Raw genomic sequence first — 143,737 nt, 5'->3', positions numbered from 1 at the left:
ATTTTACTGTGCTATGACAAACAGCACGATCCAAGATACGTGGTGGTATATTGGGTTTCTTACTTGCAATCGCCAATCCACAGAGGCCCACAGCATACCCACAAACCACGGTCACATTGTTTGGCCACTTCCCGAAGAAGTTCTTCCAGGTCCTTCCAAGCTCCACCGTTCAGTTTTCCATGTTGAGGACAGACATGTGAAAGAAGACTGGCCTCCTTTACTTCGGCAGCAGTTCTGTTCCAGTGAAATTAATAAAAATGTTTCAACAACTTTTAATTGAAAACTAAGAAATGCCGAGCTGAGCTTGTGACTACAGTACCAGCATACAATACGCGAGGTGTCGCTAGTCAGAAATGTAAAAGTAAAGTCTTGCGTGTTTTCCAAAAATAAAAATTCTTATCAGATTCTGTTGCAACAATTATCCGATAGAATACCAATTATACATCAGTGGTGCGAAATTGATGTGTCATAGAATGACAATGGTGAAAAGTTAGTTAAATTAAAGCTGATGAAATTTCCTGCGTCCTGACTTTAGAGATGCCCAGAAATAAAAACGAGTTTGTTTACAACTCCACAAACCGATGACCGCCAAGAAAGTCAGTTTTCAAAATACCACGTACAGGCGGATGAAGATATATTCACCTGCAGTCGGCGAGTGCCAACAAATGTCCGATTTCACTTAGGTAGTTGCTGCCATATCTACGCATTAGTTTCCGTAGATTTTTGTAATCTTTCTCGGTCAAATAGTTGCTTACTCCGAAGTCATCTGCAAGTGAACAATCACGTAAATGCTCCACTATCTCAATTTGAAAGATCGATCTTGTTCAGATGGACCAACTTTGTATTCAATTCCTAAGATTTTGTTTAACATTCTTGAAACAAAAATAACAAAATGTGTCCAAAAAAGTATTTTATCACTTTAGGTTATTACAAGCTAACCTACCTATATACAAACTATAACAAGCTATATGCAAAGGCAAGATCAAGCATCCTAGTCTGTCATCAGACATACGCTTAGTGTGATTCAGCTAAAATCCCAGTTCAGGTTTCCGTCCAAACACCAACGTTTGAAGATCTGGATTGTGATGAGCATGTTGGTGATAGCAGATCTAATGATGAAGATGGTGGAGTGAGATTTGATTCTAAAATATTTTCTTCTTGGTCAGCAACTACAGCGCAGCAAGGATATATGAAGCAGTACCCCACTACCCCTGCTATCTGTGTATGTGAGACGGACTGCAGAGCGCAAGATGACTGGGTGGATAAAAACTGCGCTCGGCGATCTGATCTTTAACCTGGCTATCTCAACATTCTGAATGAGCAACTTGTTTACAGAAAGAAAAAAAATTTCCACCTCTCCATACAAAACTCGACACAATGAAAAAACTTGAAGCGTCAACTAATGGCAACTGTTTTAATACGGTGCCTCGTTTTGGCATTTACTTACCTGTCAGTTCAAACTATTAAGTTTGTTGTATTTGATTGTCCATGAATTCGGCAACCTATCAACGATAGACTTTTGATTAGGTCAATGTAATAGTTAATCAGAGACCCGAATAGACGATTTTTGAAAGGTTTTTGGTTGTGAGAAATTTCGTTGTTTAAATTTGAGCTATTACGACGCAATATGACATAATAGCGACATATTTGGCTTCAAGCTTGCACAAAGCGGATTTTACAATGCATTGTGATTACCAGTTGCACTACTCCAGTTTAAATCCAGTGATGTCCACGCTACCGAGGGTGGCCAGATTCACCTCCAAGTGCTGCAGTCACCTCCACATCGATTTGTCTAACTCGTCCTCTCTTGTCAAGCCCACCTTGCTGCTTTCCTCCTCCAATTTCCTTTTCCACATCTTCTTGGGTCTTCTTGTTTTCTACAACTCTCCACTCGCAACTCCAGCGTTCTTCTCAAAACGTTATCTCTACCTCTCGGAGTCGTTAAAAAAATGCCAACTCCGACTTGATACAAAACGATACATAATAAAATTTCGTTTACAATTTTTTTTTCAAAATATTGTTTCTTGCTCTCCGTATTGAGCTCTACAACTTCACCAGAAAATAAAAGTGTTTGTTCTTGTTAGTTTTTATAAAAGTCATCGTTCCAATTTCGATCACAACTTAAAGTGAAATTAAATACTAAAAAAAAATAAAGACAAAAACTTTAAAAAATCTGGCAACCCTTCAAAATCTGTCAACACTGAAGCCGGAGTCGGCTGGCCACAAACCGAGGAGTCGGAGTCTTATATTTTTCTTCCCACTCCATAGCCCTGTTTATACTACAAATGCAGATGTCTTAAATGTTGCACTTTTGTGGTTTGGAAACAAAATGATGGGTGGGCTAGCTAAAAAAAAAACTTGACGTCATAGAGAAAAACTGATGTCATTTTTGGATTCAGCATTCAAAATTATCCAAAAACAACCGTGAGATCAAAGTAAACAAAAATTGTGTTCCCAGTGTTATTGCATGGTCGTGAAAGTTAAAGCATATAGGGTTCAACATACTTGAGAAGTTAGGATGCTTCATCTTATTCCATGTCGCACCTTTAGGAATGTAAAACTGAACCCACAAGGGCATCCGAAACTTAGCATGATAACCAGAGCACAGCTTGACTCCATACTACAAACAAGATTAACTGTATCAGTGCAAACATAATGTTCTTGATTCTGCATCAAGCCGTTCGTAGTTTTCAAAACGAACACGAACAAAATGAAGGTAAAATTATATGAAAACAAAAATAAAATAAAAGATACTAAAATAAAAAATAAAATAATAAAAAAAAGTTAAAACTACAAAATGTCTTGGAATCTCATCTCCTTTGTTCACAACTTTACGTTTTCTGGGGGGTCTATGTTCATGGCATATACAGAGTACCATGCTTTGTCTGCATTTAACAAACAAAAAATCTAACAACCATCCCATCAAACTATCTCTGGTGAAGTTGGCGACCTGTTTCATTGACACCGATTATATTACTGCGGGAACAAATCCAATGAAAATTGAACTCACCGTTTCAGTGTACAAACGAGGCTTTTTACATCCTATATAAATGTAAGTGTTCGATTTCGAGTCGGGATCAAGTTCATCTTTCAGTTTTCGCTTCGGTGTTTGATGCAAATTTTCACCAAGCTTTGCTTCACTGCAGGTTCGTACTGAGTTGTAAATTTTGTGTAAATTTTCATGATCATTGAACATTTAAGTTTTCCAAGGAAATAAACAGGATAAGATATGGAAACTTTCTGTCACAAATTAGAGAAACAATTGTTTAAGCCAACACTACATCATGAGACATAGCAAGCTTCAAACTTTTCTGGGCCGTTGGTTGGGATACACGGCCTAATGCCACGGTCCGAATACCGCAATACATGAATGCCGCAAGAGTTAGTTATTTCTTATCAAAATGAAATCTCTTAAGTTTTACCAAAGCTGTAAGTTCGCAAATATTCTTCACAAATATTCAATATTCTAACCTTTCAACGTAATTACGTAGAATTGATTACGTATGACGTAATTACGTCATCTACGACAAAATTTTACAAGATATCGCCTGAACAGACAGCAATCAAGACAGCAGCCTCAAGCCAAACAAAAGAACCGCATTAAACAACGATACACTGAATTCAACATCATTCGTCATAACTAGGGCCATTTTTATTTTGACCTAAAAAACTTTTTTTTGACTTTATTTTTATCAAATTTTGACTTTATTTTGACCTAACGAAATTGCTTATTTGTAGGCACAGTTTTTCCTTGAATTGATGCCAGTTACCCAAACGTAATATTTTTTCGATTTCAGACCCAAACGTAATATTTTGTCGAAAAGTCAAGGTGTTTTATGGATTATAAAAAGTGCGTCGTGTTGTTTGGCTATTGGAAAATCTCCGCAAAGCTGTCTAACTTTTGCTGAAGACGATTTAGCTTGCTTAGGCATTTTTGTATTACAGCAGTGGTTCCCAACCTTTTTCATCCGGTGGACCCTTTTAGTCAATATTCAAATCCAAATTTCCCCCCTATAAATTTAGTTTGTTAAAAAGTCGTTTATACATTAATATTTTAATCTAAGTCTTATAAAATAAAATTTCACTAGCAATAAGCTTTTTAGCCTGTAATATTCCTTTTCATAATAAAATAATTCAATAATGAAGAACGTTGCTGAAAAGTATTTTATCCGAAAAAAAAGACCAAAAATGACATAAAAAGACCAGCTGAAAGTCTCCCTCAGCCATGCAAACATTGATCTAGATTCGTGGGAACAACTTGCTAGTGACAGATCACTCTGGAGAAAAAGAAAAGGGGAATGCACAGAAATTTTCGAAAAAAAAACAAGATACAAAAAGCCCATGAAAAACAAAGCATTAGAAAAGCTAAAACAACCACGTCCGACACCCTCCATACAATGTGATTTTTACCCACGTCTTTTCCCTCATAGACTGGGCTTCCAAAGCCACATACGACATCACCTTCCAAAGCCAAAATCGATTTGAAGACGAAATCAATGCTCGGACACGAGCTGGAGTCAACGACATTCAAAATAGAAGAGTCAATGCATTTAACAGTCTGTGTGATGCTTGTGACTTTTTGTTTCGACAACTCATGAATATGGTGGAAGAGTAGGCTACTGGAAAGAGCATAACGAATATTATATTCTCCACGTCTAATCTGCTTCTCTGTTTTGTTTTCATCTGTAAGAGTTGAAAAACCTGATTTGCATAGATAAGTGGACGCAAACGGAAGGATACTTTGAATAGGTTTCTCTGCCACTTTGGGATAAGAATTACACATTAATGGCCAAAATCCAGTAATTGATTTTTTTCTCTGAATAAGTTTCTTGCGCAAGAATCCATCTTGAGTTTTAAAATTTCATTCTGCAATTTATCGGGAAGCTTTTCCATCAACAATGTGAATGAATTTGGTAATAAATCAAGCTCATCGTCATAAATTTCAGGAAAATATCGAATTAATCCCAGCTCTAATGCTGTGAGATATTGCAAAATAAATTCTTTTTCCAACTCTGGAAGAACTTGTTCTTTGCCGTCAACAACCGGCACCAATGATAATTCTTTAAATATGGTGACATGTTCAATTGTTCATTCTAATTTCTAACTTTTCTCTTTCAATTATCGAGCTTGCTGGTGAAAGCTTCTAAAGCATCTTTAAATGCTGAGCGGTACTGGCATCTGCTCCTGGAAGGGCCATCCAAGCCAGCCTGGTTGAAAGGTAGAGACCAGACAAAACGTAGTCCCCCCGCGATCAGGACAGCAGAGCCTTCTAGTAGGCTACCTTAAGACAATCTCCTAATGACAGTGACATAAATCAATTATTCTCCTCCATCTTGCCTTGAGCCAGCATGGGAGCAGTACAGTTTGTAAATTCACATGGTATCAATATGTCAAACTCAATAGCTCATGGATACAACCCATGTTGATGCAAAATCTGCTTCAAACAGAGATGGTAATCGAATAACCTATATACCGTGTATTGGTGTTTTTCCCTTTCATTTTCAGATTTTGTTTATTTAATGGACCAAACATATCAACCAAATAAGCAAGGAATCTAATCAATTTGTCATCATTCAGCAATGAAACAAATTCCAATTTTATTTATAGGTCAAAAAAATAATTTAAGCTCGTCTCTGAGCTCAAACACTAGCTTGGTTATGTTTCCTCTTGAAAGCCATCGAGTATTTGCATGAAAACGAAGTAGGCCTACGTGATGGTTTGCATCCATGTCACTGCACAGTTGCTTAAATAATAATCGGTAGTCAAGAGATTTTCCTTAATGCTCTGGTCTTGGCCAACTTACTAGGCTTAAAAAGGTTCACAATCCTAAAACCAAATTCCCCCCTAAAAATTGCAAAATTCCCCCCCTAGTAGGGAATTCCCCCCGGTTGGGAACCACTGTATTACAGGATGTCAGTAGGCTATTCCTAAAATCCAAACTGTTGAGCTTCGAAAAGACCACGTTTGTAAAGAGGGAGTGTTTTATAAAAATGATTTAAATACGTAACAATGAATGAACAATGGACAATTTGCGATAAAAGTTACTGCTGATCTAAGTGGGCATTGTAACATATTTCCTGCTTTTTTGGGTTAATATGATTTAATTACGTTGCAGTTCTTAATTTACAATGTTTCCACGAGGATTTTGACAGAAATTACTCTCAAGAAACACAAAAAGTTTGTCAAAAGTCATAATTTGACAAATTTTGACTTTATTGAAAATTTTGACTTTATTGTCAATTTTAACTTTATTTTGACCTATAAACTTCTTAGAAACCGTCCCCTAAGTGCTGAAAACAACTTTATTCTTTGATTCGTGGATAGACAAGGTCCTTAAAAATTTTTGACTGTATTGACTTTTGCGGGCCCTAGTCACAACACATGACCAGGGGAACTATGTTCCAAAAGCTAGTGTTATTCGCTATTACCACAGCGAACTCGCAACTGATGAGGTAAAACAATATGCAAACCCAACTTTATAACTATGTAACATACAGCAAAAAATGAAATATTTCGGACCAATACGACAAGTGAAGTTTCTTGCTTTTAACAAAACAAAGATGAAGGTTCCATTAATCCGTTTTTTAACCTTGAAGTGAAACCTTCATACGTAATTAGAAACGTCTGGTAAACTCGAAGTGCAAGTCTGACTTCCCGCAATCGATCTCGCTGTTCGCTGTTCATGAACAACACAGGAGGTCAGTTATACTCTTTTGCGACAACTAACAATGCAAATGCAGTTTCCTCTAGAAATATCAGCAATAAAAGATGTAGGTACAACACAGTCAACGGGGAAGTGAGTTCAAGCTCTGAACTGACAGCGCAATGTTCCCAAATTTCGTAGGACCAATAAGTCACTAACGATGAAACATTACACAAATGAAAGTAGAGACAAACTTACAAATATAGTTGCAATTTTCGGAGCTACAATGCCAGAAAAATGCCTACAAAGACCATACAAAAAGAAGCAAAGACAGATCAACAATGACAGCAATCAAGTGGAGCTGGAGTCTGATTGCTTTGCCAGTTGACGTCACTATGGGGCATTACTATCATTTGTTAAAACTTTAAGTGTATGGCGTAGTTGTTATTTTTGTGTACTTCTATAGTTTAGTTGAACCATAGACAAACAAAACAAAGTAACCTTAGCTTTTGCTTTGTTTGTCTATGGTTCAGTAAAGCAAACTCTCTACCAAAGATTCGCCATTCTATAGTTTTCTGTTCATGACAGTCACGATAGCGGATAGAGAAGGTGGTTTAAGTTCTAGTATAAACAACATGGATTGTGGTTTGCGCTCGAAGTCGGAGTGGAGTTAGGAGTCAACACCTTTAAATATTAGGAGCAAGAGTGGAGTTTGGAGTTACAGACTTCGGAGTGGAGCAGAAGTAAAAAAAAAAACCTGACTCCGTACACCGCTGATAGTCATACACATTCTATGATGCAATATTTTATAACTCACTTGATTCTTTAAGAGTCTTTCTTTTTTCCTCCAACAAAGCGATGTTGTTCTCAATAGATTCAATATCACCACTAGAATCTGAAACACAAAAACATTAAACAAAATATGCCTTACAAATTTCATCAAGCATCCAAACACTTTTCTGTAAACAAACCTTGCTGGGTCGCTGGTTGACCGGATCGTCGTTCGGCGGCGACACCTGAAACAAGACAAATACAAAAGTTAACATAAACAAAACCCAGTGTTTCATATAAACAAACTAAAACTTACCCATCATCTTCGTGGATATATCACCACTAAGCGGTTTAGGATCCATTCCTCCCTTTGTTGGCGATTCCTGCTAGAATTGCATGAAACATATTTAATAAGGCTTGGAACAAATAACTAAAATATTCAAAATAAATAAAAAAAAAACATGAATTAAACAATTGTGAAGAAAAGAAGACTACAAAACAAAACGAAAAGTGAAGGAAGCGAAAATTTCAACTGGAAACAAAGAGAGGATGTGACGTATGTAAGTAAGGTGATAGAAATAATACATTTCTTAAAAGTGGCGTTTGGGCCTAAAAACAACTGTCAAAGTGATTTTGATCATTCGCTATCTACGCCCAGGTGATTAAATGCCCCAAAGATCATGTGACCAACTTTTTCTTTTATTATCTTAAAGAACTGTTTCTGAATGACACGCAGGCTACGCATTCCAAAAGACTCAAAAACTTCATGAAAGAACTTATCACACCCAGAAGTAGAGCAGTGGTATAGAAAAATTGTGTCAATAGTTTTACTTTCTGAACCGATCCACCTAAGATTGTTCAATGTTTGTGCATATAATTCTCGTCATTTAACAAGTTTAATGCTGGAAGAGATTACTTGATATACAGAGGTTGCACTGCGCTGCTTATGGATGGATAAACAGAAAAAGTCTGCAAAATGTAAAACACGGCTTCACTAGTCAGATTTTCCTTTAAGTACACAACTGCAATTGCATGAATCTATACCTGATGTATCCCTACCTTACCTCTTCGACAATAAGTCGAGGAATTCCAGGCATCGTTACCAGATCATTATCTGATTCACACACGTCGATATGCAAACGAACATTCTTCATTCCATAGCATGGTTGACCTGAAACCAAGTTGGGAATAGTTTTGGAAAAGAAAAAAATTGCAATAACACATACATAAAACACAAGACAAAATTTTTTTGTTTATCTATCGTTTTCAGGGTTACTATATATTTTTGGGGTCGCTGATGCCGAATTGGGTGCTAGATTTTGTGTAGTGTCAGAGGTTCGGAAGATATTTGCGAAAAAACGTTTTAGGGCAATTCGAAAGTTAGTCAAAATATTGTTGAAATTAAGATTTTCTTTTAAAATGTGATAATTTATTTTGCAGATTTGTGTTGCTAGCTTAATGACACCGATGCCTGATCACAACATCCATCAATGCAAAAGCAACCAACGCACCATTCGTAAAAGCTGTTGGTTTAACAGGATCATGAGAACTCGTCATGGGAGCTCGTTCTTGAACAACGTCATCCACAGCCGTGGGAGACCCTGCAAGAAACATCCTCAGATCATTATCCATGTTGATCGTGTGGGTTGTTTAAGAGACAGTTTCATTATTTTACAATAAACACTGTCAACCAACCAGGCACTAGCACGATGAGTCACGACATGTTATAACTCACGTACTCGATTAAAATCATCGCTTGCTGGTATAATAACCGAGCTACTTTTTCAGCGCATCTCTGGCCGCATCGGGATGGAATCCAACACAGGTTGATTATACAAACCTCGACTAACACACGAACCGTTATCAAAGTGTCATCTTAATACTTTTCATAGCCGATTTAAAGCGATGAAGCAAACAAATATTTCCCAACATTACCTGGAACTAGGGGTGTTCAATTTCGATTTTCGATTCGATTTCGATTGAGGTGATATTCGAAATTCGTTTTTCGTATCGGACATATTCGAAATTATAGCCGCCCTTTCGGCTGAACGCGGTTGAAAGTAACGCGAGTGGCGCGAAATCTGTCTTGTCGCATTTTGCAAGCAAAAAGACTTCGACGCATGCGCATCGTCGATCACGTGACTATCACACGCTCTCGCGGGTACAACGGCCAGTCCTGCACCAGGGATGCCAGGTTGGCATTTTTAATGCCAAATTTCAAAAATTTCTCTCAAGAATGAAGATAGCTAGGTTGTGCAATAGCAGAAAGGGTAGGCTGACCTTTGTCGCAGTTTTATCCATTTTTTACCGAATCCATAGGCGCCTAAGCCGTGGGGGCAGGGCCGTAGCTAGACCGCAGAGCAGGGGGGAGCAACTTTTTTTAGAGGAGGCCGAAAAACTTTAAATGGGCAAAATCATTATAATTGTAGCTGTTGCTCGAGAATGTTGAGATTTTGCCAAGGGGGGTGAAGTTTTTTCAAGGGGGCGAGGCCCCCCTGGCTGGCTATGGGCCTTCGTGGGGGACAGGCCTCCACGCATATTTCTGTGTGGGGGCAACTTTTTATGCTGTATTGATACATAAAACAATAGATGAACTAGCGATCGGCAGCAGGAAAACACTTTTTGAATGCAAACCGCAACAGCTTCGCGATAAATAATCACTAGAACGAGTTGCGATGCTACAATCCAACACTAGACAACAAAAGCTGTCATTTTTACATTGATTTAATGTCTGCAGACGTTGAATCAATGTAAAAATGACTAATTTTGCTGCCTGGGACATAGCAAAAATCTACCATTTTGTGTCGACTCAATGTCATCAAAAACAACATAATTTGCTACGTAGATGGAGCGTGCGTTTAGCTTTATGCGCTTGCAAACACACTCGATGTCGCTTTCGGGTCGAAACCTCTGCACTCTGCAGTGAAATGTCGCGGCAGTGAATCGCTCGCTGTGAAAATGAACTTGAAGTGTTTGGGATCCCAGCGACCTCGGTTCCAGCGGAGCGATCGTTTTCAAAAGATGGCCTAACCGTCACGAAGCTGAGATCCCGACTGACGGGTGACCATGTCGATCAGCTTGTGTTCATAAACACCAACATGGGCCTGGAGCTGTAGACGTTATTTTGTGTTATTTTTTCGCAAATTTTCATGGCTTTTTTTGGCGTTTTTGAGCGAATTTTCATGTCGTTTCTTTCAATAAAATCACATTTTGCAGTGTGGTGAATAGTTGTGATATTCGAAATCGAAATTCGGAAATCGAAAATAAATTGAATTTCGAATATTCAAATAATCGAAATTGAACCCCCCTACCTGGAACCATCGTACAACCATCAGATAAGTCATCATCCCAATCCCGATCATCTTGTTCTGGAGGAATCCCGTCACTCTCAGGAATCCCTGCAAGAAACATCATTCAAACCTTCACCCTAACACACTGTATCTAATTATTCAGTTAATAAAATGTGGAAGGCTATATGCAATTGCAATGTTGTTCAGGTGTGTTATTACTACTTCGCCTGGCATTCCAACATTACGCCATTTCTATTCATTTGTGTTTTCAAACCGTTGCAGTTCACTTTCAAAATTGTCTGCTAGCGCCTTTTCCAAACTTATTTTCTCTTGATCATGATTGGCTATGATCATTGATCACATGATGCAAGTTCGCTTTGTTGAAAATTTTGTTTCAAAAACATTAAAAAATGAAGTGGCTCAAATTTAAAACGTTGCAAAATTCTTCAACGAAATAATGATGTTTGTTCCAAACAGTCTCACCAACAACACATTTTAATTGATGAGCGATATTATTTATTCAAGTAAAGATCACATGAGCGCTTGCTGGCGTCCTTCATTTAGTCAAAATACTTTTTGTGTTTTATGTGGTAAGGTTGTTTTGGTTCAAAATTATAAAACTTGTGCTCAAAAAAAAGAAGGTCAAACCCACAAGTATGCAACTGGTCCTTGCAATACACTGACACACTCTGCTTGGTCATTAGATGATACACTGATCAAGCGCTGTAAATCAATTTAGTGTAAACAAGGAAGAACTCACAGTCCTCATTGTTTCATTGACATTTATTAATTTTATCAAATCAGGTCTCCTCAAAAAGACTTTTCCAGTTTTCCTCATGACTTGCTCGTTCAAGAACACGAAGATCCGTTTACAGCGTGATACTTTGTGCCAGTGAGACCTGGCCAGGCGCTACGAAGGACATCAATGAATGGGGTCACCATGACAACGCTATGGTGAAGTGGATATGCTCAAAGCGACCAGCTGGTAGAGTATCAAGTGAAGAACTGAGAAGGTTTGCACGTATAACTAATGGAATAGGACAATAGGACATCTCCTCTGAGAAGGTTCAGTGGCTGGAGGTGAAAGGGCGTGGACGGCAAAAGAAGAAGGATGAGGTGCAGCACGACCGTTGAAATGGGAATCTCGGGGCAGTCAGCGTCCAAAATCAGAGCACGTAGAGAAAGTAGAAAAGGCGTCGAGCCGGTCAACGTCCAACCATTCCAATACGGCAAACAACTGGTGGACAATCGTGGAGTAGTGATAGTAATGTTACTCCGATAACTACAGTGGGAGAAGCTGAATAGCAGAAGTTCATCGACCAACTTGGACAGCTGCAATTATTTCGTCGAATTCATCACTTGTCCTGCCCCTAACCCTGTCGTAGAAAGTAAGCAAGGACTTGACTTTTTACTGGTCACATTATGAATCATTCAAATACTTTCTCCTAGTTGGCCACAATGCAATCGCATACCAACTAATATGCAGCAGTTAGTAACTCGCCTGCTCCTTCAACAAACTTGTTTGCTTCCTCCAGCCGAGCTAGGATGTCGTCCGTGGGCAATGCAACACCACAATCTGAAATACAAAAACATTGAACGAAACATGCTTTCCAAATTTCATCTGATTTCGTTGAAAATCCAAAACACGTTTTATAACCACTACATGACAACGTCACCACTACACAAGCAACCAACTTACCATTCATAGACGTTATTAGCTTAACAGGACCAAGAGAACTCGTCATGGGAGCTCGTTCTTGAGCACCGTCATCCCCAGCCGTGGATGGCCCTGCGTAAAACATCCTCAAGTCATTATCCATGTTGTTCTGTTGTTTAGTTGACAGTTTCCTTCCAACCAACCCGTCACTGACACGATGAATGACAACATCGTGACGTATATTGATTGCTCGTGAGCCATTGTGCGATCATAAGTTCAATAAACTACATTTACTCTGCCAGTCCACAACCTGCAACATTTGAAAAACCAATCTTGTAATATGGCTGAAGTGAAACGTCATTACTCGTCAGAACAACTCACCTGGATTGGGTTGATTGCTCATCTTCAAGTGGTAGGGAAATAACACAAATTGCCTGGAAGCAATCACTTATTTACCAACGTTTAACAATATCTACTCTACCTACAAACCTACACCTGAACGAAATATACACATAATAATGACACAGACCGAAAACATTATCAGTAGTTCCACAAGATATAAATGTAAAGACGTAAATGTAGACGTAAATGTAGAGACGTAAATGAATGCATTTTTTGTCGTAACAAAACTCTCGAAATTGCCGAAGAAGTTGAAATATCGTCTTCGTCGAGCAGATTGCCCTTTTGTGGGAATCGAATTCACAACAAAACAAATGACATTCCTGGACTTCAGGTGAAAACAATTCTCTTAAAACCCACTGCATCTACAACGTCACATCTGCAATGTCACTATGACGTAACAATCCGAACCAACAACACAAATGTTAAGAGAACCTGCGTGCAACTCTTTGTTAGTTTAGAAAGTTCCATCAGCAAATTATTTATGGCAATGGCGGTCACCACGTACAAATTCAATGATTGAAATAGGAACAATGGAAGCTTCAGTCTTCCAGTCGGTATGACCCGACCTGGAATCGAACCAAGACCCACAAGAAGCAGAGACAGGAAGACAAAGCGAAATCTTATCGAAATGGTGACCGAATAATGAACATGGCCACCCAGCGCTATGATGACACGCCATAATCACACGTCATAATCTTACGATAGCGACTACAGAAAAACAAAGCGATTGGTGTGAACATCAATGAAGCGAACTGCAAAACGATGTTAAATAATACAAAGCGAATGAAACTGTAAAATTGTGTAATATCATACAAACATTGCAACACTGTATGTTATTAATAATATAATTGATTCCCACATAATGTCAACGAAGCATTCAAATACATGGAAACTTTGCTCCAGGATGAGATTAGACTAAACTTTAAAAGCGAATGGAAAGCAAAGGCTCAATCAAACGTGCCACATCAGCGAGCGACCGGCAGGTGTCGAACTAGCGTCCTTTCGAACGTGGGGTGGTCTCGATAGGTGTAAACAAAAGTACTGAAAAGCCACGTCATTCTCCACCGATGACGTACGAAGTGCATCTCAGCAGATGTCGTCCAACTCAGTGAGGTTCCTCCTGTCAACTTTGTTAAAAATCTTGAATCCTTGAAAACATGAAAACTGGTAACTTTTTGGCAGAGATGTTTAGGATTTATTGCACAGCTGATTTAAGAAAGTCATTTCAAAATACTTTGGTGACTTGAGGAACGGATCAAAGGTTCTACCACGATAGAAGGAAATCACAAAAATAATAAATATACATTTAAACTTTATGGCTTATTTATGAGCATTATTAATTACTGAAACAAATCTTGTATTTTTCAAAGTAAATCTTCGCTACAGGTAACCAAGAACATCAATGTCACACGTGTGTGTACGACAGACTTTAAATTTCAAACCTGCAGATCCATTCAGCAGTTTTTGTGCCAGGTTACTAGTGCCTAGTTGCCAGCCAAGCAATGCCAGGTTACTTTACGTGGATCACTTTGCGTTATTAAATTCTTTTTATCGTTAGTTTTGCAAAAACAGACGTAGTAGGCTTCATCTTTTATTATGGCAAAAGAATAATGACATATTTTCTGCGTAGTGTTGATGATCCCTGGATAAAGATTGTAGATATGATATACCTTCTCATAGGATAGCACTGTCCATTCAATTTGGTTTTAGCTGTTGCACATATCCACCCATTCTTTGAAATAGCAGTAGTTCAATATTTAAAAATTTTTCACTATGTAGCCTTCGAAATTCTTACTTCTAACAGCAAAATTATGATTCGAAAATGGCGTCGACAATTGCAGAAATAAAATTTTGAACACGGTTATTTATGATGATTCAAACTGTATTTTCAAGTTTAATTTTACACTGACAATTTTAACTAAAGGAAGGAATTCCTAATGAATGGTCATTGATTGAAGCCCCCCCCCCCCCGGCCCCCATTCGTTAGAAACTCCATGGAAACATCGTCACCACCAACCTGCCAACTTCTCTATTTCCTCCACATGGATTCCACACTTTGCAACGTAATCATCAGCATCCACCCGTTCGTTCGGAAACTTGAAAGCACGAATTTCTTGTTCTCCACTTCTTTCCAACAGAACCACCTGTGAATTTCAACCGTCAGACAGACGCATCACCACCACTGAATACAAGCAACTCGATACTTACCTTGAAATAATGTGAAGGAACAGGTACAGCGTCGATTCCCTCCCCGATGGTACCCCTGCAAATGGTCATTGCATGAATACAATGTTCGACATATTCTTGAGAACTAGGTGGTAAAGCGGGAAAGGATCTATAAGCCACAAGTGGCACTGAAAGCTTCTATGTCGCATACGAGCAGTCGCAGTGTGTTTTTCGACATCCCTTCTCGGCCAGTTGCCAACAACAACATTACAATCTCTGTACCAAGAATCCAAAATCTATTGAAAATTTGGGAAAAGTGGTGGGACTTTCGAGTGACCAAAGTATAGGGATGAGAAATATACGACAAAGGGAAAGTGCCACGCACCATCTTTTATCCGAGCAACCATGCATGGCATGTGAGTTTTACTTACTCTGTCGAGCCATATCTGTCAGAGTCTTACAATGAAAAGCACAGCAATATATAAAAGTTAAAAATAAAAAGTTTTCTTCCAGCAAATGTCTGCAAGTGAACAATCCATCAACTTGAAGTCATTATGTGAAGCGTTCCCGAATAACAAATCAGTCGTTTTTCACAGGTGTCCGCAGACGTTGAATCCATAAATAAAACGACTGATTTGTTCTGGGTTGTGGCTGAGGAAACATCACGCAGCGAACGATTCTCTTACCAGTCATCAATCCACATGGGGCCACTACATATCCACAGACCAGGGTCGCACTGACAGGCCCATTCTCGGACACGATCTTCCAAATCCAACCAAGCCCCCCGGTTCAACCCCGGGTGCTGAGGAACAAAGTTTGTCGAATAATAAGTTGACTTGCGATCTTCTTCTGAACTAAACAAGTGAAATCAAAGTATAAGTAATATAAATAGCACACCTCGTGTAATTGTTCCTGTGTTGTTCACATGTCCCGTGGTAGAATCGTATGCCTGACAGAACTGAAAACATTGCAATAAGAAACTGATGCAACAATGAGCAACAAAGTGAAGTAATTCTGTCTCCAGTCGAGCATAGGAAGCAAACCACACCTCTCACTCCTTCAAACGAACACCCCGTCGACTGAAATCAAAACATTTAAAAACAACCGCTCAACTTCTGCTCAACGAAGCTGACAGACAAAACATCTCTGCGGAAATTGGACGGATCATGAATGTCAAATACTGGCAGACTCTGTTCTTTCTTTCCCGAGGCAGACATATTCATAAAGTTTCAAACCTGTAGTTGACACTTTCTTGTTCGTCACTCATTCTTGTAGCACTTTCTTGGTAATCCCTCCTTGTCAAGCTGTTCTTGTAACAATCGTCACCTGCACAAAGTGAGTCACAACCACGGAGCCAACAAGCGACTGAGGGCTGCCAAGTGAACCTCCCACACATTTGTGACGTATTAAACTTTTATGTTATTTTTCGTAAACAATATCTGAACGAAGACTTCATCTTGATCAAATAAATGAAACATCTCTCCTTTTGCTTTATCATTCAAGATGTAACTTCTCGATTTTAACTCAATACACATCAATAGTACACAACACACAAGCACTCACTTTTTAAATTATAAGACTTGTTCCTTTCGCTGCTCGTTTCCGATTTCGCAATCGCTTTTGTCGCTTCATCGTAGCCAAGAAATTCTTGTACCCACAGTGACATGCGACGGCGCTCAAGATAACCGCAATTGTAGACACGACGACACTAGGAATGAAACAATCAACAAAGAATCAATCCTTCGCTGTTCCATGTCATTGCTACACGAGCACAACAAACTTGGCTTATTGTGATCATTAATCATTAATAGAAGGGACGACAAACGGTAAAAGAAACAAAGACAGACCAAGAATGATTTGGACAACAAACATCCCTAAATGGACCAAATTAAGTTATGAAAGTGCAGAACGAACAGCTCATGGTCGAGAACAATCGCGCATTGTATCCAACCCTCAATACGAGGAAGGAACATTATGGTGATGATGATTGTGATCATGTTGGAACGAAATTGTTTTGGTCGATGTGATCGTTTCAATCTTTCCCTATTCAACATGTCTAAAGTAATGCACAACAAAGTCACTAACCGTGACATGGTAAGATTCTGGAATTCCGTATCTCTCGATGTGTTTACGTCTCCCTGTGGTGGAGCGATTGTAATAGAAGCGACCAATAGCCTAGATTCGTCCCATATTGCCATCAAATACTTCCCAATCATCACGACAACGACCCAAAGCTGGACAATGACCCAAAGCTCAGATAGATTTTTAAGGTTCTTGTTTTTTTCGGTTTCAAGTTCTCGCTTCAACTTCTCAATCTTCTTGTCTCTGTCTATTTCATAAAACACAAAGTTGTGTCACTGGCGCCAAGACAGTTGTAGATACAAGATTTTTGATACTTTAAGCAGTCAATGCCATTTATTAACATAAACACGATGAAAAACATCACCAGCGAGTTCCATGTCGCGGACTCTCAAAGCTTCCTCTAATTCCTTCACTTTGTTTGAGTCTTTAACGCACGGTTCAGTGGCAAGGCCTAAAGTTGAACAAAGTGCTTCACACATTTTTCTATTTCTATATGTCTATTTCTATGTCTATTTCATAAAACACAAAGTTGTGTCGCTGGCGCCAAGACAGTTGTAGATACAAGATTTTTGATACTTTAAGCAGTCAATGCCATTTAATAACATAAACACGATGAAAAACATCACCAGCGAGTTCCATGTCGCGGACTCTCAAAGCTTCCTCTAATTCCTTCACTTTGTTTGAGTCTTTAACGCACGGTTCAGTGGCAAGGCCTAAAGTTGAACAAAGTGCTTCACACATTCGAACCAAGTCCCACAAGCAAGTCCACCAATACCCACAGAGCAAACCACAGTCACTCCCAAACAAATGGACCAGTCAGACCTCAACGCCTATCATCAAGGCGCCCATTCCATCGATATGCTACACAACTTGTGGATAAGAACTTCAGCTGCATGGAAACATGGGCCCAGGAATGGAACGAGCTACCACATATCCCTCCCCAGTTTTCAGTTATGCCAGCACTCTCCATCCCTCCTGGAGCAGACCTCTCAAGAAAGGCATGGGTCACATTGAACAGGATCAGATGTGACGTTGGCTGTACTGGAGCTAATCTGTTTAGGTGGGGGTTGCATAATTCGCCGATATGTGTCTGCGGAGCGGTAGAACAGACAATGCAACACATACTCCACGAATGTTCCATCTTACGACCCCCAAGTGGAATCACTGGTATTCGACAACTGGACCCAACTACCGTATCTTGGCTGCACGAGGAGGCATTGCCAATCTAAGCTACTACAAGTCAAACGAGAGAAGAAGAAGCAAACCAGACATTTTTGCATTGATTCAGTGTCTGCAGACGTTGAACCAATGCAAAAAGCGACTGATTAGATGTCTGAGAGACGCTCACCTCTCGCCTCCGTCACAATGGTATCGCGTGATGCTCCAGTGGGCATGCCTCGGTGTGTTGCTGGCGTCTACGTGAAATGCGACATAGTTAAACGTTAATATAACGTAAGAATAACGTCAACGTCACCACGTTACCACGGAATCAGATGCAAAACGTACCACATTGTCAAACTCATAGGTATTTCCTACAATACAAACGTTGGTTAACAAAAACCATTCTGCCATTCAGAATGCAATGTCTTGCTCTGCATGTTCACGCCAGTGCAGCCCCTATCACTGGTTTGACCCAGTCGTGAGCCATTATGGCACCATGATATTAGCTATCCGGTTACTTATGATGCCACAAACACAAGTTTGTTTCGGAAAATGAATGAGCCACGAAAACGAAATAATAATCTTCACGCTCAAAGTTTAGCAAATCAAAGCGTCGCAGAGGTATTTTCCATGCACTAAGATAATGTACCATGGGCTAGTTTTTTAACTTTCTCTTTCTCATTTTCTACTGCTTCTCCAAGGTAACAAAAAGCTTTTATATCAGTACGAGTCGGCAAAAAGTTCTTAAAAAAAAACTAAAAAAACTTCAGTCAGGCAGTGGCAGTAGTCACAATGTGGCAAATCAGGCCACACCTCCAGGTAGACAACTAGACATAGTTACAGAAAAATGTTTTTAATCATTAAATACAGCGATTAGATATCGTTTGTTCATTACCCTTATGGAGTGGTCCGACGCCACAAAGTGAGACTGTGCTAGCTACAATGGTTTGAACCACGACACGTTAACTATGACCGTCTACTTGCTTCTGAAATGTAAACCACTCACCGATTCCGTTGTCATCTTCTTTGAATCTCATTCGTCGACAAAAGTGATGTGATCAATAGTGAGTTTGTTTGGTAACAATGAACCATTCACTATTCAATTTAAATAACAACTGATTCCCATTCTAGACCTAAGCATCGCGAAAGATGTGAAAGCACCTGATGTTAAATCGATTAAACTAAAATAATTGATTGATTGACAGTGTGAACACAAACATCGAAGTCACGACACCCACGCAACAATGGCGTGGCTATGCAGTCACAATGACACCTGGATTATCAGGCGCTACAAGAGACAGTAAACTATGACACTTATAGCGTTATACAGAATATACGTCATAAACGAAAAATATGACTCGGCCACTGATTGAGAAAACCATTTCTCGGAGTGCGAAAGTCGCTTGAGAAGTTTCATTCTGGTAGTTCCGCAATCTTGCACAGGCTTCGAACCACTGACTCAGGTTCAGTCACTGAGATTTGGGGAGTATAGTTTCCGATTGTTGAAGTGTTGTTGTCAATATATCAATCCATCTACTAAGTGCCACTGTATGGTGACGTCATGGTCCAACATGCGCAGTGGGAAGACGCCGCAAACAATAGCACAGAGCAAATAATGATAACAGAGGTATCTGTGGATTACAGTCACTATCGTTGGCTTCAAAATATTTTACATAACAATTACATAAAATCATCCACATTCGATCATAGATAATACCGTGCATAGCAATACTGTAAATAATATGAATTGAAAATTACATAACATCTCAACATCAACATGACAAGTGCATAGATACATCCGGCCAACAAATCACGTTTTAACAAACTGTTCACATATGAGACAATTGACGCTACGACCGATGCAAGTGCGTTGTCCAGTGTCCACGCAATTCAGGTCTGGACTCAACAAATTCGTTTCACGGCGACAAAGCACTGGCTGCCTCCGATCATCTAACAAACGGAATCAAACATTTGTCAGCCGTGGACAATGTGTCGGGTGAAACAAAACCAACAACAGAGATCAAATCCAAAGCCGACAAGCCCGAGTTTCATGATACTTGATTCAATGAACTTTCTTCAGGAAAGCAGATTCCGGCATAAACAGACAAAAGAAAATATTTGATATATGGTAAAGCGACAAAAGCGCGTAACAGTTAAAGGGATACTAAAGGAAAAACCTGACTTGGCGATTTTCCACGTTCTTTGTGTTTAACTTGCTACCATAAAACGATTTTCAATAAAATTTTGCCCCATTGCGGTCTGATCAGCATTCCGCGCGTACTTTTGTCAGAGCTTTCAAAACCAGAATGGACCTGAGCAGCGAAGCGTGCGACTGTACAATCTACGTCACAAAAAACGAGCAATCAGCTGATCACGCAACAGTTGTTACTGCCGGCGATTTAACTGTAGGCTATGTATGTATGTACATCAAAACATCAGATTTCAACGTCAAAACATCAGACAGTTTGCTCAAAACCTCAGATCTGATGGTAAAACATCAGATGTTGTAACGTGGCTTTTGTTATTGCTGTCTTTTATGACGTATTCTCGAGCTGTGCACTTTTTGGTTATTTTGAAAAAAATGAAAATAAATGAAACATTGGACTTTGGGCCTTGCCAGCGCCATTGAAAACATTTTTTTTTCGGTAATTTTTTTTGAAATGTATTCTTGAATGTTCAGTTTACGCATTTTAATGCTTAATTCCCGTTTGAAAATTTCATTTAGTATGCCTTTAAGGCCTCGAATGCGCGGAGGTGTAAATTAGCCTATAATAAACCAACAAAAATATTGTAGGTTCCGACTGGTGAATTTTATAGCACTAGCATCATTCTTGCAATGATACAAAATGTAACATCTTACTTTTTTGTTTTCATAGAAAATTTTCTCTTCAAATCTAATTACCTCATTTAGTAATTTCATTCCAATAACCACTTTCCTGTTAGAAGAATTGACTTTGCCTGCGCTGATTCATCAGAAACGCTACTAACGCCATTTTCTCTTGATTTGCAGCGAAGAGCAGACACTGTCGTCATATCAAAAGAAACAAACCAAATCTCCTGTTTTCTTTTTTTTTTCACGAAACCATGTTATCAAGGTTCAATAGTCAGATGTTCATAAGAGCGCAAGTGTTGAAATTCGACCAGGGTTGTATTCAGGGCCGGATTAAGGGTTTATGGGGCCCTGGGCTGAGTTGAAAGTGGGGCCCTTATCAAGTGACATTTTTTGCTAAAAAAGTTATCGATCAATGACGCTAAAAGCATTTCTCAGCAGCTGGGGGCTCTGCCTCCAAACCCCGAGTTGTGTGTATTGTGTAGTTGGTACTGTGCTTTTGCTGCGATTGGGATCGAAAAAGGCGATTAAACAGGAACATTATTTTTAGAACAACAAAATGACATAATTCGTTTAATGCTGACTTTCATGCTGAATTCTGTTTAATTAGAGGGGTGCAAACTCTCAAACTTACCCGAGCGACGCCACTATTCTCTAGGTATGCCACTGTTCTCTAGTTGTCTTTTTGAAAGCAAAACCAATCATTTTAGAGCAGATCAACAAACGTATCCGTTTGTAAGATAGGCTATCACTGTTCAAAGTGAACTCGATCCTTTCTCCACAATTTTTAGTGGCAACACTTTCAATACAAATTGCTTATAGGCGATTTGTTTGTTTGTATGTTTATCTTTATCCTGCATTGCGGGAAAGCGGACTTGAGCGCTATGCATCGGCGTACGCCTTCCGACATACACCTGACCCACGCTGCAACCGACTGCAATGTCTGTTTCCGGTTGTCTACTCTACTTATGACTTAAATTTGGTACTACCCATTACTCGAAATCGATCACTAGGTAGAGGCAATTATCGTAAAGTTTCTTGCCCAGAGAAACAACAGCAAGTGCGGGTGGCTGGAGTCGAACATGCAGGCTCTCGACTGCGAGCCCAACGCGCTAACCACTCGGCCACTGCTGCCGATTATTGATATACTGTACGATAACATATTCATTTTGTGCAATACTGTACCGTTCAAAACAAACAATTTTGCCCCAAGAAAATTGTGAGGAAAAACCTGGTTAATTTTCAACAGTATTTCTTCGGAAAAGATTCGTTTTCTGGTTGAAAAAAAAATTTAGCAATGACATTAAACTTTTAGTGCTTGGTGTGATTGCGGATGGTGTCGAATACTTAAACACAAAACTGTTGAGATACAGAGCGATCAAAAACTAAACGTTTGTTTTTGGCCGCAACTTTATGTAGGAACTGTAAATTGTTTGTCAGCTTCACACGATAAAAACAGAATCATATTGATAGGAGTAGGCCTATAGGCCATAAATCAAAAATGAAGCTGCAAACTGGTAGGTGGTACCGGTAGTCATTTTGTTTGCTACCCTAGAAAATTGTTCATATCAACTCAAAATGGACGCTTTCTTGCTTTTCTCGTGGCAAAATCGCTGATCAATTCTTCAAAATTCAATGAATCCAAATTATCGTGTTCAATGCTTAGAAGCGTGAAAGATTCGAAATTCGCTCTTGCCGCGAAGAATTTCGAACTTCGTTTTTAATTCTCTTTAATTTTGAAAAAGATCTTTCTCCACTGCAATTGGAGACCATCATACACAAACACATTCGCAGAGCAACGAAGACATTGGGAAAGGTTTCAACGCACCTGTTTTCCCTTAGAAGTAAGAACATGTTGAGCTCAACACTGTCTTCCACTTTGTGTTTATCAGGGTTTTCTGAGGCTTCTTTTCCACCGTCAGCAGTTTTCAGTTTGAAAAATTCTGCAAAATGAACTGTTTCAGTTGGAAAATTGGCTTCGAAATTGTTTGTTTTGTTTGTTTATCTTTATCCTGCATTGCGGGAAAGCGGACTTGAGCGCTATGCATCGGTGTACGCCTTCCGACATACACCTGACCCACGCTGCAGCCGACTGCAATGTCTGTTTCCGGTTGTCTACTCTACTTATGACTTAAATTTGGTACTACCCATTACTCGAAATCGATCACTAGGTAGAGGCAATTATCGTTAAGTTTCTTACCCAGAGAAACAACAGCAAGTGCGTGGGTGGCTGGAGTCGAACACGCAGGCTCTCGACTGCGAGCCCAACGCGCTAACCACTCGGCCACGGCTGCCGACTGGGATGAAAAGAAAATCCATGGGATATTCTTTCATCAATGCAACAGTAGCTTGATGAATCTCGTTAGGGCTAAGATCTGTCAGTTTTGAAATGAAACCAAACTTACTTTCGACGTCACGGTATGCTTTCAAACGCTTATCCAGTTCTGCAGATAGTTTGTCAATTATGGCAAGATACACTTCAACTCTAAATTTATCTCTTGGGGAAAAAATCGTTGGCTCTGTAGAGCTCATCAAAATGCCTATAACGTTGGGTTTGAATTCATTTTGAAGAACCTGCGTACGTGTTGGATCCACATTTCTTCTTACCTTTTTCTTCATACGTTTCAAAGTTGGATCTCTCGCTTTTGACAAAGCTCATGAGACTTTGTAACAACTGTAGGCTACTGCATTATTCAAACACAATCCACTTTTTTGAAGAGACAGGTTTGTTTTTTGAAACCTTTCCAAAATTGCACTCCACATTTCAAGCAAAATAGCTGTCTCCAGTTTTGTTTCAACTTTTTTACAAATCCTTCTCCGTCGACTTTGCTCTTTCGAGATTGAGCATCATCAGAGGCCAATTCTTCAAGCGCTGAAATGGTCTCACTGTATCCTTTGTTTAATGCACTGACTGCATTATATCTAGCTGACCATCTTGTATCAGATAATGTCTTTAAAACAGGCAAACCATCTAGAAATTTTCGATTGACTTTGCCAACAATTCAAAAAACTCAGCGGCAGAACGGCATGTTTCTAATTAAGTGAATGTGCCGTGCAAGGCACATAATGAGCTACACTACATTTCTAGCGCAGAAGAGCTTGAAGACCGTTATACTTGCCACTCATATTGGCAGCATTATCATAACTTTGCGAAATGAAATGATAATTGCAAAATGAAAAAAAAGGTAGGCACTTTAACAAGCAGATTTCTAATAATCCACGCGCGTATCCAATCCAATCACGAACCAATGAGATGCTACGTTATCTGTACGTTATCTGGTATTGTGACCATTCCAGCATTCAGCCAGAGAATTAATTATTACTTTGAACTTTGTTTGGTAATTACAGAAGAAAAAAGAGCTATAGCAGAGGTGGGAATCAAACCCACGTCAGTGTAATGACTACTACCGCCCTAACCCAATGCGCCAAGTCAACCGATGGCAAAGCGATGATTTAATTTAGCTAGAATTTGCGTTTTTCCTTTATTCTTTCCAAACGCAATCTTGATGACGTCATGAAAAGCGTAGCTTCTGATTGGTTCGTGCTGGATTGGAAGTTAAAGTGCATGTCTGCATGTTAAAGTGCCTACCGAAAAAAAAACAGTGCAAGCCGTGTTTCCAATATTGAAATTTAAAAAAAAAAAAATCCGTACCATTTCCGGATATGAAAATAGCAAATAAATATGTTTTTTGTTAAAAAAAAATTGAATAGCTGGGGCGGGGCAGGGGTGCTGCAGCACCGTAGCACATATGAGCGAGCTGTCTCTGCTTGTTTGAGATACAAATTAAAGCAGCAATCTCCAGCTGTGCAACTAAAAAAATTAATAGATTTTTTTTTTGAGGTGGGGGCCCCCAAAAGTGGGGGCCTTGGGCTTCAGCCCAGTCCGCCCCCCTCCTCCTTAATCTGGCACTGGTTGTATTGGTATTATATTTGGCCTTTTTCTTGATTGAGAGTTGAAGTTATTGAATACGAGTTGATGAAAGTTTGTGCTATTATATATGACAATTTTATGATACAATTCATACAAAAAAATAAAATAAAGCTACAGAAGTAAAACAGTTTTAATGATAATAAATACGATACAAAAGATCCAAAAAGATCTCGCAGCACTACTTAGAAAATGCAGAAAACATAGAGACTCAGCTTTATTTCCGAAAAATGCCAAAGAAAACTCGATCTTATCCTTTTGCTATGCCACCGGACAGCACCTTTACAGTAATATTCATACCCAAATTTTTGTTGAACATGCTCTCAGAATGCCCCAAATTCAAAGTAATTTTTTTAAATTTTCTGGGGGAGGCCCCCTGCCTCTGGGGACCGCCTTCAGCGAACGCTCCGTCAGGTTTCGCCCGCCGGCCGTCAAACTCTCCCTCCCCTTTCAAAATACCTAGCTACGCTACTGAATTGGATAATTGTCATTGGGGACTGCAAAGCATATTCCGCACAGGGCCTGAAATATCCTAAGACCGGCACTGCTAAGGTCACAGGAAGAGAGTTCCGACGTCCCTAAGCTCTGTGTGCCGTTATTCATTCATTCGATTGTGCAATAGGTGATGTAAACCTATTTATTTTAGTGGTTTTTGCGCAATGAAGTTCCACGTGCGCATTATCGTAATAAGCGTCACACTCACGCTTTAATATTTTTGAGTGAAAATGCGGGTAGTGAGTCTTTAATTACGTGCTTGAAAACGCGAACCGGATGTGACGTAATTTTTAGATGCCCAAGATGTTAGCTAGCTACAGGATAAAAATTACTTGAAATGTGCAAGAACTATTTAAGCTACATTAAAAAGTTTCTTCAAATTTCCGCGCATTTGTCGCTTTACCTATACTTAGAATCGCAAGTATCTGCCAAGATGTATCACATGTGTATCATGGTATCTATGAAACAAACCGATATTGAAAGACGCTGTCAAACGAACAAAAAATGAATTTACTAAATTTTAAACCAGCTGAAAAATCGAGGCACATCAAAAGGTTTCACTGGCTTTGGAATAAGGTAAAAACGAAACGAGAAGAATTTGGACATTTGATACATCAAAATTTCAATTCTAAAAGCCAGTATTCTTCTTCTTCTTCTTGCGTTTGAGGCCGCCACAGATCACGTTGTTACATCCAGGCGCAGCAGCCAATGGATTGTGTGTTCATCGAGCGTTGTTAGGTCCACATGTCTATCTTGTGGTCGGTATACAGGACATTGATAGATAATGTGGTGTGCAGTTTGACAATCTGAGCCACACGCACAAGATGGTGAATCGGCGAGGCCCCACTGGAACATGTTGCTGCTAAAACGGCCCACTCCAGTCCGCAGGCGATTGAGCTTCACCCATTCCTTCCGGGGTAGTTCTGCTCCAGGTGGGGTGTTGGTATTGGGAAGGACTGTGAATTGGGTTGGTCTCGCAACTTCTCTCCATTCACGGTTCCAAACTTCGGAAAGGTGGAAGTTCGATTTGCACATAGCTGCAGCATGTCGGGAGAACGGACGTCGAGATTTCAAGCGCTGGGGCTTTTGGGAGTGCGAGTTTAGAACAATCTGGTTGAGGAGGTGGTCATCCCTTGACATAGCTTGTAGGACCAGACTACGTACGTGGTTTTCCCTACGAAGTCTACCTGGGGCGATGCCTGATAGTACCGGCAGAAAGTCAGTGGGAGTTGGAAGCAAGCAACCGGTGATTATTCTCATGGCGGTGTTGAGGGCAGTGTCAATTTTGGAAGTGTGTACGCTGCGGCACCAAGTGGGGGAAGCATATTCGGAGGTGCTGTAAACAAGTGCAAGAGCACTTGTACGGAGTGTGGATGTACTGGCACCCCAGGAAGTTCCAGCTAGGCATCTCAGCAGGTTGTTGCGTGCTGATAGCTTAGCATGGAGGGCTTCAGCATGGTGTTTGTAGGTTAATTGTCGGTCGAGCTTCACTCCTAGGTAGGTGAGACATGGGTTGTGTGGGAGTGAGTTTCCGTTGAGAGAGACTGACAATTGGCGCGTAGATTCCATGTTGCAAAGGTGAAAAGGTGTGACGGTGGTCTTTGCCAGGCTCAGTTTCAGCATCCACAGCTTCAGGTAGTCTGCGATTTGGGCCATGTCATCTGTAAGTGCTTCCTCTACCACATGCCAGGACTTGTCAGAGTTGAGTAGTGCCAGATCATCAGCATAGCCGTACTGGCGTGACGTAGTCTCTGGCATGTCACTAATGTAGATGTTAAATAGTAGGGGTGATAAGCATGATCCTTGCGGAACACCATTTTTTAAGCGGCTGGGCCGGCTGCACTGCCCGTCACTCGTCTTAAGCAAAAAGGTCCGATTTGTAAGAATATTTGCGAGAAATCGCACTACCTTTTGTCTGGGATCATGCGGAGGAGCTTTAGGGTTAGCCCTTGATGCCACACAGTGTCATAGGCAGCAGTGAGGTCCACCAAGATTACTCCTGCTTTGTTGCCCTTCTCAAAACTTTCCTCTATATCCTCGGTCAGCTTGACTGCTTGATGAGTCGTACAGCGTCCGTGCCGAAATCCAGCTTGTTCTTTTGGTAGCTGGGGATCAACAACTGGCTCGAGTCTAGTTAGCAGGAGCCGTTCCAGGATCTTGTATGGGACGCAGAATAGTGATATTGGACGATAGCTCTTGGGATCATCAGCTGGCTTGTTTGGTTTAGGTACTGCCACTACAGTTGCTTTTCGCCAGATTTTAGGTATGGCCTGGAGGGTCAGGCAAGCAGAATAGAACCTTTTCAACCATGCCAGACATTTGGAGCCACAGTGCCTCAAGAATTCTGGAGGGATGTTATCGGGCCCTTGTGCTTTCCCGCTTTTAACTTGTTTGATGGCAGACGCAAGTTCTCTGGTGCTGAAAGGGGCTGACAGATGGCCATCTGCGCTTGGGGCGTTCCAGAGCCTGCTGCATTCCTGCTTCACTGCAAGGGCGTGCTTCTTGTTTGCCACTTTACATTTGCCATTGGCTAAGAGTTGTTGTGCTATGGCGTTAGCAGTTACAGGGCATCGTTTAGGATTGGAGGTGAAGCCTGTAAGGCGATTGAAGCTTTTCCATGCAGCTCTGCTTGAGTGGGTGAAGTCAATGCTTTGCACTGTATCTTCCCAACGTTGTTTACGTTTCACGTTAAGTTGTTCCAACAGATCAGTGGCAGTCATGGATGTCTCTTCACTGGTTTTTGAGGCCAGGAACGCATCATAGCGTTTGTTGCATTCTTCGTCCCATGATGGTATAAATTGACGACGGAATCCACGGGGGATGGAGTTCTTTGCTGCCACGAGTAAGGTTTTGCAGAAGGCTTTATAAGACTTCTCCAGTCCGTCAGAAGTTGGTTCTGGGAGATGCCGGGTTTTCTTTTCAACCAGGAGTGTGAACTTGGTCCAGTTTGCCTTGCGAAAATTCCACCTCTTCACAGGTTTGCTTGGGACTGGGTTGAATGGGTTTTCAGGGGTGATGAGCGATGGTCTATGTTGGGACTTAGGAAAGGGGCTAAGGATGGTACGGTTTGGTAAAGGTCCTTTTAGGTTGGCAAAGGCCAGATCTGGATTAGTTGTTGTTTTCCATCTTCCTGACAAAAAACTGTCTGGTTGTTTTGGGTTGAACATTAATTGGATACCAGTAACAGCTGCCCATGATTCAAGCGCTATGCCGTCTGCATTTGAGTGGCGGTAGCCCCAGGTTGTGCTGTGGGAATTGAAGTCTCCGCCATATATGCATGGTGGAGCAAAGGCGGGAACGGAGTTAGCTTGCAGACGTGTATTTGGTGGTTTATACACGTTGATCACAGCTGTGCCTTCGATTTCAGTGGCTGTCCATTCAACTTCACAGTCAGGGTTGGATGAAGCAATTGGTATCCACTTAGCGGAGTTCTTTACATATGTGGCTATTCCATAAATATTGCTATTGGTGCATGCTGCGAGGGTATATCCACTGATCTTTGACTTCGATACTTTGGTGGTGTGGGTTTCTTGCAGGAGTAATGCAGTCACGTTATGCTTTTGTGTGAGATGTTCCAACATGTCGCATTTGGCTTTGGTAAGGCCTTTAACGTTTAGCTGCAAGATTGTTACTCCGACAGGATGAATTTCTCTCATTGGACACCGGGGCCGAGGGTTTATCCTTTTACCACCCCAGGTGCCCCGTGAGTTGCGGTCTCTGATTGTTGCCATTCGCTTCATTAATATGAATTACCAGGACTCACCACGAGGAGGTTGGCAACATGAGTCCCAGTCAACATGAGTCCCAGTAAAAGCCAGTGAGATAGAAAGAGGTACAAGATGAGAAAAATCTTCATAAGAAAAAATGAAAGGTGATTGCATATCAAGCAAGATGCAAGTGTTCATACATGTTGCGTCACAAAATACAGCGAAATCAAACGTTGCACCTGCAGCAATAAATAAGTGCCAAGTTTTTGCAACCATTCAAAGTGCACTTTCTCAGAAGTAACCCAGCAGAAGAAACTCACCGTCTTGAACAACATAAAAAACCTTTTCAACCTAAAACCACTGAAGTTGAAAGACATCAACGTAGATACTTGTTCAAAACATTATTCAAAGTACAACTCAGTTTTTCTGTGGATGAGAGTAGTCTGTACAATATGCCCTCACCAATTTGTTTCATAATGGAAAAATGGGTCTACGACATTTAGGCGCAGACATGCCAAGTAGGCATTACCACTGCGGCTTCGGACGATTAGGTATCGGGCCCACGTTGCTACAAAATTATTGCATTTGCAAAATAATTTTTTTTTAGTTATACACTGTAGTGTACAGTTGTCCCCGCTTATTAAGCCCACCTGGGGACCGGACAATTTTGGGCTGATTAAGTGCGTGGGCCTATTGAAAAAAAAAAAAAAACTTGCTGCCACTCCTATACATTCAGTAAATCCGGACCGGACCAAATTGAGCTTAGCAAGCGGATGGGTCTATTAACTGTGGGCTTATAAAGAAGTGACTACTGTATATTTTATTGGACGCATGATTGTGCGACAATCATGCACCATCGTTTGATTTAGTTAATTCTGTAGATGTAGTTCTAGGTAATTTGATGTAGTTAATTCTTTTCGTCATTATCGGTTCAAGCACAGACTTTATATCTTTTGTCATTTTAACCAATAATTTTCGTATTGCTGATGTGTTTCTGGTTAGGCTTATGATGGTACAATTGTATATCATACTCTTTCGTGCCAGCATTTTCCTTTTATTTTGCCTTTGATTGTTAGTTTTTCCATCAATTCTTTGACGTAGCTAGAGTAAAACGTTTTTTCATTCCTTCACACTTTTATCATTTGATTTTTGTGCTGTTTGCTTTCAGCTTAGCTGAAGATGATCTAGCTTCTAGCTGATCGAAATCGACTTTTAGCTATAGGCTATAAGCTATAATCTGGTGACATATCACCCTCTTCCAATCTGCCTTGAGCCAGCATGGAAGCAGTACGGTTCATAAAATCACATGGAACCCTGTCAAGTAACCCATGTTGATGCGCAATCTGCTGCAAGCGAAGATAGCGAATGATTATTAAGCTATGATTGAAGTGAACTGACTCGTGTGAGAATAAATTTCTTTGCATTACAAGACATGTGAACCAGCTCAGTGGCCGAGTGGTTTCGCCTTCGGCTCTGGTGCTGGTAGATCTGAGATCGATTCCAGGTCGGGTCAAACCGAAGACTTTAAAAACGGTACCGATTGTGTTCTATCCTGCATAGCGCAGTGAGAATGAGTCGGGTAATAATGTGATAACATCGTAAACCTGATATAAATGAAAAATGAGCCCTGTCGCTAAAAGACCTTAGCTGTTGTAGAGCGACAATAAATAAAACCATAACATTATTATTACAAGACATGTAACCGAGTCGTTCATATCAAGCATTGTTGTGGGTTTGACACCTGTCAGAAGATATTTCATTTTCTTGATAATTTATGTAAAATGTTTTTACAAAAACTTTGAGCTGGGTACACCAAATTCTTCAACACCATCGAAGAGTCAGCATAGAATAAGATTCATAATAAGATTCATAAAGATTCAATCTTTTTGAATAAGCTTAACTGAAGATGATCTAGCTTCTAGCTGATTGAAATCGATTTTTAGCTATATATGATTGAACTGACTCGTGTGAAAATAAATTTCTTTGCATTACAAGACATGTAACCGAGTCTTTCATATTAAGTATTGTTGTGGGTTTGACACCTGTCAGAAGATACTTCATTTTCTTGATTGTTCGAAGGAAGTTGGAACTCAGGTATGCAAACTTATTGTTGCTTATGACGACAAAGGTCTCAAGTTTTAGTAAAGAAGCTTCGTGTTGTCATGATGGTTACTACTCAGCGTAATCAACACTTGATGTTCCTCTCGGCTAAATCAACCACATGACTTGACGAGTTAGTGACGTCATCAACTCCACAGCTCATACGACAACAGGATTGATTGGTGGAGTCTCGGGCTGCTCGAAACAAACAGATTTCAAAACCATTTTACGTAAAATTCTTGTTCTTTGTTTCGCTTTGTTTTGTAATGAAAACAGTTTTGTTTTATTATGAATCCGGAACGCGACGATGATTATGATTCTAGTTGTGAATATTCTACGCAAAAATATTTTGCTTCGTCTGGAAATTTCGTTTCATTTTTGGAAAAATATTGTTTCGTTTTAAGCAAGGCAACGAAGTTTCGCTCAAATCGTTTTTGATGATCAAAATAAAAACCTGGAGCTTTGTGTAATCATGGTTTGTCCCATTGCACACATGGGTCAAGCAGCGTTACCTAACCATCCACAATTACAGGTGTTACCCCGACGGAAAACCTCACAAGGTCAGCCCTCGACCTTTGACCTCGTCTGCACCGGCGATCATGACGACATAATCGAAGGGAGAAAAAGCTTTCCAAGTGGACACTCGTCATGTGAGCTTTGCGGAGATTATGTTGTCATATTCAATGAGCTCGGTATGCCCCTACCCATCCCCACTGTAGAACCGGCCGCGCAGCGATAACGCGTTTCCAAAGGAGCCAAACCCGAAGCGTCATGACACGATTCAAAAGTGCTGCAAAGGTGTTAATGGCTGCCCGATGTGGCAACCGCCTCAAGATGCACGGAAATTTGGCAGCGAGTTATTTGTAGTTGCTTGACATGACTCGCTTCAGTGACTTGTCGGGTATTAACCCGCCATTCGAACATTTTGTGCAGACGCGTTTGCTACCCTTGGATTCTGCACTCTCTTTATGTGCTGGAAGTTGCAATGCTTTACTCATGCCGGGAGGGGGAGGACTTGGAGGCTCTGTCTGGGGCTCGCACCCCTCTTGGGGGCAGTCATGATCGCCCTCAGCAAAACAATGGATTATCGGCACCATTGGCAAGGTGGGTGGCGGGGATTCCCCATGGGAAGAATTTCTATTCCTTTATTGTTTTATCAACTTTTTCGTTCCGTTTTTCAATTGTTATTGTGAAATGAACATCTTCCATGACTTTAAATTGCTGGCGTGTTGTTGGGATGGTTTTGTCTCTGCTGACGTGTTCAAAAATAATCGTCACTGACAGAGAAGTTCAAAAGCATTTGCAGCAACTGCTGGACTCCATACTTCCGGCCGAACTAGCGCAGAATTAATAGTAGTTTTATCCCTATTTTGTTGCAAAAAATGTCATTCCAAGACGGGGATTCTATGTAGATGTGGCGCTTTCTAGTGAATTTTCGCGACTGGTTTCATCTGATTCCGGTTGTAAATACATCGAGGTAAGGTCCCCGGTGGGATTTGAACTCGTATCTCATGATGCCGTGTCATGACGTTGTTTGTGTTCAGACGTCGCAATTGGCTCCATCCTTGGCTCGTCGATAGCCTGCCTTTCCTACTACTACTCTCCATTGTCGTCTGAGGCCCCCCACCTGCCATATATAGGGGCGGACAAGGACCAGAAGGAAAAACACGATGGGCTCATCTGGCAACCTACTCGTCACAGACCCAGTGAAGCATATGTAGCACTAAGCGTTACTTTTACGCAAATTCAACGTAACTTAACCTCCATTTAACGGTGCATTTGTGTTGTTGGCGTTTCATAGCATGGTGAGATATAAGTTCCATTCTATGTTTCGCCCTCCAAATCTTGTAACGTTCCGTCCTGTGGCATAGAAGGGGCGATCCTTTGTTCAAATTGCTCTCCTCTACGTACATTCGAGCCGCCTCCGTTGTGACACATTTTGTTCATTTATAGCAGGGGTGGGGAACCTGCGGCACGCGGGCCGAATGCGGCCCGCGTGACTGTTTCATGTGGCCCGCGTCAATATTTCTTTACCCAAAATATATTGAAACAACAGCTCAAAAAAGAGTAGGCTAGGCTCTGCATTCTCGGTAGGCCTATATTGCGAATGGCCTTCTATGACTATAGTTAATCCATCATAGAAGGCAATTTGTAACAACAATGTGACCAGTTGTTGTTAATCGGTCAGTTATGCCATTCGTGAAAAGTGTTTTGCAGAGTAGCCTACTTCTCAAATTAGCAAAATTTTACGTTGTAGGCTATAATGGCTTCTGGAAAGAAAAGAAAGATTAGTGATGAAGGCAGAATGTTCCAGAAAGATTGGACAAACTTGTACTTTGTTGAAGTGGCAAACCTGTGTGCATTGTTTGTGGTAAATCTGTAGCAGCAATAAAGAAATCAATTTTAGAGCGTCATTATGACTCCTGCTATTTGAAACAGCTAACAGGGCAGGCGAGGCAGGATAAAATTAGTGTCCTTAGAAGAGAGTTACAAGCGCAGCAAAGCACTGTGTCAAGGTAGGCTACTGCAAACAGGATGAAGATATTGTCAGAACGAGTTATGAAATTACTGAACTGATAGCAAAGAAGCTGAAACAACATGCAGATGGAGAATTCGTGAAATAATGCATTGTCACTGCTGTCAAGCTACTAGCTAAAATTTCGAAATTTTTAGTGGCCCGCCTGTGTTATTTCTCATTTTATGTGGCCCGCAATACTAAAAAGGTTCCCCACCCCTGATTTATAGTGACAGCTGTAGTTTTTTTGACTTTGGGACATGATGCCAATTACGATTTAATGACAAGGCTAGTAACAAATTATGTCGATTCGCCACTTCATCCCTTTGAGGTGTCGATATAGGCCAATTCTACTGTAGTTAGAATACCCTGACGTCAGGCAAAAAGTAACATTTGAAATGACCAGATCTGAATACTTTGGTCAAGAAGGGAGCCACTTAAACATATACCGTAACTGGTTTCCAGTGAGATCCCAATTGCTGCAAGGACACCTCCAACCAATCAGAAACTACGCTGTTCGTGACGTCATCAAGGTTGGGCTTCTGGAAAGAACTGGGAAAAATGCAAATCTTCACTCGAGTCACCGGTCAACTCCAAAACGCAAGTCACCCTTTTGCCACCTGAGTTAGCGCAGAGGGTTAAGGCGATGATAGTCATTTCGTTGACGTTGGTTCGATTCCCACCACTGCCATTGCTCTTTTTTTTCTTCTGTAATTACCAAAATTCAAAGAACAATCAATTTTCTGGCTGACTGCTAGAATGGTAGCCGCTAACATATTCTGATTGGCTGGCGGTGTCCTCGCAGCAATTGGGATCTTACTGGAAAGTGGCTCCTTCTTGACCAAAGTATTCAGATCTGGTCATTTCAAATGTTACTTTCAAGCTTGCCTGACGATGTCACTCCCAAAAGTTAGCTACTGCAACTAGGGTTGCTACCTCAATTCCTCAAAGGCATGCTTAGAAAAACTTACGTGGAATACTCTAACTTTCATTCTGTAACACGCTGCGTGCAATAGAGATTATGAAGACCACAAGATGTTTGATGTTGATTTATTTCTGAAATTGTGAATGTAACTTGGTGATTTCTCGCCCGCTTGGTGGATGGCGATGCGAGGAGCACGTGCCACCCCAGACCGTCCCATCTCACTCCGCGGAAGCGATCATTTAGTTCAATGCAAGAACTTGCTGATTACAAATGACGTCATCATCTTGTCTCGTCCGATCTTGAACGTCGCCTTCGAAGGTTCCAAACCCCCGTCACACATGATTGCACACTGCTGACGTCACAATCGTAGGGTTCACGCGGCGGTCTTGTTCCCGAAGAGTTTGACGTAATGTTTCGTGTATTCGCTACAGCGATCGGCTGAAATGAATTGGAACAATGTTGAAAGAGACAGCGTGGGTGCGATGAAAGATTGTCCTACCTGGAGCTATGTGCGGTGGTTAGCTTTGAAATCTTCAAGAAGTGTCTTGTCAAGGAGCATGCTCTTGAGCTGTATCGAACCACCGTCTTTTCGAACGCGTGTACGACAAGACGATCAACAATGGATGAATCGTCCACAACACCATCGCATGCGTCATAAGTGCAGGGGTCGCACCCACAAAACTTTTGACGTGTGGATAATTCGGACAGAAATTTGTTTAATTGAAACTGCATTTTATATTTTAACAGATTGGCAAAAGATTTAACAATTTGGATAATTTGCATGTTTCATATCTTTGAGTGACGACATAATTCAATTTTTAACTAGCAAAGAAAAATAGCCAAAATTGTTGCGAAAAAAAATTGGGCATTATCAGAACAGTGTGGAATGCATACTTGTTGCAACCTAATTGCCAGTAGGCCTAGATGAAAAATGGTGACATGTTTTGTTGCAAATCTTTTTCGGGCACAATTATATTTGGGCAGCATTTCTTTCGCGCCCCCAAAAATAACCTTCTACGGCATGCGTGTTAATCGGCCTACAAGGATTCGTCGAGAGCACGCGATTGTAGGCTAGGCACAGATCAAACAATTATATTTGAAGGTGGATGAGGGCTTACTTGCTCTTTCAACACCGCGCATGGGCACTACACACATCTGAAGCGGACCGAGACTTGAAGCTCAAATAACAAACAAAAGTGTCACCAACCTGATACTATGAGTCAACAAAGCCATGTTTTGATAAATCATCCTTCACGCAAACAAATATGGCGATTTTAGTTCCAATATCCAAATCGATGTTACGGTGATCACCAAACTGGACGGTGCAATGTGTTTCATACAATTGACGCAAATACAACGTTAACAGACGTCAATAGTGAACTCACCATCAGCAAACTGCGCTTTCCCGTTCAGTCGAAGGTTGCGCGACTCGAAGAACTTGTAGACCGAGTAGAAAAGCATGTCGTCATGCATGGATGCACTCAGGAACTTCTTGGCGGGAACCAGATCAGTCATTCCAACATGACGAATGAATCGGAGAGCGGGAAGTATCTGGGGAGGAGGGACATCATGAGGATGCGAGGGATGGTCGCTAATGAAAAAAATCTTTATCCCCCAAATACGAATTCCTCTTGAGAATCCTGGCAGTTTCACAAACTTGTAGAGTGTAGTAGAGGCTTTGAACCACTGACGCAAGCTCGGCTACCGAGATTGACTGAGAAGTTTCCGAATTAAAATCCCACAATATTATCGCATTCACGTCATCACATTGTAGTTTGACGCAAAAAACGTTACGATTATGACGCAATAAGTCTCACCATTTGTTTGGAGAGCATGACTTCGATGACTTGCTCGTCAGATGTTGCCAGGCGCTGCGGAGGAAGATCGATTACAATGGTTGGCATGGAAACAAGTTGCAGCGTCAGACAATCAGTTTGAAGAAAGTTCATGCGAAGAAAACTTTGCCTTCAAACGTCACATGACGCTGTTCTACGTCACGTTTGCCAACTTGCGTGAGGGACTTCCCCAGCGTCGCATGATATTTGAACAAATGTCTTAATCACGGAACAACTCTACAAAATGGAATCAATTAAAAACAAGCCGCCAAAAAGACTTTATCCAGCACACGCAAGGTCTTGTCCACAACAACCAGCGCTTCACAATCCGCTACCAACAATACGAGCTCGGGCTGAGATATTATGAAACAATTGACGTCATATTATCGGAGACTCAACTTTCCTTCGAACAATCAATAACTTGAAATACAAACTGCAAGAGCACGAGTCGGTGATTGAGGCCCGCAGTGTTTATGACGTAATAAAACAAGAGCCTACCTTCAACATGTCCAGGGCCAGTTGAAAGCAAAGGGGGTGGGTGCTCTCTAGCGACAACAAGAGGCATGCGGCCGGATGGGAATCTTCGATGACATTGTGTCGTAGCAGTTGCTGCAGGAGGAAGTGGCCGCCCCCATGAACCAGTGTGCTTATAAGCAGCTTGCTGATGCAATGCTGAAATTGACGTTGAAAAGACGTGAAAGAGTGCCGCAATTACAGCGGGCGACATCTTAGTGACATCAAACGCCCTCCTCGGCACAAACACACATCCAGTAAGTTGCGAGTTGAACTCTCAGCGGCGCCCGACACATCGCGATCCTCACCATCGGTTTGATCTTGAAGCTGTCGAGCGACTTCATGTACTCCGTCATAACCGCCACCTTGAACTGGTAGGCCACGTCACAATCGTCGACGAACGGCTCCAGGAGATGGGTGAATACGTCACTTTGGTCCAACGTCACCCAGGCGCGGTGGTAGGGCGTGTGCGTCACATCCGGTTGGAACTGCAACTTCTACAAGAGATGTGACGATACGGTGACGAATGTGTGACGTCTATATAAATCTAACCAGGGATTCACTGAAACATAAAAAACCTGCGACATATCACTGAACAACTTGAGCAAACTTATCTTCCGACACAGTTTTCCACTACCACCCTCTGACAAAGCATGTAAAATGGCAGCATCATCTAATCACAATCCACAATATCCCGCGGCGGAATGACGATCACTCACCTTATGGAAGTGCTGCTCAGCGTCTATGTAGTCCTTGTAAACCTGGTTGAGCTTGGAGAAGAAGGAAGATACTTGTGCAAGAGGAGCCTGACTCTTCGGATGCAAAGCTGGAAGTTAGGAGCAGAGTCAGCAGATGTAGTTGCTAAAGTTACATAAAGTTAAACCACAAATTCTATCAACAAACCTGACTTGAAAACCTCAATAATGGTTCCCTTGCTGCCCTTCCTTAAAAGCAGAAAATCCAAAAGTAAACACTGTAAAAACATAGGGAAACACTGATGAAGTCGTCCGTTGTAGGGAAGAGATGTTTGAAGGAAGATAACTTCTCAAAAAATCATGCGAACAATATCGATCTCACTTGAACGGAAGTACACGAGGTCACTTGTGTTAAGCTGTGTACGACGAACACATCGAAAACTTACGTCGTTCTAACGTTAAATTGCGTTGAACCAACCTGGTCCTGGAACATATCAACAATGTCCGAGAGGTTGATCTTCAGGTTCCACATGCATCCAAGAGCGGCATCGATCACGAGGTTCGGGCGGAAGACAATCCACGTCTGTGCGTCTGGAACGAGAGCGATGGGCGTCGGTTCGAATATTCGTCAAAGCATCGCACGATAACACGAGACAGGCTAGCTAGCGATGACGTCATTTACCCGGAAGTCAGTAACAATCACAATTGGTTATCTCACAAACATCACTCACACAATTCAACTTCTTTCTCGACGACAGTGTTGCCAGAATTGATGCTGAACTCTGAAATAATAAAACGTTAAAAGAATTGGAAACCCTGGTATTTTCAAACAAAAATAGCAACCCCCACCTTGGGTCTTCATCTGGTAGGGGCGGATTGGGAGGGGGTGCACCAGGGGGTCCAAGTAGACAACGTTCGACCGCGACACACCTGGTAGCTTGATGTCGAATATCATTGATGTCTAAACAACGTTAAATATAATAATAATAATGTGAAGAGAGGGGCGTTCTTCCCGGCTTTCAGCACAAGGCTGAGCACTCGCTAGCCTTGTGCTGAAAGCCGGGAAGAACGCCCCTATCTTCACATGTCCTCTGCCCTGGCGCCTGCTGGTTTTGTTGGCTCTTTCTTCGTTTCCACAAAGATAAGAGTTAGACTGGTAAAGCGGTGGTCGAATATCATTGTGGCAGTGTGTCGTGCTTGTGGGAAAGCGGAAGAGACTCTTTTATGTTGACACATATTGAATCACTGCCCTACCGTGATGACTGTCGTCACGGAACGACACAATTCAGTATTGAGGGAGATCGTGGGGCACGTGCCTGCCGAATGGCAACCCGGGCTTTCCATAGATAGTACGGTTCCACAGCACGTGGAAGCGGGCGGTGCCGATCTGCGTCCTGACATCGTCTTGCAACGCCCTGACGGTGTCACGGTCGTATGTGACGTCACATGTCCGTTCGACAACGGCGCGGATTCTCTTCGAAAAGCCGCCGACAGGAAACACGACAAGTACGGCGAGTTATGTGTCAACATAAAGGAAGACAGGAAGCGCCCTTGCAGGGACGTCCTGTCACTTCCGTTCGTCGTAGGCTCCCTCGGGAGCTATGCCCCGACGAGCTCTCGAGCTCTGACGGCCTTGGGCGTTCCTTCTCGTGGGGTAGCAGAGGTGGCTAGAAAAGTGGCTTCCCTCTCAATCAAAGGATCCTTCCGCGTCTGGAAAGCTTGGAACGCCGGGCTCACTTGTGGAGGGGCTACGTCATAGAAAAGACGACTTCAGCGATCAGAAACTTATTCCCCAATAACAGAAACGTTGCAGTAAGTACCCGAGCGCGCAAGACAGCAAACCGTTTAGACGTCATAACCTTATATCAATTGTCTTAAAATTCATCACCTTATATCATCAACGTATGTCTATAAACCAGTGTCATCTTTTTTATAACGCTCCAGTCTCATCAAACCCAAGCATTCAAAAATGAACAAAGGAAAGGAATAAAATGTCTAATGTACATGGTTTAACAGCAATTAAGTAACTTCAATCATCACTATATCTCTATGTATTAATCAATCAATTGTTTCGAATTATCTTATGCTGCCTTCGCCTTGTAACGCTGTTCTTGCCCGCTCGGATCAACCTCGCTCTGCTTTCAACGCATTGATCAGCACGATCCCCTGATCAACTCGATGCAGCCTCAAAATTTCCACCCCAATTTTCTACTTTTTCCTGGTAATGTAGCCTATCAGTGCCTCTAGTTTCAATCGCTAGCCTCCCCGACCCAGCTGGGCGAACCTGCGTCAACGTCTGGCCAGTGCACATCCGTGCTCGCCGAATCAAAGCTTACTCTTCTCCAGTGAGTATGTATTACAATCCCACCTATATTTTTTGTTTCTATTGATTAATCGAGCCTCTGCTCCACATTTTTATTTGAATTTTGTTTGCCACGAGAACCAAATTATCCTTAAATAGTTGACTCTCTTCCTCGTGGTAGACCCCAATTTTATCCGCTCTGCCTACTGGCAGACCGGGTATAAGAGTCAAGTACCTGCGCCGAGGTCGCGTGAGGGAGACGTGGGCGCCGCCCGGCGGTCAATTACTGCCGGTTCCAGCGTCCACACGCGACGGGTCGCCCGGCCCGTCGCAGGCCATCTTTCTGGGCAATGCAGAAAGAGCCTGTCTCCCTGGCCCGCTCCGCCATTCTAAATTTGCGGACGGGTCATGTAACGTTTTCGATCCACACTCTCCCTCCACAGGTGCCTCGACTCCCCAGCCTGGCCCCCGCGACCTAAGCTGGTGGACTTACCCCTCCGGGTGCATCGTCACCCCTAAATCACGCCGCCGCGGGGTGTGGCAGGCCGGTTTTCTAAAGTCTTCGACCTGGCTATGTTTGTTTGTGCTCTCTCGCCGTGTCAATTATTTGTACCCGTGCGCTGTTGATGCAAATGAAACAGTTTAACACTAGTGGTGCGATACTGACGAGCCCAGCCTCATGGGCGAAACACGGTGTCTATCGCTGTCAATTCTTGCTACAAATCGGCTGCCGAGAAACAAATAATAATAATGTTAGTTTTTATATAGCGCTGTATCCATAGCAGAATGCGTTGCTCCTCAGCGCTTTACAAAGCAGACAGTGTCAATGCAGCCGTATGGAGGCGCAACTGAGTACATTATTACCCGAATCCACTCCATTACTCAGTGCCAAGCAGAAATTAGATTCAGTACCATTTTTAAAAAGTCTTTGGTATGACCCGACAAGGTATCGAACCCATGCCTACCGATTCAGAGGCGGGCGCACTAACCACTAAGCCACCGAGCCGTAATATCATAGAAACAACAAAGATATCCGCCATAGCAGGCCACTGTGACGCACACGAGGAGTGGTTTTGATCTGCAGCAAAATGTTGGTAAAGTTTCAAATAGAAACTCTGCATAAAAAACAACCAAAAATAATTTGGACACATAGACGCACGGACCAACGAAGACAGTGGGAAGACAGCCACGTATTCTAGAATAAACTTTTCATTTGATTGAATTAGACCCTGGGGGTTAGGTGGGGCTCAAAGACAACGCCCCCTCCTTTTCGTCCCTACCTTGGACACTTGGTGGTGCGCCACGACGAGGTTGTCGACGATGCTGAAGGCAAATCTTCCAACCAATCCGAGCTGGAGGATGAACGACTTCCGCACAGCGCTGTCCCTAACGGGGTACATACGGTCATCATCAGTTGCATAAGAACAAGTTAACAACAATTACTCAGTTGATTTGAGAGGGAGTAGCTCCCCGGATAGCAAATCAACCGTTTTTGATATCAATTCAACGTCTGGAGACGTTAAATCAACGTAAAAATTGGTTGATTTGTCGTCTGGGTCTGAGATGCCATATTGTGCGACACAACCAACCACTCAACACACGGAGCTCAATTGGAACCAACTTGTTGAGGAGATAAAGATCCAGATGACACTTCTCGCTGCTGTTGGGAACGGGATGACGTAGGACACCAGCGTACAAGGTGTGGTACCTGCAAGTACGTCATATCGGTTGACGTCACAACGTAGCTACTGGCAACGTGATTATTCTATACTTCGCGTCAATCTAACGTGTTTTTATCACATTCTTTACAACAAAATAGTCCAAACTACTGCCACCACTATATGTTCACAATGACTACAAACGCTTGAGACTCTAACAGAGCGAGACATTGTTATTCAAGATATCAACGACAATTTGATGCTCACAAGTTGCACAGTATGACGTCACGTTCTTGGAGACGCGCGTTGGGTGTCCCGGATGTTTCAATCTCGAATCCCTTCAGCTGAATCAACTTGCCGTCCTGAAGATGTAGAACAGACTTTGATTGACTGAAACCTGACGTCAATCTATCACAAGGCGGGATCGACTTTCTTGGATTTGCCAGTCGTTTCACCCCTGACTTGTGGCAAGTTAAATGAGGTGGGGGTCCAAAACCAAACCCAATCTCCAACACATTAAGTTTGAATGTCTGGGTGCCCAACATGGAATTAACCAAGTTTCCAAATGGCCTGGCCTGGAAGCGAACCCAGGACCGGGTAACAATGAGACACCAACTTTCTGCACAAAAACATAAAGTCGCTTGACTCACCTTCACATGGAAGGGCACGAGCAACCCCCCGTCCCCTGATGACGCAAGTAACACCGATGCCTCAGGCTGCAAAGAACAAGATTCAGTTCAAACAAGTATCAAGATCTTCAATGAAGGTCAAGGGGCGACCTTGTAGGCAAGATTGTTACTACCAACTACCTTGAAGGATTCCAATGTCTGTATACAAAATGTTCCCCAACGATTATTACAAAACACAGATCGATGCCGTCCCCTCGTGGCAGGTTGAAGTCGCAATAAGCAACCAACATGGCGGACACCAGATAATCGAGCCTAGTGACATCACTCGGGTACTCACCGAGAAGACGGACCAGTGCAGTGTCATTGTGACGCTTTTGATCAGTTTGAGGTAGCGACGCTCGGTGTTCAGCTGGAGGAGATCACGTGATGTGTTGATGAAAATAAACAGAATAAAATTATTATCCTCCTCACGCATTGTTCCATTGCTGCAGCATCGAGCCGACTTTGAAAGGTCGTCAATTCATTAAAATGTTTATTTCACATTTACAAACAACAAAACTGCACCTCGCTACTCATCGCCAGCCTAGCTCATAACATTACTACTGGAGGCTCCAACTAGCGGTCATCTTTCTATTTTGCTTCTAAGAAGCCTGGTCTTCATCCCGAAACATCAGGGTCGACCAGTTGCCTGCAGTGGCTCCTCCATTTATTTACGTTGACAAAACGTATGGCACAGACTTACACGACACAAGATCGCGACACAGAGAAGTGACTGACCTGATAGAATTCGACGCCGCGCTCGGTGGCGAAGATGAGCTCGTCGGGGGACACCCAGTGGAAGGTTCGGATCTTGTTGTTGCGGCCCTGGATTACAATGGGGGTTATATGGGGACGGAGTACAATGGGGGTTATATGGGGACGGAGTAAAATGGGGGTTATAAGGGGACGGAGTCCAATGGGGGTTATATGGGGACGGAGTACAATGGAGGTTATAAGGGGACAGAGTACAGTGGGGGTTATAAGGGGACGGAGTACAATGGGGGTTATATGGGGATGGAGTACAATGGGGGTTATAAGGGGACGGAGTACAATTGGGGTAGACCGGAGTACAATGGGGGTTATAAGGGGACAGAGTACAGTGGGGGTTATAAGGGGACAGAGTACAATGGGGGTTATATGGGGACGGAGTCCAATGGAGGTAATATGGGGACGGAGTACAGTGGGGGGTTATAAGGGGACGGAGTACAATGGGGGTTATAAGGGGACGGAGTACAATGGGGGTTATAAGGGGGCGGAGTACAATGGGGGTTATAAGGGGATGGAGTACAATGGGGGTTATAAGGGGACGGAGTACAATGGGGATTATATGGGGACGGAGTACAATGAGGGTTATATGGGGACGGAGTACAATAGGGGTTTTATGGGGACGGAGTACAATGGGGGTTATATGGGGACGGAGTACAATGGGGGTTATAAAAGGATGGAGTACAATGGGGGTTATATGGTGACGGAGAACAATGTGGGTTATATGGGGACGGAGTACAATGGGGTTATATAGGGACGGAGTACTATGGGGGTTATAAGGGGATGGAGTACAATGGGGGTTATATGGGGATGGAGTACAATGGGGGTTATAAGGGGACGGAGTACAATGGGGGTTATATGAGGATGGAGTACAATGGGGGTTATATGGGGACGGAGTACAATGGGGGTTATATGGGGACGGAGTACAATGGGGGTTATACGGGGATGGAGTAAAATGGGGGTTATATGGGGACGGAGTACAATTGGGGTTATAAGGGGATGGAGTACAATGGGGGTTATCCGGGGATGGAGTACAATGGGGGTTATATGGGGATGGAGTACAATGGGGGTTATGTGGGGATGGAGGGTAGAGCAGCAGCGCTTCCCAACCAACAAAATGTTGTAAATATTTAGCAAACGTTGACCTTGAGCAGTACTTCAGGGGGACAACCGAATTGTTGAGCATTGTGGGTAACTGATGACGTCTTCTTGCAATAGTTCGACGTTACACAACGCAAAAAAACGTACCTTGCAGGTTTGCGAGTATTCGATGGGGTCGGTTGCTCCGTGCTCGAAGTTGGAGAATTCCTGAACAAAATCATCGTCAGTCGTTTGAAAAAAAAGCTTGACCAGGGTAACGTCATTACTGACGTCACAATACCTTCCACTTTAATTAAAGATCGACACAATATTGCACTTCCTATAAAGCGCGTTACAATGGAGCATCGCGAATGCGCCCCATCGTGGTTCCGGCCTGGGAGTAACATGGCGCCGGTTCTATCATTTGTTTGAGAATTAAGGTGGAACAAGCGCTGTCCATCACGTGATATGTAACTTTGGCAACAAAAGCTTTCCAAAGTTTAACGGAAGCGGCGAAGGAAAATTCAATAGAATTCCGAGTTGTATCTTTTTCTTCGCGACATTTTTTTTTGAAGAACTTTTCTTACAAAGAACTAAGATCGTCCGACGTTTCCTTGCAAGTACAGCGACTCAGAAACCTCCTTACCACGGATCGGTCGCTCCTTTGCAGAGCCAGGACTTTGTGTTGGTGGGAAAACTTGACGGAGACAAGAGGACCACGGTCCTTGAGAAGGAAAGTGAACTCGCATCTGTCGGTTGGTCCCTTCACTACGACCCCTGTCTCGCCCCCAGACCTCACCGCAAACACCTAGAAACATGGGAATCCATGATGACATTGGAATCATGGGACGAGCTACAAAGCTTGACCACCACGTGACCTTATTGTGAAGATGACGAAGCCCTAATAATTCTATTTGAATAATCCTCGCAAAACTAACACAATGGATTGAAGTCACTGTGTTCGGTGGGTAATTTAACATAAATACTTTTGGTAAGACAAATAAATCATTGGACCAATCAGAAGTCACAGGAACAGCGATTCAACCAATCAGAAAGTTACAAGTAAAACAGAGAAAAAACGCAAACATTTCTGATAGAAAGTAAAATCAGTGAACGTTCCGCCGTAGCCAGCGTGGTCTAGTGGGCTAAGGCAAGGGAATACATTTCGATGACGTGGGTTCGATTTCCACCCCTGTTTATCCTTCTGTAATTACCAAACAAAGTTCAAAGTAAGATCAACTCTCTGGCTGAATGTTAGAGGGGTCACAATTGGACGGTAGTCACTGAAACATGTTCTGATTGGTTGGCGGTGTCTTACAAGCTCTTACAACTGGCTACCGTTGTAGTCAGTGACAGAATGACGATTGTTTGCCGTCGTGACACACTGACACACCCCCTTCACGTCCATCGACGTCAATGAATAAGATTAAATATTCGAAGCAACAGCGTTGCCTCCACAATGACCCACCTGCATGTTCGCTTCGTCATAGAAGACGTTTGTGACGCTACTGACGGGGTCGAACAGGACTGGACTCTTGCCAAGTTCCAAAAAGTGGGAGCTCATTGTTTAACTAATTACGTCTGAATGGGCGCAAACATACGACGAGTTAAAATGAGGGAGTATGTTTGAAAAGCAAAACAAAATAACCTAACATATATAATGACTCCAACGTTTTCGACACGTACGTGTGTCCTCATAAGAAATTAAATCTGCAATATACATAAATGAAAAATTGTAAGATTAATTTGACTTCGCACTATAACTGTAACGACACTCCGGACTGAAAAGCACAAACTGAACAAGTGGTAGAAGAATGATTACGAGTTAACTGTACGGTGAGAAACAGATCACATGACGTGTAAACTACAGGCATGTGACAAACAATTAGAACACACACAAAAAGGAACGATGAGCAACTGGCGAATAACTGCCGGTTGAGAGATGGATTGTTACGTTTGATTCTTAATGCTTCCATGATCTTAGTCTGAAAATCAGATCTGCCTCGAGAGATCATTTTAAATTGGTCGATCGACACACGAGGACACACGTACGTGTAGAAAACGTTTGAGTCATTATGTTGTATACTTTGTTTGTGTAATCCATTATGTTAAACCAGCTAAAGTTACTTTGTTTTGCTTGTCTATGGTTCAAAAACAATCTCTCTACCAAAGCTTTACGTTTGAAAAGCTTCAGACATCTCGCGCAAACGATGATGTCGTTGGAAAGCTGGATATATACGCGTCGGGTCATGGCATTGGTGGAGACGAAATCAAACGTGAGACACACCTGATAACCACGTCATGACGTCACCATCGATGACATCACATCCGCTTGCCAAGACGATATCCGACCCCTCCAACAATCAGTTACATCAGCAGCACCGACATTCCATACAAGACGTCAAATTGCACGATTCCATGATAGCGAAAGCATCATTAGGCCTACAATGATTCATAATAACGGGATGATCAACTCGGCTGCGATATCTGACAAGTGGAAGCGAAAGTACTGCCAGATATTATTTAAATTTTTGGAAGAAATATTTTTTTGGCTTTTTTAGAGTAGTGGTCGCCTAAAGCTTGTCTGTTTAAAACTTATCTGAAGTTTAAAGTTACACAAGATTGAGTTAAAGTAATTTGTAGTTTTGTCACTTTGCAATGAAAATGCGAATTTATCTACAAAACCTAAATTGAGTAAAACTTACAGGTTTAAAAAGTATGTTATTAAGCATCTAAGACAAAAAAAAAACTTGAGAAACTTAAAATACACCTCAGGAGTATAAAGTTTCATCTGGTAAGTGTTGAAGTTGGTAATTATTATTCAGGTAATATAGTTTATGCGCAGAATAAGGTTAAATTTGCAAAAAAAATGATAGTTTGATAAGAAAATAATAAACTTGCTTTAGAATAGTTGTTTACGGGCAAGACTTGGGCGACTACTATTTTAAAAATGTAAATAATATTTTTTCAAAACTTAAAAAATATCTGGCAACACTTTTGGCACCACTTGTCAGATATCGCAGCCAAGTTGGCGATCGCCTACTTCTACGAACCCCTGCTACAGACGTAACAATGCGCAGGCTCGGTCTCAATATCAGTGACGTCTGCAACGCCACGTCACACACAACACAATGAGGCCGCCCTGGTTGGAAGGCTGGTTCGAAAAGTATACGCAAGTTCAAAAATAATAAGCCACTAATGGGAACAACACAGAATTTGGATTATAACGAACCAAACGCATTGTCGCCACAATAAAGTCGCACGCGCTGAGTTCATTTCGTGGGAAAGTCAACGGAATGCTCGCCAGCGACATCTTGTGCTCAGTGTCTATGATATTTCGCGATGAACGTTTCTCCGTGTGACGTCATAAACCTCCGCCTGTGATGGACAAGCGGTCGCATAAATGAGCGCATTTCGAGCTGGCTGGTGGGAGATGAGGATCAAAATTGCTACCAAGAGCTGAAGTTACCAAACGTAGATCCGGACTTCACTTTCCTCTTCTTGGAGGAGGAACTTCCATCTGAATTATCTTTGCTGGAGTTTTTGTTGACATACTTCCCGACGCCGCTTCGATAAATCTTCGGCTTTGCGGCGGCTCTTTCGGAGGCCCGTTTCTCAACCTTCTCCTTCTCTTGAGCTTCTTCCTCTTCTCTTCGGAGCTGAGCTAGCTTCTCATCAGCCTCCTCATAAGGATCAACAAACACGGTCGCCTTCTCGATCTCTATGCTTTGCTTCGGAGCATCCGTCTTTCGATCCGTCTCGATGGCCTCCATCCTCCCTAGGACCGGCATCCCACCCACCAACCTCCCGAACACCGTGTGCTTCCTGTCCAGATGCTTGCACGAGCGGAAGGTGATGAAGAACTGGGATTTGTTGGAATCCTTCCCGGAGTTGGCCATGCTTAGGATTCCTCTCTCCGAATGGGATAAATTAAAACGGAATTCATCCTGAAACGGAGCTCCCCAAAACGATTCTCCGCCTTTTCCGGTTCCGGTAGGATCGCCGCCTTGGATCATGAAGTTTCGCATCGAGCGGTGAAATATTGTTCTGTCATAATAACCTTTCTTGCACAACTGAATAAAATTCTCACACGTCTTGGGCACGATGTCACAATGGAGCTCGAGATTCAGGTCGCCGAGGTTGGTGGCGAGGCGGACGTAGCCCTTCTTCTTGACGTGCTCGTAGCGGACCAGGTCGTCGTCTTTGGCCTCGACCTCGTGCTCCACTTGAGGCGTTCTTGCAGTAGACGTGAACGACGCGGACACCATCCCGGTCGAGTGATTCGATGCGTTAAACTTATCGACTTTAACCGCGGTCTTCGTTTTCGCGCGCAGCATCTCGTCGCCTTTGTACTCCTTCTTCAACTCGTCCAACGTCTGCGAGGTCTCAGCGTTCAACGTTTTGATAAAGTACCGCGGATCGGCGCGCGCTTTGAGGTCAGCATCCGGGAGCTTCTGGTCATGCTTCAGGTGGTAGAAGGTTTGGAGGTTGAACTTCTCCAGATGGGTTGGATCTTGGATCGTGATGACGTCAGAGCGCACAAACGGCGCGTCGGTAAGCAGCTCCTTCCAGTTCTTCGCTTTGAAGTTCAATTGTTCGACCGCGTCGAAGGAAAACACGTTGCCGGTGGTCGCTATAGCGACGATGTGGGTGTTCTCGTTGAACACCTTGAAGAGCACCGGGCAGTGATACTTCCCATCGGCGTTCTTATGGAAGGTCAGTTTGATCAAGGACTTCGCATCTATCTTCTTCCCAGTGATCGGATTCGTTCCAAACTTCTTCATCCAAGGAACGATGTTGAGGAGATCGAAGACGTGTCCCTCCTTCGTGCACATCGGATCCTCCACAGGCTGCAGTGAGATGCTGCAGCAGAAGAATGGGAGTCGACGGAAGTCAGAGTTTTCCACAGTCTTCTTGTGTCCTCCATAGAAGGAAGCCCACTCCTTCCCGGTGATGTACATCTTGTCGCTCTGATGCTGGCGCTTTCCCATCTTGGAAGATTTCAAATCAAACAAATAATCATCAACTAAACAAAATCTTAAATTTCACCTGAAAAATTAAAGCAAACTGATTAATTCATATTCAATGAAGCTAAGTCTAAGGCAAACACATATATGAACACAGCTTCAATACGCAGCTAATTGGTATATCATCGCTTTGTATAGAAGATTTAAAAAACACATTCGTGCAAATCCAAGGTAAGTGCATGGCGAGAATGCAACATACGTAACAATACATCACATTATTACGTTGTAACAAGTGAAGAAATCATGTCAAAGTTTTTGAAAAGCAGAAGGGAATTTGTTACAGCAATAACTTAGAGGCGAAGTATGGAGGAATGGGAATAACGACAAAATATGGTGAATTCAAGAAAAGCCAAGTTGTTATTTTAAGAGTAGCTTTATTGTTTTACTAATCTCTTTGAATTTTTCCAAGTTAACTTACAATCGAAATACAGAATATTTTAAACAAATGGACCCACTTTGCTTTGCAATACGTTGGATCAATCTTGAAGTAACGTTCTGTATATTAACTGCATTACCATGTTGGAAACTAATGTGTGATAAACAAATCTAATGTTCTGATGAGGATGACAATACAATACATAACATCACAAGCATCATTTTACTCTATAAGTTTCATAAGATCAGGGGAGGCCAGCTTTCGTTCAGAAAAAATAAAAGTTTTGTAGAACACAACATGATTTAAAAAATTAGCTGTTTCTTCTTAAAGTGAAACTCCTCCCTCTATTAATAATATGTGTCTTGAAAGCGAAAATTATTGTACCACAGTATGAATGAGGTGTCATTTGCAAACTTCCCTGAGACCTCTTTTATTGTTACAGCGTAAGCACAAGGGCAAACTAGTTGAAGATATTTGCTGAAAACATTTTGCCTTAATTTTAAAAATCAGTTGAACAATCGGTGAAATAATTTTGACACGAAGGGTAATGGCCAATACACAATCTATGCATGAGCGCTGCAGGAGCAATTCCAATTCCATTCTAAGGATGGAAAGTCGCGGGGGAATAAAACAAGTGTTAGCAGATGACGATTCAAAAGTTTAGATTTTCTTGCCTTAAATCATGGTTTCAAAATATTTGCTTTTTCAGACAAAGATGTTGCCATTTTGCCTGTTTCTACCACCCCACGAAAATTTTCTGCCTACTTGCTGAAAACGTAATATTCAAATGTTAATTTCCCTTCTTTCAAAGCAATTATAAATATGAGAAAATTCAACCTTTATTTACTTAATTTTTTTTTTTTTACATTGATCTTAGACAAGAAAATATAAATTAGCTTCTGGGTGAAAATCAGTGCGATTAGAAATGGTATCACAATTTTGACACGCCGTGTATTGGTCACGTAGTGCACAACAGGAGCTTCATAAAACTAGCAGTTGCATATTTTCAACGTTACCGACGTTCACTTTATGCATGACACCAAGATACAGTGAATATGAACAAACAGTGAATGCACCGTTGCTAAGCAACTGCACTAAGTTGCATAGTCACCACTAGGAATGTACCGGAAATCCGTCCTGACCGGAATTTAAGAAAGCAGTTTTGGTTTATGCTGGAACGGTGGCGAATTTCCCACTAAGATATCAATAAGCTTGTGTGCTAGTTTTTTTGTTTTTGTTTTTTTTTCTTCAATGCACGCAAACAAAACATAGCAAAGACACTGGATTTGACGTAACCGTAACATACTAAAGTGAAAATGAAGTATAAATTGCTGATGCTATTTTGCATTCATCAAATGCTGGCACTTGCACAGCAATCTAACCTCTTAATGTAATTTGTCAAGAATCGATTTCGCTATACAGTAGTAATAGCATCTTCAGCTAGCACATGTAAAAAAAGCAAATTTGAAAAATACGTAAAACAAACAAATAAAGTAAACTCCGATATTATCAACATGCATAAAATTCTATTCTAAATAGACGGTTACATAAAATCAAAAGCTCAACGTAAACTGGTGTTCTGCTATGATTTCCTACAATATACTGGTACAAAATTCAAGAAATACATGAACATTATCATCCAATATACAGTTAAGTTTGATGAGGCGTCGGTTGCCAGTCGGACACCAAGAGTGTATCTCGATCCACCTCGGGGAAGATTTCACAACCTTAAAAATAAAAAATAACAAATTAAAAGGATCATCGACCTTTAAAACCATTTCTCCTTTCAACAACGATCCATTGAAAAAGAAAACGCTTGGAAAATAAATTACCTTCAGTGACAAGGGGGAGAGCTAAATGTGGTTTTCGTTATACCCGGTCTAGAATAAAATTATTGCATATCAATGCGATGTAGTAGGAACAGCCAAAGTTGCTCAAGCTTGAGCCGGGAATAGCAAACTATTCGTAAGCCGCAAAATGTGCTGCATTGTGAATACGCAGATGAACTCACACAGACGATATATGTGTTTCCATGCCAACTGTAAGTTGCTTGATATCAGGGAGGTCACCGCAACCCCGAACCAGTTCTGTCAAGTGGTCGCTGGTTAAGCGAAACTGAGATTTTATTATATTTCAGATGCAGCCAAAAGAATATTTGAATAATAAATAAAAACGAGATAATAGAATCTTCTATTACGTCCGAGTTTGACACTACGATCCCCGAGGCATTAATGACCAACACAATTTCCTATGCCGAAGATGTTTCATTGATTTTGAGGTATGTTTGGAGCGCTGAATCCGAAAATGATGCTGTTTTTATCGAATAGCTTTACTTTTTGAAATATACCATTTGTTGCAATTTTGCTTCATTGCTGCACTGTTACTTCTACACCATGAAAGGTTATGTTGAGATACCGTCACATGTTTCAGTTTACATATAGCAGAAGTCGATAAAAACTGCTAAAATTGAAATCATCGACTGCCAAATGACAATGCTATTTCAACATACTTGTTGCTGCACTGACTCCTAGATGATGTCACGTAAATAGAAACTGAATCAAATGTAAGTAGTACAAGTCAAAACAAGAACCTAACTCTTGTTAAAAATATTGTACTGTATTAGTTGAGTCTTTTTTTTTATCGTATCATCGTATACAAATACAAGTTCAATTCAGTTTTTTTTATTTTGGACTATCACAACGAGAAACATGACGTTAAACATAGCAAAGGTCTAGAAAACAGTCAGAGAAATTTGCCGACAAAGTATGAGAACATTTTTATTAAACATTTCATTTCATTTTTTGTCCTTTGAAAAGAAGATGTCGATAAACTTTAAACTTTCTTTATCGAGATTCTTTAAACTTCTCCGCATTGCTAACCTCTTTCACTTCATAGTTTTACAGTTTACTCGGTAGTCTAGTTCTTAAATATGCAGAAGAAGTTTCAACTGCACAATTTTCTACCTATTTGCAACTTTTCTCAACTAATTTTGAATCAGCATGCCCTCTTGCAATAGCATTAACTTCTGGACTGCTGCCGCAGAGTTGCAGTCCAGAAGTTACTGCCAGACCAATCGTAATGAGAGCTGCCAGGCGCGTCGGCAAAGAATACAAAAATGCAAATTTTGGAACTAAGTTTAATTCACATGTTGGTCTCAAACTAATGCATAATTTTTCAGTCAAGATTAACCAATGCTTAAAGGTTAATGCTTTTGGTGTGTAGAAGCAATGCGCAGGAGAAAATGAAATGAGTTAGTAAAAATGCTTCAAGATGGGAATCAACGTCGGCACGAATAAGTTATTATAAGATAAAAATTTGCACATCAGCTTGTTTGAGTTGGACACTCCTGAGCTAACCTGTACCAGTTGACTCAATTGTAAAGCACTTCAATTACCTTTTAAAAAAATTCATTCACATTATTTGAGTCACAAAACTAAATTAGAAATGAAATAATTTATAACAGGCTAACCAGCAACCATGACGTTACAACTCTGTTCTTCCACTTTCACAGCTCTTTATAATAATTACTGTAAACCTTTGTAGGTTAAAAAACGTATAAAATGATTGTAAACAACAGAGAAAACAACAATAGCGTATAAAAGTTTTTTTCGCATTTCTAATATTACTATTTGATATTTGTAATTAATACTTTGAACATTAACTGTATTTTTGTTGCTCACCCAAATCATGCTCCACTTTCTCGACAGAGACTATATAAGCTTTCAAACCATCAGGTTCGGAAAGTTTAACTTTTTCGTTAGGAAATCGAAAGGCACGAATTTCTTTCGTGTTCCCTTTCGCCAACAAAACCACCTGAAAACTTCAACCATCAGACAGATCCAACATCATCATAATGCAATCTTTAGAAGAACAACACTTACTTTATAATAATGTGAAGGAACAGGAACAACATTAGCACCTTTCCCGATGGTAATCCTGCAAACAAATGACTGTGATAATCACGACGGTTAAAATTCATGGGGTTGTTGTCGCCAGTCAATGAGGACCAAGGTGGTAATTTTGTGCGTAACAACCTTAACTTAATAACATCTGCAATGACATGCCCTGGACTATCTCAGTGATTGTCAAGTTCAGCAGGCACTGACTCTAAATTGGTAAACTTGGATTTCACTCCGAGTAACGTTAAGCTAAAAACATCGCTACACTTGTAGCGAGTACTCAGCATTGAGAAAATGCATTGAGGATATAGAGTTTAGTTGTAGTATAAAAAGAAAAGACAACACAGAACTAACATTATCAAGGACCGTATTGTTTGTCGACAAACACCGGCTGAATCCAATCTTCCTGTCGCAGTGAAACTAACAAGTGCTCAAAAACTGCAACATACGAGAAGACTCACCGCTCAAAGCGGAACTACAACAACAGAATATTACTAAATAACGCAACACCAAGTGACGAGGAGTTGTACTCACGTGCAATCGCCTATCCACAAGGGGCCGCAACATATCCACAGACCATGGTCGCATTCCTTCGCCCATTCAAGAACTAACCTTTCCAACTTCAACCAGGCTCCTTGGTTCAACCCACGATGTTGAGGACAAATATTGAAATTGCAACATGTCTCTTCCCGGTGTGTTGATGACCTGCTCCAAGAAATCAATAGAACTGTTTTGATGTTGAAATGACTATGACCGACACTTTTTGGCAAGATTTTAGCTGAGTTTCAAGAAAAAGCGCAATACCCCTTTTCCACCAAGTTACACCCTAGGAGAATTAAATTAAATTTATTTTACACCAGACGTTGATCCAAACAGTTTCATTATACATGCCGCAAAGCTTTTCAGGTTTGAAAACTTAACTTGATTAAGATATGTTTGTAAAACCGCCAGGATTAGTTTCCACAATATAGGTTTTCAGATCAGCCCCTGAAGAACACATCATTTCGTGTTCATATAAAAAAAAAAACAATAAACTGTTACCTATCAATCGTGAAAAGGTCAGAGACAAGTTGATGTCTTTTGCTAGAAAAGTTGAAAATCGAACAAATTTTAATAACAGTTGTTAGAACGATGGTTGCAAAAAAAGCCTTGAAACTTCCTTTGGTTCTCTGCAGTACAAACAGACTACAATAGAGTGGTTGCTAGCATAAAAGTTAAACCAAATCTTGAAGATTTTGTGGTATTTTGGCAAATGAAAATAACTGGCAATAAAATTTCAAAGGTCCTCTCAAAAACCAAGATACTAACGAAATACTTCAAAAACACCTTGCTTACTAACTACTGAACAATTAAATTAACTTATTTCAGGTGTGAGGTGGAATGTGCCTTGCAGCTTATAAACTATATACGAAAGGTGGATGCACCTCAGATAGATTTTGGTAATTCTAGTTTAAGCCCTCAATATCCTATAGACCTATACAAACCTTCAACAAATCGATTATTGAAATCCTTTTGTACTCGTGGAAGAACATAAATTAAAAAAGTAGCTTCGATTTAAATCAAAAATTGTCAAACAAATTTCGGAAAAAAATCCAGTTTTAATTTGATGATATTTTTTCTTTGAAAAATATTTTATTATATATTTTCCTTTGAAAACCGGTCTATACCAGTGCTTCCCAACCTTTTTCAGCCGCGACCCAATTTTATTGTCTTGTTCAATGCAACCCACAATGAGATTTGACTCAGTTGTGCTGACGATTCCTAATGGAAGAAAACAGCTTCCACAACACAAATTAAATTTTATTGAAATACTATTGTTGTGAGTTTTAGCCTGGTCAAATGTTTTAAGGTTCAGACTAAGGAAAAAAAGCTATTGATTTGTTTTCACAATGAGATACTATGACTAAACAAAAGAAAAACAAATTAGTATGAGAAAAAAACAACGTATCTTCGTGCAATTCGTTATCAACGCAAGCAAAGAAGGGACAAATGGACAAAAACGATGAACGCATTCAACAAGAACAAGTAAATCTAATAAGACAAGTTTACCAATATTGCAATACAAACAATGAGGTAAATTTGTTTTGGCATTGCAAATCTATACAGATAACAAAAGACATTTCCCGTTGATTAAACGTCACTTCGACATATAACATATGCTAAAATGGTAAGCCTAGACTGGCTGGCTACAACTTGCTAGACATCCTGCTGCCTTGTAGGAAATACCTTATTAGGTAATGGTTAGGCCCACCATCCATCACTGTGGTTAGCGTCAGGAAGGGCATCCGGTTGGAAAACGTACACTCCACATTTTGTATGATGCAAGACAAAAAATGGCCCCTAGTCCCCAGAAGCCCTTAGATGGGCATTGGGAAAGGGGTGCGAAGAATCTCCGGGTTCCAAAAACTTGTGGAGTGCGGATTGGATGTTGGAATATGGAAAGTTTGTGTGAGAAAGGAACCGAAATATGTAAAGAATTGAGAAAAAGGGGATGGATGTACGTTACCTAGAAGAGGTAACATGGAGAGGGCAATCCTCGTGGCTTTCAGGTCTTCCACGTTAGGAGATTTAAGTTATGGTGGTCAGGAAATAGTACAGGGACTGGTGGTGTAAGTTTCTTGGTGAAAGAGGAATTATGTGAAAAAGTTGTAGAAGTTCCAAGAAAAAGTGACAGAGTGATGACAATGGTACTTGCTCTTGAAGAGGATGTTGTAAGAGTAATCTGTGCTGATGCACCGCAAAATGGAAGAGAGTACATGTAGAAAAGGAGAGGTTTTATAATGATTTGGCAGAGGAGAGGGATTTACGGAGTTCGAACGAGTTGGTGATTGGGTTAGGGGGTTTCAATGAACGCGTTGGAAGACGAGTAGATGGCTTTGAAGGTATTCATGGGGGGTTTGGGTTTGGGGAAAGAAACTGGGAAGGAACAATATAACTTGAATTTTACGATGTAAAAACTTCGCATTGCAAACATTTGGCTTAAAAAGAACGAGAAAAGGAAGGTGGCATATAGGTCAGGAGGACATGACTCGGAGATTGATTTTATCTTGATTGGGCAGGAAGACAGAAGGTAGAAAGGTACACCATACATTCGTCATGTAAAAGCAATACCATGGGAATTGCAGCATAGACAAATAGTGGAAGATTTAGGTACAAAAAAAGTAAAAAAGTTGTGAAAAAAAGTTAAGAAAAAAGAACTAGTTTGCAAAATGAAAATTTATCAAGTTATCAAGTTAATCAAGTTATAAAATGAAATTTATGAACATAGCGAAGGATCTGGTAGACATGAGTGCTCAGGACCAGTGGGTTTTAAGCATGCTATTTTGGAGAAGAGGGAGGCGTACAAACACTGGCGCAAAGACAGATCAGAAGAGAACGAAAAGAGATACAAGAGCTTGAAAAAAAAATGAAAAAAGCGTGGTGGCAAGAGCAATGAAAAACTTAACAAATTTGGAAAAAGTGAAAACAATGTGTTCAAGCTTATAAAACAAATAAAAAATGACGGAAAGGATATTGTAAAGGGAAGATGCATAAAGAGTAGAGATGAAAAGTTGCACTTTATTCCGGAAACCAGAGAAGCATGAAAAGCACATATGGAAAATATTCAGAGGTGGCAGTAGCGTGCTACTTTTTTGGTAAAAGTAACGGTAGCGGCGCTACTTTTTAGTTGGAGTAGCGGCGCTATTTTTTTCAAAGTAGCAGTAGCGGGAGAGGCGCAACTTTTTTTCAGTTGCACTCCCGCTACTTTTTAATTTAAAGTGAAAAAAATACTCGTTTTTTTGGCAACTCTGGCGTGGTCAAGCAGCTATATTATAGGTGGCCGGTCGATTGGTCGACAGACATTTGGTCCACAAGACATTTGGTCGACAGGACATTTGGGTTAGAGTTAGGATTAGGTTAACCCTAATCCTAAAATGAATCGTTCTGTCGACCAAATGTCCTGTCGACCAAATGTCTGTCGACCAAACGTCTGTCGACCAAATGTCTTGTCGACCAAATGTCTTGTCGACCAAATGTCTGTCGACCAAACGTCCTGTCGACCAAATGTCTGTCGACCAAATTTCTGTCGACCAATTGACCGGGTACCATATTATATAGCCTATATAATCGGTTTGGTTGCAAAGTTTCGGTCTTTTGGGAATCTCGTTTTCTGGTGTGGAGCTGCGATCCTGCGATCAAGGTATGAAATCGACAATTTGCGCAAAGAAGTTGACCGAGATCAGTGATCTTGTGACCTGTAAGGAGTTGAGAGTGAAAGTCCTTGAAGGGGTGAAGAAACGATTCAACAAGTGCTTCAACGACATGAAATGCGTTATGGCATCATGTCTTCATCCCTCCTTCAAGACGTCGTGGCTACAATTTCTGCACTACGTTTCCACGGATGATGCTGACGCACTGCGAGAAAAAGTCAAGACAAATGTAATTCGACTGTTGCGGGAGACATCAAGCCTGGTTGATACCGAGAAGAGTGACACCAACACCAGTCATGACTCCGAGGATGAATATTTTGGTGTGTTGGCGCCATCCCGTGAAACGTCGGTGCAGAAGGAAACAGCATTTGTGGACACCTTTTTTTCGGACAGGAGCAAGTCCTTGAGCTTTTCGAATACCGAGTTAAAACATCTGTTCATTAAATACAGCACCCCCATTCCTTCCAGTGCTGCGGTGGAGAGACTTTTCTCTGTTAGAAAAGATGTGCAAAGCAGGCAGAACTTGACTCTCATTTTGAAATGCTCGTGTTTTTGAAAGATGCGTAACAATAAATTTCCCTTAGAATGTGTTTTCTATAACGACGTTAAAATGACACTGTAAATAAATGATAACATTCGTTTTCAAGGTCATTTTTGCGTCACTAGGGACTTGAAGAGTGTTTCCTAGTGTAATTTTAGACAAAAGTAGCGGAAGAAGTAGCGGTAGCGCGCGCTACTTCGGTCCGAGTAGCGGGTAGCGCGCTACTTCTGTAAATTGGTAGCGGGTAGCGGTAGCGCGCGCTATTTTGGGCCAAGTAGCGGTAGCGGGTAGCGCGCTACTTTAAAAGTAGCGGGTGCCCACCTCTGAAAATATTACAAATGAGGAAAATGTATGGGGTAATATCACAGAGGTTAATGCAGTGAAGGGGCCTGTGGAAAAGGTTATTCAAAAAGAAATGGTGGAAGCAATGGAGAAAATGAAACCGCATAAAGCAGCCGGTCCATCAGGTGTAAATCCGGAGATGATAAAAGCAAGTGGAGAGTTGGGGATTAGTGATGATGCAACTTTGTCAAAAGGTACTGGATGGTAAAGGAATGCCACAAGAGTGGAAAGACAGCATTGCTATGCCACTGTTCAAGTGAAAGTGGAATGTGAGAAGTTACAGTGCATATCGACGGTCGAAAACAAAAAAGTTGTAAGTGAAGTTTTACACTTTGGAGTAAAAGGCAAAAAACCAAAAAAAATTTTTCTTTTTTAAATTTTGTTATTTTGAACATTAAAATCTGTAACTATTAAATGAAGCATGTTTCTATACTTTACTGATTGCCACATTTCTTTTTCGATAAAATTTTCAAATAAAAGGAATTAAGAGCAATTTAATCACTTGTGTTACGTTATGTTAATGTGTTACATACGTGTTTTTTGTTTTCAAATTTTTCATGAATGGCTTGTGATATCTCGTTATACAAGCACGATAGAAACAAGCTGGAAATAGTAGTAGATAGCCCTAAATGCATAGGTTTTGAAAATACAAAAAAGCGAATTTCTCAAAAATGTCACTTACGACTTTTTTGTTTTCGACCGTCGATATAGGATAGGAGAGTTAAATTGTTAGATCATGGAAGGAAAATTGTAGAACGAGTAAGGTTGAGAAACGTGGTGGAATTGAATGACATGCAACTTGGATTCATGCCGGAAAGGGGAACAACAGACGCTTTGTTCATTTTAAGAAAAATGCAACAAGCTTAAAAGGAAAAGGAGAAAAAAACTGTACATGTGCTTCTAGAGTCCCAAGAAAAGTGATGGAATGGACAATGAGAAAAAGATGGATACCGGAGGTGCTAGTAAGGTCAGATGTATGAACAAAAGTAAAAGTTGGTTCAAGTCAATACTCAGATGATTTTTTTTGTGAAAGTCGGGTACACCAAGGAATAGTGCTGTCACCTCGTATATTTGCTATTGTGGTTGATGTTGTGACTGAAGAGGTAAGGGAACGCTTGCTGAGCGAAACTTTGTATGCGGATGACCTGATCTTGACCAGTGATAGTATGAGGGACTTGAAAAAATAATTGCGAAATGGAAAGAAGCTTATGAGACAAAGGGTATGAAGGTAAATATAGAAAAAACAAAAGCGATAGTGAGTGAGGCGGAAGGTTGTAACTTGTAAAGAGCAAAGTCGATCTATGCGCAATATGTGAAAAAGAGTGATGAGAAATTCGATGCAGTGCAAGGTGTGTAGTAAGTGGGTGCATGCAAGGTGTGTCAATACGAAGAGAGCTTTAGTAAGACTGACAAATTATTTTTATTTGTTTGAAAATTAGTTGAGAATTGCAAAGAACGTTCCTGTTATGGAATTGAAATAGTGACCAACTTCTGTTATTTGGGTGACCAAGTAAATGGAAGTGGTGAATGCGAAGCAGCTGTGACAAGAAGGGCAAGGCTGGGTTGGGCAAAGTTCAAAGAATGTGGGAAAATGCTATATGGAAAAAAGTTTTCGTTAAAAACAAAGGTGAAAGTCTATCAGAGTTGTGTGCGGCCTGCAATATTGTACGGCAGCACAACATGGAAACCAAAAGAGGTGAAATGTCTATTCTGAGAAGAACGGGAATGGTAATGGTTAGAGGAATGTGTAGAGTAAAAACCAGAAGGGAGAAAAAGACTGAAGAACTGATGGATATGCTTGAGATGAGGGAGACTATTGAACAACTTGTCAAGGCAAACGGAGTAAGATGAGATGGACAATGGACATGTGCTAAGGAGGGAAGAAGAAAGTTTTCTTCGACAGGCATTGACTTTGTAGGTAGATGGGAAGAGGAAACGGGGACGTCTAAAAAGAACATGGAAAGAACAGGTGAAGAATGAGGCAGACAAAGTTGGAATAAAGGACGATGATGCGATGGACAGAACGAGATGGAGAAAAGGAGTGAAGACAATCGCTGCAAGAATCGGCCACCTCCACTAGTAGGGACAAAATCGAATTTGGATGATAATAATAATAATACTAATTTATTTCACACCAGTAGGGTGCAAAATAGCGTCAATTAAAAGTCTCCACAATTGGCGATTTCCAGTCAACTGTCGCAGTTCTTCCGGGCTGTGAGCAATCCAACGTCAACGCGGTACAGACGTGGAAACGCTGGAACACGTTTCCAGTGGGTTAACGAGGCACTGGTTAACGAGGCACTGGTTAAAGAGGCTCTGGTTAACGAGGCTCTGGTTAACGAGGCTCTGGTTAATGAGGCTCTGGTGAAGCTAGTAGGGCCAATCACCCGCTAGTGGAAAGAAAAAACAGATTACGAAACGTCAAACGAAATATGATGAGAATATTGTACTTGTAATTTCCTTTTCGCGCCATGTGGCCTTTGTCGTACATATTTTTTATATTGTGGATATTGAACATTCGTTCATTCAGATCTTTGTAGTCATCATCAGTCAAGCAGTTGTTGTGCCACGTAGAATCACCTGTAAGTTTACAAACTGGAATCGTGGGTGGTTCTCGATTTGAATGCACAGTTAGTGAGTAATCCTGTACAGATGCATAATCAATTTACATTGATTTTCTTAAGTCTGTAGAAATCCAATATCAATGTAATTCGGCATAAGTTCATATGCGGTATCAGTACACAATAGTTTACTTCAGGCCAATTTAGTCATGGTAGAACTACTACTACAGAAGCGATAAAACGTGAACGTGAAGAAGTGCTTGGGATCGAGATTAGATGCTAAAGAAGTATTTACCACTATACTGCATATTGTCACGGCCACATTGTATTAATATTACAAACGTTTGAATTTTTGCTTCGTCGAGGTTTTATCTTGGTTGAAGTTCTCTTCATCTTTCCCGATGTACTCCTGCACCCACAACGGCATCAAACGACCAAAATGGAAACCACAAGATAACACGTTACCGCGCTGTAATACAACGTCATCATGAGTTGGTTTTGTTTCAGTTTTGTTTGCACCCTTATCTTTCTCTTTAGCAAAAGCTGCTGTTGTGCATTTTCTGCTCAGTAACGTTTATTTTACGTAGTTGCGTTCTTCTCTCAACTTGTGCGTAAGTTCAATCATCAACGTTTCAGGAATTTTGCCGCATTCCCGCTTGTTTGCCTTTTGTATGATTAACACTTACTCAGCGTTTTAAAAACAATAAAAACTATTAATTTACTCAGCGTTTTATGTGTTTTATATTGCGTCATCTGTTTATTAAACAACTTCACTTTTCGGTTGTTCTAGTGTAGTTGTTGCAAAGATGACGGGGATTATGATTCTAATGCATAGGATGTAACACAGCAGCTTCCGAACTATTTCAAGAAAATTAGTGCAACAAAGCAGGAAACACAAAGTTGAACCAACCACATCAACGTTGATCCGAGGCTTTCCAGGCTCCTCCACGCGATGTATGTTGCTTCGACTTGAATAATCAATGAGGTGATGCTCCAGTTTCTGTTCCAAATTTTTAATTGTGACGAGTGCCGTTTGTAATCTTTTCTCTATGGCGGATTTTTCTAATTCAAGGGCTTCAATGTCTTTAGATTTTAAATGATTCTGTAGCTGGAGATCTTTATTTTCATTTTCAAGCTGGTTACTTATTCGTTTTTCTTCGTTCAGCAACCTGTTTATTTCTTTTCAAAAATAAACACATCATGTTAGCAAAGTTAAAACTGTGATTTCTGCAACAATACTTCCAATCACATCACATCACGGACAAGCCCGCTGTGAAGCGGCTTGAAACCAAACAACGCTTTAACATCTGACAATATACATAAAAAATGTGTAACAATTCTTGCGTTAAGTCAGTGAGGAACAATTATTAATTGTACTTAATTAGTTCATTATATAAAAGTACTTTCATAAATCAAATGTACTTTTATATTAAAGTATGAAATATTTTTATCATTTATAATAAAAATATCGTAGTTTCGAAAACTTCAACTTGCATTGAAGCGAGTTGAGCTGTAACTTCCAGAACATTTGAAAAGCGACTAGTAGGAAGTTTAGAATAGAATACTAAAAACACTTAACGTAATATGAAGAGAAATGCTCACACAATGATTAAATTTATGTTTTTACTGTAGATACTTTATATTTGCTGTAAAATGAACACTATAAACCGCATAAGCACATAGGGGGCGTCTTTAATGTTGCAAACCTAGCAAACCTTGTGCAATTGAATTGATAGATATGAGGTTTTTTTAAAGGTAAGGTCTCAAGCATAACCTTAGCATATTACACTTAATCTATAAAAAATTCTACCTGCTCTATTAAGAGCCTTTCGCAACCATAAATACAGCCCAGCCTGTCTATTTTATGCAGGCTGAGAAATCCTCAATACTGACACAATAGGAGTCTTTTACAATGACCAACACAGCCTAGCTTATTTATGATTCTATGTAGACTGAGAAAACCTCACAGCTATTAATTCAACTAAGCAAGGTTTGCTAGGTTTGCAACATTAAAGACGCCCCCTATGTGCTTATGCGGTTTATAGTGTTCATTTTACAGCAAATATAAAGTATCTCATATAGGCCCCACATAGGCTGCTATGCGGTTTCTACACCACAGGCTTTTGGGATTTATTAGCACCAAGAAATCTAATCGCTAGATATCAATCTTAACATTTCCAATATCCAATGAATCTCAGCATAAAACGCAAGTAATAATGGACTCGGAAGATATATCACTCCACAAACAACCAATTAATTTCAAAACACTTTGAGACACAGAAAAAGAATGAAGTGGTCTTCAGTACAGAATATCCAAATTTTTGCGATATTTCTCATGGCAATGCTTTTCCTACGATTGACATTCAAGAGGACACACATTTTTGGTTGTTCAACGAAAACCTGGTAGAGACTGGACAGGAAGCTGAAGAAAGACACAAGTGGAACAAATGAAAAGATGGATAATTGCTAACGACAAAGCCAAACAAGTTAAACTACAGAGCAGCTGTGCCTCAGTTGAAAAGGATTCACAAGTGGACGAAGACTTCATGCACCCTTGTTATTGTTTCTTCTGATCGCTTCAACTAGCTTCTAGCCGTACCTAAACTTCCATTTGGAACATGACAAGGATTTGTGATGTCATAATCCAGACCGTTGATGAATGGAATATGACGGAAGACAGTAATGTCTGCAGCACTGACACAACAGCCAACGCTGGGCAACTAAAAAGAGATTGTGCACTTCTCGAAGCAAAGCTCTTTATCGGTATACCGCCACCATATTCATGAGATTATACTTGAGGCTTTAGGAAGTCTTTTTGTGTTGCTTTGGCGCTGCATCATCTCCCAAAATACAGTTTTTTAAATTGTTTAAGCAGTTCTGACCTAAGGTTAAGCATCATGGCTACACTCCTGGGATCCAGGACTAAGTTATAATGACTGACTTGGATATTGAAATTCAGCAGATGATGCTACCCTATGCGAAGGAGCAACTAGAAATCAAATATCGTAGAGACAATTACAGAGATATAACCTGGAGCCATGCACCCAACAATATATATGTCTCGTCTCATTTACGCAATGAAAATATTCATTATTCATATTCTAAATTCATCACCTTGCTTGTTAGTTGGTTTGCCTCACTAATCGTGGCCTCAATGGTCTCAGGGACTTCTGTGTCTTTGCAGTGAAGTTCCAAATTAAAAGCTGGTTTTCTTCTCCTCTTGAAATTTCAGCTCGAAAGAATAACTTTCAACCAGCAAAGGAATTGTTAGCATCTGGAAATCGAGTATTACTCGCTACCCTAGAGAAACTGAAACGACACTGTTGGAGCCTGTCTGAAGGAGCTATTGGATTTTCATTCTTTGATCTCTTCGTTTCCATAGACAAGAGAAAGATGGTCCAAGCATTGGTTGAACAAGAAGCAGAACATCCAACAAGTAAGTCAGCTTGACCAACCAGGATATACGAACGAAAATTTCTGACTTTGTCAAAAAAACACAAAGAAATCATTTGACACCGATTATTTTAACTTCATGTCTAGAAGATCCAAATTTATGGTTTAGTCTGTCATCATTCATTCTTTTCCTTGCAACGATTGCAAGGAAAAGAATCGGCTACCCCACTAGTGGAGACAAAACCGAATTGGGATGATGATGATAATATGGAAGAGGAAAGGAAAAAGGCACAGAAGGGAAAATGAGAGTACAAAGAAGGATGAGATGTATCTGTCATAAGATGGGCAGTTGAAAATGGAGTTGGTAAACAAGTTGAAGTTGTGTAAGGGATACTGTAAAGAGTTAGACAAGTGAAAGAAATTACAATAGAGGATGTAAAAAAAAGTTATGTCCAGAATGAAAACAGGCAAAGCAGCTGGGCTAGGTGGCATATCAATTGAAGCATTTCGTTTGTGCAATATTGAGCATATCCTAGCAAAGATTGGTGATGATATGATGAGTGGGGAAGAAATGCTAACAAGCTGGAGTAAAAGTGTGCTTATACCACTACACAACAGTAAATGTGACACAAAAGAATGTACTAGCTAACGAAGCCTGAAAATGCTTGAACATTCGATGACAGTTTTGGGAAGAGCGAATGCGACAAAGAGTTGACATAAGTGAAATTCAAATGAGTTTCATGCCAGGGAAAGGTACAGTAGATACTATATGACAGATGTTAGAAAAATATGAACGAATCGACATTCGTTCATAAAACGTCAAAATGATATGAAGTGAAAGTCATTTTGACGTTTTATTCTCCAACTTCACTGCTGTCTCAGCTTTCTTGTACATTTCCATCACTGCTCTTACTTGTGGTTTCATCACACCTTTGTCGATACCCACCAAATCACTTCCTCAGGAACACGATTCAATGCTTTCTCCAAATCAATGAAGACAAAATGAAGTTCTTTTCTGATTCGTTTATATTTTTCTAACATAGTTACGGATGCTTCAACAGATGAACTGAATAAATCAATGAAAAAACTTTTGTACGCTGGCGATTTAGTGCTGATGGGAGACAGTTGAAAAAAGGTGGAAGAAAAGTACGTCAGATGGAAAAATACATAGGAAAACAAAGGTTTGAAAGTGAATGTGAATAAAACGAAAGCAATGAGAACAAGAATAAAATGCACCAATGACGTATTGACAGTCAATGTTATGAATCCATGGGCAATATGTGGCAAGAGAGAAATGGGAAATTTTATTTAGTGTATTAAGTGCAAGTATTGAGTGCACAAGAGATGTTCAGGCATTAATGGAAGATAGATGAGTGGGATGAGTTTTGAATAGAAGGTGTGAGGATATTGTAGCTGATGAAACGTACGAGAAACAAGTGACATTGGGATGCGATGGGATAGAAGTTGTTTCGGAGTTTCGCTATCTTGGAGATATGCTGGGAAAAGATAATTGCAAAGTAGAGCTGTGACAGCAAGGGTACATGCGGGTTGGAAAGAGTTCAAAGAGCTGTTCAGTACACTTTTATGCAGAATACTTTCTCGCAGATTAAAAGGAAGGTTGTATAAAGCGTGAGGTGTTATGGAAGTTAATTCTGGGCGATGAAGAGGACAGGTATCAAGCGAATGCAAACGACAGAAATAAGGATGGTTCGTATGACATGTGGCAAAACACTTCTTGACAGATTTAGAAATGATGTCTTGAGAGAACTGACGTTGAGGATATTGAGAAGTACTTGCATGGTTATCGTTTCGTCGTCGTCGTGTGAGCCTCTGAGGCCAAGGATTTATCCTTTTACAACCCCAGATTCACGATGTTCCCGGACTACACTGAAAGGCTACTAGAGAGCAGCCAGTCTTTGGTTTCCTCATCCAAGACGTGCAGACCTTCCACTCCGTTAGGTGGCTTGAAGATGGTACAGTTATTGATGATGTGGCCTGCGGTCTGTTTCTCGGCACTGCATTTACAAGTCGAGAAGGAAGCCATTTCCTATTGGTGCATGCTTGAGCGGAAAAGTCCGACGTCCGTACACAGACGGTTGAGGCCGCACCCACGCCTGTCTTTGTAGTGTCAAGCCGGTAGGACGGGTGGCGGCATCAGGGATGAACAAATGGAGTCTGGTGTTGTTTGAATTCCATTGAGAGTTCCATTTATTGTTCGCCCAAGTAGCCGCAGAGATGTCTTGTTCATCAGCTTCGTTGATCAGAAGTTGGAAATGATGGACAAGGTGTGAGATGGTTGGACATGTTGAAAGAATGGATAAGAACAATTTGACAAAGCGAACTTGGAATGAGGTAGTGACGGAAAAAATGAGAAAAGGAAGACCAAAGAAAACATAGGAAGATACAATAAAGAATGACGTGACAAAAACAAATTTAAATATTGAAGATGCCAACGATAGGGAGAAGTGAAAGAGCCACTGCAAACAACTGGTCGGTCCTGATGTTTCAGGATGAAGACCAGGCTTCTTTGAAGCGAAATGGAGAGAGCAATGATAAATCTTCCATACTGGCTTGCTAGAAGAGTTTGCATCCCCCATTCCTAAAGTTCAAACGATACTAAGACGAAAATAATTACCATCACGATCCTTCATAAGTTTCTCCAAGTCCTTTTGAAGTGCACATAACTTTTCTTCAGGGTTTACTTGTTCCACTCGAAAACGAACCTGAACTGTTTGTCCCGCATACACTGCAGCAAAGTTCAACCCGTAGTTTTTCGCTGAAAAGCGGTGACATTTTTATTCTCTCATGTAAAAGTCGACTGTGTTATTCCTTGCACTGCCATTCAGTGGTTTATCTAAGTATTGGCATTGACATACAGTGAGGAAATTTCAAAGTAGAGCAACTTAAACAAATAATGTAAATAAATCTTGAAAACGGCAAAGCGACAATATATATGTTATGCTAATTATCACAACAAAATTAGCATGTGACCTCTCCAACCGCCAGCTGTGTGCTAAATAAAATCGAAAGCGAGCAGTAAAAAGTCATGTAGAGGGACCGAGACAACATCTTGCCCATGCGCGTATGTGTAATCTGTAGATCGCTCCAGCAGCTAGAGTGTTTTGAGCGGAAGACACTTTAAGCATAGGACAATTTTTTCTATGAACCAGCTGACTACACCATTGCGATCCTTCTAGCACTCAGCCAGAGAGTTGATTCTTGCTTTGAACTTTGGTTGGTAATTACTAAAGAAATAAGAGTAATGGCAAAAGTGGGAATCGAACTCCCGTCTTCGAAATAACTACTTCACTAACCCCTCAAACCGCCTGGCCTCGCTGCCGACGACAAAACGTTGATTTAATTTACTTTCTATCAGAAATGTGTCAACTTGAACACAACATACCACATGCATGAGTCGTAAGACTGCAATCAGCTGATTTAAATCTTGCCTTGATTAATAAACTTCATCTGCTGCAGCGACCTGCAGATTACAAATACACGTTCCGCGGATAGGTCGACCTCTGCTTTTTGAGGTTAAAATTACTTACGAAAATCTCGACCTATACTCAAGTTTTAAGTATTTTCTAATCATGTGCATAAAAAAATGTTAGCGCAAAGTAGGGGTTGCTGAAACAAACGCTTTACTAATTTAACTATTGCAAAACTATTTAAAAAGTTTTTTGACAATAATAATTATTCACACTTGTTTTTGATTTTTCAACATTTTAATTCCTCATTTTTTTATCAGGTGTAGTTGAGTTGTTTTTTCTGACTAGGTCAGTGTTGCGGCGAACATGTTCGATTTAAGTTCATTTTGTTTTATGCCTTGTTATGAACCGTGCTAAACCCGGTTCACTTAGTTTTTATATGCTTGTGGTACAAACAATTATCGATTAACAAATGTTTTCTATTATTTAAATAGAAACAGATAAAATGTCCCAGCCTAGTCGACCAACAGAAAGTGGTTATTTTAAGGAGACAATACTAATGCTAGCATTCTAGCTACACTTTTTAGTAGTGCGGATAAATAGGTCCAAATCAAGCAAGATGTTGTCACATCCCCAACAAGTTAGGCTATCTATATTCGAAAAGGTGCGAGTGAAAGTTTTGTATTTATGAAGTAAAGACAAACAAGCTAATTACCTAGACAACCAAGGGTCCACGTCTTTTAGGTGCAGACAGTTAGGTGCCGGTCACACAGGCGCGCACACTGTGGCGTCCATTCATTTAGGTGCGGAGCACTGTGGTGCCCGTTCATTTAGGTGCTATTTCTAGTAAAGTTTGCAGATTGTATCAGCTCAGCTTTGGCAAAACCAAGTCTGGGTTTTGACGGAAAACTAAGTTGTTCTTCACTCAAGCCTACCACCCGCTTGAATATAGGCTACGGTATATTTTTTACTGATGTTTAGTATAGTTATTATGTGACTTATATAACTAAAAGTGAACTCAGTCATGTTTGGAAACTTGAATAATTTATTGATAAAGCTTTCACCGACGCAAACCTGGTCTAACAAAAAATCAATGCCAAACACGATCAATCGATCATTAAAAAAACAATATATTTTTCTGTTCAATATAACATTTTGTGTGAAAAGCATTGCCCTACCTGCCAAGCTGATACAATCTGCAGATTTTACTAGAAATAGCACCTAAATGAACGGGCGCCACAGTGCTCCACACCTAAATAACCTGACACCACAGTGTGCGCGCCTATTTGACCGACGCCTAACTGTCTGCGCCTAAAAGACTTGCTCCCACAACCAAACCACAAAAAATGAAAGCAAAAATATTTAAAACCTAAAAACATAAATGGAGTGTACCTATCAAGTTGAAACTTTTTCACAGTTTACATCGCCCTAATGGCAAAGAGAATATGGGAGGATTTTTTCTAACTGATCAATTTCAAGAATTATCATGTCACAAAATATTTCACAATTATTATGTCACAAGGAACATTGTGATCTGAAACGTAAGAAAGTGCCATCTTAATACTTTTTATGACCAATATTCACGTAAAGCAATCAAGCAAATAAACATTTCCCAACAACACCTGGAATCAGCGTACAACCACCAGACATGTCATCATCCAAATCCAGATTATCTTGTTCGCGAGGAATCTCATCATTCTCAGGAATCTCTGCAAGAAATATCATTCAAATCTTCACCCATCCACACTGTATTTAATTATTCAGTTAATAAAATGTGGGAGGCTATATGCAATTGCAAAGTTGTTCAGATGTGTTGTCGTTACTTCGCCTGGCTTTCCAACATTACGCCATTTCTATGGTCATTCCTTTGTATTCATTTGGGTTTCCAAACCGTTGAAGTTCACTTTCAAAATTGTCTGCTAGCGCCTTTTCCAAACTTTTTTCTCTTGATCATGATTGGCTATGATAATATATCACATGATGCCAGTTCGTTTTGTTGAAAATTTTGTGTTAAAAACATAAAAAACGAAGTGGCTTGAATTTAAAAAGTTACAAAATTCTTCAAAGAAAAAATGATGTTTGTTTCAAACAGTCTCACCAACAACACATTTTAATTGATGAGCGACATTATTCACTCAAGTAAAGATCATAATATGAGCGCTTGCTGGCGTCCTTCCTTCAGTCAAAATACATTTTGTGTTGTATGTGGTTAGGTTGCTTTGGTCCAAAATTTTGCAACTTGTACTAAAAAATATGGTCAACTCACAAGTGTGCAGCTGGTCCCTGTAATACACTGACACACTCTGCTTGGTCATTAGATGATACACTGGTAAAACAAGGCCAATATTTTTCTTTGTTTAACAGGATAAGCAAAGAAAACTTTGAAGCTACTCACAATGCTTATTATTTCATTTACATCAGGGGTGTCCAAAGTCCGGCCCGCGATACGGTTTTGTATGGCCTGCGTGCATTATTGCAAAATTTTTTTTTTTCTTTTTATGAATGCTTCAATTTATGATGGAAAAGCAGATAACTCATGGCCTAACTTACGTCTATAACAAAATAGTTAACTTAAACATTGCTTTGTTGTATGAAAATGATATTCACTAACACAATGGTACCTTTGTTCGAGCAAAACAAAATTATTAGATACTGTTGGCCTGCGGGCACTGGGGTGTTGCGCTTTGACAAAAAGTTTTGCAAAATACTTCCAATAGCAATGTTTAGGTGGAAATCAAGTCAAATCTCCCACTCAAAAAAATTTGAGCAAAAATATTAACGTTTAGAAGTCCCCCGCTAACCTAACATTTTCGAAAGCCCCATTTTCCCTCCAAATCGTGTAATTCATGAACCGCATGGAGTAAAAAGTTGATTGTTGGCTAAGACTCAGAATTGTCATATCTGCTCTGAATACTGAAAAGTTTGGGTGTTCATCAGGACAATTATCGTTTCTAGCACTAGTCAGTGAAGCAATGAAGCAATAAGCAATAAACCATCTTGTTTGTTGTTAATTTTACTTTCAATTTCATCAGATGAACGTTGCAACTAGTGCTAGAAACGATATCTGCTCTGTTATAGTCGCCATTTAATTTACGTTGATGTTATGTAACTTGTGACCTGCTTCACTACACAATCACATTCAGCGTAAATTAAATGGCGACTATAACAGGGCATATTTCAAAATTGTGCGACAGGGGAAGAAAAAATAAAATTGTAACGCAGTTAAGTCTGAGTAGGTTCAAGTGTTAGGGTAAAGTCTCTACAGCAAATATTTAACCTTACTTTGTTTTTATCATTACATACAAACTTTTTCTTAATTTCTGAAATCTCCACCTGCTTACAAGCAAATTTAGAATGGTACAGGGTGTAAATGCCTTTTGTTTTATTCTATTCGTCTAATTTCAATGTATCTGGAGAAGTCATATATATATGAAACATTATAAAAAAAAATTAGCTCTGTGATTGATACATAGTTTAGAAAATAGGTATGCAAGTTTGGTAAGCCACACATGTCTGTCCGTTACCAAAAAATCTCAAAAAAGTTTTTTTTTATCAACAACTATATGTTTTTTTAACTTCTAACATATATTGACTATCTCACATTTGGCAGCACATATCAACCCTATACAATTATCTTTCCTCCAATTTAAATCACTAGATTTATGGAAGTTTGATATTGTGTCTGTCCGTTACCATATTTTTGATGAATTTGAGTAGATTGTAAATAGGGCTTTAAACACCAAGACTGTCAAAGATGACTGGGTATGTAGTCAGAAAGGGAAGGTGGGAACTAGCCCTAGCGCATTAGACCCGCCTTTGTAGATTGAAAAAAAAAATTGAAGTAAAAAAAAAAGTATATGTAAATGTTTTTTATTAAAAAAATTCCCATTATAATTGTGATTCGTTAATGAAGATCATGTTTTGAGTCAGGGAAATATCAAAGATGTTGTTCTAACAATTGTTGGTTATTATACTCGCTGCAAATGTCATTGACAAGTTTTGATTGAAAGTGAAGAGAGAGTAACTGTCAAATGTTATTCCAAAGCCAACATATCAGGATCAACATGGAGATGGCCAAAGGATGAGGACTTCCATGATTACCCTATAAGTGATGTTGTGCAGGCTATAGCCACTCCGCACCTTATTCCTGGAGGAGAGAAAAATGTTTCCTTTTACATACCAGAACTTCATCACATTTGAGGATACTATGACTCAAATTGTGTGAACTAACTTGAAAAAGTCGTAAATTTCAAGAATTTATATCCAATAAATAAACTGCTTTTATCTTCCACTAGTGAAAAGTGACCGCTATGATGATGCAAATATTGATAAGAATATAAAAATATAGTAAGGAATGAAAGAACAAGGGCAGAAAAACACTTCAGCAGGGATGGAAAACGCAGGGTAGCACCACTATTTGGAAATGCATGACAACAAATTCGGAAATGTATGTAATTTATGTATGTAATTGTAATGGTAGCCTATGAATATTAAAACAATTTTTTTGTAAAAAAAACAAACTTTTTTTCAACCAAAATTTTCCGAAATTGCAAACCATAATTTTTCCTATTCGGAAATAAACATTTTTTCCATCACCTTGGTTCAGTGTAGCAAAAAACTTCAGAAATGAGATAGTGTCTGTCCGTTACTTTTTCTAATGTCTGTCCGTTACTTTATATCAAGGTTTTAAACTAATTGTTGCGCAAACACTGCATCAGGGATTAGCAAAAAATACTACTTTTAAGATAGGGGGTAGATCTCAAATTAAAAAAAACATTGATCTATTGGGTTTGGGAGCTGACTTTAGATAGAAAGTGCATGTGAAGGCTGACTAGTGGTTTTTCCCAATTCTATCTGTCTGTCCGTTACTTTATTTCAATAGTCCGTAAAATTGGTAATACTGAAACCAGACCCAAATTTTTTTCCTACACAAACCATCATACTTAGTAGTTTCAACACGCTGAATATTGCGGAGCTGGGGCTCTTGTGGTCTTCAAATTTAAAGATTTTCGCATCAATGTCTGTCCGTTACCAAATTTTATTTTTGAAATATCACCAACAGAGCAGATATGACAATTCTGAGTCTTGAGCGAACAACCAACTTTTATGTCTGAAAATACAACATAATCGGAATGTTTTCTCAAAAATAATCAGAAAGAAGTTACATGCAAAAAACTGAATTTAAGCTTTTTGGACCCAATTCCATCATAAAGGCGTTGTGAGTGTAAACTAGAAAGTTGTGTAACACTTTTATAATTTAGAAGTAATATGTTTCTACTGATTCTGAATGCTTTCCATCAAAACAACAGATTTTGAAGAGTTAGGCCTGAGCTGTAGCCAGGCCTGCAGCCCAGCCTATATTCTGACATAATATAGTACTTACACTTACGGAGACAGTGCATTGATCATACAGTAAAGGTTCAAAACAGAAAGTTTGAAGTTGTCCATAATATGTACGGTATATTTAAAACGCTGTTCTACCTTACATTTAGTTTTTGTTTTAGCAAGTTAATAATTTGTTTCATGTTTGAACAATATTTTAATGATGTCATTGTCAAAATTGTTGATTAGAAGTAAAACTTTAATTCATGATACTGTTGGATACCTGTCAGATCTTCCAACCAACATGCTTCCCACAAATGGAGATGTGGTCAAAGCATTTTACCACTACAAGCAAATGCCAATGGTGAAGTATAACAGCAGTGCAGTTCTATCTAACAATGAAACATTTGCTGAACTCATTCCAAAAGTGCTTGATTAGTGGAAAAAAGCTTCTTTGCCACATGTTTCCGATATGCGCGCTGGCCAGATAATAACGAGATTAGTTTTAGAAATAAAATTGCTTCAAGGCGTTGATAAAAAGCGCTTTAAATCTCCAGCTTACCAGAAGAAATTGGAGCTGTTCATGTCGTGTTCGTCAAAATCGTTTGATGTTTCCACCTGTAAATGTGATTTAGCCAAAGATGGTCCAGTTAAAAATGAAAAGATGAGCTGCAAATGTGAGTTTAGCCAGCAGATTTCCAGCAGAGAGTTTTCGTTTTTGATTGACCAACGAGGGGCCGGAATAATGGCCATAAATGGTATCGACAATATTGTGACTGTTCATAACCTTAAAAGGGCAAAGAAACGTTCGGCAACTGCGGGGAAAGAACACAATACCAAAATCAAAAGCAGCCGTGCTTCTACTCATCTGTTGATGATGAATCCAGTGACAGTTCTCAGTGTCCCAAAGAAACCAGTGGATATTAGAGTACCAGCACCACTTCTTGTGATGATAGTTTCAATATCAACAGAAACAGAATACCTAGAAACGATATAATATCTGACAAAGCGTGTGCTCAATTCCAAAAAAATGTCATCATATAGGCTATCTCAGCCTGCTAGACTGTGCAGCGGAAAAACTCAATGATCGCCAGAGGCAAAAAAGCACAACACTGCATTTTATAGAAGTTTAAAGCTTGGAAAAATTTTATTGGAAAAAGGAGAAGTTGCATTGCGTAATGGAGTATTTCATCAATTGTGTTTTGAGGGGAAAAATTCCACAGAGAAAGATTAGCAGAACTCTTCCAATTCTTTGAAGGAAATTGTTTCAATGCTCTAAAACAGGGGTAGGCAACCTTTTTCTAAATTTGCAAAGTCTTGGCGGGCCGTAGCCCACAAATTTTCCATTAACAGATCTGTTTTTTTTTTATAATATTGTTACAACTTTCGCAGTTATACAATTTAATCAGAGTCATGATTTTGTTAACAAAACCACAAAATACAACATGCTTTTATTGATAATACAACATTAATGTGAGATTTGCAGTTGTTTTGGTTTGAAAGTTTTTGAAGTTCAAGCAGTAAGTTAAATGAGGAAAGTAGCATGACATCTTGCATCATGACATCTTGTAAAATCAGTTATTGTTTCGTTACTTGAAAAGGGCTAACATGTGTATGGCCGAAAACGTTCGTAGTTTATAGTTTATGTTCAGTTTAATATATTATGTTAAATGCTGTATGGTTGCTTGGTTTCATCTGTTTACCTTGCAAGTGGTCGTCAGTAAGTTTTGTTTTCAACGTGTTCTTAGTGAGTTTCATGCGAAAATGCTGCCAAATAATGATTCCCTTTTTTGGCATGATTAATGAAGTTGAGATATTGTTTCCACTCAAGATATTTTATAGAAGTCAAGCAGTGATACACTCTCGGCATGACATTTTAATCTTAGCTTGTTACTGCACTGTAGCTCAATTCCCTTTGATAACCTACGCCTTTTGCACTCTATCCACCTGTACATCACATGGTGTAGAACTGAATAATTTGATGTCGTTTTCGAGAGAACGAATTTCACCAAAGCGGGATGAAAATTGATTTCTTAAGTGTTGCATCATAGAAACAAATAACGTATTGCTTGTAGGTTTATTCTTCTGCAGTGTAGCAAAGAGAGCATGATTTGCATTTTCCAGCTGACTTTTCCTAGAGCCGTAGGTTTTGTTTCGAATACGCGTAGGCTAGGCCTACATCCACATCTTGTGCATCAATTGGAGCTGTCCCTGAAGCTGCTCATTTCTGTTATTCAGATGTGATGTTAAATTGACCGGAAATACCAAATTAGAACCCATTCTTGTTTACAAAATTCTGCAGCAATTATGGTCTTATTTTCAAGAAAGGTTGCTATTTCTTCCTTCAACGTGTACACTCTTTTTAGCATATCATCTCGACTGAGCCAGAGGACAATTGAGTCAAAAGGAATGTTTAAAGGTTTGTCGGATGTTGTAACGATTCACATCATGAACGGTTTAAAAGTCCAAAGAAGAGGAGAAAATGAGGCATAGCCTATGTTACAATCACATTAATCAAAAATTAAGGGTTTGATTATAAAATAATATATCATTAGGCAGGTTATATAATACTACTGTATAATCTGTAAAGTGGCTAGGGGCCGGATGATTTTCCTCGTGGGCCGTAGGTTGCCGACCCCTGCTCTAAAACATCTGATACAACCAGAAATGCTAAAAAAAATATTGTTAGCATTACTGATACAACGGCACTCAATACTGGATCTGCAAGAGGGGTTTGTAAACGGTTAGTTAACTTTATAAATGAAGAGTATGGCTATGATATGCTAACCCTGGAGTGTTTACACCACTGCAATGAATTCTATTTGGAAAAGGTTATCAGGAAACTTGATGGAAATACAAAAGCTCGGGACAAATTACGAAAAGATTCTGTTTTTAATTTCATAGCAGCAATTAAAACAGAGAGTTTGAAAGAAAAAAAAAACTTCAGAAATCAACACTAAAGCCAAATAAAAAATCACAAGAAATCTTCAAAGAATGTGTGACTTACTTCCAAGTAAAGCTATGAGAGATGATCAAGACTGTCCGTTTGCTCTTTGCTGCTACACATTTATGCAAATTTCTCAAAAACTAATAACGTTTCTATTCAGAATACAAGTAACAGTTCAGGATGGTTAGCCAAGGCTAGCGAGTATTTACAATTGCTAATTTTTAAAACTGCGTCTTTCGATGAAACCCATGCTACATCTCTTCGATTTATCTTGTCAATTTATACTGGGTGTACTGTCTATGCTCGAACCTTTTTTTCCATACACATTAAACCAAGTGCTGTTGATGGACCAGCTCTTGTTTTGCTGACAAGAGATTTGATGAAGGCTTCGGACAGTAGTGTCGTAAAACATGCTAAATCATGTTTCATCAAGCATGCTTCTACCTGGCTTTCTCTCAAAAATGTTGCTGTTGCATGTCATTCCAATAAGCCACCTATTTTGCCATTAGATGATCAGAAAATATCTGTCAGTTCTGTAGATACAGCACAGCTAGCATGGAGTAATCAACCATTGTCAGCATTCTTTGATGTGACAAGCCATTGCTCACCATGTATAACAGTTGGTCTGAAAAGAGACTGGGTATCTTTCAAAAACAACCAAATGCCCAATGAACGCTTAATCGGCAATTTATCCAGGTGCCTGCAAAATGGAAAAGTTAAGGACAGCGATTATGCCACGCCTGACAATAAAAGCAAATGGATGACTTCATAAGGACTAATGTCATAACTATGACCACTGATATCTCTGATCAGTAATCTTCATTGATCTGTTGCTTTGTGCTAGGTGCGTTACTATATACCGGTCGGACATGAGCCAAGCCTATACCAGTCAGGTAATGTCTCATTATTTACTTATTTATTCACTGGTTTGGCTACATCACCAACCAAGTGCATTTATACTGATGTGATGCTGCTTGGTTAATTAAGATTTAATTCAAATTTTCATGGAGCAATATCGTGCCGTCATATTTCCGTCAAAGTGTTTCATTATTTCATTATGCTCTTTTTTCGTTTGTTACATCTTGTTGCTTTTGTTCATTACATGCAAGAGCAGATTACGTTTAAGTTTTAGATTTTGGAATTATATTTTGTAAATGGACAGCAGGGTATACAGCATGTAGCGCTGCTCAAGAATACAATGCAGATGTTATCTGGTTCAACTACTCAGAGTAATTTTCTGAATATGTTACTGTTTTAGTGCTGTGAGATGGGGTTAGTGAGAGTTCGCATAGTCTGAATTAACTCAAAAATCAGTTTTTTGCGTAACTTTTTTCTGATCATTTTTGAAAAAACATTCCTCTTTGAGCAGATAGAAATATGGCAATTCTAGGTCTTTTGAGCCAACAATCAACTTTTTACTCCATTCGGTTCATGAGTCACACGCTTTGGGGGGGGGGTTCAAAAATTATGGGGCAGCGGTGGACTTCTAAACAATAACATTTTTACGTAAAAATTACTTTTGGAAACCTACCGACACAACTTTTCTTAACCAGCCCAAGTGACAAATAATCAGCGTACCTTCCATAAACGCATGTTGTGGGGTGGGACCATCTGAACTGCTTTGGCTAGACGCCCCAATTTTTGAAGTTATCCTGCCATTTGCCATTTCTTGAATTACATCAACACCGCCGGTAGGAGTTCCTGACGACAACATAATGTTTGTAGTTAATGTGTAAGCCACTGAAGCATGTGGTGTGGTCAGGGAATGGGCAGTGGTTCATACAAGAGTGTTAACAGGTTAACACTCCAATGTGGGTGGCTGGAACTTTATAATTGTACACACATGCATGGTAGGTGTCCTCATAAAAGTTATAATGCGTAAAATATCTAACTACCAGGATGTGGCTGTCAGTCAATGTTTTTCCAGTCAATGGTCTTTCGGCTCTTCATTTAATGATTGTGGTATGTTCATGTATTTCTTGAATTTTGTACCAGTATATTGTTGGAAATCGTGGCAGAACACCAGTTTAAGATTTAGGCTTGCAGCTTATGATTTTAATATTATGTAACCATTTGTTTAAAATAGAATTTTTATCATCATCATCGGCCATGCCTGAATAAGGCGTCGGCTACCGTGAGTCTCCACAACGATCGATTGTCCATACTTCTAGTTAGGTTTTCAAAATTTTGGTTTGTCCATGTTGAAAGATTTTTGAAGATTTCCAAACGTGGACGTCCCCGGTGCCTCTGACCAGGAAATCGCCCCATCATTGCCGAGTGTTCAATTCCGCGTTTGCGGTAGACATGCCCGATAAATGTCATTTGCCTTTTTTTGATAGTTGTGATGAGGACGCCAGGGGTGCACCCAGAGCGTCTCCACATTTCTTCGTTAGTGATTTTATCCGTCCAGTTAATTCCCATCATTCTACGAATGAACCAAATTTCAGCACTGTTGATCTTCTCTATCTTCGGGCATACAGTCCAGGATTCACAGCCATATAGCGGAACTGACCAAATGTACACATGTAAATTTTTTATGCGTGTTGATAATATCGGAGTTTGCTTTATTTGTTCGTTTTACGTATTTTTCAAATTCTTTTTTTACATGTGCTAGCTAAAGATGCTACTACTGTAGCAAATCGATTCTTAATAAATTCCACTAAGAGGTTAGATTGTTGCGCAAATGCCAGCATTTGATGAAAGCAAAATAGCAGTATCATGTTTGTGGTTAGATACAATGTTACTAGTTAGTTTTAAAATATATGTTTTTTGCTTGCAATTTTCTCTAGTAGGCTACCAGTATTCTTTTTATTTAGGGGTGTAGTTGTTAGTCAACGTCTTTCAGCTCTTCATTCAATGTTCGTGATTTGGTACAATGTTAGTAGTTAGTTATAGCAGAGCTTCCCAAACTGGGGGTCGCGACTCCCCAAGGGGTCGCATAACGAACTTCAGGGGTCGCAGAAAGTATACCAATTTGCACAAGGTACTGCATATTAACACTTCTGTGCAAGATGCTGTGACAGTTAATAACTTTATTAAGAGTCGCGCACTCAATAGGCTGCCCGTATTTTTGAAAATTTATGAGGTGAAATGGAATCGGAGTTTAAAACTGTTTAATTGCATCGTGAAGTGAGGTGGCTTTCAAAAGTCAAAGCTTTAAAATGGCTAGCCAGTAGCCAATTAATGCTGAAAACCGAAATCGTGATTTTTCCAACAGAATAAAATTCAGTCTTGGTCCACCATTTTCTCATTAACATCTAGATTTTGAAATTATGTCAAATTTGCTTGAAAAACTAAACGAATTTAATTTGTCCCTTCTAGGAGAAAACATCAATATTTTGCATTGAAGTCTAAAATTGATGCGTTCATCAAAAAATTGAACATCATTATTCTGGAAACCAAAATTTCAAAATGATTTATCTGAAATGTTCTCACTTCGCCTACCATTCCAACCTAAGCAACATTGAAACCGTCTTGAGACCAGCTTTAACTAACATTGAGCCACGGGTGGACTTGCTTTGTAGCAGAAGGCAGTCACACCAATCACACTAAAGAAATGTGTTTGCTTTTTTGTTTTGTTTCCAGTAGGCTACCCAATACCCATAGACTTCGTTGTGAGGGCCAGAAATAAAAAAAAAAGTAAAATGAACTGAGTGCCGGTAAATTGTTTTTGGTTTGATCTAAGCTTTTCAATAAATATCACAAATGTATATTTCACACTGTTCGTCGTTTTAATCGTAAGGGGCCGCAAAACATTTTAGGTGATTAAAAGGGGTCGCGAGCAAAAAAGTTTGGGAAGCCCTGAGTCATAGCATGCATGTTCTTTGCTTTCAGTATTCTCTACTGTTGTTTTTGTTTGGTGGTGTTAGACGTATGGTCCGGTCGGTGTTTTGCATAACTTGTTTGGTGCAGAATCACTTGTAGCAAACTACTGATTTAAATGGAAAGGTTCATAGGCGTCGAAATAGGGTGGGCAGGGTGGGCGACGCCTACCCTGCCGTGAAACGAGGGTGGGCAAATATGTTTCGCCCACCCTGTTTTCATGCCACTTATGAAGTGTTCGTTACAATTATTTCCGTTTTTCTTAAACGCTGGACTATCCAACCAACTGCAGCGCAACTTCTTGTTTTACGCTATGTCTCTCGCTAGGTATCCGACAGAACAAAGCAATTCCGTAACAACGCTGCGTGGAAAAACGGCGGTACGCACTGCATTGTTGTTGCTACGGCAACTGCCACAGCTGGCAATTCCTGGTGAGAGAAAGCCACGTTTGATCTTTTCTCCAAATTTGCGTCGGCAATTTGATCTTTTCTCCGAATGGTCTCACTTTCGTTACGTCACAATCAAACTTCAGTTCCCGGTCAGCGTAAGGGAATGTGAATATGACATCAGAATGAACATGACAATAAAATAACCGTAACAAACTGAAGACGTACTAAAAGCAATCGCTTTTACAAATGCGGCAAATCCGAAGGCGCCACTTTAAAGATAACAGGTCACGAGTCACGCGCTTTTTAGGTTGCAAAGGAAAACATAAAAGAAGTTTGTTTAGTTTAGCAGCGCTCATAAGATCGCAAGATGCAAGAAAGAAAACATCCAACCTATTAAAGCTTAATTGCTGCAGCGACGCTAAACGCAGTCTTTGTGAGAAAGACTAACCACACTTTTCGAAATTAGCGTCGGCAATTGCCGAGGTGATTGTAAGGACAACAAGATTACAAGAAAAAACTAATTTCCTTAGACTACACCAGACTAGAATGTTGATTCAATCTTACTATTGCTGGATGGTTTATTTGGGTTACTTCCTACTTCGACGGCGCTTAGACACGTGCCCAGCTGGGAGAATCTTTTATAAAAATATCACCCTATAATTCAGGCCTCGAAACTGAAGGCGGCCATCGCCGCGATTAACCTACAAAAACCGACATTTTGTCCGCCGGGTCTCGCCCTTCCGTCGGCCGCATTTGTCCGCCATGAAGTTCCGAGAAAATTTTACACAAGCGGCCTTACACAAAATTTTACACAAGGACTAGAAAAGAGTTAAAGCACTCGATAAATCACAATACACCCTGTCTATGCTTGAATTGTTAACATTATTGATTGACCAAGCAGCTGATGTCTGACATAAGCAGGATGTAAGTGACACCACAATACACTTTATTGATGCGATAAATTCAGTCTTCAAAATTAGCGTCGGCAATGAAAATGCCGAGGCCACACGAGCGCTTGTAATGTTAGGGTTAAACATTCCTCCCAGTCGTTATGGCACAGCATAGATTTATTCCCTAATCAACACCCTGATGGATCTTTATGAAAAAAAAAGAGGCCTGTGGAGTGGTATCAAAGCCCGAAAGCCGCAAAACGTGGACGCTTCATTGCAAATGGCAAAGACGGTATAGATTTACAGCCAAGCTATGAGCCTCTTGATGTGTCTGATTCCAGTGATGACGCGACAACCTCGTGCTCCGATACAGCATCTGATGATTCCGATTCTGACAGCTAGTTCTTTATTAAACAGACTTTGTGTTGTTCGCAGTATCCCAATTGTGCCGAAATTATGTTAGTGTATACGTAAATCGAGGCAATCTTCTCGCAGGGAGCTATTAATTTGTTACCTGTTTCTGGTTGAGCAATTGACGTTATTTTATGATAATTCAACGTTGCTAGATGTCGAATTAATGTAAAACAAACGTAACTTTCTTATTGGGCATTGTTGTTACGCAATATAACCGAGCGAAAAAATTAAATCGATTTGTGCTGACTCGAACGTTGAATCAACCCAAAATCAACTCACTTTTCCCCGTGAGTTATTTAACGTGAATTCCTGCAACAGCGTGCCACGTGCGTATCTTGTAGCTCGCTTTATCGCTACTTTTGGCATTATTATATCACAACAAATCAAACAGTGCGGTCGTGATAGACTACTCTAGTATATTTTTCGCTTCTGCCGAAGTAAAAATGTGTGTCGAAGTTCCGATGGCCGCCATGTGCTTGTGATTGGCCGCCGAACAGCTTGCTTCAGTCGGACACGTTTGGCCGCCGGAAAAAAAAAGTTGTTTCAAGGCCTGCTATTTGCATTGATTTAACTCCAGTAGACGTCAAATTATTGTAAGCATCTACTCCTTGTTGCGCCTCGCTTTCCGATATATCGCCCAACTGATACAGCATCTGATGATACCGATTCTGACTAGTTCATCAAACAGACTTTGTGTTGCTCGCAGTGTCCCAATTGTGCCGAAATTATGTTGGCTTATAAGCTTACGTAAATCGAGGCGATCTTCTCGCAGGGAGCTATTAATATGTTACCTGTACCTGGTTGAGTAATTCACGTTATTTTATGATAATTCAACATCGCTAGATGTCGAAATTAATGTAAAACAAACGTAAATTTCTTATTGGGCATTGTTGTTACGCAATATAACCCGCCGGAAAAATTAAATCGATTTGTGCTGACTCGAACGTTGAATCAACCCAAAATTAACTTACTTTCCCCTCCCGGTGAGTTTTTTAACGTGAATTACCGTAACAGCGTGCGTATCGCGTTGCTCGCTTTATCACTACTTTTGGTATTATTACACCACAATAAATCAAACAATGCGTTCGTAATAGACTACTCTAGTATATTTTTCGCTTCTCGTTTTACATGCTTTAGTACAATCTTTTCCTAATAAATATTTACAGTAATTGCCGAGGCAGTTTCAAATTTTGTCGTTTGGCCTCGGCAACGTTTTTGCCAAAGTAAAAATATGCTAATTTCGAAGACTGAACCATTGCGAATTTGCAAACACACATTCAATGAAATCTGTTTGAAAACTCTCGCCCATCCAGAATTCCTCTCTTCTAAGAAAAAATCGACGCCTATGGAAAGGTTGTATGTGTAAGTAAATTACTAGTATTTAGCGGTCAGGTTGGTTTATTTGTGCATGAGCTTACAATGTAGTGGTTTAAACCTATCAGGCATAACATAATAACCACTTGGTAAAAGTGTTGAAATGTTCTGTTTGTTAAAGCCAATTTTTGTTGCACTCCCAAAGTGTTTTGCTCTGTTACGCTTACGCAGTTAAAAATGATAGGTAGGCTACGTTAGTATAATTTCGAATCACAGTAATTTTAAGGAAAAATCGCTTTCAAATGTAGCTAACCAAACTAAATCTTAATTTGTCAATTCTTGTCCGATTAAAAAAAATAAAAACACAAAGTCAAGTTAATGAGCATGCCAAATTTTCATGCTAGCTTGCACTGTGTGATATAAGTTCTGGGATGAATGACCCCAATGTTCATGAACACTGCCAGTATTTTTGATTAAAATCTTTAACGCTTTTGGCTTTCATTCGAGCAAAGTTGTAGCTATGACATAATAGACCTGTGTTTGCTATCACTTAGCCTAGCCTACATTTGTTGCTACCGAAAGTCAATTAAAGTAATTAAGCCACCTAGTGAAAATACACACTACAGTATATTATCATAGATTTTCTTACCTATAGGGGCCCAAAATTATTTTGGTGCCGGGAGCCCATAAAGGTCTTCACTCAGCACTGGATTTCTTTAAGAATTCAATAGACGTGTTAACTACTAATGGATAATGTAATTGAATCGGGCGCTAGATGAGTTTGTACTGTGGAAGCGGACGCCGGACGTGTTGGTTCACTGTCGGACGTGGTCTCAGTTTGAGGGTATCGAAGAAAAGGGGTTTGGATTGACTGGTCCATTTCCAAACTTTTAATTATGAGGTAATTATTTATTTTAGAAATGGTTTGCTCAGCTGGTTAGCGAGTGACTACATGAACGCTCTAGCTTCAAGATCAAGCGGCGCTAGTTCGACTCTCAATGTGTGCGCTTGAGCAACGCATTCTAAGGAATGCTCTCCATTCAGCGGCATTGGGTGGAATGATTACCCGGCAACAACACTTCAACAATCGGAAACTTTATTCTGCCAATCTCGGTAACCAGCCCTGCGTCAAGAACCTCTACAAGTATGCAAAACTACCAGGAATAACCTATCAAGGCTTTGTCAGTCCACGGATAAAGATTCTAAAACCAACCCAGAGATTTGCGTTGCTAGCTGAATGATACCGACGCCTGATTACAACATCCATCAATGCAAAAGCAACCAACGCACCATTCGTAGAAGTTGTTGACTTATCAGGACCATCAGAACTCGTCATGGTAGCTCGTTCTTCAGCAACGTCACCCACAGCCATGGGAGACCCTGCAAGACACATCCTCAAGTCATTATTCATGATGATTTGTTGTTTAGGAGAAACTTTCCTTCCAACCAACCGGTCGCTGACACGATGAATGACAACATCGTGACGTATGTTGGTTGCTCGTGAGCCATTGTGCGATCATAAGTTCAACAAACTACATTAACTCTGCCAGTCCACAACCTGCAACATTTTAAACCAGTCTTGTAATATGGCTGAAGTGAAACGTCATTACTCGTTAAAACAACTCACTTACCAGGGTTGCCATTTGGATCGAGTTGATTGTTCATCTTTAAGTTGCAAAAATACACAAATTGTCCGACAGTGGCAATCACCTATTGACCAATCTTTTAACATTACCAACCTACACCTGAATGAAAATACATAATCATGACATAGACAGTTAGACATAGACGGTGAACATTATTTAGCGATTCTCAATTATAAATAACAATATCGCGCATATTCGTTAAAATCCATTCCATGTACAACGACATCTGCGCTGCCACAATAAACTTGTTTGTTTTTGCTTTCACTTTCATCAGATAAACGTTGCAACCTGTGCTACGAACGTTTATTTTGCTGCAGATACGTCTTTCGACTCTTTGAAGTGGTCATAAAAAGCGCCTCTTCGACGCATTTTGACACCAATTTTGTTGATTCGCCATAAGTAGTTCATTTCAATTTATTTTGTTTTCTTTGTCGGAAAACAACAGCAATGATAAAGTTACCAATAGTTTACGGGAACAAAACCAACAAAAGGAAACGGCGACAAAACCAAAGAAGTTTAAAACGTGCATGCGATGTAAATTTAAAGGATAAGTCGATGAAAGTAAATTAAGCACGGCCACCAAACCTAACAGTTTGAAATAGATGAATTAGTTGAAAGAATTAGTTGGCTCCACATACCTAAAGCAACTGGAGGTGTGACAGTTGATGAAGCCATGTGGGGACGACTGAACCTCACACCAATAAAAAAAAAAAAAATCAAAAACAAGAGCATTTAATAAACGTACGGTGAGCTTATTATTCAAAAAACTATGTAGACAGTGTTTCGTTTGTAAATAAAATGAACTATTCGCAGCAATGAGCTAAAATTTTAGGTGTTACATAAAACTCCACACGTCACATCCAGGTATTTTGAAAATCAAAAATGGTAAAGAACATATAAAAGAGCTTCGTATACAGTTTATGTATGAGCGCTGCAGCATTCTAACAATGAAAAGTCCCGAGAGAATAGAACAAGACAGGACTTTGTGATGTAATTGATTCTTTAACATCTTGTTAGCAGATGACAATTCAAAATAAAGGTTCAAAAGTTTCGATTTTCTTGCATCAAATCGAGGTTTTCAATGATTTGCTTTTCATTGCAGACCAAATTGTCGCCATTTTGTTTACTTCTACTACCACTCAACAGAAATCCTATGCCTGCTGTCCAAAAAGCGTCAGATATCTCTATGTTCATCCTCCTTTGTTGAAAGTAAATAAAAATTTGAAAAGTGCAACGTTAAATTGAAGCAATGTTATCGGACAAGCATCGTATCTCAAAAAACATTGATTTTGCACAAGAAAACCTAAAATGCTTCTGAAATAAGGTTCAAGATCATGCAATGACCTATAAGCCTCCCATAATTTTGATACCCCATGTAATAGTCAAATGTGGGAGGAGCTAACTGGAAAATGCGATCTGGTACGAAGACACTTCCTCAATACAGAAGCAATCACTAAGAAAACAAATCAATAGTTTTTTTTCTACAGTCTGAACCTTAAAATTGTTTGGCTAGCCTATCACTCACAGCAGTGTTGCATTAATTTTTTTTTTCAATAAACTTTCATGTTGTAGAACCGGTTTTCGTCCATTAGGCTTCACCAGTAGGCAGTAGGCTTCATCAGTAGGCTTATCAGTAGGCTTCATCAGTAGGCTTCACCAGCAGGCTTCATCAATAGGCTTCACCAGTAAGCTTCACCAGTAGGCTTCATCAGTAGGCTTCATCAGTAGGCTTCATCAATAGGCTTCACCAGTAAGCTTCTTCAGTAGACTTCATCAGTAGGCGACAATTAGAACAAAAAATTATAATGCAAAAATAATGAAAAAGGCAATATAACGCAAGAGAACAACTGCACGCCCAGCAAGCAGGTGCAGGAGAGAGGCCCAATTACGGATCAATAGGATGCACTGCCTAATAATAATAAATTCAAGAAAAATGTACGACGAGTCCAATTAATGTATCGCGATTTCGAATATTAAATTCTCTTCAGCACAACTTTATAACAGGCATAGTAACATCTTCAGTAGTTCAGTTTAAGAATGCAGCAGTTAAGTTTAGAAAGAAATCAGCAATACTGTTTTTCGGTTGCTAAGAAACAAATAAATTTTATCTACGAGCAGTTGTGACAATGTTATGTAAATTATGAAGGGAATTAAGTCATGCATTAGTAACACGGAGTGACAAACGCCAGAGAGGGATTCTGGGGAGGCAAGCCATCCTCGCACAAAAGTGACACAAAATTGCCCTATAACGGATCAAAATGATACAGTCACTATCAATTAAATGCAAAAATAATGAAAAATAATTTTGTGTTTAATTTTCTTAAACTGACCTACTGAAGATTTTACTATGCCTGATATAAAATTGTGCTGAAGAGAATTTAATACTCGAAATCGCGATACACAACAAGATAACTTGACATCAATTCGACTGGTCGTACATTTTTCTTGAAAAAAATTATAAATTTGATAAAAAGTTAATAAAGGCTCGACACCTCGATTTACCCATGTAATGGTCACGTGGTACACAAAGGTAACTTTATAAAACCAGTAATTGCATAGTTCCACCTTCAGCCGACATTGCCTACTTACGCTAATGATACAAAATTGCAGTGAATACGAATAAATTTTTAAACAATGCACAGTTGCTAAGCAACCGAACTTACAATGCATAGTTGTCACGACCTTGTGCGTTCACAAGTGGAATTGAACAAGCAGCAACCAACTGAGGCACCATTCTAGAGCATAGTTCAGGAATTTTTAGAAAAAATGAATTTGCTCAGTCACACACGAACATTATGAAGCCGACGCAATGAACGCAAATATCAAAACAAAACAATTAAAAACTTTTGTTGTTGGCACATATGACATCACAGTCGTGTTGAGGCGATGAGATACGTGACGCAATTTTTGATTTGTGATGTCATACACACGTCAACACCACCAAATGATCCCATCTGGGAACACTTCCTTCAATTAACCCAAATTGTGCAAACAATAAAGATTCGATATCACCGCGCACTGACTGCATACAGTGCACGCACATACCGCGCACGCACTGACTGCATACACTGGCACACCCCTTCGACTCAAACGCCTCATCAGTGCAGCAATGATACATGACGCATAATACGAAAACTATAAAAGTTCTATGAAACAGTCCATTTTAAAAAGTAACATGTCAATTAAAATTACTGTCACAAGTATTAAAGTGGATAATCTTATTGGATTCCCCTTGCCAAACAGGTAATGGTGTAGACACAGGGAAGGGGGGGATTCCAGTTGGATCATTTTACTAATTGATCAAACATCACAAAAATGCGCCACGGACACCCAGCTAGAAACAACATACGCATAGAATATTACGTCATAGAATATAATGTCACGCTCTGGCAATGTAAAATACGATGTGTGTTGGAAGGAAATTTAATTGAATATAAGAAAGCCGCTTGGCAGCAATGTGCTTGAGAGAAGCCATAAGCCATGAATTGCTACAAAATATTATAACTCAACATAAACATACACAAAAATCCAATCAGCGACTAACTAATAATAGGACCGAGTGAACGCCGCAATGCATTGACAACAGAGTGTTTCGAGTACTGAAGCAAGCAACATGTCAATAGTAACTAACAAAATAATTAGACATCATGGAAATATTGAGGATTTAAAAGCCGATGAACTTCTTCAATGAATCTTTGACGTGTAAGCAATTAAATTTTTACTTCATACACACGTCATACACCAAAAATTCTACTTGGGGTGTTTGGCTTTGTGGGTTAGATTTTCTTTAATGCATCACGATGGGTTCAGCAAATTCAGAAGAGATAACGACTGCACTTTATAAAGGTAGCAAGTTGTACGAGAAAGTACGGTCAAGAAAACGTCAAGAAAGTTTAAGATTATAAAAACACTTTACATAAAACACGAAGAAAAGCGCTCGGTGATAAAACGTGTAGTGGGGTACAGAGATACACCAAGGACAAGTTTTTGAATAAATCAAAAGTAAAATAAAAAATGGTTGGTACCGTCGCCAGCAAACCCAGAAAACAAAAATTGCAATGCCATCGATATTCATTGATGCGGTGGCGAGTGAAACATCGCGTCCACATCTTTCAAACTGGTTGAAGAAAACGACTTTGGTCATTCCAAAAAAAAATTACACGTCACTATCCGTGACGTCAATTACGTTAGCTCACGCTGATGGTACAAAGATCAGGAATAAAGTCTAAAATCACTGAAGAATATCCGACACAGAGAGTCCAGGCCGCTCCACGTTGGGGAAGAATTCAGCTCCTTAGAAACAAAAACAATTTTATTTAAAAGGAAATTTCTAAACAAACGAAATTTTGATGTAAAATAAATAATTTTTAAATAATAAAATATTAAATAAAATATTTTTTAAATAATCCAAAACGAATGAAAAAATAAACAGCCTAAAATGTAGATACTAAACTCATGCTCAGCAAACGTTTCAAAAACTATACTGTCTTCATCTTCAGTGCTGTAAATGTTTAGTTTTTGGAGCGTGTGCTGAACATGAATTTAGTATTTACATTTTTGGCTCTTTATTTTTTGATTAGATTAACCAGGTGTTCCAACCATTTTGCTCCAAAGAATGACTACTCCAAGCAACAATTGACTTCGGAATTTTCGTGATTGTTTTAAATGGAAACCTGCTGAGATCGAACTATTTTATTTAATTGTATATCTTCAATAGCTTAACGCCGACCCATACGCTGCAGATTTAGCTTACGCAAAGCCACTTATCCGTTCATAACGTATCTACAGGATATCATTGTGTTCACCTAAATAGCATTCCACCTCCTCCACGTGGACTTGATAGTTTCGGAATAATTCCATGTCTCCATGAGCTATAATGCTTTCATTAGGAAACTTGAAGGCGCGAATTTCCTTCTTGTCGCCTTTCTCCAACAGAACCACCTGAAAACTTCAACCATTAGACAGACGCAAAATCATCATCAGTGAATACAATCTTTAGAAGAATTCGCAGCTACTACTGTGTAGTGTGCTTGCGTGCCCTCAGCCTGCCACCCATCGCAGCAAGTGGGACTTTTTCAATTTGCAACTCCATCGCAATGGAATGTGTCGATCTGTGTTGCATCAACCAAATTTAGAAGACTCGATAGAAGAAGTGAATGTGATCAGCTCAACACTTACTTTGTAATAATGTGAAGGAACAGGAACAGCATTTGCGTCTTTCCCGATGGTAAGCCTGCAAACAAATGACTGTGATAAACATGACATTCCCCTAACAATTCCCATTCGCAATGAAAATCACGATGGTAATTTTGTGCGCAATAGCATTAACTTAATAAGGTTAGCCACCATGCCCTGGGCTATCTCAGCGATTGTCAAGTTCAACAGGCGGAGTACCTGAGTCTAAAACGGTGAAGTTGAGTTACAATTCCAGAGACGTCAAATAAAACCTTAAAATGATTCAACCAACCCCACTCTCCCCTACTCGCTGCGACTTTTTAGCGATGTTTCCAGCATGACTCTGAAACGGTGAAGTTGAGTTTCACTTCCAGAGACGTCAAGCTGGAAACATCGCTAAAAAAGTCGCAGCGAGTAGGGGAGAGGGGGGTTGGTTGAATCATTTTAAGGTTTTATTCCGCTTGTGGGCGCCACAGACTACAGATCATGGTGAAAATTGGTCAGCTGATACTTGGACATACTCTCTACTAGAAGAAAGTGGTTTCATATAGATACCACAAAGCAGTTAAAATTGATGCAAATTTCAAAAAAGGTAGCCTACTATTTTTTGAGACAACGGGGTTGGTTGAATCACGTGGTGGGGTTAGTTGAATCATTCATAAAATCATTTTAAAGAATCCCTTGTGTTGTATAACATGACACATTATTTCGAATAACTACAAACTAACTTAATGGCAAAATATTTATAGCATTTTACAAAAACAAGCAAAACAGTTTAACACATTTTGTGCAAATAAACAGCCCATCTGTACAGAGCTTATGAGCCCATTACGATACATTTCATCCAAGCTTCTCTGTCAACACTGTTATTGTATTTTTTTCCACATTGGTTGCATAGCCATGCTCTTCCATCTGCAGTAGCTGCTGAACCTCTTTTTCTTGTGATTGAATCTTGCTCTTCTTTTGAGGCTTCTTAGCAGTCCTATGCTCAATTGCTTTTTTCTCTGGCGTGTCCGTCAGTAGCCTATCGCACACTTGAGGCGTTTTCTTCCTTCATTTCTTTTACCTGTTTTGACAGGAGCCTTGGGGAACGCACGCACCATTTCAGGGCTGAATGGCATTAAATTAACTCCGGAACTTGTCAATGCGAGTCTTTTCCGACATGAACGAGAGGTTGAAGGTGCATTGACCTGTTCCTCATCGCTTGTGGCGGCCAACAGACCTTGCACCTCAGAAATTGAGCTTTCGTTCGAGGCTGGTGGCTCATCAGCAACGCCAATGCTCTGTGACATCACAGACGTTTGAACATGATCACATTGGTTATTGGATTCATTTGGCAGATTATTTGATTCATCTCTGATTAATGATTTGAAAATATAACGTGGTTGGTTGAATCACGTGATTCAACCAACCCCACCAAGATATCACAGAAAATAAGAGTAAAAGCTATTTTACACTGAGTTTGAACTTGGCCGTCATTACTGATTTCTTAACACTTAGCTAACTGGCTACAAAAATAATTTCCACCTTCTCATCTGCACACTATCTAACTAACGCTAAACGAAAAATACAAACAACACTGAAATGTTACAAACAGCTATAAAGTATGGGGGTACTCAAAATCGCCAACTAAACACCAACTTCGAAACTCGTGCGTTGCAGCATGCTGAAATGATGGCCATGCCTTGCGAAACAAGTTATCTGATTCGGTTCAATGATTTTAGTCTCAGCGCAGTCGACCGTGATTCAACCAACCCCCGATTCAACCAACCCCACTCTCACCTACTCAGCATTGAGGATATGGAGTTTGGTTGTCGAATAAATATAAGACTACACAACATACATTCTCACGGCTGGTAACTTATGACCACATTGGTTGTTGACCAACAATGGCTGAACCTGAACATTCTCTTTTGGTAAAACTAACAAGTGTTCACAAACTGCAACATACGAGGAGACTCAGCGCTCGAAACAAAGCCACAATAAAAAACATCACGGAACAACGTAGTGCCAAGGAGTTGTACTCACGTGCAACTGCCTATCCACATGGGGCCGCAGCATACCCACAAGCCAGGGTCGCACTCCTTCGCCCATTTAAGAACAACATTTTCCAACCTCAACCATGCCCCGTGGTTCAATCCATGATGTTGAGGACAAATGTTTGAATAACGACAAGTCTCCTTCCGGTGAGTTGATAGCCTGCTCCAAAAATCATAAAAACTATTGAAATGTCTGCAACTGACAACATATTTAGCTGAGCTTCACAAAGAACTGCCTCTTCCTCACTAGGCTACGAACTACACTCCAGGCTCTCACGCTTATTTTCCTCTCCATGTAAGTGTGGCTTGTCCTTGCAACAAACCGCAAACCACATCGTCACCTGAGCAATCCATCATGGTGCAACAGGACATGTGACATGCGTGATTTGGATTGGGAGAGTGCAAACTTGTTGCACTGCCAGGTCATATCCACATGATCAGGTTGGTCTGCGGACCACAGTTGTATCTCACATCGGCTATACCTATACTTGCGACTAACATAAATTAAATAAACATTCGTATTGACTCATTTAGTTACACACGAACTTGAATTCGATTTAATGGAGGCATACAGTTGGAATAGTTTTCCAACGATTCCATCCCGCCTCACGTTAATCGAATTGTTAGCAATACAAAGTCTATCATTGCAAATGTATGCACAATTGCACATGTATCAAGATATTTCCCGTTGAATAAACGCCACTTTGACGTAAACAAACGGTAAGTTTTCTTAACCAAATCTTAAACCACGGTGAATATGAAAAATGATCCAAATATGCAGTTCCAGCATCCCCACGTCATCGTAGCATCAAGCGTGGGGCTCCCTAGTCGTTCACTTGAGGAAGACAATTCTATCGCAACAATGTTTTGTAATTGAAGCAAGTAATTCAACAATTCAGCTAATTTATACTCAGTAAAAGTTTCCATAGTTGCATTGCACCTGTAATTTCCTTCTCGCGCCATGTGGCCTCTGTCGTACATGCAATTTATTTTGTGGATTTTGAACATTCGTTCATTCAGATCTTTGTAGTCATCATCAGTCAAGCAGTTGTGCACTTCATGATCACCTGCAAGTTTACAAATGTATTCGCATTGGAATCATGGCTGGTTCGCGATTTATATCCACTGCACATGCATCAACACTCAACAGTCATTTCACATTGATGTTCTTCAGCCTGAAGAAATCCTTTGCTACTTTACTTCAGGCTAATTTAGTCATGGTAAAAGCGACAAAACGTGAACGTGAAGACGTGCTTGGTATCGAGATTGGATGCTAAAAAGTATTTACCACGACTGCATATTGTCAGGCCACAGTGTAATATTATTACAAACATTTGAATTTTCCCTTCGTTAACATTTCATTTCTATCCGACGCGTTCTCTTCATCTTTCCCGATGTATTCTTGCACCCACAGCGCCATTCGACGACCAAAATGGAAACCACAAGACAATGCGTCACCGCGCTGAAACACATCATCATTATGAATTGGTACATCCTGGTGGCATGCCAGTGCAGTTCCAGAGCTGTGGAGTTGGAAGGATTTTGCCGTGTACTGAGTCGGAGTAGGCCAGTTGTAAAAGGATCGGGATCGTATATTGTTCGCCCGACTCCACAGCCCTGGTTTTAACTTCCTCATAAATACAAAACAACGATTTTCGTCGGTGATGTAACCCAGTTTTGCTCTGCTTAGAAATCACTGCAGCCTTCACTTTCTCTTCGGCAAAAGCCACAGTTGTGTATACCTGTGCAGCAACGTTTAATTTATGTAGCTGACCCACAATTTGCGTTCTTCTCTCAACTTGTGCTTAAGTTCAATCATCAACGTTTCAGGAATTTTGCCGCATTCCCGCTTGTTTGCCTTTTGTATGATTAACATTTGCTCAGCGTTTCTATGCACCTTAAGTTGTGTGACGAAAAGACTTTACTTTTCGGTTTGGCTTGGTGTAGTTGCTGTGTAGATGACCGAGTTTGTTACTCTAGTTGCATCAGACAAAAACACAAAAGCTTCCAAACTGTTTCAAGTTGTAAATTTGTAAAACAAAACAGGAAACACAACAGAAGCCCAACCAACCGCATCAACGTTGAACCGAGGCTTCCCAGACTCCTCCACAAGGAGGTATCTGTCAGAGGTTGAACGGTCAATGAGGTAAAGATTCAGTTCCTGTTTCGCTTCTTCAAGTTTGACGTATGCTTCGTCACACTGTTGCCAGAGATCTTTATTTTCGTGTTCAAGCTTGGTATTTTTCCGTTTTTCTTCCCCAAGCAATCTGTTGATTTCTTTTCAAGGATAAACACATCATGTTTGTTAGTAAAACTAAAACTGTGATCTCTGCTACAATATTTTCAATCACACATTTCATCAGCGACAAACCGTTGCGAACCGACTTTAAATCAAACGTTCAAAATCAATTTAAACCAAACTTTCAGAAATTGAAAAGTACTGACCGAGTATCACATGACTTGCTCTGCTGAGCGTTCCCCAACGATAATCGCTTTGTAATTCCATAAATGCCAATTGCAATCTCAATCACCCCCAGGCCCAGACCATGGCTAGGTCCTCGGTTTCATTATGCAAGCGCATAGAGAATAAGCTACCTTTAATTTCGATTAAATTTTACGATAATGAATCCTTCCATTGCCAAAGTTCAACGACACTAAGACAACAATTACCATCAAGTTCCTTGTCACGGTCTTCCAGATCCCTTTGGAGTTCATACAACCTTGCTTCAGTGTCATATAATCTTGCTTCAGTGTTTACTTGTTCCACTCGAACATCTAAAGTTTATATTTCATGTCAACAATCTCGCACATCCAACATTGGAATGCTGCTTCATTTGCGAAGAGCAACATTCTGTTGCTACAAAGCACGGTTCAGTTTAGTTGCAATTTTGAGCACAATTGGCATCACTTGTATTTTCCGATGATGCGCGCAGAAAACGTAAGCCAAAAGAGAGTTGCCGTACCACATGCTTTCGAAATAGACAAGCTATTTAAAAATAAAACTTTTTAAAGGTAACTTTTGTAGATACCTAATGCGTTTCTACTGCAGATAAAGACTTGCGGAGTTTTAAATGTTACAAGGACACACAACAAGCTCTATGCGGGTGAACGATTTGTTGTTGATTTCGTGGCATTAATGTTCCATGAACATCTCTTGTGCACCCAATCCTTGCTTGTAATACACTGGATAGAATTGCGCATTGCTCTCCTGCCACGTGGATTTTTCATCTAATATACTTTTCGTCCACCTCTCTCCAACGGTACACCTCATTCTGAAGACATTAAACCTTCATTCAAATCAGCAGATATCTGAAACAACTGGTCCCAATCTTTGGTCAGGACAAAGTGGATTTGTATTTTGTTAACGCAGATCTTGAGTGAAGTTCTTTACAGAGAAATCTAATTCGAAACGTTCACCAAAACTTTTGTTTTGAGCGCACCAAAGTCCTGACCTTCGAAAACATCGCAAGGACAGTCGCACTTTGAATTGCAGGCCGCTCACCGCATGGGAGATTCGGTGCTTTCGTTTTTGCTTCGACCTTGCAACGAAACAGAATTCATTTGTTTTGAAGTGAGCTGATGGCGAGTAGGAACGCATGAATGGAACTTCGCTGTAACGAAGCTCAATGCTGGCAACCCCCAGTTATGAATGAACATCGTAAGTTCAACGCATAATTGTGATATATTATTCAACCTGTGTTCCAAACTACAAGTAATTTTGATTTAGTTTTTGTGCTCAAAAATGCCACCGAACTGAACTGTAATGGGCCTAGCAACAATATTATGAAAGATTCGGCAACATAAATTCTCTTATGATTCATTCCAATATGGCCGTTCACAATAACAAACCGTCATATAAGAAACAACAACATACTGATGAGTTGCGTTGTGCGGATGTCAAGGTCTTGTGTGATCCTCCTCAATCGTTCTCGCAATTCAGTCATCTCTGTAAATTCAACGGTTCGATTTGAAAATACTGACACACATGAAACACACGTAAAGCTGACTCCCCACATGCTTTCATATCTCGGTTTGCGATAGAGTGGTAGGCTGGTAGCTACACTGGTGACTAGTTGTATGAGCCCGGTTGTATGAAGCAAAAACACAACAAAGCCGTTCTACAAAGCAAACTTCCCTGTTTCCATGCAACGAGTAGTTGTGGATCTGACGTTTGTCTGTCACAACCTTGTATACGCTCATCGATAGATTTGGATCTTAAAATAATTCCAATCCAATTATACGGATAGCGTTATTCGGCGGATATCACTCATATGACGTCATATTGACATCATTTCTTTCGTTTTCTTATTCACTGATGCATGACGCAACAAATAATTTAAACACCTTTCGTACAGTTTTGAGTTGACCAACATGATATATGGTTGAGCGTGTAAACGAACTCAATCAGGCGATCCGATAGTCGCGTACAAAGCGCGCGTACCTACTGTACGTCACACAAATGTTTCAGTGGCTGCTGTGATGGAAGCATGTCTGCCACCATGGAAGGGTTTTCTTTACGACAATAATACCGCGACATCGTGGAGTGTGTGATGGCATCGTGACGTGTGTGACAGCATCGTGACGTGTGTGACGACATCCTGACGTATGTTGGAGAAAGCATCACACTTTCCACCAAATCATCCGAACAGTGAGATAACTTACCTTCCGGTTCTGAGGCAACGTCTTCAGACGATCTTGCGGTTGTTGATGGATTCTTCCGCGGCAGCTTCGGCCCATTCAACTAAAATGTTAAAATTTCAAACAAATAAACATTTTAACCAAATTGCTTTTATTGGTTATTTGCAACTGAACAACCTTAAAAACGTCGGAGAGAAAGAACATACCTGATCAGCAGTGACGTCATCATCTGAAATGTAAGAAAGCGTCTAAGATGGTTTTAAAATCACATAAACTGCTAAACTGTTCCCTTGAACCCAATGGATGATGATGATAAACTGCTACAAAATTTGGCAAATATTACTCTAGGAAACCGACACAACTATTATCAACCAGGTGACAAATAATCAGCGCACCTTCAGTAAACATATTTTGTGGGGTGGAAGCGCCTGAACTGTTGCGAATAGACGCATCGCTTTCTGGCGTCGACATGACCTTTGGTACTGCTTCAATTTTCTCATCCTCAAGAGCGGGAGACCCTGACAACATCACAATGTTTATTGTTCGTTTTTGGGCTCAACCCTGTGTGCCCAAGAGAGGAGCAATGATCCATACAAGGTGTTAGATTACGACCTCTATGTAGGTTGGCGGGACTTCATAGTTGAGCTACAAATTTACTTTACTACTATTTTTAGCTCAACGCCCACGATTAAACAATTACATGAATTCTGATCAGCGGTAAACTTCTTTTCTTTTGCGCCATCAACTTTGAAATGTTTGTATGAACACAGCATGCACAAAGAGAAGGGGCAGAAGTTCATAGAAGTACGGGATGACCAGCTAAGCTACGGTATCTGACAAACGAAGGATGTGTTAAATGTAAGTGCTGCCAGATATTTTTTAGATTTAAGAAAAGGTATTTTTTTAATTCATTAACTGGTCGGTCTAAGCTTGTCCGCTTGAAACTAGTCTGAAGTTGCACAAAATTGATTTGAAGCGATTTGTAATCATGTTATCTGGCAATGAGAATGTGAATTTGCTTACAAATCTTAAACTGAATAAAACTTACAGGTTTAGAAAATATACTACGTTGCATTTAAAGACAAAAATTTAACAAAAAACACTTCAAGAATATAAAGCTTCATGTTTAAGTGGTAAACCCTGTAGTCTTTTCAGATTATAAGTTCTATGCGGAGGAGAAGCTAAGCATATGAAATTGCTTTAGATTAATTTTGACAGGCAAGTTTTGCGTTACCGCCAGTGTAAAATAATAATTCCTCTACAAAGTTTGAAAAACATCTGGCAACACTTTTGCACCTTAACGCATCCTTCGCTCGTCTGGTGGTTGAATAGCATTTGCATTTACGAATCCCTGACACGAGGACTAAGCTGGCATCAATTATACATAATTAGGTTGTACAATTTTTGGTTGGTTTAGCACCAGGTGCCGAGGTCATACTATTGATATCAAGTCTTGCCAGTGGTCAACCAAACATAGCTACCAACTTCTTTGAATAGCTTTCATCTCAAGATAAATTTGCGCAAGTACGGAGTGTAAGCTGAACACGATATTTTTACTCTTCATACCCACAACATGCAACAGTGGAAAACGTAAACAAGTGAAATATCATGAAACCACCTCACTCACCGAACTTGTCTGCTGCTTCAGAGGCGCCGGAAGGGTCGAGGAATCTTTTATCATCCATGAGTCTACTTGGGCGACTAAGGTTACAGTCAGTTTGTTAACAATAACACCTAGAAGAATATCCCCCTAAGAATATGTAGAATATTTAAGATCTGAAAAGACAACGCAAAATTATGTTTTACACTGAAAGCAACTTCAGTAATTCCACAAGTATTAACAGAAGACAAAAATATATTTTGAACTGTTGGAAAACCAGAGGTTTACTATCTCGAGCACGTGTTGTTTCATAATACAGGAAACTTCAACTTATCAATGCAAAAGCAATTCCATCTTATTTACGGAAGGTGCGGGTTTCTCTTTGGTTACACAGAATCAAAAATTGATCGAACCAAGATGGAGTGGTCAGTCTATCTTCAGACACGGAACAAAACAACCGTTAAAAAAGATTTCAAATTCGTCCTTTATGATAATCGCAAAGTCACAAGCACCAGAGTATAGTTGCCCACGCAAGCATTTCATTTCATCGGCGATTTGAATCAAAACATTATCGAAATGTAACAGAAAGTCTTTGAACTTTTTTTCAGTTTATGATTAAACATAATGAATGTCACCTACATGCTAAATAACGTTTTTGACACGTACGTGTCGAAAACGTTTGAGTTGATTTTTTAATCATGTTATATTTCTTTGTAATAAAACCCTGTTAAACCCGCTAAAGTTACTTTGTTTTGTTTGTGAATTATATATTTTTGAACCATAGACAAACTCTTCAAACAAGTCATTGCCACAACGGTAAGAGCACCAAAGCATTGACAGTGAGAAAGTGCATGGAAAGAAACACGGCACTGATTAGTGATTAGGAAGGCATGAAATAGTACAAACGTATAGAAAAATACAAATGTGAATGTTTAGGTTTAAAATGCATAAAACCGATTTAAAATAAATAAAATATAAATGGGATGTCGTGCACAATTAATTACGACAAACACACACGGAATTAATAAATAAAAGCAGCACAGAGCAGGAAGTATCGCTGCAGAGATCAACAACGGAACAAGTTTGATGTGGGGCAATAGCTTCGATGTTGAGGCAGCAAAACGAGCTTCAGGCAGCAAAATAAAAAAGCAAAGTTAAAAATTTAATTTAATTTTAAAACCCCTAATTTCAATTAATGACATCAGCGACGATGTATTAGGCCAGTTGCATCGATGACGTATAAGTTGGGGCTTTGTCCATCAGCCATCCTGGAATGCGGTCAAGTTGTATATGTCTTCTGTCAATGTCAGGGAAGATCGAGATTCCTTGCGAATATAAAGACAACAATATGTGCATTGTGTACTCATAATACAATGACGAAATACAAGTTAATCTCTGAGGTCAACCGGTTTAATGCCATAAATTACAAGACAGCAGCGATGCGCCATAACAACCAGTTGTTCATGATATCACGTTCTCTGACAAATGCACCTGAAAGTTTGGGAAGTTCTCGTCTAGTTCTAGCAGGTTTGAATGGCACAATTTCAAATGAATCGTTATGACAGTACGACTTGTCCGCCATGTTACAAGGCAGTTCTATGATGAGCTTAAACGAGATACAATATTTACGACGAGTCCTTTCAAATGTTTGGTGCGTCAATAAAACTGCACAGGAGCAGACATCCTCATCACAAGTAAGTGGGTTTAAGAATTATATCAACCGCGATTATGGTTAAAACAGATGCGGCTCAACAGGAAGTCTGTAACAAAATCGACAGAAACTAAAACACTAAATGTTCCTTATCTGCTAGAGCTCACCAACACGCGCGTTTTCCAAGTAGTACTTCATATGCTTCTCTATCACCTCTACCTTTACTATGTACGAATTGAATTTTTCGTAATCAATCTCTTTTTTGTTATCATCCTTTTTGACACTAACTTCCTCGTTAGGAAATATGAAAGCAAGGATTTCCTGCTTCCCATCTCTCTCCAGCAATATCACCTGTAAACTTCATACTGTCAGACAAATCCATGTATGTTACTTTTTGCAGATGTTCAATCATACGAGCAAGCTATTCACCAAGTGGTGAGCGCATGACGAATGAAATAGCTTGAATTTTGAAACAAAATCAAACGTTTTCACAAAATTTCTTTTCGAAAAGTTGTCGAAGAACCGTCAACCGTATAACGTGGAGTGCTATTGTTGCAGCTTTGTCATTCAATTCTACAGTAATTAGCGATTAAATCGTTAATTCTAATACCAATCACCATCGGACAACACAATCAGGTCCCCGCATACCTTGAAGAAATGGGTAGGAACATGAACAGCTTTGTCACCTTTTCCAATGCGAGGCATATTCCTGCAAACAAATAACTAAATTGGATCTGTCATTTAAAAAAAAGGATGGCTAAAAGTCGATAACCTTTTTCGCCTGTTTCTTCGAGTGACGCCACAAAAGAAGCATAAAAACAAAGAACTCGAATGTTCAACACTTAACCCACACGACCGAGTTGGATCTCTCTGTGCTCTATCTAGTATCTATAGTAATTCACAGCGCAGATATTATTGCTACTGGCAATATAACTTTCCTGAAATAAACTTTCCAAGTCACTATTTTGACACATGAAACGAGCACGTGGCGCTTTATTCGATGAGCCTGCAATTGAAGACAAACTACATCTACTAGCCACTTGCGGTTTTATGAGCGGTTTCATGAGTGGCTTCATGAGTGGTTTCATGAGCAGTTTCATGAGTGGATTGATGAGTGGTTTCATGAGTGAATTCATGAGTGGTTTCATGAGTGGTTTCATGAGCGGTTTCATGAGCGGTTTCATGAGCGGATTCATGAGCGGATTCATGAGTGGATATGAGTGGTTTCATGCGATAAGCGTTTCATCTCAGTTCAAAAACGTTCGTTAAGAATCAAAAGTTCAATTGAAAACGTTTTAATTATTATTGTTATTGACGATTGTAGCTTTTTTGGATTCAAATTGTTGAGCATCAAAACTGGCCAGCACTGAAACTGACCAGTATTTAATGCATTAAAAACGTTTGATCTGCAAAGAAGGTCCATGTCTCTTCTTCTTTTTAAACTTTGAACAAACTTAAATCGGTTTTCGTAACTTTCTAAACTTTTAAAGTATGGCCAGTGGCCACTCTATGAAACATGTTATTTCAAGGTTGCGGAGTTCAAGTTCAAGGGTGCTGAGCCAAAGCCGGTTATTCTATTATAACAGTGGTTTTCAACCTTTTTGGTGGAACGGAACCCAATGAAACATTTCAAAAGCTCGAGGAACCCCTGTTCATTAATTTAATTGCCTTATGCAAACAACATCGTTTGATTAATAAAATTAAATTAAAATACTCATGTTCAGATTTATTTATGTACAATACATGTAAAAATACAAACTGTAAAAAGATACATTTATTTTCATAAAAAATTCAAAGAGAAATGATGATGATGATCTCTAACACGTTCACGGCGATTTGACCCACCGGTGTGCAAACGATTAAACTGTCTGAAAAAAACTCCTTGAAGCGAAGAAAACATGTCGACGAAATTTGGTGGGAAAGCAGAAAGTTAAAGGTAATTGCACCACAAGAAAACAACGGAAATTCGGGATCGCAGCGAACGTGTTAAAGTGTAGCAAATTTATTAATAGTGGCAAACCTAATCAATATTTGATTATATTTAAACAATATGCAATTATGCATATAATATAAAATAGACTCTCGGATTTGAATGTAAACTTGCGGAACCCCTAGATTTACTGGCGGGAACCTTAGGGTTCCGCAGAACCCCGGTTGAAAACCACTGATACGATAACAAACACCATGGTCCATAATACGTGGTGGCATATTGGGTTTCTTACTTGCAATCGCCAATCCACAGAGGTCCACAGCATATCCACAAATCACATTGTTTGGCCAATTTCCGAACAAGTTCTTCCAGGTCCTTCCAAGCTCCACCGTTCAGTTTTCCATCTTGAGGACAGACGTGTGAAAGAAGACTGGCCTCCTTTTTTTCGGCAGTAGTGCTGTTCCATTGAAATTAATAAAATTGTTTCAACAACTTTTAATTCAAAAATAATGCCGGGCTGAGCTTGTGACTACAGTTCCAGCATACAATACGCGAGGTGTCGCTAGTCAGAAATGTAAAAGTAAAGTCCTGCGTGTTTTTCAAAAATATGAATTCTTCACACCACATCCTGTTGCAACAATTATCCGATTGAATACCAGTTATACATCAGTGGTGCGAAATTGATGTGTCATAGAAAGACAATGGTAAAAAGTTAGTTAAATTAAAGCTGATGGAATTTCCTGCATCCTGACTTTAGAGATGCCCACAAATAAAAACGAGTTGGTTTACAAACTCCACAAACCGATGATCATCAAGATATCAGAAAGTTTTCAAAATACCCCACATAGGCCGATCACGATATATTTACCTGCAGTCGGCGAGCGCCAACATATGTCCGATTTCAATTAGGTAATTTAGTTTCCGTAGATTTGTGTAATCTTTTTTGGTCAAATAGTTGCTTACTCCCAAATCACCTGCAAATGAACAAGCACATAAATGCTCCACTATCTCAATTTGAATGATCGATGTTGTTCAGATGGATGTTGCCGTTACAATTTTGATCACAAATTAAAGTGAAATTAAATACTAAAAAGAAATTAAAAAAGACAAAAATTTTAAAACAAATCTAGCAACCCTTTAAAATCTGGCAACACTGAAACCGAAGCCAGCCAGTTATAAACCGAGGAGTCGGAGTCTTATATTTTTCGCCCGACTCCTCAGCCCAGTTTCATACTGCAAATGCAGATATCTTAAATGTTGCACTTTTGTGGTTTTCAAACAAAATGATGGGTGGCTAGCTAAAAAACTTGACGTCATACAGAAAAACTGATGTCATTTTTGGATGGAGCACTCAAAATTAGCCAAAAACAACTGTGAGATCAAAGTAAGCAAAATTTGTGTTCCCAGTGTTACTGCATGGTCGTGAAAGTTAAAGCATATAAGGTATAACAAACCTGGGAAGTTACGATGCTTTATCTTATTCCATGTCGCGCCTTTAGGAATGTAATACTGAACCCACAAGGGCATCCGAAATTTCGAATGATAACCAGAACACAGCCTGACTCCATACTACAAACAAGATTAACTGTATCATTGCAAACATAATGTTCTTTGATTCTGCATCAAACCGTTCGTAGTGGTGTTTTTCAAACGAACACTAACAAAATTACGGTAAAATTATATCAAAACAAAAATATAAGATATTAAAATAAACTTAATCAAAAACTGTTAAAACTACAAATGTCTCAGAATCTCATTTCCTTTGTTCACAACTTTACGTTTCCTGGGGGGTCTACGTGGCTGGGGGGGTCTATGTGATTGGTGATCTATGTTCATGGTATACAGAGCACCATGCTTTGTCTGCGTTAAACAAACAAAAAAATTAACAACCATCCCATCAAACTATCCCTGGTGAAGTTGGCGACCTGATTCATTAAGACACCGATCACTATTGTGAGCCGGCTGCATAGCCGGGTGGTGAGAATTATTGTGAGAACAAATCCAATGAAAATTCAACTCACCGTTTCAATGTAAAAACGCGGCTTTTTAGGTTTTATATGAATGTACGTGTTCGATTTCGAGTCGGGATCAAGTACATCTTTCATTTTCCGCTTCAGTGTTTCACGCGAATTTTTACCTCCTTTGGATCCACTGCAGGTTCGTACTGAGTAGTAAATTTTCATGATCATTGAACTTTTCCACGAACAATAAAGCAAATAAACAGATGGAAAATTTTCTGTCATTAGTGAAACAATTGTTTAAATCAGCATCAGGAGACATAGCAAGCTTCTTGCTGGGCCATTGATTGGGAATTGGGATACACGGCCTAATGCGGCGGTCTAAATGGCACAAAACACAAATGCCGCAATACACGAATACCGTTATTTTTTTTAGAATACAGTTGTTATTTTTGTGTACTTCTATAGTTTTGTTGAACCATAGACAAACAAAACAAAGTAACCTGTCTTATTATATACGCTAAACAATACACATGAGTTGCTTTTGCTTTGTTTGTCTGTGGTTCAACAAAGCAAACTTTCTACCAAAGCTTTGTCATTCTATAGTTTTCTGTTCACGACAATGGATAGAGAAGGTTTAAGTTCTAGTATGAAAAACATGAATTGTGGTTTGCTTTCGAAGTCGGAGTGGAGTTTGGAGGCAATGTCTTCAAATCTTTGGAGCAAGAGAGGAGTTTGGAGTCAACATCTTTAAATATTTGGAGCAAGAGAGGAGTTTGGAGTTAAACTTCGAAGTGGAGCAAAGTCCAGAAAACCTGACTCCGTACACATTTGATAGCCATACACAATTACACAATTTACACATGCTATCGTGTAATATTTTATAACTCACTGGATTCTAAAAGAATGTTTCTTTTTTCCTTCGACAAAGCGATGCTGTTCTCAATAGATTCAATATCACCACTAGAATCTGAAACACCAACCATGTAACAAAATATGCCTTTCAAATTTCATTAACCATCCAAAACACTTTTAATCTTTTATGTAAACAAACCTTGCTGGGTCGTTGGTTGATCGGATCGTCGTTCGGCGGTAACACCTGAAACAAAACAAATACAAAAGTTAACATAAACAAAACCCAGTCTTTAATATAAAACAAACTAAAACTTACCCCTCATCTCCCTGGATATATCACCACTAGATGGTTTAGGATTTATTGCTCCATTTGTTGATTTCCGCTGGTGATGCATGGAACATAAATATTTAAAAATAAATAATTAAAATATTCAAAATAAACAAAAATACATTAAAAAGTTGTGAAGAAGACTCTGCAACAAAAACGAAGTAAAGAAAGCAAAAATTTCAACTGGAAATAAAGTGAGGCATGTGACGCATGTAAGTAAGTAAGATGGTGTGATAGAAATAATACATTTCTTAAAAGTGGCGTTTAGGACTAAAAACAACTTTCAAAGTGATTTTGATCATCTGCTATCTGCGCCCAGGTGACTAAATGCCTCGAAAGATCATGTGACCGATTTTTTCTTTTATTATCTCAAACAACTGTTTCTGTATGATACGCGCAGGCTACGCATTCCAAAAGACTGAAAAACTTCATCAAAGAACTTATCACACCCAGAAGTAGAGCAGTGGTATAAAAAAGTTGTGTCAATAGTTTTAGTCTTTGAACCGACCCACCCAAGATTGTTCAATGTTTGTGCATATAATTCTCGTCGTTCAACAAGTTTAATGCTGCAAGAGATTATTTGATATAGAGAGGATGCATTGCACAGCTAATGGATGGATAAACAAAAAAAGTCTGCAAAAAATCTATCCCTGGTGTATCCCTGCCTTACCTCTTCAGCAATAAGCCGAGGAATTCCAGGCTCCGTTATTAGATCATTATCTGATTGCCACACGTCTGTATGCAAACGAACATTCTTCATTCCATCGGAGGATTGCCCTGAAAAGTGAAACCAAGTTGGGAATAGCACAGCTTCGGAAAAAACTAAATTTTGCAATAACACATACAGATAACACAAGACAACAATTTTTTTGTTTTTCCATCGTTTTCAGTGTTTCTACATGTTGTTGGGATTGCTGATACCGAATTTGGTGCTAGGTATAGTCTAGACTAGAGTGAATGGTTTGGAAGATATTTGCAAAACAAGTTTTTACGGCTATTCGAAAATTAGTCAAAATATTGTGCATTGATTGAGATTATGAATTTCTTTTTAAAGCGTGGTTCGATTCTGTGAAAATATTTCTAGATTTGACACAAGAACCACAATTGGGACGTGTGTGGAGACTTTAAACTGATTGCTTTCTTGTTGGATTTGCAAGGAGGCAAACTGTCACAATTTTCTCTTTTCACAGGTACCCCCCCACCCCCGATCTAATCTGGTGGACCTCCCCCTTAGGTGCACCGTCACCCCAAAATCATGCCGTGGTGTGTAGCAGGCCGTGGTGTGTAGCAGGCCGGTTCTTTGAAGTCTATTAACCTGACAATGTTCATTGTACTCTTCTCGCCGTGTCATTTATTTGTACCCGTGCGGTGTTGATCCTGATCATCACCGAAGTTTTTGGCGTTTTTACATGCGTCTCCTTACTTAAATGGGTTAGATCAGAACTTTTGGTTTACGTCCCCCCCCTCCCACTTAAATACTCTGAAGAATATCAATACATAATGAATATCCCGGGTATTCCTATGATAAAAGCTTTACTAGTTTTAATGCAGAATCTTTACCAAATAAATATTAAATTACGTTTGTTTCATGCTTGGTAACAACCAACATCGTTTTGCATAAATTTCTTAAAATTGTTACCGCTCGTTATCAGCAACGCCACATTTGACTTGTGACTATGTTTTGGTAAATACTTTGCGGTAATTTGTCATTATTGACTAATTCGGACAGCAACATGATCCCTCGTCCAACCCCTTACACCTCAATGAAATATATCTTCTTATAAGCGATGGGCTAAGATTATAACTGGGCACAATATGGCCGCATACAAACCATCCATTCATTCATAGCTTGTCGGAGCCAGTGTCTGAGCCAGATAAGAGCATTGTCAGTAATGTGGTTTAGATCATTGTCGCCACAGGAAGGGCTGAGGGAGCAGTTGGTGAGGATGTGCTTCACCGTGCCCTAACACATTATGTGGAATTTTATAACTTACTTGACCCTTTACGAATCTTGATTGCTCTGTCCAACCAACCAAGAAGGGCCTTTGTGTCTTCATCACTACAATCTGAAATACGAAAACATTGAACGAAACATGTTTTCCAAACTTGATACAATTGTTTTGATACCTGTAATCCAAAACACGTTTTATAACCACCACCTGACAGCGTCATCACTACACAAGCAACCAGCGCACCATTTGTACCTCTATACGGCCACGCTAACACTGTCTGCTTTGTGGTGATGGATACAACGCTGTGCAAAACCCACATTATTTATTGTCATGTGATAATTATTTCGCAGATTTGTGTTGGTAGCTCAATGATGCCGATGCCTGATCGCAACATTCATCAATGCAAACGCAACCAGTGTACCATTCATAGTTGTTGTTGTTGTTGTTGGCTTAACAGGATCATCGGAACTCGTCATGAAAACTCGTTCTTGAACACCGTCATTCACATCCGTGGACAGCCCTGCAAGAAACATCCTCAGGTCGTTATCCATATCCATGTTGATCGTGTGGGTTGTTTAAGAGACAGTTTCATTCTTTTACAATAAACACTGCCAACCAACCAGGTACTGGCACAATGAGTCACGACATGTTATAATTCACGTGCTCGATTAAAATCATCGCTTGCTGGCATAACCGAGCTACTTTTTCAACGCAACTCTGGCCGCATTGGGATGGAACACAACGCAGGTTGATTGTACAAACCTCGACTAACATACCAAACGTTATCAAAGTGTCATCTTAATACTTTTCAAAGCCGATTTAAAGCAATTAAGCAAACAAATATTTCCCAACATTACCTGGAACCACCTTAAAACTATCAGATACGTCACCATCCAAATCATCTTGTTCTCGAGGAATCCCGTCACTCTCAGGAATCTCTGCAAGAAACATCATTCAAATCTTCACCCTAACACACTGTATCTAATTATTCAGTTAGTAAAATGTGGGAGGCTACATGTAATTGCAATGTTGTTCAGATGTGTTGTCGTTACTTCGCCTGGCTGTCCAACATTACGCCAATTCTATGGTCGTCCTATTGTCCTGCCCCTACACCTCAATGCTTCGTCAAAATACATCTCCCTTGCGTGGAAAGTAAGCGTTTTACTGGTCACATAATGAATCATTCAAATATTTTCTTCTAGTTAGCCTCAATCCAATCGCACACCAGCTAATATACAGCAGTTAATAACTCACCTGCTCCTTCAACAAAATTCTTTGCTTCCTCCAGCCGAGTAAGAATGTCGCCTGCAGGCAATGCAACGCTGCAACCAGAAATACAACAAAATTGAACGAAACACTCTTTCCAAATTTCATCTGATGTCGTTCAAAATCCAAAACAGGTTTTACAACCACCACCTGACAACGTCGTCGCTACACAAGCAACCAGCGTACCATTTGTAGAGGTGAATGCTTTACATGAGCCAACAAGACTTCTTTGACTTGGCGCGCCACCATCACAATTTGTGGGAGCTTGTTCTTTAACACCGTCATCCTCAGAAGTGGGAGACCCTGCAATAAACATCCTCAAGTCATTATCTATGCTGATCTGTTGTTTAGGATGCACTTTCTTTCCGACCAACCGGTCGCTGACACGATGAATGACGACATCGTGACGTATATTGGTTGCTCGTGAGCCATTGTGCTATCATAAGTTCAATAAACTACATTTACTCTTCCAGTCCACAACTCTGAAACATTTTAAACCAATCTTTTGACATCGATGAAGTGAAACGTCATTACTCGTCAGAACAACTCACTCACCAGGGTTGCCAGTTGGATCGGGTTGGTTGTTCAATTGTTCATCTTTAAGTTGTTTGACTTATCAGGACCATCAGAACTCGTCATAACTCGTTCTTGAACACCGCCATCCACAACCGTGGGAGACCCTGCAAGAAACATCCTCCAGTCATTATTCATGTTGATCTGTTGTTTAGGAGACACTTTCCTTGCAACCAACCGGTCGCTGACACGATGAATGACGACATCGTGACGTATATTGGTTGCTCGTGAGCCATTGTGCGATCATAAGTTCAGCAAACTACATTTACTCTGCCAATCCACAACCTGCAACATTTTAAACCAATCTCTTGACATCAATGAAGTGAAACGTCATTACTCGTCAGAACACTCACCAGGGTTGCCATTTGGATCGATTTGATTGGTCATCTTTAAGCGGTAGCAAAATAACAAAAATTTCCAGGCAGCAGCAATCAGTTATTGACTAACCTTTAATATCTACCTACCTACAAACCTACACCTGAACGAAAAATACACATAATAATGACACATGCTGAAAACATTATTAGCAGTTCTACAAGATATAAATGTAAAGACGTAAATGAAAGCATTTTCTTTGTCGTAACAAAACTCTTGAAATTGCCGAAGAAGTTGAAATATCGTCTCCGTCGAGCAGATTGCCCTTTTGTGGGAATCGAATTCACAACAAAACAAATGACTTTCTGGACTTCAGATGAAAACAATTCTCTTAAAATCCACTGGATCTACAACGTCACATCTGCGCTGTCACTATGACGTAACAAAGCCGACGTAAGAAAGCCGAACCAGCAACACAAATGTTAAGAGAACCTGCCTACAACTCTTGTTAGTTTAGAAAGTTCCATCAGCAAATTATTTATGGCAATGGCGGTCACCACGGTACAAATCCAATGATTGAAATAGGAACAAAATGTAAGTTTCAGTCTTTGGTGTGACCGGACCTGGAATCGAACCAGGACCCACAAGAAGCAGAGACAGGAAGACAAAGCGGGATCTTATCGAAATGGTGACCGAATAATGAACATGGCCACCCAGCGCGTTGATGACACGTCATAATCTTACGATAGCGACTACACAAGTACAAGGCGATTGGGGTGAATCTCAATGATAGCGAACTGCAAAACGATGTTGAATAATACAAAGCGAATAAAACTGTAATATTGTGTAATATGATGTAAATTTTGTAACACTGTATGTTGTTAATGATATTATTGATTCTCACATAATGTCAATGAAGCATTCAAATAAATGGAAACTTTGTTCCAGGATAACATTAGAGTGCACATTAAAAGCGAATGGAAAGACTGCAAAGAAATGCAAAGACTCAATCAAACGTACCACATCAGCGAGCGACCGGTAGGTGTCGAACTGGAGTCCTTTCGAACGTGGATTGGTCTCGGTAAGTGTAAACAAAAGTATTGAAAAGCCACGTCATTCTCTACTGATGACGTACGAGGTGAACCACCCGTGACGTCATTCTCCACCGACGATGTACGAAGTGTATCTCAGCAGATGTCGTCTAACTCAGTGAGGTTCCTCCTGTCAACTTTGTTGAAAATCTTGAACCCTTGAAAACATGAAATCTGGTAACTAGTGAACTTTTCATGTCGGGACTTCCACAATGACGTAAATGTAGATTTTCAATTTTCATAAAAGTTGTCAACGACCACGCAGAACAAGGAATAGCTCTAATTCAGAAGTTCAGTGGCCTACTAACATGTGGTGAGGAACAACTTCAATATAATTATGTTACAGGTTGTGCACGAACATAGAAAAGACACTCACTGGGAAAGTCTCAATGGTTCATGGCTATCAGTTGTTTGGAACTTGACTTTGTATGTGCAATGTGCATTGTGCTGTGTAGTGTGTATCACATACATCAATTGCAACAATTCCAGATTTTTATGAAATTTCAATGTCTTTGAGCTACCACTAAATGTTTAAAAAATGTATAAAACTTCACATTAAGTGTTTTTGTATTCATTTTGTAAAAATTTAAAAATCGTAATATTTCAAAAGTACATATTTATCATTGTTTGACTTTACCAAGTTATAGTACTCTCCAACCTGATGAAAATGAACCCAAACAGATGTATGTTTTCTTCAAGGGTTTACGAAATACAGGTATTTAAAGTTTGACCCATTTCGTCAAAACCTCCCAAATTTCGAAAGCCTTGAGCTACCCCTAAACGTTAAAATTTTTTAAAAATATTTTACACAAGGTTTTTTTGTAGTAAATGGAAACTTTTGAAAGGGTGAGACTATAAATTTAAAAATTTCACTTTTTTTTAAACACCCTTCTGCACATCTATTCTGCAGTTTTTTGTGCTAGGTTGCTAGTGCCTAGTTGCCAGGTTACTTTACTGGATCACTTTGCGTTACTAAATTCTTTTTATCGCTAATTTTGCAAGAACAGACGTCGCAGGCATAGGCTTCATCTTTTATTACGGTAATAAAAGAATAATGATTAATATTTTCTGCGTAGTGTTGATGAGCCCTAGATAAGGATTGTAGTTATGATATACCTTCTCATAGCACTGTTCATTCAATTTTGATTTTAGTTGTTGGTTGTTGCACACATCCATCAATTATTTGAAACAGCAGAAGTGCAATATTTTAAAAACTTTCCACTATGCAGCCTTCGAAATTAGCATATTCTTACTGCAGCAAAATCACGGTTGTGAAATGGCGTCGGCAATTGCAGAAATAAAATTTTGAACACGTTTATTTACAGTGATTCAAACTGTATATCCAAGTTTAATTTTACACAGACAATTTTGACTGAAAAAATGAGACTCCAATTCCCAATGAATGGTCTTTGGCTGAAGGCCCCCTCCCCCCCCGGCCCCCATTCGTTAGAAACTCCATGGAAACATCGTCACCACCAACCTGCCATCTTCTCTATTTCCTCCACATGGATTCCACACTTTGCAACGTAATCATCAGCATCCACCCGTTCGTTCGGAAACTTGAAAGCACGAATTTCTTGTTCTCCACTTCTTTCCAACAGAACCACCTGTGAATTTCAACCGTCAGACAGACGCATCACCACCACTGAATACAAGCAACTCGATACTTACCTTGAAATAATGTGAAGGAACAGGTACAGCGTCGATTCCCTCCCCGATGGTACCCCTGCAAATGGTCATTGCATGAATACAATGTTCGACATATTCTTGAGAACTAGGTGGTAAAACGGGAAAGGATCTATAAGCCACAAGTGGCACTGAAAGCTTCTATGTCGCATACGAGCAGTAGCAGTGTGTTTTTCGACATCCCTTCTCGGCCAGTTGCCAACAACAACATTACAATCTCTGTACCAAGAATCCAAGATCTATTGAAAATTTGGGAAAAGTGGTGGGACTTTCGAGTGACCAAAGTATAGGGATGAGAAATATACGACAAAGGGAAAGTGCCACGCACCATCTTTTATCCGAGCAACCATGCATGGCATGTGAGTTTTACTTACTCTGTCAAGCCATATCTGTCAGAGTCTTACAATAAAAAGCACAGCAATATATAAAAGTTAAAAATAAAAAGTTTTCTTCCAGCAAATGTCTGCAAGTGAACAATCCATCAACTTGAAGTCATTATGTGAAGCGTTCCCGGACAACAAATCAGTCGTTTTTCACAGGTGTCCGCAGACGTTGAATCCATAAATGAAACGACTGATTTGTTCTGGGTTGTGGCTGAGGAAACATCACGCAGCGAACGATTCTCTTACCAGTCATCAATCCACATGGGGCCACTACATATCCACAGACCAGGGTCGCACTGACAGGCCCATTCTCGGACACGATCTTCCAAATCCAACCAAGCCCCCCGGTTCAACCCCGGGTGCTGAGGAACAAAGTTTGTCGAATAATAAGTTGACTTGCGATCTTCTTCTGAACTAAACAAGCGAAATCAAAGTATAAGTAACACACCTCGTGTAAGTGCTCCTGTGTTGTTCACATGTCCCGTGGTAGAACCACATGTCTGACAGAACTGAAAACACTACAATAAGAAACTGATGCAACAATGAGCAACAAAGTGAAGTAAATTCTGTCTCCAGTCGACGAGCATAGGAAGCAAACCACATCCCTCACTCCTTCAAACGAACACCCCGTCGACTGAAATCAAAACACTCAAAAACAGTCGCTCAACTTCTGCTCAACGATGCTGACAGACAAAACATCTCTGAGGAAATTGAAAAAATCATAAATGTCAAATACTGGCAGACTCTGTTCTTGCTTTCCTGAGGCAGACACATTCACAATGCTCCGAACCTGTAGTTGCCTCGTCGTGCGAGGTGTCCCGCTTCGTAGTTGACACTTTCTTGTTCGTCACTCCTTCTTGTAGCACTTCCTTGGTAATCCCTCCTTGTCAAGCTGTTTTTGTAACAATCGTCACCTGCACAAAGTGAGTCACAATCACAGAGCCAACACGTGACTGAGGGCTGCCAAGTGAACCTCCTACACATTTCTGAAACAATATCTGAACAAAAACTTCATTATGATCAGATAGATGAAACATCTCTTCTTTTGCTTTATCATCCAACAAGTAACTTCTCGATTTTAACTCAATGGAAATCAATAGTACACAACACACAGCACTCACTTTTTAAATCATAAGACTTGTTCCTTTCGCTGCTCGTCTCCGATTTCGCGATCGCTTTTTTCGCTTCATCGTAGCCAAGAAATTCTTGTACCCACAGTGACATGCGACGGCGCTCAAGATAACCGCAATTGTAGACACGACGACACTACGAATGAAACAATCAACAAAGAATCAATCCTTCGCTGTTTCAGTTGACACTCAGGTATAAACCAAACACTGAGATGTCATTGTAATACAAACACAACAAACTTGGCTTGTTGTGATCACGTTGGAACGAGATTGCTATGGTCAATCCTTTCCTTTTCAACATGTCTAAAGTCATGCACAACAAAGTCACTAACCGTGACATGGTAAGGTTCTGGAATTCCGTATCTCTCGATGTGTTTATGTCTCCCTGTGGTGGAGCGATTGTAATAGAAACGGCCAATAGATTCGTCCCATATTGCCATCAAATACTTCCCAATCATCACAACAACGACCCAAAGCTGGACAATGACCCAAAGTTCAGATACATTTTTAAGATTCTTGTTTTTTTCGGTTTCAAGTTCTCGCTTCAATTTCTCAATCTTCTTATCTCTGTCTATGTCATAAAACACAAAGTTGTGTCGCTGGCGCCAAGACAGTTGTAGATACAAGATTTTTGATACTATAAGCAGTCAATGCCATTTATTCACATAAACGCGATGAAAAACATCACCAGCGAGTTCCATGTAGCGGACTCTCAAAGCTTCCTCTAATTCCTTCACTTTGTTTGAGTCTTCAACGGACGGTTCAGTGGCAAGGCCTGAAATTGAACAAAATGCTTCACACATTCGAACCAAGTCCCACAAGCAAGTCCACCAACACCCAGAGAGCAAATCAGACAATTTATGCATTGATTCAGCGTCTGCATACGTTAAATAATTGCAAACACCGACTGCTTTGAAATTTGGGAGAGACGCTCACCTCTCACCTCCGTCACAATGTCATCGCGTGATGCTCCAGCGGGCGACAGCATGCCTCGGTGTGTTGCTGGCGTCTAAGTGAAATGCGTCATAGTTAAACGTTAATACAACGTAAGAATAACGTCAACGTCACCACATTACCACGGAGTTAGATGAAACACTTTCCATATTGTCAAACTCATAGGTATTTCCTACGGCTACAATACAAACGTTGGTTAACAAAAACTACTCTGTCATTCAGAATGCAATGTCTTGCTCTGCATGTTCACGCCAGTGCAGCCCCTATCACTGGTTTGACCCAGTCGTGAGCCATTATGGCATAATATTAGATATCCCAAGCCTTAAAGCAGCCGGCGGCCATAGCGGCCATGGCCGCTAAGTAGTGCTTGAATGACCGCCGGTGCTACCTCCTCGGTCGGCCAAGTTTGGCCGCCGGTTTCTTCTAGCCAATTATGTAATTTCGCAATAGAATGATCTGGATTAACTGTCGAAAATATGTAGTATCAAAGAGTGACGCAGAATTAGGCCAGCACGTCATAATCACCACTGTTGTATTGTGCGGGAACATTTGCTATTGTATGGATGGAATATGTCTAGCTGTGATCACCAGCGCTGTACGTCTTGTTTGTAATTCCCGACGTTTATTTTAACAAAGTGTTAATCCGAAGTGCTAATTTACATTGGCTGGCAATATTGTCGTTTTTATGTCGATTCAATGTTGTCGGACATTGAATCGTTGTTAAAAAGGAGAACTAGGTTAGTTGACATCGGAAGGGAAAATACGTGTCTTCGTAGTTGAGAAATGTTCACGCTATGGGCTAGTGACTTCACACCCTCAATGGTGACATCATATCGGTATAAATAGTCAGGTTTTATGAAAGGCGGTATGCAGTTGAAACAACTTAGTGTCGTTAGATGGTCCCGCAATACCGGATTAAAATCTCGATAAAGCAGTTATTGCGTGGTACAACGATTCTATGGCAAAACGTCGCCCAGACTTCAGCAACGCTAAGTGATCATTTTAGCATTGTTGCAAGTTTAATTCTACTTTCTTGTGCTGTCGTTATCTGTATTTTGGCCCCCAAGCGCGCAAATTTGGCCGCCGAGAAGGAGCTCCCGGTAGGCCACGATGACTGCCGGAAAAAAACACGAGTTCTAAGGCCTGATATCCGGTAACTTATGATGCCAAACACAAGTTTGTTCGGAAAACGAGGCACATTTATTTCAGGGCAAGCAAACAGAATCTGCTGATGAACCACGAAAGCGAAATAATAATTTTCACGTTCAAAGTTTAGTAAACCAAAGCATCGCGGAGGATTTTCCATGCACTAAAGTACCATGGGTTAGTTTTTTAACTTTCTCTTTCTCATTTTCTACTGCTTTCCCAAGGTAACAAAAAGCTTTTATCAGTATGAGACAGCAAAAAGTTTTAAAACAAGAACTAAAAAAATTGCAGTCAGACAGTGGCAGTAGCCACAATGTGGCAAATCAGGTCGCACCTCCAGGTAGTCATGGTTACAAAAAATGTTTTCAATCATTAAATATAGCGATTAAATATCGTTTGTTCATTATCCTTATGGAGTGGTCCAACGCCACGAAGTGAGACTGTGCTAGCGACAATGATTTGAAGCACGACGCGTTAAGTATGACCGTCAACTTGCTTCTTAAATGTAAACTACTCAACGAAAAACCACTCACCAATTCCGTTGTCATCTTCTTTGAATCTCATTCGTCGACAAAAGTGATGTGATCAATAGTGGGTTTGTTTGGTAACAATGAACCATTCACTATTAAATTTAAATAACAACTGATTCCCATTCTAAACCTGAAGATCGCGAAACAAGTGAAAGCGTCTGATGTTGAATCGATTAAACTAAAATAATTGATTGACAGTTTGAACACAAACAGCGAAGTCACAGCACCCACGCAACAATCACGTAGATGTGCAGTCACAATGACACCTGGATTATCAGGCGCTACAAGAGAGAGTAAACTATGGCACTTATAGCGTTATACAGATTATACGTCATAAACAAAAAATATGACTCGGCCACTGATTGAGAAACCTTCCATCGGAGTGAGAAAGTCGCTTGAAAAGTTTCATTCTGGTAGTTCCGCGATCTTGCACGGGCTTCGAACTACTGCCTCAGGTTCAGTCACTGAGATTGGGGGAGTATAGTTTCCGATTGTTGAAGTGTTGTTGTCAATATATCAATCCATCTACTAAGCGCCGCTGTATGATGACGTCATGGTCCAAAACGCGCAGTGGGCAGACGCGCAAACAATAGCACAGAGCAAACAATGACAACAGGGGTATCTGTGGATTGTGGTCACTATCGTTGGCTTCAAAATACTTTACATAACAATTACATAAAATCATCAACATTCGATAATAGATAATACCGTGCATAGCAATACTGTAAATAATATGAATTCAAAATTGCATAACATCTCAACATCTGTAATCTGTATGACAAGTGTATAGATGCATCCGACCAAAAAATCACGATTCAATAAATTGATCACAGACGAAACAATTGATGCTACGGCCGACGCAAGTGCGTTGTCGACGCAATTCAGGTCTGGACTCAACAAATTCTTTTCACCGCGACAAAGCACTGGCTGCCTCCGATCATCTAACAAACGGAATCAAACGTTTGTCAGCCGTGAACAATGTGTCGGGTGAAACAAAGCCAACAGCCGAGATCATTTCAAATCCAACAAGCCCGAGATCAATGATATTTAATTCAATGAACTTTCTACAGACAAAGATAAAAACAATAAAAATTTTAAAAACTTCAATTACATGGATGTGACACAACCAAAACTAAATGGGATTTGGCACATAAGTGAAACGACAACACCTTTCAGCGAATGACTATGCCATAAAAACTTGAATAAAAAATCATAAATATAAACATCTGCATACAGCTCGTAATGTGGAAATAAAATTAATGCAAATGAGCTGAAAGAACTGTACAAATGTTGACAAATTTCACATCTTTAGATGAATTGCATATTATTGGGTGATCGTCGCTTCAATGGGTCAAACAATCAATATTATGATTCACAATAATCGCTCATGGTGACTAGTGTAGTAGTCGCCTTACCCAGGTTTACACCCGGTGGTTGAAGGTTTAGATTAAGTGGACGGGAAGGCAAGGAAGCCAATCTCCGAGTCTACCTTCAGGCATGCCATTAAATATCCTGCCAGCAGACGCATGCTCTTGAGCGGTGTCGAACCGGCGCCCTTTTAACGCCAAACCAAGTCTCCCGCCACTCGGCCATGCAGCTATATAGCAGTGATGTTAAGAGAAGACGCTTTCACATCATGTTATTACAATAAACACATAAAACGCTTCCAGTCTGAACAACTTGATACTTGTGACATCACAAGGGCACGATGCGGTGATCAGATCATGGTGGGATCGAGTGACGTCATGCGACTGCTCAAATAAAAATCAAATCGGTGTAGCAGTCCAAGAGTTACCAAGGTTTTCAAATATTTTTTCATCAACACCATTAAAAAACACCATTTTTAGCTGCAACAAACGGTCAGGTCAATCCCATTCAGCTATCAACAAAACGTTCATCGCATTGCAGAAGCAGGGTTGCACAACGCTTTTGGTAATAATCAAATCACTGGGTCAAGGTTAGGTTTGAAATTTTTAACATTTTAAGTGCATAATTTCTTATTGGTTACTGACGCATAGTTTTAGTTTATAATTAAAGTACATCTGGAAATTGACGTGTAAATTACTCCGCGACACTGCTAATTTTTAGATAGCGAAACTCTAGGACTGTTACATCAGTCACAATGAAACGTCATCATGTGCACTGGATGCAGCATCCATGGCAACAATGGGCGATTGCATATCAAGCAAGATGCAAGTGCTAATACAATCATGCTACGTCACAAAATACAGCGAAATCAAACGTTGCACCTGCAGCAATAAATAAGTGCCAAGTTTTTGCAAACATTCAAAGTGCACTTTCTCAGAAGTAACCCAGGCAGATGAAACTCACCGTCTTGAACAACATAAAAAAACCTTTTCAACCTAAAACCACTGAAGTTGAAAGGCATCTACGCGGAGACCCGTTCAAAACGTTATTCAACGCACAACTCAGTTTTCTATGCATGAGAGTGGTCTGTACAACCTGCCCTCGCCAAATTGTTTCATAATGGAAAAATGAGTCCACGACATTTAGGCACAGACGTGCCCGGTAGGCATCATCACTGCGGCCTCGAATGATTAGGTGTCGGGCCCACGTTGCTACAAAATTATTGCATTTTAAATGCATTTGCAAAATAAGTTTTTTTAGTTGTACACTCACACTGTAGTGTACAGTTGTCCCCGCTTATTAAGCCCACCTGTGGACCGGACAATTTTGGGCTTATTGAGCGGGGGACAATTTGCTACCACTCATAACTATTCTGCACCAAATTGGGCTTAATAAGCGGGTGGGCCTATTAACTGTGAACTTATAAAGAGGTAACTACTGCATATTTCATTGGGAACATGTTTGTGTGATAAAGTGCAGTGAGGGGGATACCAGGCATGCACTTTGGTGTTTACACCTAAAAGATGTGTCTCTACACACAAACACTTAAACTGAAAAATGTAAACATAAATAACTAATTTGTTAGTTGTTGGAAGTTGATGATGGTGTATAAGCTCTTTGAATTTGTTGGTTTTCACTCTTGGATAAGTGTTCCCTGATGGCTTTTATTTCCGCTTGCAACTGAGATATTGTCTCATCTTTCTTAGCAAGTTCAATTTGATGCTGCTGATCTTTCTCAAGCAACTGCCGTTCCCACAGCTCCTTGTCCTTTCTCCACCTTTGTTCTGTCTCCTCGCTCCGTTTTTCTTTCTCTTTCAAAACCTTCAATTCCGCATGAATTTCAGTAATCTGTTGCTCCAACACGCGTTTCCGCTCAAGTTCATTGCTAAGTCGTGTTTCAAGATTTCCAATCTTTGACTCCAAGCGTTCCACTCTACCCTCCATTAACTCCATGTCGCTCTTGGAGGACTTGTCAGTGTCTGAAATCGAAATACTTGATAAAGTAAATACACAGGCGGTCTCCACTACATTGATGCAGCCTAAAAAATCAATGAATCATAGTACAAGACAAATTTTGCTTCCTGGGCTATCAAGTGATCATTTTTTTAACCTCGTGCACTAAACGTCTTCTAAAAACGTCCAGCAGGAAACCAATTAATCAGTCATCATCGTTAAAAGGAGATCTTTTACTGCTAACTAAACGAATCAACAACAAACGTTGTTTAATGTTTTTTCAATAAATCAATTACGAAACGTTCAACTATAAAAGACAAATGTTTACCAACTTCATAATTTAAAGCTGGTTCTGAAGATTTTTTACTTTAATGTGGACATCCCTATCAAGCGATCAGTCGATTCATGAAGTTAGAGATGATCTAACACCAACCAGCCAATAAGAAACTAAAAAACATTGCAATAATCAATTTCGTTACCAATAGGCTATCGATTGATGTCGTTCATTTATGCTGGTTGATGATGCCGTTACTACAAACTATTTTCTTTAACAGAAATATCACAATTACCAGTAAACAAATCACTTGAAGTCATAACAAATGATATGTTTAGTTTATTGAATTATTTCAAACAAATTCTTAGTTTGTTATGAATCGGAACAAACCTCTGCAGAGTCCCTGCATCCATTGATTGTGGAAACGTTCTATCTGCTGCTTTCCATCTTCATCATTTAGAAATTCAAGATAAGTCACAAATAATCCTCCAGTCATATCTTGACAACATGCTTTGGTCCTAGCGATGACAAGAGGAATCCTGCCATCACTTTCATGTCTCGCAATGACTTCCAGGGCAGCATCAACTTCATCCGATTCACAACTATCACCAGGAAGTAAGAACAATCGAGCCTCCATTTCCGTAAATCCGCGCATCGAGATTGTATGGAAATAATTAGACTTAAAATCGTCATCTGTTGAAGTGGCTAGGGCGTATGCGTTGTGGTATTTCTTCATCTCTTGAATGAGTGTAAACAGCTCAGAAAATTTGAAGAAGTTACTGGAAAGGTGTTCAAATATCACCAGCACAGGAATGTTTGATGCCTTGATATCTGCCACAAGATTTCTCACACCTTTGGAAATCTTTGATCGATGCAAAGCAGCTTGGAATGCTTGAATAGACTCATCAATGGAAGACGGATTCTTGCAATCAAACAGATGAACAACAGAGAAAGGATGTTCTGCCAGGAAATCCTCTGCCAATGCTAAGGTAAGTTGAGATTTCCCGCAACCAGAACGACCAAGAAGGATCAGAAATTGCTTTTCCCAAAAAATGCTTTTTGATTGCTCGTATTCCCCTGAAGGATAAAAATTTTCATCTTTAGAGCAAACAGCTTCATCTTTCACGCGTAACAGAACTTGGGTCTCATCGGTAAAAATTTGGTAGAATTCTTCTTTGCTGAACTGAACAATAAAAGAAACCTTCTTTATCAACTTTCCTCACTGCTTGAAGATTTACAACATTTTGACGCAACCAACTCAAAGTCAAGCCACATCTGGGATACACAATGATGAGAAACAATTTACTCTCAGCTTATTCTCTATTATGAGTAGGTTCTTAAAACGCCAATTTCACACAGGTTTGAATGGTTTATGGACAAGATAAATTACAAGGTTTCACTGGACATTTGCAAAATAAATTTAAAAAAAAAAAACGTTTCTCCATCATCAATTCAATTAAGAATCCTAAAATTCAAACTTTTGAAGGTTTCACAATACTAACCACAGCTCTGCACCTGATTGGCCAAGAGTTTCATGAAGCGAAAAAATCCATCAGTTCCTTCGGTCAATATTTGATAAAAAACCTGCTCCTTGTCCAATGAGGAATTGAATTCATTGGCAATTGTTTGAAAAATTCCACCGCTCAACTTTAGAAAAAGTGAATCCCATTCGTGTTCGAGGATATTGAGCAAGAAGGGATTCAATGATGTTGCTACGCCTGCATTTACAAAAGGTATCACCACAAGACAAAGATTAGACAAAGACAAAACAAAGATTAACCTACTTAAACCTGCAAACCAACAAAACTAACACCAACATACACCTAATACACAAAGCAAACAACAGAGAATCTTGGAAACATTTCATGAAAGAGGCAGTCAATGCTTAGAATCAAGTGCGACAATAAAAGAAGAATCACCACAAGAAAGTATCCAAACGTTGGCAAACATCAATTAGTAAGGTTGCAAACATCTGGGGATAATATAATCAAGTATTTATGGCCACAAAGAATAGGGTTAAGAGCACCTAACATGTATTATGTGATACCAAGTGGTTCACAATCAGTCAATCACCACTGCAAAACTAAACAAGTAAACATATGTAGCAACTTATTTATTTCATTTTATAGGACACCATTCTGGTCAGTGTATTAGATACAAGTATTGGGTGCACAAAAGATGTTCAGGCATTCATGGAAGGCCGATGAGCGGGATGCGTTTTGAATGTAGATGTGAGGGTATTGTAGCTGATGAAACGTACAAAAGGTACACTTTGTGGCAAAATGCTTGGAGTCACTGCGCAAAAACCTATCTACAGTCTACACGCGTCGCACTTTTGAGGCCATTGGCAGGTGCCGGCTGGGGAGCTGGTGCTAAAACTCTTCGTACAGCTACCCTAGCCCTTGTTCATTCCACCTCTCTCTGAGTACTGCGTACCAGTCTGGTGTCGTAGTTCTCACAACCACCAGATTGATACCGCCATCAACGACGCACTGCATACTGTGACTGGATGACTGCAGGCTGCGTCCCATTCCGACGGACTGCCTACCCATCCTAGCAGACATTCAACCCGCTGAGCTACGTCGTAAAGGAGCTACGATTTCTCTCGCTCACGGCACTCTGGACGCTTTCGTTCGGACATGCACAAGTGGGGCCTGGCTCCTTCATCAGAATGCGAGTGTGGTGCCACGGAACAGACCGCAGGCCATGTCATCCACCACAGCCTAACCCACCGGCCTCCACACGGTGCGCATGGTCTGAGGGTCCTGGACGACGAGATTGCTGAGTAGCTGATGATTTCCTGCTTTCCAATCCAGCCTGGAAAGATCGCTCATACGCCGATGAACGTCGCTAAATAGCGAATTAATGTAAAAAAAAACGTAAATTTCTTATTGGGCATTGTTGTTACGGAATATAACCCGCCGGAAAGATTAAATCGATTTGTACTGACTCAAACGTTGAATCAACCCAAAATTAACTTACTTCTCCTCCCCCGGGAGTTATTTAACGTGAATTACCGGAACAGCGTGCGTAACGCGTTGCTCGTTTTATCGCTGCTTTTGGTATTATGACGTCACAACAAATCAAACAAGGCGGTCGTGATAGACTACTCTAGTATATTTTTCGCTTTGCGTTGTAAAATGTTTTGGTACAATCTTTTCGTAATAAATGTTCACAGCAATTGCCGAGGCAATTTCAACTTTTGACGTTTGGCCTCGGCAACGTTTTTGCCAAAGTAAAAATATGCTAATTTCGAAGACTGGATGTGTGGCCATACACTTCTCGTCAAAATTAGAAATAATGTCTTGAGAGTTGACGAATATTGAAGACTACTTGCATGGACATTGTCTGAGATGGGTTGGACATCTTGAACAAATGGATGAAAATAATTTGACATGAGTCTGAAATAAGGTAGTGACGAGAAAAATGAGAAAGGGAAGACCAAAGAAAAGATGGGAAGACACAGAGAAGGATGACCTGAAAAAGAGAAACTCAAAAATTGATGATGCCAATGACAGAGAGAAGTGGAAGAGTTGCTGCAGACAACTGGTCAACCTGATCTTTCAGTAAGAACACCCGGTTTTCAGCAAAATGGAAAGAGAAGACACCACATTGCTAGTAGATTCACGCCCAGTCAGTGCTCATAACACTCACAATCGCATCACTGCCGCATCATCATCAGTCGCCGTCTCCGCTTGTAGCATCTGTAGATTGTCATCTTGTAGATTGCACATCAACATGGGTTATTTTGTTTCCAAGAGTGGTGATTTTGAGCAACTCCATCAGTGTCACCAAATTGAGTCCAGTCCATGCATGAATGTTGTCTTGATCTTTCAGTGCGGTCAAACAGTTTTAGAATTTTTGATTTTATTGTTGTTGCAATTGGGTGTAGCTTCGTTATAGTCAATAGGTCTTCTATTCTCGTGTGGTCACTGGTCAAACAGCCTTTTGGTCATGCTTTTCATGATGTGATTTTGGAAAGTAGTGAGTTTTTGCAATGTTGATTATATCCAATTGACGAATTCTAGACTGTCTAAACCAGTAGTTCTCAACCTTATTCTGATTGCGTATCACTTGGGAGTTCTGTAATCTGTACAGTCACCGCATACCACCTTATTCCAGAAAAAAACTGATTTAAAGGGCGGGGAAACCCAAATTAACTTTTTGTGAGTTTTTTGTTTCAGCGTGATGTCATTATGTACAACATGCGTTTTAGCAAAAAAAAAATCCAAATTTTGTTGCCCTCGTCTCGCTAAGGCCGCTTTTGTTTGATACCCGTTTGTGAGGTCTCGCGCGCATCAAGCTGTGATGCTGTTCGCTGTGACGTCATAAGGTACATACAGTTGTGGCCAAAAGTTTAAGACCAGACTTGATTTATGACCATTTTTGCATTACTTCAAAATACTGCATCATATATTGTTTCAGTTGCATCATCTTTATGCATCATCTTATATCTGATGCAGTATTTTGATGATGCAGTGATGCAGTATAAATAATATAATAGATAATAAATAATAATAATTAAATAATATAATAAATAATAAATATAATATAAATAATAAATAATAATATAATAGATTCTATTTGAATAAGACCTTCTGATGATCCGTTAGGTGAAACAATTTGTAAAGGCTTCAGATAGTAATAACTATATTTGATTTAATTCGCTCTGCTTTGCCTTTTTGCTTGGCATTGAGCACTTTTTGTAGTATTAATAGTTTTCATTGTTTTGAACAACTCTTATGTATTATTTTTGCTATCTGACCGGGTCTGCTACTATTCGGCGAGTCCAATTCGGCGAGTCCAATTCGGCTAATCCGATTCGACGAGTGCCCTATTCGGCGAGAGCCCTTTTCGGCGAGAGCCCTTTTCGGCGAGTTCCCTATTTGGCGATTTTTCGAAACTTTTTTTTTTAAATTATCGGGTACAGTAGCCTAATTATCATTGCCACTTTTACATCGTTTTAACGTCGCTAAACGTTGAAATCGTGCAGAGAAAATAAAAATAAAATGTTTGAACAATTAAATGAAAATTCGTCATGTCAGTTCAGTTGAGTTGTTTTTATTTGTGACCATCATATCAAAAACAATACACGTCAACATAAAAGAAGCGAAAAAGGTTTGAGAATAGGTGTTGCGTCACAAACGCTTGAATCCTCTCAGACTAAAAATAATATGACACAATAATTCATTGATGTGGAATCTGAAAGTTTGTACAAATTCTCAAATTTATTTCAACTATGTATTGTCAACTCAAGTGAGTTTCTCGCATATGCGTACACAGTTTTACAGTTTGGGAACCACTGGTCTAAACTGACGGCCGCATACAAACTAAAAATTGTGGTAAACAGATAACAGATCAACCCTTACCGTTTGACAACTGGTAAATAACTCTTCGGAGACAACTTTTCTTGAGGGCAGCTTTTAAATTTTCGATGGATGCTGCTTCATATCCACATCTTTCTCTCCATCTACACGAATATTGTAACAGTTTATTGAACAAGATTTTTAACTGAAAATCTACTTAGCAATCAGGATAAAAACATACAATGCATTACATCGCAATGAAAAGAATGTGTACAATGCAGGTAAGTCTGTCACGGAAAAGCAAAATTTGGCACCAATTTCAACTATATTAGTACTCTAAAATGACAATGAATTAATTATTTATCAATGACGGACGAATGCTATTAATGCTATTCAATTGGAAAAAAGTTAATACATTGTGGCAGTGAAAAAAAGGACAACAGTTTCCCTCACATGTTAAGAAAATCCAATCTTTGCATTTCTTTAGTTTGTGCACTTTCTTCTTGTAGCGTCCACGTAAAACCCAATTCCAGTCGAATCTTTTCCCAAAGCTCATCATCATGGATTTCCTTACAATAAATAAATTTTCCGCAAAATTCCTTCCACCTTTCATTGTTTTCATTAAAGTTTTCCTTTTCTTCAACACCTGAATAGTGAATATTTCGAACATTACTGCAAAAGTTCACATAAAAAACAAGAATAAGATATAAAAAGTTAACATATTAATTAAACCTGATCACATGAAATAACTTATATTGTGCAACGAGCATGTAATAGCAATCAAGAGAGTCACTGATTTTAGAGCACAAGATCACGATCCAAAGCAATATCTTTAACATCATTTGTTAATTGTTATTCAGCTGAAATACGACTTCTCAAATGCAAGGATGATAATCAGTTGAAACTCTGGTACGGTAGGTTACACATTGTTTAATATACTTCAGTTTGTTGCAAGCAATAGCCCACTCAGTTTGAGTTCACAGATTCTGGCTTGTTTCTTTATCAGCTGGGGTGACAGTGTCTCCCTTGTTAAGGGCTGAGAGGAACGCGTATAGAAAAGGGGTCTGCTACTATTCTGCGAGTCCGATTCGGCGCGTCCAATTCGGCGAGTATCCTATTCGGCGAGAGCCCTTTTCGGCCAGAGCCCTATTCGGCAATTTTTTGAAAATTTTTTTTTAAATTATCGGGTACCGTAGCCTAATTATCATCGTCGCTTTTACATCGTTTTAACGTCGCTAAACGTTGAAATAAGACCCCAACTCCAACCCTTAACCCCAACCCTAAAACGGCAATGATAATTAGGCTACGGTACCCGATAATTTAAAAACAAAAATCAAAAAATCGCCGAATTGGACTTGCCAAATCGGACTTGCCGAAACGGGCCATTCTGATCGAAAAGGGGTACAACCAGGATTGTAGTGTGTAGCTGCCTAGGACCAAGCTTTCTTGATAACTACCTGGGTGGGCTTAGTTTTTCATAAAAAAGGTTTTTCTAAAAGGACATGGCTAGATCTACAAAACCAGTGTTGCCAGATAAAGAATTCTGAAAAAACTTATTGCAACACCTGTGATGGAACAAAGCTGTTTTTATCTTTTTTAGCATTAGTTTTGTTGCAACTATTGGTAAAAAATAAAAATAAAACAATCAAATTCTTGTTACATTTAGCAGGCTTAGCAACCAGCAACTCACTGCATAGGAGTATGATTTTTCACATGAATGCATATCACATAAATAATACCAGAGGTGGGCACCCGCTACTTTTAAAGTAGCGCGCTACCCGCTACCGCTACTTGGGCCAAAGTAGCGCGCGCTACCGCTACCCGCTACCAATTTACAAAAGTAGCGCGCTACCCGCTACCGCTACTCGGACCAAAGTAGCGCGCGCTACCGCTACTTCTTCCGCTACTTTTGTCTAAAATGACACTAGGTGTCACGATTTCTTTCTATCTCTTACCAGGAAAAAGACTTGGAAAGGTTCAATGACGTAGTTTAATGGGTCAAACCGAAAAGCAGTCAATTAAATGTCGAATAATTCTACTAGTGAAATGAGAATCTGACTTCTTGAAGAACTTTAACGAACGGCTTCTCAAATAACTCTAATTTCGAACACAATTTATATCAGCACCAATTCTCATCTACTTGTATTCAATTACTTCAAGTCTCAATCACCAATAATTTCTGCATCAACTACCAATCCACAACTCATAGCACAACTCTCATAATCAACTCATAATAATCATCATAATTTACACCACCATTTATAGTTGGTTGCTCAGTCCAGCAACTTCGAGAAGGTTACGTAAGGTTACATCATAAAGAACCATTGTTCTATCAAGCAGCATTTAAATGTAAACAACAGAAGTCTCTAGAAAGTCACGTAGGGAAAATGATTCCAGAAAACATGTTTTACATAATACAGATTTCGTAATCAGAGTTTACTTCAGGTCATAACCGATAATAACACATCGCACCAGAATTCTACAACCAAAACAACATGCTCGTTGAAGATACAAAGCAAGCCATCGCGAGGCATTGCACCTTGATTGTGACACTAGGAAACACTCGTCCCTAGTGACGCAAAAATGACCTTGAAAACGAATGTTATCATTCGTTTACGCTGTCATTTTAACGTCGTTATAGAAAACACATTCTAAGGGAAATTTATTGTTACGCATCTTTCAAAAACACGAGCATTTCAAAATGAGAGTCACTAAGTTCTGCCTGCTTTGCACATCTTTTCTAACAGAGAAAAGTCTCTCCACCGCAGCACTGGAAGGAATGGGGGTGCTGTATTTAATGAACAGATGTTTTAACTCGGTATTCGAAAAGCTCAAGGACTTGTTCCTGTCCGAAAAAAAGGTGTCCACAAATGCTGTTTCCTTCTGCACCGACGTTTCACGGGATGGCGCCAACACACCAAAATATTCATCCTCGGAGTCATGACTGGTGTTGGTGTCACTCTTCTCGGTATCAACCTGGCTTGATGTCTCCCGCAACAGTTTACGCAACGACCGAAACTTTGCAACCAAACCGATTATATAGCTGCTTGACCACGCTCAACAGTTGAATTACATCTGTCTTGACTTTTTCTCGCAGTGCGTCAGCATCATCCGTGGAAACGTAGTGCAGAAATTGTAGCCACGACGTCTTGAAGGAGGGATGAAGACATGATGCCATAACGCATTTCATGTTGTTGAAGCACTTGTTGAATCGTTTCTTCACCCCTCCAAGGACTTTCACTTTCAACTCCTCACAGGTCACAAGATCACTGATCTCGGTCAAATTCTTCTCGCAAATTGTGATGGTTGGAAGCAAGACTCCGTAATATGCCTTGGACTCGACCTGAAGAATGTCTAAAGCCTGGCAGATAGGCTTCATCACACGGAGATATTCGCCGAAGAAGTTGACGTCAGCTAGAAAAGACCAAAACCTTGCAACCAAACCGATTATATAGCTGCTTGACCACGCCAGTATTGCAAAAACCAAGCATTTTTTTCAATTTAAATTAAAAAGTAGCGGGTAGCGGGAATGCGACTGAAAAAAAGTAGCGCCTCTCCCGCTACCGCTACTTTGGAAAAAAAGTAGCGCCGCTACTGCTGCCGCTACTCCAGCTAAAAAGTAGCGCCGCTACCGCTACTTTTACCAAAAAAGTAGCGCCGCTAGTAGCGCCGCTACAAAAGTAGCGCGCTACTGCCCACCTCTGAATAATATATAGTCAATCAAACTCCACAAAAAAAATGTTTGGCTGCTTTCACGTGATAAAACCTATTTTGCTCATAAACCAGTTTTTTTATCAAAAATCCCATTTTGCCCATAAAAACCCAGGAGGGCTGGGTTTTATTAAAAAAAACTTAAGTTATTCAGAACACTGGATACAACATATTTATAAATAAATTGGGAGGAGGAGGCAATTTTTAATCGCAAAACCTACGCCGTGAATTCTCGGATGTACAAGATCATAGCGCTTCCAGAAAAAAGTAAAATTGCCACACTCTTCCCTTAGTTGGCCCTCTCCAGCTCTCCTGGTTTCGCTAAGAGCCAGGATGTCAAAGTTGAAACGCTGTAGTTCACGAGCAATGATAGCAGTTCGTCTTTCTGGCCTATTTGAGCTGGAGTTATCCATTAGAGTCCTAACATTCCAGGTTCCAAATGTCATGGTTACATATTTCATATATAAATATATTATTATTATATGATTAAGTAATTTGGCTAAACGACCAGTAGATGTGCTGTAGCAAAATTGACATAGCACGAGAAAAACACAAGCAAGTGCTATTGACTCGGACATTCAACCTCACATTGAGCACAACAAATTATTGGATTGATGCTAACTTGTTCAAATGTCTCAAAATATGTTAATGTGGATACAAATGGTTTTGGAAACAAAGTGTGATGGTGCGTAAGTGGTTTTGGAAAAAACGCAATTTTAGTGCCGAATTTAAAGCAGATAGAAAAGATTTTGGAAAGAAAGGAATGGATAGTAGGTACCTATGGTAATACTCTACTAAATGACACTCTAAACACAATTTTGGTAAAAGTGGCACCTACATGGTTTTGGAATTGGGCTCTTCAAATATTGTTGATAAAAGTTTCACAAAAAATCTGAGCGTCGACCTATAAAAACTCGAAGACTAGCAAGAAGCTTTGATTGGCCATGCTTGGTCGTCAGTAGGGTTGCAAAATTCCTAGGAATTTTCAGAGCCGAAACTTTCCATGGAAATTTTGGGAATTAACGGGAATTTTCAGAAACTTTCAAAACAATTTTAATTTGATGTTGAAACAAGAAAATAATGGCCTTATACTTATATTAAAAGTACTATGTACAACAAAAATACTTAAGAACATACAAACACACGGTTTAGTTTGATAACTCCAAAAACGAATCATCACCAATCTGTTTTTTTACAGAGAAACACCATACTGACTACTGAGTCAGTATTACAATACTGAGTCAGTTACAAAGTTGTTCTAGTTGTTGCCGGTTAGCATCTCCTCCTGCTCGGCTTCTTCAGATGATGTACTAATGACTGTGCTGGCAGCGTCATCGACTTCAGAGTCAACTTCAATTTGAGTTGACTTGTCTTCACACGGCTCAAACAATGCCAAGTTTGACCTGACTGATACTAGTTTTTTCACCCTTTTATTTGCGAGCCTATTGCGGACCTTGGTGTGAGTGTTCTCAAATACTATCCAGCATTTTTTTAAATATAGCCTATTGAAAATATATGCATAATTATGCATAAGCCTCATTCTTAATTAACACCAAATTAGTCTTTATATATAATTTAGTGTTTATATATAAATTAGTGTTTATATATAAATTAGCATTTATTTAATTGTTGCGTAGTTTTGTTGTTTTTTGTAAATATAATACTCTTTAATATGTTAAACTTGATAACGTTGCTCGGCTTCGTATGCCTATGGTTCAACAAGACAAACTCTCTACCGAAACTGTTTATATATAATTAAAGAAAATAAAAAATGCTTAAGATAGGTTTTTAATATCTTTTATCTGGTTGATAAAACATTAAACAAATGTTTTAAACATAATAAATGCCAAATTTGAAAATTTCCAAAATTTCCGGGTCCTTCAAAATTCCCGGAAACTTTCCACCCCTAGTCACAAATTTTTGCTATTTCTATACGCATAATTGATTATGGCCAACTGAACTATGGCTAAAAGTTACTAAATCTGTTAACTGTACACAGAGATGGGCAAGATCACCAGTATTGGTGATCTTGAAGATCAAGATCACCAAGAATAGGTGATCTTGAAGATCAAGATCAAGATCACCAAACTAAGTGATCTTGAAGATCAAGATCAAGATCTTGAAGATCAAGATCACTTTCAAGATCACTTTTTGTGTACTTGAAAAAAAATGAAGTTTTTGGTCAATGATGTTGCAAAAAATAGTTACTATACTGTATATAAGCAACCCGGGTAAAGGTATATAGTTGGTATTGCTAACTTTTACTTTTAACTACTCGATCGCTGGCCTAAGAATTGTAATGAGTTAGTGACTGTTGCTATTAGGCCTATCAATTGTTGACGTAGTTTGCGTAGAATCGCAACGTCACCCCAAGGCCGAGGTTAATTACAATAGTAGCCTACTGAAAAAGCAATTAGTTTTATGCTTTTTATTTATAATAAATAAATAATAATAAAGTTTAACTGCATCATTTTTTACCAAATTTTTGTCTGGTTTATGTTGGAGTTTTTATTCGTGTTACTAAGTTGTTTTAACTTTCACTGTGTTATGTCAATGTTTATTGCACCATTTACCCATCTGGCAACCTTGATACTGTTGTCTGCTATCAAAAAAGTTCCAGAGGTTTGCGGTCAAACAAACCGCTCTATACTCAGACCGTAAACAAGTCTTGGTCTGGTTGATTTGCTGCAATAAACCACTTTACATGACCAAAGTCGGCTAGAGTCCAGATTTTTTAACACCGCCATTCTACACTTTTGAAACATCTAAAATTGGGTCAAAGAAAGCAAACATTTCTTTAAAATTCACACATGGAAATTGTGAACAAAGTTAAATCATTTTTTATTATACGTCAACATAAAGTACACGGAAGTTGACTTATTTATTATGACCAACACCGAAAACTTTTTCAATTTTGAAATAGCAACACTGACCAGATTAGATGGAGATTTTAAATCGTCTTTTGTTCACACATACCAGATTAGCAGTGGCTTAATGTTAGTAGTCGCCACTAACTACTTTGTACAGTACAAGTTTTAAAAAAATGCCTCTATCCAAGAAGTAAACTTTAATTTTAAAGTGATCTTGATCTTATTGTTCTTCAAGATCAAGATCACACAAAAAAAAGTGATCTTAGATCAAGATCACCAAAAAAAAAGTGATCTTCAAGATCAAAATCACGCCCATCTCTGACTGTACACAACAATCGGTCCTTTCTGAAAATTGCATTTTTTGCCAGTTACTGTCAGTAATGAACTGTTTTGTACAATTGGATGTTCAATGAGATCCAGGTTAAACGGTTCGTGATGAAACAGTTGAATTAACAACTGAGTTAGCAGAAAGCGTGAAATCATCGAAAGCAAGACAGGGAGTAATTCTGGACTAAATCAAAATGGGTTTCATAAGCAGGTGGAACTATTAACCGCGGGCTTAATGAGGAGGACTACTGTACTTTGGTAATTGAGTTGAAGATGTTGTTGGATCCCAACCAGATCGGCACTTTTCAAGATTTCATATACAGCGGGCAATGTGGCATTCTCTCCATTCAACTCCTGCCATGCAGATACCATCGACAAAATCTGAATGTAAAAGAATACTGGTATCAAGACTACTAAGTACCAAGGTATGTTGAGGCATTAAGGTTGACACAAATCCCAAAAGTAACCCAAATCTAACATTCAGTGCCTTAACACAGTGCACTGTACAACCCAACTGCATCAAACATTCTGTTTAATGAAAAACAATTTATAAGGTATCTTCAACAGGGTAGCATGCTCATTTAACGTGATTTCGATGTTCTTTGTGGGTCTGCTGCCAATTGCTAGAACTGGAACAAGTCTTTTTAACACAATTCGAATGCGACAAAGTTAAACGGTATTATCCATGTGCCCGAGATCCATACCGGTATGCCAAAAGATTTAACTGCATAAACTTTAATATTGCTAAGATAGCAAAATTTGATCTCGAGCTCTTAACAAAATATCAAACTAAGTGCCAATAAATAAAGAAACTAGACCAGGGCTTTTTTTTTTGCTGAGACTTTTCGATCATTTGTCCGAAATGACTTGAAAAAATTCGGCCATTTTTTCTGATGAAAATATTCCCTTTTAAGTAGCTGATACAAACCAAAATTCACACTTCCTAACTAGCTACAACATTAAGTTTTGCTGAGAAACGTTGTTTTTTTTTCGGACATTTTTACCGAATTGGTTATATTTTTTTTTCGGACATTTTTACCGAATTGACTATATTTTTTTCGGACATTTTGACCGAATTGACTATATTTTTTCAGACATTTTGCTAAAAAATCGGTCAATGACCGCTAAATGACCGAAAAAAAAACCCAGGCTCATACCGATATCACTTTTTTAGGCCGATACCGATATTTAGGCTAATACTTATTACAAAAAGAAGCAATTTTGATATTTGCAAGGAATTACATCAAATGCTAAGCTTGACCTTATTTGCATAAAACTATTAAAAAAGCTTTGAATTGGCATAATTTGTTAAAGATTCAATAATCCAATTTCAACCGCATTGTTGTGTAATAATAATAGGTTTTAGTAATGAAAGGCCACCGTAATTGAGAACTGGGGTATAAGGGAAGAAACATTATATACATCATAATTGGGGTTTCTGAAAAATTAATAAAGGGTTTGCGCAAACTCTCCTAATAGGCTATCATAAATGAAAATAAGATGTAAACCAAGTCATTCGTGTAGTCGTACAAAACTAATCGACAAGTAATGTGCAACCTAAGGGTTTTGTCATTTGGTTGAGAACCTTTTGCCAGGCCAAGACTACCCAGGTAGCAAAAATGTATAATTTTACATCATTTTTATGTTGCTGAACGTTTAAAAAATCCATGTAACTTGGTTGTTTTTAGAAAGCTGGTTCTATCAGTTTGTGATTTAATTTCCACCTTTTGTTGTAATAAACTCATCAAGCTTAAACCATGTCATGGCAGATTACGACTATGAACAAAAGAATAAATTTTCAACTTCAATTTGTATTGACAATTCATTAGAATCATTACGTAATGTCTTATAAGAATGAATTGAAAACGAGTCAATTCACTAAAAATGAGAGCAACAGGACCATGAATCCTCACTTAACCAATCAGGAAAAGGTCTTGTTGTGCCTACTGATCTCTGGAGCTGACGTAAACCTTAAAAAATATGGACTTATTCTTGATATGGGGCTTGACTACATTTCACTGAACTTCAAAGTCAAAATGTATTTGTTTACCACAACCAAACCACTTGTGACTAGGGATGTGCCGATTACAGAATTTTTGCCGATGCCGATTCCGACGCCGATTCTTAAATATTTGCCGATTCCGATGCCGATTCCGATTCTTTGGTTAAATGATTAAAGCTGCTTTTAGTTGGCGCTTTACAAGTGGTTGCGATTTTGTTACAAGTTGCTGCCTTTGAAGTGTCTAAAAGCGTTCACTTTGTCGCCTGCTCTAGACAGCGTGATTTTTACGGTAGTTCTTTACTTCTTGCGCACTACAAAGTGGTGATAGACACGCGTTTTATTTGTCGCAGAAATCAGTGAAAAGAGAAAAATCGCCATCGCTCACAGAGTGCAAAATAAACGTAGCTTAATGCAGTGTGCAAAATATTATCTTGTGCGATTTGAAGTATTTTTCTCGCAGAATTCAAGAAAATGCCAGAAACAAGAAGAGAAAAAGACTAGAGTGTAAAAGACAATGAACGCAGCGGTATTGAATATACAAAAAAAACTCTTAAAAAGTAACACACCAGCCTTGCATTCAAAGTGCATCAATAGGTGAAAAAAGAAAAACATCTTGTGAAGAAATTACTATTGTTTTCGAACGCAGAGTTGCAGACAATCTTGTTGCTTAGCAAACACGTGAAGATTACCGGGTTGCTGGTTTGATTACGTTTGCGCAATCACACGATTGTTTGTTGAACGCATTAAGCGTAATAGGCCTATGCTTGGAATTCACTTCTCTCTGCTTAGTAAATTAACATTAAGCAACTTTCAGTGACTACGAATTTTACAACGATTAAACAATAATTACGAAGAACATTTGCGCTTTTTAATATTGAAAATTAAAGGCACGCATAGGCGTCGATTTTTTCTTAGAAGAGAGGAATTCTGGGTGGGCGAGAGTTTTCAAACAGATTTCATTGAATGTGTATGTTCGCAAATTCGCAATGGTTAGTCTTTCTCACAAAGACTGCGTTTAGCGTCGCTGCAGCAATTAAGCTTTAAAGGCATACTAAATGAAATTTTCAAACGGGAATTAAGCATTAAACTGAACATTCAAGAATACATTTAAAAAAAAATTACCGAAAAAAATTGTTTTGAATGGCACTTGGCAAGGCTCAAAGTCCAATATTTCATTTATTTTTAATTTTATCAAAATGACCAAAAAGTGGAAACACTGCTCGAGAATACGTCACTATCGACAGCAATAACAAAAGCCACGTTACCCCATCTGATGTTTTAACATCAGATGTGATGTTTTGAGCAAACCGTCTGATGTTTTGATGTTGCAATCTGATGTTTTGATGTACACACATACCGGTACAGTACATAGCCTAGCCTACAGTTAAATCGCCCGCAGAAAAAAACATTGCCCAATCAGCTGATTGCTAGTCGATAGTGATGTAGACTGTACAGTCGCACGCTTCGCTGCTCACGCCCATTCCCGTTTTGAAAGCTCTGACAAAACCACGCGCGGAATGCTGATCAGACCGCAATGGGGCAAAATTTTATTGAAAATCGTTTTATGGTAGCATGTTAAACACAAAGAACGTGTACAATCGCCAAGTCAGGTTTTTCCTTTAGTATCCCTTTAATGTTCTGCTTTCTTGGGCCTTGCGATCTTATGAGCGCTGCTAAACTAAACAAACTTCTTCTATGTTTTCTTTAGCGACCTAAAAAGCTCGTGACCTGTTATCTTTGAAGTGGCGCCTTCGGATTTGCCGCACTTTGATTTGTAAAAAGCGATTGTTTCAGTACGTCTTTAGTTTGTATCGGTTATTTTATTATCATGTTCATTATGATGTCATATTCACATTCCCTTACGCAAACATGGTTTTCTCTCACCAGGAATTGCCAGCGTGTGGCAGTCGCCGTAGCAACAACAATGCAGTGAGTACCCCTTTTTTTCAACTCAGCTTTGTTGCGGAATTGCTTTGTTCTGTCGGATACCTAGCGAGAGACATAGCGTAAAACAAGAAGTTGCGCTGCAGTTGGTTGGATAATTTTTTACGTTTAACGTGTTTACGTTTAACAAAAAAGGAAATAATTGTAACGAGCACTTCATAAGTGTCATGAAAACAGGGTGGGCGGAACATATTTTGCCCACCCTCGTTTCACGGCCGGGTGGGCGTCGCCCACCCGGCCCACCCTATTTCGACGCCTATGAAGGCACGTAAATTAAAATGCAATAACATCAACTTTTCTCCAGTTGCTGGAGTAAGTCTGTTCCGTTGAGGCGTGAAAATATTGCCACCTGTGCTAAAAATTCGTTCGCTTTCTATCGACGATGGTGGTGACGAAAGCAATTTATTTGCAATTTTGCTCAGCTCAGGAAACATAGTATTGTTTGCTTTCCACCAAAGCATTACATTAACATCTCTTGGTGGAAGTGACAATGTGCAATATTTTTCCATTTCATCTTTCAGCTTCAGTACATTTGGCTGTAACATAGTCCGTTTCATGGGTTGAACAAACAATCGAGTGATTAGGCTATTGCGCCAACGAGGTAATATTTTTTCACGTGTTTACTAAGTGACAAGATTAATTCACTGCAATTCAGCGTCTGAAAAGATATAACTTGCAACTTCACACGTTGTTTTTCATTGACGCCCTTTGTTTTTTTCTAAAAGCGTTTTGAATCTTTCAGACAGTTGCTCTCATTTTCTTTGCAGTTTATACTCCCTCGCTTTTTCTCTTTTTGCTTTTAGCGCCTCCCATACTGCAAGCTAATAACTATTACGTAATAATCCATTTCTCCTTTAACTTCTAACCGTTGTGTAATCATTCAACTTTTATATTTTATCTGGTCTGATTTTCTCTTTGAACGTTTTTCGTCATTTCAAAGAAAGAAAGCATTTTGATCTCGTGCCTACTAAACAAAAGTTTACAAAATGGCGGACAATCGTCATAATTTAGACTACCGCTCTCCGAATGCTAGTTGACGTTGATGCGGTTGTTCAAAGAAGCCGTTCTTTGATCGGTGTTTCCACGCGCTCGCGCTACTTTTGATTAGGAAACTTTGATATAAAGAATCGGAAAGAATCGGCAATTTTTTTTGATGTCAATTCCGATGCCGATTCTCCAAAAATTGCCGATACCTGCCGATTCCGATTAATCGGCACATCCTTACTTGTGACGGTGTTGAGTCACATGACTGAAATCAGCTGATTCGTGTGTACGTTTTTTTCGAAGAGTGTGTTACATTAAAGTGCCTACCACGTCGCATGGATGAAAAACTCTTACAAGTTTTATACTCTGCTGAGAGTAAAAAGGAAACACAAATGATAAATATTGCAGAAATTGAGTCTCCTTCACAACTTAAGAATCGAACCACGCAAAACTGCTGAAACAAAACGTTTTGTTTGAGTGAAAGAATCACTGCAAGCAATTAATGCCGAAAGGTGCGCGCAAGAAGTTATGGGAGTGTGGGGTATCAAAAATTTGAACATGTTGTTATTTTTCTACATCAATGTGACGTTAGTTACTACTTTAAAAAATCTATATCTTTGCTTCTGTAGAAAATCCGCAGCAAACGCCTTTTTTTTATATGTTTAGTATCAGCTACAGTATCGGCCAAATTTAGCCAATACTGTTACTCAAAAAATTGCCGATATCGGTACCGTACATCTCTAGTCAAAAGTAGGTAATTTTGAAAAAATGGAAGTTTTATGTCTCTTGAGGCAGGATACCCCATCATCTGAGAGCAAAATTGTCATTTTCGGATTTCTTCAGGTCAAAACCATGGGAAACAAAGATAAAAAATTTGAAAATTTTTGAATTTTGAACAGGTCTAATGGGACGGACAAAATGTTAACTGCCTAATTATCTATAAGCCAAGTTAACTTTTTCAATAAGAATAACTTCACCTTATCATCACGTTTTTTTTCATCAGATTTTATATCTTCTATTCTTCCTCGGGGTATTCTAAAGTGAACTTGAGCAAGATAGAGCCAGGAAACGGAAATACATTCTTTCAAGGCGTCTGCAATGTTTCTGCAATCTTCTTCTCCCAATACTAATACTTGCTGTCCATGTTCTTCAGAAATCATGACATTTAAACTTCAATGATCTACATTGAAAAGTTAAACATACCGTAACTACCTATCAGGGCTCTCACACACAAAAACCAGAAAATCCCTTAGAAAGCTATGTCAAAAAATCCCTAGATGGAATGAAAAATCCCTAGATGGAATGAAAAATCCCTAAACATAGTTAGCGCGTTATATTGGATTTCAAATGAAATGTAGCCCACCGTATTTCCTTTCATTCAGTCGTTTCAACACTATTTTCAACTTGGGATGCATATGATGCACTCAAATGTATCATATGACTGCTACATTTTACTGTCACATCAAGATAGTTTTTCTTTAAAGTGCCTCTGACAGGAAAATAAATTTGCGAAATTTACCTAAGATACCAAAAAGGTGACACTAACAAACTTTCCTGACCAGAAAATTGTAAAAAATATCAACAGGCTACTAAGTTACACGCTTGCAAACTTTCGTTGACATCGGCAAATCTGACACTCATTCTATTGCGAAAATAAAAACGGCAACATTGCTGTGACGTCACCGTAAGCTGGAAGGATACAATCTGTGGTGACTGGTGACTTGGTTAGGTATAGTACGGCTACTGCAAAACGTGAATGTGTGGGGCTCTGTTGGTCTAAAGCAGGGGTCGGCAACCTTTCTTCAGTCGCGGGCCAAAACAAAACTGCGCAGATGTCAACGGGCCGTACAAGTTTTCCATTTGCACTTCCGTTTTCTTTACTTTTCATAATATTGTTAAAATTGGCGTTCTTATCAGAGTATCTCCATATTTAGCTACTATAGGCTTATATAGATTAATATAAAGAAAAATAGTAACAATTGGTAACGAAAAACACCAAGTACTTTATTTATTGACAGCACAACATTAATGTGATATTTGATGTTGTTTCCTGCTAGAAAGTTTCTGAAGTTCAGGTGATAGGTTGGATGAGGCAAGAATCATAACATCTTGCAAGTGGTCATCAGTAAGTTGTGTTCTCAACTTGCCGTTAAATATACGGTTAATTGACTATTACTAACGCAACTCATGTAGCCTGCAACTAGCATGCAGTAAATAGGCTAATATAACCGGACTTCAAGGTGAAACTGCCAAGTACCTTGATGCTACCTTCTGCAAGCTTAAGCTAAATTTTGCCCCAAACCTAGTTTACTATAACAAAGCGACCCGTGATCGATAGGTCGCGGGTACAAAGGCGCTTTGTGATAATTTCCTATGCTTGGTGGATTCTAACAAGTAGCAAATTCTTCAAAGACAAGAATCACTTGTTGAAAAAAACGGAAAAATGGAACTGGGAGTAAATTATAACTCTAAAAAATAAAGTAATTTAAAAGTCTGGACCGGCTGTCACTAAAAAGGCCAATTCCTGCTTCCTAAGCTACACATATTTCTAAATTATCAACCTTCAAACAAACTAATTCTTAAAACTTCAACTCTATCAAACTATCTGTCAGGCCTGCAACGTCGCTCTCTCTAAAATGCAGTTCGCAGAGAAAGAATATCAAGGAAATTCAAAATGGCGACAATGCCCTAACTAAGCATTGTTGCGGCATAAGTACACAGGCTACGTGATTACAAGTGAGCGTTACGGATAAATATGGAAAAGTAAAAATTGCGAAAGTTTTACATAACATTTAGTAATCTTAATTCTGTTATGTAAAACCAAATGGCAGCATAAAATAATGGGATGTTCGTTTTGGCCCGCCAACTACAATTTGCAAAAATGCTGCGGGCCGGATAATTTTGTTTGGCGGGCCGGATCCGGCCAGCGGGCCGTAGGTTGCCGACCCCTGGTCTAAAGCATGTGCAAATTAAGAATTACCGAAATAGAAAAGTGAAGTTACTATTACTACCAGGTTTTGATCAAATAGGTTGAGTTTATTTTTATCAAACAGCATCTCAATTCAATTGAAATTGCAGTTTCATAGGGCTACAATTTTGATACTTTTTTATTTGTCCTAATCTGGCTCTAGCCATTTGCAGTGTAACAACAGTATCTCACAAACAGTAGGCTACCTTTAATTTATGGTTGAGGCAATGCTTAAAAATTGCTGTTCATGTGTATTGCTATATTTAAAAATATCTATCCAAAATTTCCTTGCCAACTGAAAGTATTAAATGCAATAACTCTCATTGTTCAGATGCTTCTCATGTTGCCTCAATAGACTCTTTCTATAATATTATAACTGATGCTCTCAAAGCAGCTTCTGATAAAATCTTTGTTGATGTAAAGAAGAAATGTAACATATTTTGTATTCCTGGTTGGAATAATCTTGTTAAGCAAGCTCATGCTACTGCCAGAGAAAGTTAGCCTACATCATGTAGGTGAAAAATGGGAAACAGCGAAATGGTTACCTATATGAGTTGATGCAGAGCAAACGAAAGGAGTTTAAAAAAGCCTTTCACCGTTGTAATCATGCCTCTGAATAACATAGAGCAAATGTGCTTGCCTCAGCACTCAACTTAGACAGCTCACATAAGTCATTTTGGCAGAAAGTAAAAAAGTCTACTTGCAAAATGAGTTCTCTTCCTGTAAATGTTGGTGGAGCAAAAGGTCCTGAAGCAATTGCTGAGATGTGAAAACATCATTACAGCTCCTTGCTAAATTCTAGCCAAACCAACACTGAAAAAGAATTTGTTAACTCATGTATTTCTTCTAGGGATAAATATTACAATTTTTGTTGCAACATGGACACAATTGGTTCCTTGCTTGTCAAACTGCCATTAAACCGCGCTGCTGGTGCTGACAAAATTTCAGCTGAACATATTGCTTATGCTGATTATTTGTTTTTATATTAGTGTACTTTTTAATATGTGTCTTAGTCATGGCACTGTACCAAATTTTTGCTTGAACACTGTCTTAGTCCCGATTGTAAAGAATTTGAATGGCGACATTCAAGATTCAGGTAACTATAGACTTATTGCTCTAGCCACAGTAATCTCAAAACTGTTTGAACGTTTTATTTGAATCATCTATTGCCTTTCTTGAATACCAGTGACAATCAATTTGGGTTTAAGTCTGGTCATAGTACTGACATGAGTGTTTTTTTATTAAAACAACCAGTGTCCTCTTATATCAGTCATGACACTCCTGTATATTCTGTCTTTTTGGATGCTTCAAAAGCCTTCAACAAAGTCAATCATCATTTATTGTTTAAAACGCTTATCACACGTAACGTGCCTACTGCCTATCTATTTTGTTCGCTTATTGGAATACTGGTGACCTTTGTGCCTTTATAGTAAAAAAAACATGCAAGTGAGGTGGGAAGGTCACCTGTGCCAATCATTTACTGTGTCCAACGGAGTCTGACAAGGTGGGGTGTTAAGCCCCTATCTTTTTGCCGTATATATTGATCAGCTTTCTTATCTCAATAAAACAAAAGTTGGTTGCTATGTTGGCAATTCTTGTCCAAATCATATTATGTTTGCTGATGACATTTGCTGCATCTCGCCTAGTTTGTGTGGCTTACAAAATTTGTTAGATGTTTGCCACAAGTATGCTGTTGAACATGAAATTACTTTCAATTCTAAAAAGTCATTTGGTATGTTATTCTCCCCAAAAAACTTTTATCTTTTACGTGCTCCTCTGCTACATCTAGGTAAATCTGAAATTGTGTTCACAGACTCTGTAAAATACCTGGGTGTATTAATTGATAGTTCTCAGATGAAAATTATATTTCAAGGCAAGTACGCTCTCAGTACTGTGCTGCAAATAATGCAAAATCTCAAATTTTCTAAATGCTCACCCGCTGTAAAAACAGTTTATTTCATTCTTATTGTATGTTGTTTTACTTATCCCAGTTGTGGAACAAGTTTAGATCTTCTAGTATAAAACGATTATATACGTGTTGCTTACAATGACTCTTTCAGAATATTGCACAATTTGCCTCGTTAGGTCAGTGCCCGTGAATATCAAGTAATGAATAATGTAACTACGTTTGATGCTTTATTGAGGAAAAAACATGTTTTTGTTTATTAACCGATTGCATACACTCCTCAAATCGCTTTATATCAGACATGAAGTCATCTGATTGTTTTTATCGTTCTGAATGCTTTCAATTCTTCCAACGCTCATTGTATGTAAATTTGTAACAGTAGATAGCCTATTTAGTGAGCTTTTAAACCGACGGCATCCAAGGTGGCTCTCTGTGATCTTTGTGCATTTTCAGTTGGTGTATTACAGTATTTCGTTGTTTTGTTTTCGATGTGGACAGCTTTGTCTGACGCAAATAAATAATAAATAAATATGTGACAGTGTCAGTGACAAAGACCGTGTGCTTTCTTTTCACGCTTTCCCACAAAACAAGGTGCTGAGAAGAAAATGGTCGAAGTTTTCTTCAAGTGTTCGAAAGTAGGATGGGCCATACAAAACTAGTCATATATGTTCTCTTCACTTCACTGAAGATGATTTTGTTAATACCACTCAAGTAAAAATGGGCTTGAGCAAACTTTACATTTAGAAGAAATCTGCCATAGGCTACCATCTATAACAGCAAAGATGCAACCAGTTGCTGATGATGATTTCAGCACTTCTAAACAACAACGTTTACAAAAACGTACCCTTGTACAGGTAAACTAGGCTTTTACATGTATGTACGTACGACTCTGCTATGTACGTACTGAGGGCACATTATGAGAGAGAGAGAGAACTTTTATTTATTTTTGAATAGTGATGATGAATTAAATATGAATGATGATTTGTACAATTTCTTCATTTTTCACTTCAAGTATACTTTAGATTTTGTAGGAACGTATCCAGTACAGTTTTATTAAACTGTAAAAAAAAACAGATCTTTAAAAAAGCAACCGCTTGTACCAACTCCGACTAAACTGTGATCCAGCAATTACATCTAGGAAACGTATGTTTCATTCGTCGCTAAGAACGCCGACTTAGAATGACGTAATACCACCAAAGTCGTCCCAGAGCAGTGAAATATAGAGTTTCGCCTGTGGTGGCGCTGCGGAGCCGTCGTTGGATGTAAATTACGCCCTAACCAGTCGAGCTACGAGGTTAAGGTTAAAAAGTTCGCTAAGTATGATTCTGCGCAAGGAAATGCTTTAAAAACTTGGATCCAACCTGTCAGGGGCACATACTTGGATCCAACCTGTCAGGGGCACTTTAATGCGCTTGCAAACAGCCTCGCTGTCGCTTTCGAAAGTTGAAACCTCTGCAGAGAATTGTCGCGGCAGTGAATCGGTTGCTGTGAAAATGAACTTGAAGTCTCGGCCCGAGGTTACCACTAACCAACGTAACAAGGGCTGGTACAAACCGCACTGCCCACAGTCGCACAAGCAGCATAATCAACACAACAACGGACTCGCGCAAACTTCATGGCGCACACACGACCGTTGCCATAGAAACCCGATCAAAGGCGGGGAATATGCGCATCTTTTGTTTCATCTGCAACACAAAAACGGGCGTATTACAGCGAATTGAAACTTGAAAGCTGGTCAGCCATAAGTTGCGATATTGTAGTGAAAAGGGAGCAATGTCAAGTCGAAAACTTAATCAAACGTCTCTCTGTAACTATTTTTCAAGGGCTGTTTACGGATGTCAGCAACTTTTAAATTTATTAAAGGTGACGTGCTGTTGAATTGATGTAAACATGAATGATTTTGCTCTCAACAGGTATATTTTCAAGCATATGATCAAGTTAGTATTTTCATTCCATTTACAGTATATCTTTTAGTAAACGTTTTCGTCTCTTGTTTCATGCTAATAAATCTAGTTCGTTGCTAAACTTTATGTTGTGCTTAGCTTAAAGAGTCGCAGTCCATCAACCGCTAGCCAACGCAGACGCATAGCATGTGTTTTGGTCGAGCTTTGTTTATAATAATTAACGGTAGGTCGAACGTAGCGATAACTCCGAGTGTGGCAATAAAAGCAATCCTAGTGTGACGACATAATTACGTCATCCATCTGCGTGACATTTTGCCGAAATTACCTTGCT

General features: G+C 39.6%; 9 protein-coding genes, 1 long non-coding RNA gene and 1 pseudogene across 14 annotated transcripts; 2 read left to right on the top strand and 9 right to left on the bottom strand.

The window, feature by feature from the left end:
* Positions 1 to 12,856: 12,856 nt before the first annotated feature.
* LOC145782471 (nuclease EXOG, mitochondrial-like) lies at positions 12,857 to 17,599 on the bottom strand. The gene is made up of 8 exons (XM_082594267.1): positions 17,376 to 17,599; positions 17,015 to 17,258; positions 16,493 to 16,637; positions 16,165 to 16,255; positions 15,616 to 15,783; positions 14,972 to 15,026; positions 14,781 to 14,907; positions 12,857 to 13,911 (listed from the first exon to the last, which is right to left on the bottom strand). The coding sequence occupies exons 3-8, from the start codon at positions 16,593 to 16,595 to the stop codon at positions 13,850 to 13,852; spliced, it is 606 nt and encodes a 201-aa protein (XP_082450393.1). The 5' UTR covers positions 16,596 to 16,637; positions 17,015 to 17,258; positions 17,376 to 17,599; the 3' UTR covers positions 12,857 to 13,849.
* A 14,105-nt stretch (positions 17,600 to 31,704) lies between these two features.
* LOC145781773 (phospholipid phosphatase 5-like) lies at positions 31,705 to 33,003 on the top strand. Its single transcript, XM_082593443.1, has 3 exons — positions 31,705 to 31,882; positions 32,166 to 32,336; positions 32,777 to 33,003. The coding sequence occupies exons 1-3, from the start codon at positions 31,705 to 31,707 to the stop codon at positions 33,001 to 33,003; spliced, it is 576 nt and encodes a 191-aa protein (XP_082449569.1).
* A 1,789-nt stretch (positions 33,004 to 34,792) lies between these two features.
* Positions 34,793 to 46,801, bottom strand: LOC145781880 (regulator of MON1-CCZ1 complex-like). Of its 2 annotated transcripts, XM_082593563.1 has the most exons (19): positions 45,657 to 46,796; positions 44,835 to 44,996; positions 44,357 to 44,416; positions 43,082 to 43,168; positions 42,642 to 42,713; positions 42,326 to 42,391; positions 41,943 to 42,037; positions 41,639 to 41,725; positions 41,298 to 41,403; positions 38,565 to 38,676; positions 38,447 to 38,497; positions 38,194 to 38,306; positions 37,924 to 37,993; positions 37,740 to 37,846; positions 37,329 to 37,517; positions 37,006 to 37,179; positions 36,490 to 36,543; positions 36,058 to 36,223; positions 34,793 to 35,110 (listed from the first exon to the last, which is right to left on the bottom strand). In XM_082593563.1, exons 1-19 carry the CDS (start codon positions 45,750 to 45,752, stop codon positions 35,046 to 35,048), a joined length of 1,932 nt encoding a protein of 643 aa, XP_082449689.1. In that variant the 5' UTR covers positions 45,753 to 46,796; the 3' UTR covers positions 34,793 to 35,045. The 2 variants fall into 2 exon arrangements, with proteins under 2 accessions (XP_082449689.1, XP_082449690.1); XM_082593564.1 differs by lacking the exons at positions 34,793 to 35,110; positions 36,058 to 36,223; positions 36,490 to 36,543 and adding an exon at positions 36,623 to 36,744 and having other exon boundaries at positions 45,657 to 46,801.
* Positions 45,769 to 49,238, bottom strand: LOC145781882 (RING-type E3 ubiquitin-protein ligase PPIL2-like). The gene has a single exon (XM_082593565.1). It carries the CDS (start codon positions 49,177 to 49,179, stop codon positions 47,638 to 47,640), a length of 1,542 nt encoding a protein of 513 aa, XP_082449691.1. The 5' UTR covers positions 49,180 to 49,238; the 3' UTR covers positions 45,769 to 47,637.
* Positions 49,238 to 84,789, bottom strand: LOC145781883 (uncharacterized). Of its 3 annotated transcripts, XM_082593566.1 has the most exons (13): positions 84,675 to 84,789; positions 84,334 to 84,423; positions 77,793 to 77,915; positions 69,568 to 69,654; positions 67,153 to 67,293; positions 62,035 to 62,303; positions 61,467 to 61,593; positions 61,014 to 61,143; positions 54,532 to 54,573; positions 54,025 to 54,195; positions 53,473 to 53,527; positions 53,272 to 53,404; positions 49,238 to 51,318 (listed from the first exon to the last, which is right to left on the bottom strand). In XM_082593566.1, exons 1-13 carry the CDS (start codon positions 84,706 to 84,708, stop codon positions 51,242 to 51,244), a joined length of 1,479 nt encoding a protein of 492 aa, XP_082449692.1. In that variant the 5' UTR covers positions 84,709 to 84,789; the 3' UTR covers positions 49,238 to 51,241. The 3 variants fall into 3 exon arrangements, with proteins under 3 accessions (XP_082449692.1, XP_082449694.1, XP_082449693.1); XM_082593568.1 differs by lacking the exon at positions 53,272 to 53,404; XM_082593567.1 differs by lacking the exon at positions 54,532 to 54,573.
* Positions 63,743 to 67,095, top strand: LOC145782348 (uncharacterized; annotated as a pseudogene).
* Positions 84,789 to 98,292, bottom strand: LOC145781885 (nuclease EXOG, mitochondrial-like). Of its 2 annotated transcripts, XM_082593570.1 has the most exons (11): positions 98,169 to 98,292; positions 96,937 to 97,059; positions 96,748 to 96,770; positions 96,566 to 96,644; positions 95,778 to 95,849; positions 94,574 to 94,678; positions 92,844 to 92,970; positions 91,893 to 92,063; positions 89,868 to 89,922; positions 89,495 to 89,630; positions 84,789 to 88,982 (listed from the first exon to the last, which is right to left on the bottom strand). In XM_082593570.1, exons 1-11 carry the CDS (start codon positions 98,224 to 98,226, stop codon positions 88,921 to 88,923), a joined length of 1,011 nt encoding a protein of 336 aa, XP_082449696.1. In that variant the 5' UTR covers positions 98,227 to 98,292; the 3' UTR covers positions 84,789 to 88,920. The 2 variants fall into 2 exon arrangements, with proteins under 2 accessions (XP_082449696.1, XP_082449697.1); XM_082593571.1 differs by lacking the exons at positions 94,574 to 94,678; positions 95,778 to 95,849; positions 96,566 to 96,644; ... (1 more) ...; positions 96,937 to 97,059; positions 98,169 to 98,292 and adding an exon at positions 93,236 to 93,615.
* Positions 98,292 to 108,211, bottom strand: LOC145781884 (uncharacterized). Its single transcript, XM_082593569.1, has 15 exons — positions 108,070 to 108,211; positions 107,673 to 107,753; positions 107,237 to 107,335; positions 106,858 to 106,929; positions 105,534 to 105,640; positions 104,852 to 104,918; positions 104,735 to 104,779; positions 104,573 to 104,650; positions 103,744 to 103,886; positions 103,177 to 103,291; positions 102,591 to 102,696; positions 102,015 to 102,179; positions 100,441 to 100,501; positions 99,960 to 100,143; positions 98,292 to 99,466 (listed from the first exon to the last, which is right to left on the bottom strand). Exons 3-15 carry the CDS (start codon positions 107,289 to 107,291, stop codon positions 99,357 to 99,359), a joined length of 1,308 nt encoding a protein of 435 aa, XP_082449695.1. The 5' UTR covers positions 107,292 to 107,335; positions 107,673 to 107,753; positions 108,070 to 108,211; the 3' UTR covers positions 98,292 to 99,356.
* Positions 108,212 to 109,799: 1,588 nt separating this feature from the next.
* Positions 109,800 to 113,853, bottom strand: LOC145781886 (endonuclease G, mitochondrial-like). Its single transcript, XM_082593572.1, has 7 exons — positions 113,592 to 113,853; positions 113,251 to 113,395; positions 112,920 to 113,043; positions 112,376 to 112,543; positions 111,732 to 111,786; positions 111,541 to 111,667; positions 109,800 to 110,218 (listed from the first exon to the last, which is right to left on the bottom strand). The coding sequence occupies exons 1-7, from the start codon at positions 113,715 to 113,717 to the stop codon at positions 110,157 to 110,159; spliced, it is 807 nt and encodes a 268-aa protein (XP_082449698.1). The 5' UTR covers positions 113,718 to 113,853; the 3' UTR covers positions 109,800 to 110,156.
* Positions 113,854 to 113,906: 53 nt separating this feature from the next.
* LOC145781771 (uncharacterized) lies at positions 113,907 to 116,021 on the bottom strand. Its single transcript, XR_014290778.1, has 3 exons — positions 115,893 to 116,021; positions 114,196 to 114,268; positions 113,907 to 114,034 (listed from the first exon to the last, which is right to left on the bottom strand). It is a non-coding gene; the product is annotated as an uncharacterized LOC145781771 (long non-coding RNA).
* Positions 116,022 to 116,025: 4 nt separating this feature from the next.
* LOC145781770 (uncharacterized) lies at positions 116,026 to 137,803 on the bottom strand. Its single transcript, XM_082593442.1, has 7 exons — positions 137,606 to 137,803; positions 131,953 to 132,079; positions 125,244 to 125,436; positions 124,854 to 124,954; positions 121,000 to 121,202; positions 119,875 to 120,667; positions 116,026 to 119,236 (listed from the first exon to the last, which is right to left on the bottom strand). Exons 1-7 carry the CDS (start codon positions 137,786 to 137,788, stop codon positions 118,839 to 118,841), a joined length of 1,998 nt encoding a protein of 665 aa, XP_082449568.1. The 5' UTR covers positions 137,789 to 137,803; the 3' UTR covers positions 116,026 to 118,838.
* Positions 137,804 to 143,737: the final 5,934 nt, after the last annotated feature.

This window comes from Aplidium turbinatum, chromosome 13, assembly GCF_918807975.1.
Source record: "Aplidium turbinatum chromosome 13, kaAplTurb1.1, whole genome shotgun sequence".
Classification (NCBI taxonomy): domain Eukaryota; kingdom Metazoa; phylum Chordata; class Ascidiacea; order Aplousobranchia; family Polyclinidae; genus Aplidium; species Aplidium turbinatum.
Note: the sequence above shows the minus strand (reverse complement) of the source record. Positions and strands in the feature narration are given on the sequence as shown.

Coding starts and splice junctions, on each gene's coding strand:
- LOC145782471 (XM_082594267.1), bottom strand. CDS start 16,595: ATGTCACTGTGGGTACAAGAATTTCTTGGCTACGATGAAGCGACAAAA. Junction 15,027..15,615: donor CCCATGTGGATTGATGACTG/GTAAGAGAATCG, acceptor GACCATTTGCAG/GGGTACCATCGGGGAGGGAA. Junction 14,908..14,971: donor TTCCTTCACATTATTTCAAG/GTAAGTATCGAG, acceptor TGAAATTCACAG/GTGGTTCTGTTGGAAAGAAG.
- LOC145781883 (XM_082593566.1), bottom strand. CDS start 84,708: ATGAACAATCAACTCGATCCAAATGGCAACCCTG. Junction 77,916..84,333: donor GTCAACAACTTCTACGAATG/GTGCGTTGGTTG, acceptor TGTTGTCGTCAG/GAACTCCTACCGGCGGTGTT. Junction 54,196..54,531: donor GACCTTTTCACGATTGATAG/GTAACAGTTTAT, acceptor TTCTTGGAGCAG/GTCATCAACACACCGGGAAG.
- LOC145781884 (XM_082593569.1), bottom strand. CDS start 107,291: ATGACGAGTTCCGATGATCCTGTTAAGCCAACAACAACAACAACAACT. Junction 103,887..104,572: donor AAACATTCTTTTAGAATCCA/GTGAGTTATAAA, acceptor TTTACTACTCAG/TACGAACCTGCAGTGGATCC. Junction 102,697..103,176: donor AAAGCATCGTAACTTCCCAG/GTTTGTTATACC, acceptor GTTCATTTGCAG/GTGATTTGGGAGTAAGCAAC.
- LOC145781773 (XM_082593443.1), top strand. CDS start 31,705: ATGGTTTGTCCCATTGCACACATGGGTCAAGCAGCGTTACCTAACCAT. Junction 31,883..32,165: donor TCCAAGTGGACACTCGTCAT/GTGAGCTTTGCG, acceptor CATTTTGTGCAG/ACGCGTTTGCTACCCTTGGA. Junction 32,337..32,776: donor TTATCGGCACCATTGGCAAG/GTGGGTGGCGGG, acceptor GTTTGTGTTCAG/ACGTCGCAATTGGCTCCATC.
- LOC145781886 (XM_082593572.1), bottom strand. CDS start 113,717: ATGATTGGGAAGTATTTGATGGCAATATGGGACGAATCTATTGGCCGT. Junction 112,544..112,919: donor GCACGACGAGGCAACTACAG/GTTCGGAGCATT, acceptor TCGCTTGTTTAG/TTCAGAAGAAGATCGCAAGT. Junction 111,668..111,731: donor TTCCTTCACATTATTTCAAG/GTAAGTATCGAG, acceptor TGAAATTCACAG/GTGGTTCTGTTGGAAAGAAG.
- LOC145781880 (XM_082593563.1), bottom strand. CDS start 45,752: ATGAGCTCCCACTTTTTGGAACTTGGCAAGAGTCCAGTCCTGTTCGAC. Junction 43,169..44,356: donor AATACTCGCAAACCTGCAAG/GTACGTTTTTTT, acceptor ATTGTAATCCAG/GGCCGCAACAACAAGATCCG. Junction 42,392..42,641: donor TGCACTGGTCCGTCTTCTCG/GTGAGTACCCGA, acceptor TGTTCTTTGCAG/CCTGAGGCATCGGTGTTACT.
- LOC145781770 (XM_082593442.1), bottom strand. CDS start 137,788: ATGATTTCTGAAGAACATGGACAGCAAGTATTAGTATTGGGAGAAGAA. Junction 125,437..131,952: donor TCTTCAACTCAATTACCAAA/GTACAGTAGTCC, acceptor TTCACTATTCAG/GTGTTGAAGAAAAGGAAAAC. Junction 124,955..125,243: donor AGATTGGATTTTCTTAACAT/GTGAGGGAAACT, acceptor ATATTCGTGTAG/ATGGAGAGAAAGATGTGGAT.
- LOC145781885 (XM_082593570.1), bottom strand. CDS start 98,226: ATGGATGATAAAAGATTCCTCGACCCTTCCGGCGCCTCTGAAGCAGCA. Junction 97,060..98,168: donor TGAAGCAGCAGACAAGTTCG/GTGAGTGAGGTG, acceptor TGATGTTGTCAG/GGTCTCCCGCTCTTGAGGAT. Junction 94,679..95,777: donor CCGCACAACGCAACTCATCA/GTATGTTGTTGT, acceptor TATAAACTTTAG/ATGTTCGAGTGGAACAAGTA.
- LOC145781882 (XM_082593565.1), bottom strand. CDS start 49,179: ATGGGAAAGCGCCAGCATCAGAGCGACAAGATGTACATCACCGGGAAG.